The 144,179-nt window shown below is 41.8% G+C and overlaps 2 protein-coding genes and 4 pseudogenes across 4 annotated transcripts; all 6 read right to left on the reverse strand.

The window, feature by feature from the left end:
- Positions 1 to 19,571: 19,571 nt before the first annotated feature.
- LOC147420443 (metal tolerance protein 4-like) lies at positions 19,572 to 61,195 on the reverse strand. Of its 3 annotated transcripts, XM_086504307.1 has the most exons (8): positions 60,640 to 61,195; positions 48,252 to 48,418; positions 24,035 to 24,233; positions 23,481 to 23,659; positions 22,201 to 22,351; positions 21,977 to 22,110; positions 20,637 to 20,715; positions 19,572 to 20,366 (listed from the first exon to the last, which is right to left on the reverse strand). In XM_086504307.1, the coding sequence occupies exons 1-8, from the start codon at positions 60,884 to 60,886 to the stop codon at positions 20,320 to 20,322; spliced, it is 1,203 nt and encodes a 400-aa protein (XP_086360433.1). In that variant the 5' UTR covers positions 60,887 to 61,195; the 3' UTR covers positions 19,572 to 20,319. The 3 variants fall into 3 exon arrangements, with proteins under 3 accessions (XP_086360433.1, XP_086360432.1, XP_086360434.1); XM_086504306.1 differs by lacking the exon at positions 20,637 to 20,715 and having other exon boundaries at positions 60,640 to 61,188; XM_086504308.1 differs by lacking the exon at positions 19,572 to 20,366 and having other exon boundaries at positions 20,701 to 20,828.
- LOC147420444 (uncharacterized) lies at positions 26,652 to 27,640 on the reverse strand (annotated as a pseudogene).
- Positions 61,196 to 104,757: 43,562 nt separating the features above from the next.
- LOC147420445 (histone H3 pseudogene) lies at positions 104,758 to 111,645 on the reverse strand (annotated as a pseudogene).
- A 16,893-nt stretch (positions 111,646 to 128,538) lies between these two features.
- Positions 128,539 to 133,474, reverse strand: LOC147420446 (uncharacterized). The gene is made up of 5 exons (XM_086504407.1): positions 131,047 to 133,474; positions 130,477 to 130,958; positions 129,737 to 130,400; positions 129,075 to 129,566; positions 128,539 to 128,994 (listed from the first exon to the last, which is right to left on the reverse strand). Exons 1-5 carry the CDS (start codon positions 131,120 to 131,122, stop codon positions 128,690 to 128,692), a joined length of 2,019 nt encoding a protein of 672 aa, XP_086360533.1. The 5' UTR covers positions 131,123 to 133,474; the 3' UTR covers positions 128,539 to 128,689.
- A 3,689-nt stretch (positions 133,475 to 137,163) lies between these two features.
- Positions 137,164 to 137,504, reverse strand: LOC147420447 (uncharacterized; annotated as a pseudogene).
- Positions 137,505 to 137,553: 49 nt separating this feature from the next.
- LOC147420448 (uncharacterized) lies at positions 137,554 to 138,331 on the reverse strand (annotated as a pseudogene).
- Positions 138,332 to 144,179: the final 5,848 nt, after the last annotated feature.

A 144,179-nucleotide genomic window follows, 5' to 3' on the forward strand; every position in this document is an offset into this window, starting at 1 on the left:
TCTACCTTTCCTTGATTGGGTTCTTGTAGATTGCAAACAATGAGTGATACTATCAAAGCAAAAATCTAGAGGTTTTGTAGAATTTTTTTCGAATCAATAACTATATCGATAAATGTAGTTATTAATCAATTTGCTAGAGGATATATGAGTTTGTGAGAAATAGTGATGTATCAATGAATTATATGTTTGAATAATGAGGATGAACACACAATTTGGCCACTATTCATGTATAAAACCTTTTGCAAATAACATATCATACAACCTTGTTGAGAAGGGATCTCGCACGCTTAATGGAAAATTGTGCCCTTTTCCATGACCAACATAAGCCATAGTCTACACCTTGTTGTAAGACAATGTGCCACAGGTATCATACATGAAAGAAGCATCCCACTAAAACATGATGAGAAACTATAAGTGGAATAGATTCTTAGTAGATTGGACACCTTGCCCAGACTGTGACAATGTGGGTTTATAAGACAGCCATGTGGTCTACATCCATACCATATATAGCGGTAGGATCAAAATAAAGGGGCCACCTCAGCTCAAACTATGCAGGACTCTTAAAACTTTAAATGCATATATTGATGCTACTGAACTTAAATTTTCATTCCTATGATGTCAGTGTTCTCATCGTGCGACCATTGGCATTAGAGTGTCAATAACGTAGTCAATATAAGCATTGCTATTACAATCACTATCACAGATGGTATCACCAATCGTGATAGAAACACTTATATCAATGTTGCAAAAAAATTATTTATCAATGCTTATACTATTGCCTATATGTGAAAAAGTTTGGGGATGGCCACCCAATAAGCCATAGTAGAAAATGAGGCTTTCCCTCAAGAGGATGTATGAAAGAACACCGAACTTCAAAACGTTAAAACGACATGAGACTTGACCAAACTTTATATTTGATTACTTTAATGTTGTATAATACAATGAGTATGCCAATGGCAAAGTACCAAGCCATATTCATAAAGAGTTGAATGTTCAATTACAATATGGAATGTGGGTGTCATCTCACTAATAAGTACACATGTGCCTAAAGATACAAGACTATATGTAAGCACCATAATGTGCTACTCTTCGATGATAGATCTTCCCATTGTAGGTGGAGATTGAATGGGTTTTGTAAATGAATAAAGTGATAACAGAGAAAATTAAGAAAACAATAGTGAATTAAAAAACCAAAGTAACATCAATGTAAACTGTGTTCAGAGTTAAAATAGCTTATCAATCCACCTCTATGTCACAACCTCTTAATCACGAGATGGAGACCTTTCTTTGAGCCATCTACTCACTCAAGCATGAACGACTCCTTTCTAGTGATTATGACCTATTAGAAGCAATAAACACAGCAAAAAGATTAGATGCGCAATCGCAAATTTGATAAAACTTTAACAATTAGAATAATGAAATAACACTTTAAAAAATATTTCTCAAATGTTGCCCACTTTAGAAAACAATAGTGAATTAAAAAACCAAAGTAACATCAATGTAAACTGTGTTCAGAGTTAGAATAGCTCATCAATCCATCTCTACATCACAACCTCTCGAGATCAGCAGATGGATACCTTTTTTTGTGCCATATTTGCACTCAAGCATGAACTACTCCCTTCGAGTGATGATGACCTATTGGAAGCAGTAAACACAACAAATATATTAGAACGCGCAATTGATAATTTGATGAAACTATAACAATTAGAGTAATGAAATAACACTTAACAAAATCTTCCTCAAATGTTTCCCGCTTGTGGCTACCAAGATGATGCAAACTCCTTCCCCCACTCGTGCCTCACAACCTCTTTTTGTTGGCTCCACGTGTTAGGGCAGGTGTGTTGTGTATCTTTAATGTGCTTCCAATCTTCTTTGTTGCACCAAACATGCTTGCCTAATTCATTCAATCTCTTGTGTTTGTAGTAATTGTGCATCCTTGTTGTCATCCACTTATTGGAGAAGCAGTCCTCTACTCTCGACACAAGGAACCTCTCATGAAAAAGACATATGGCACAATCCTTCAACCCTGAGTCACTTTCACACCATTTCTTCATGATGTGATGGCAAAAGACCTAGGAGAAAAATTTGTGTATGCTATCAATGAGAAGTTTACCATTGATCGGTTTGCATGGTCTATACAGTAAGAACCCCCTTTTTGCTAATCACACTAAAAGCAAGAAGTAATCACACGGGTGTCAAAATGGGTATCTTGTGGTGTGAAGCCATGGGTTACCTTTTGTGTGAAGAAATGATTAAGGAGAGGCGAGCCAAGGAGTGTATGACAATTGAACAGAACATGCAGTAGATAGCAAAGTTGTGGCAAGTGTGGGAGTAGCAAGGGACAAAAGGGGTAAAAGCACTCTATGGCTACAAGGTGGAGTGGATCCATCAAGCGGCCACTTCCACAACATCTTCCTCCACCATCACTAGAGTAATGTAGCCCCCATAGATCACGTAAAATACGGTTTGACACCAATGACTTAAATCGCTTCGAGGATATGGAACACAACGGGGGTGAGTATTGAGACGGGGATGAAAATTGGGTATGCCCTTTGGCAAGCCTTTTGCCTACATCCCCAAAGATGCATACCAAGCATCTTGATCCTCCTATCTATCACTTGCCATCTGTGTGCACAAAGAAGAAAGGGCACAAAACTGAAGAAAGAAGCAAACTATATGAGATGTCTCACCTGCATGGTCAACGAGTAAACATTGTGTAAATCACTTTCCATTGCACCAAGAAACAATCATAGAAACTTTAACCTTAATACAAAAAAATAACTAGCAAAAAACAAAGAAGATATTCTTCATTACATAAAAATACATTTAGCTAGTTGTACTAGTGGCAAATGCACTGCAATACAATGAATTGGAACCTTATGTAGCCTCCCTCTCATCTTGGCACAACTTAGCATAAATACCTATATCTATGAAGAGCTCTCCCTCTAGGAATACATCCTCATGATCATCCAATGTGTCCTCCACGTTGCTCCCCTCTGTGTTTGTTTCCACAATTATATCCGCATCATTGTTCACAGATTCTGTGTTGAAAATTCACAACAATTCTATGAGCTCATTAGTAGAACCAAGCTATGGGAAAATTTAAAACCCTTGGTTGTGAGAAAACCTAAAACTTATGATTAATGAGTATACCAAAAAATATGTATGCATGATATGATAACAAGGGGAGTAAACAAGAAATCAAATTTAAGGGGAGGGAGGGTTGTCAGTGTGAGAGTCTAGATTGCTCGACCATGGATACACCCTCTGGTCTAGTCATAGACTAGGTGGGCAAGCCATGTGAAGACCATGTGATTTGTGAAGCCCCATGTGGTGGCATGTGGAAGGTCAACCCTCAAGTATACATCATTGATAGTACAAGCTTCTTTCTTATGCTTATATAAAAGGCCATTTGTACTCACAAGATCACTACAATGCAAAAATCCTCTTTCATCATGAATGCCTCATTATGTATCCACCTTAACCCTTTCATGCACATGCAAATGCCATATTTCTTGGTCTAACATGGCTATAATTTTCCTATAATACGTTTATAAATGAATTCTTAGTATTGCAAAGAATCGACTGTGTGATAATGGAAGCAATCTAGGGAAAGAAAGTATTGTGGTATGTTGGGAATTTTCACAAATTCCAGGGGTATTTTCAATATTTCTTCTACAAAATATGTTCATGAGCTATCCTTCTCACTTTGAGGCTGTTTCTAGGTGATTCTCACTTTGAAAAATTTTGTTGGAGTCCCTAGAAATCTTGTAAGCGGTTTTTCGTATTACAACTTCTCTCCATTAATTTAGAGACTAGTAGCAAGCTCTATACGAATTTTTGCCTCTCTAGTGTTAACACTAGGTTGCTAACTTTAAACACATAAAAGTAGCCTTTCAAGGTTGAAATTGATTACTCTTAATAGGCTTGATCATGCATGAGTTCTTTATTGAGCTTAAAGGTAAAGATTATCTTCAAATTGAAGGTGATGGAAAATTTGATATAATTTGTTATGGTAATATTCTTAAGTTGATGTGATGTTGTATTTAGCCAAAAATGACAAATTGTCAAGGTCAAGCATCTATTGTGGATAGTAAAGATTTTCTATTTACCAGCATCATATTCTTTCATAAACTATAATGGAATGTTTATGGAAAACCTACCTCACGTGGAACCTACAAGCCTTTTAGTTTGAATATAAAATAATGCATAAAAATGTATTCTTTTGTGATTCTACCAGCCTTTTAATGATGTTTTCATAGCCACACTTGCAGTAGGCATTCTAGATATGTTTTAAAGATAGAAGGTGTTACTTTACTTGTAACATAATTTGACTTATCGAATGCCACCATCATTTGAAAATAATCAAAATAAGAGATTCATAACATAATCACTTAACCATATGTAGAAAAAGAGAGATGACACAGTGTTGAGGGATAAAATGCCCCCCCCCCCCGCCCCCTCTTTTTGAGATTTTGTATTATGGAAGCTTATAATGAAGGTAAATACAATCATGATACATCATCTTGTCAATAAGGTAGCTTTTCCATCATGACAACATAATGGCCTTCTTTGATCGAGCCAATAATTTTGGCCTTCCATAATCATAGACTCATAGAGTCATCTGCTTGAAGAAGCATCATCTTCTTCCATCTTTGTCATCTTTTCTTCCTCCTAGAGAGAATATCACAAAAACATACAGAGTTCTTCAAAAACATGTATAAGCTTCTCTATAGAAGCTTTTTGTAGAAACTAGTTGACACTATAAAAACATGAAAGCGATACCATAGATGTGTAGAGCTCAAAGAGAGCCATAGAGGAGCATAGAAGCTATGGAGATGTGTGTGTGTGTGTGTGTGTGTGAGAGAGAGAGAGAGAGAGAGAGAGAGAGAGAGAGAGAGAGAGAGAGAGACAGAGAGAGGAGAGAAGTGAGCCTTTTGAGAGCGAGAAGTCTTGCTCTACAAGCTACAATTATGTTGGAATAAGGGTTGCACGGATGCGCACACAACTTGGAGAAGATGAAGAAGCTCAAGACACACAACAGAGAGTGTATTGCTTAGTGCAAAAAGAGAAAGATAAGTTAGCCCTAGAGTGATGGGCGCATATTCAATGCATGCGGAAAAGACCTCCTAGTGAGGGAAAAAGTGGCTCGAGAGTCCTAATTGTGTTCACACACATCACTACCATATATATGGTAGAAAATCCCCCTTGGGAGTGATGTGGTGAGCGAGATAAGGCACATAGTGTATAGGAAAGTTCCATGCCCTGCGCACATGATCAATTCACAAAGGGAAGAAAGCCCAAATCTTTTTGAATGTCTCACAAGAAATGTGTTTGTAAATAGATCTACAAGGTTGTCTTGTGTTAGCACATAAGACAAGCTGATCTTTCCTACGGAGAGTCTCTTCATAACATAGTGATAATGTACCTCAATGTGCTTTGTGTGAGCTTGAAAAGTTGGGTTCCTTGCATCTACCAATGCACTCTGACTATATCAATGTAGATGGTGTTGGTAGTGTCCTATCCAATACCCAAATCAACCATAAGAGCCATACAAACTAAACCATAGATATGAAGACTAACCTATACTCAACTTCACAACTTGAAGTGTCCATAATAGGTTGCTTCTTGCTCAACCATGATATGCATGAGCTGTCGAGCATGAAACAAAAACCACATGTGGACATGCCTGTCATAACAACTACTAAGTCCAACAACGTATGCAAATCCAACGACAATGATTCTCACTTGGGATAAAACAACCCAAGATATAAAGTGCCACTCAAGTAGAAATACATCCTTTTAACAGCCTACCAATGCTTTGATGCTGGGCTATGCATAAATTTATTGATGAGTGAGACTGCAAACTAAATATCTAACCTTGTATTGCATACATAAATAACACATCCAACAACAGATAAAGAGTGACATCAACAAGATTTTCAGCATCATGAAGAGTCAATTTCAAACGTGTTCCATTGGAGTAGCAATATGTTTACAGCCCTCAAGTCCAAACTTACATAATAATGTCTCTTTGTTCCTTGCTTGACACAAAGAAATACCTCCATCACATTGCTAAAAGTGTATGCCCAAGTAATCATGGAAAAACCTCAAGTATTTCATCTTGAAAGTAGAATTAAATTTAGCCTTGAATTGAGAAATGTGCATCTCATTTTGACCAATATCAAAAGATAATCTACATACAAAACAACAACGAGAAATACATTACCCCCACAAATGCTTGGACTATTAAGAACCAACTGAGTATCAGCTTTTTCATACCAAGCACAAGGAGACTGCTCAACCCATACAAAGCTTTCTTGCATTTGTACACTTTTTTTTCTTGTCCTTTCTAGAAAAAACCACGAGGCTACATTACATCTACTTTTGCAAATATATCACAGTGGTAACAATGTTAAATTGATGGACATTCCATCCAAAATGAGCTATCAATGCACATATTAAAAAATCAATAGTCATACAAAAAGTGGGAGAAAAAGCCTCTTCATAGTCATTATTACCTTTGTGCTGTGGATAACCTTTTGAAATAGGTCTAGCCTTGTAGTATTCAAGTTCACCATCCAACTTATATTTCAACTTGTAAACCCACTTTGTACTGATGGCCTTTCCCAGGAGGCAAATCAAATAATGTCCATGTTTCATTTTCTATAAGTGCATCACATTCTGATTGCATTGTAGCTTTCCACTTTTCTTAATTCTATGCTTCATCAAAACAAAGAGGTTCCTCTTCATCACCTACGCTAGAAATAGCCAAAGCTTAACAATATGATGCATATGATGCATGGCAAGAACCAATGAGTACAATTATGCATCCAATTTACCATCCAGCAAAGTGTACACTAGTCATTTTGGCATACCCCTAGCCTCTTCATTCTTAGCCCTTTCCACATCATGTACATATGCATCAATAATAGACTGATCCATAACACTTTTAGAAACACCCATATGATGTACATGTGACTCATTCGAACTTACATTCAAGTTTCCACCTTCAAAAAGAGGCAAAAAAGTGTCATAAATATCTTATGAGATTACATTACTATCTTTGGTACATGATGAAAAAGGTATGAACATAATTTTTCCCAAGTACATCTAGTGAAACCAAGATATATTTTTTTGCAGATGGTATAACATGTAATCTTTCGTTTCAAGGCTGTAACCAACAAAATTGCATGTGATAGCCTTATCATCCAATTTTTTGTGTTGTGTTTGTGGCACCAAAGCATATGCTAAACAACAAAAAACGTGCATGTGATCAATAGATGGCTTGTGATCATGCCATGCTTTATAAGGAGTCATAGAGTGCGACACTTTGGTAGGACACCTGTTAAGTATATAAGTAGTACACATCATAGCCTCAAGCCAAAATGAATATGATAAAGCTTGACTCTTGACCATACATCCTACCATCTCTATAAGAGACCCGTTTTTCTTTCAGGGACACGAATTTTTTAAGGTTTATATGGAATTATACATTAGTTTTATCCCATGACTAGCTAGAAATGCATTAAATTCATGAGACATATACGCCTCCCCCCCGGCCCCTCGATTTGAACGAGGGTACCCATCGTACATTTAGAGACATTTTCAGTTAACCAAATTCCTTGAAACACATAAACACTTTGGACCTAAATTTAAGCGGATACACAAATGCATACGTGGAGTAATCACCAATGAAAGTCATGAAGTACAAGTAATTGTCCAGGGATGGAATTCGCATAGGTCCACAAACATCACTATGCACAAGTTGCAACTTGCATGTAGCCCTTACTAAACCATCCTTTGGAAACTTTGAATGTTTGTTCTTACCCAGAATAAAGCCCTTACACACATGCTTAGAAGGTGCTTCAAGAGGTGGCAAAGAAGCAACCATATCATATTTTTGCAAACATAGCAAACTAGCACAATTTAGATGTCCATAGTGTGCATGCCAAAGTTTGGCATTTGAAACATCCTTTCAATCCACAATTTCATTTGCCCACACTTGTCATTGTACAATTGTTATCCACAAATGTGACAACAAGACTAAGTCTTGCAAGTGTAGATATACACAAAAGATTCTTTTTTATCCCTGGTAATAAAGTGCATCACCAAGTGTGAAAGAACCACCATTTGTAGCAATTGGAACAATCTTTCCAACTCCCTTGATCGGATAAGAGACATTGTTGGCAGAAATGAGCGTATTCCCGTGAGGGACAACCCTGAGGCAAATCACGATGCAAAGAAATGTGCTTTGTAGCACCACTATCAAAGTACCAAACATGTGACTTTGCGATAATTGACATACATGCATCATGGTCAGAAGGATCACAAATACACTCTACACTAAATGCCCATTGTGCATATACATCATCACAATCTTTATAAACAAAAGATTCTTCAATAGCTACAATAGTGGTAGATCCAGCCCCTTTCTTCTTGGCTTCTTTTCCTTCAACTTAGGCCCATTACTTTATCAAGTGATAATTGGCCTTGCAATAATGAAAATGTATCTTCTTCTTGCCTTTTTCAATAGGCACATGTGATTTGCCACTCACAAACAACCATGAGAAGTGCCTACATTGCTATTACCACCTTTTCTTTGAGTAGTAACATAAGCATGTTCAACTGCATGTTGTTTAGCCTTGTTATTTCTTGAAAGTGACTCCTATAATAGCAATGTGCATAATGCATAAAATTTAATAGCTTGAGGTTTTCCTTGGGTCATAAGGCTCCAAGTACTAACAAAAGTCTGGTAAGAGTCCACCAACACATGGAAAACAGTTTGCACAAGTGAATTGCCAGAAATAATTTCACATATAGAAATGAGTTTCTCATTGATAGCCTTGATACCATCAAGAAAAGAGTTCATTTAATCTTCCTCTTGCATAATCTTTGACTCCATCTCTTTAGGCAAAAATGCAATGTTTGCCTTGTGCAAAGTATCCCAAGCCTATTTTGTTGATTCTACTGAGTGAATGTGAGGAGTAATAGTATGCTTCACAGATAATGCAATCAATGCATGAGCATGTGCATCTCTAACATCCCAACAAGATTACTCAATTGTAGGCAAAATAACTCTAGCATCACAAACCTACTAGAAGCTTCAACATCCTCAACAAAGCTTGTATCCACAAAGGCGGACATACACCAATGCCTTGCATGACATTCAAAATGTTCTTTGACACAATAACATGCGTCATTATGTAAGACCACGTTGGGTAATCATCCCCATCCAATTTGTCCATAGCAACAAACATCTTGAAAACATCTATGTTGCTATGATCCATCGCAAATGACTGCACCTAATGTGAAAATTGCTCCAAAAGAGGAAAAACAAAGTAGGACTAGCACGTGCTATGTACAACAATCGCCTGAAGAGGATTGTAAGACATCTAATCTATAGAAAATTACATCGATAAAATTTTGCAGAAAAGGATAGAATTACTTGCAGAATATTGCTTGTAGCGGAAACAAAGGCCAAAATGAGCTCAAATCAAACTTTTGAGCACACCAAGCTCCATAAGCTTACCCAAAGTATTACTTGACCTACTGAAGCTCACCAAAGCACACCCAATTTGAAGACAGTAAGTAGGAGGTGCTGATGATGCTCGCAATTATTCCTGAGAGCATGCAACCTGCTCCAATACCAATTGTCGAAATTAGGGTTGTTGGGATGCACACACAACTTGGAGAAGATGAAGAAGCTCAAGGCACACAATAGAGAGTGTATTTCTTAGTGCACAAATAGAAATATAAGTTAGCCTCAAGTTGACGTATTCTCTATCCCTTGGCAGATTTTTCCTTAAGAGTACAGATGTGAAGAGGCCGTTCTATGACTCTCAACACATATAGAGTGAAATTGTATTAGCTGGGTCATACCCTTGAACTACAACCAATGCTAAGCAACAAATCTTCTCAAGTTGGAATCTTATTCACAACTAGACCTTGAAAAAATCATATCTCCCTATGAAAAGAAGAGAAAGATTCCCAACGCCCAAAAGAATGTAGTCATACTAGTTTTTCATTGGTATCTGAACAAGAGATTACCTGCTTGGAGGCTCTCTTAGTCTATTCATGTCATCCCATGAATTAGTTCCTTGATAACAAGGCTATGCATACTTGCTACCTATAGAAAGCATCATTTGTACTAGTCGCATCTAGTACAAAGAATGTAGTCATACTAGTTTTTCATTGGTATCTGAACAAGAGATTACCTGCTTGGAGGCTCTCTTAGTCTATTCATGTCATCCCATGAATTAGTTCCTTGATAACAAGGCCATGCATACTTGCTACCTATAGAAAGCATCATTTGTACTAGTCGCATCTTGTGCATAGAGCCAATGATGTAAAATGCCCACCGCTGTAGGCATATACAACAATCACAAGAAAATATACTAACATCAATTGGAGCTGGTGTTATAGTGGAAGTGTAAACAATGATTAGTGGAATTAATCCCATCTTATTGGATGCCATGCATGCATATAAAAAAACAGAGGTAAGCCCTTAGCTTCGATTACAGTCTCAATAGTATGAGACAATGTCATACGGGCCTTTCACAATTTGTACTAGCATAGATACATCACAATTTGACATTGCCAAGCAAAAACTATGAGCTTACATCCTGTTATTTCCAATGCCCCAAACCTATCTGTCATTGATCTTTTTTCCAAGTCAATGACCAGTACCTCGATACGAGGTTAGAAGCCTTGCTTCTCATATGGCCTGCAAAGTACTTTGCTTTTTGCAAAGCGGAAGATCTTGTCCAATGATAAAATAAAAGACACAAAAGAAACAAAAAATAACTTGAAATTTTCTAACCTTGTTGCAAAACTGTGGCAAGATAAAACTTAGAAGTAAAATCTCACTTGAGAGTGAAGTGCAATCTGATTTTGTCGTCTGGGCTTGAATCTGGCTCATAGCTGAGAGTTGTTGTATGGACCATGCATGCCCTCTTGGCTTGGTTCATACCAGCCTCTTGCGAAAAAACATTCAGACATGCTGCAAACTTTCCCTCAAGTTTGTATACTCATAAAATATTCCAAACTTTGAAAGCTTCTATGTGATATATCAAAATTGAAGCCTTGCTTCACATACATCAAAAGATAAGACAAGATGAACCCTGTGCTCATAGCTAATAGATGCTCATGTTCATAAACAATCACTGCCAAAATTGTTGCCCTCGGGCTCTCTCCCATCCTAGACAATAGTCATCACTCCCCACCAACATGGATTTATCAGGCGAAGGTATATCTATGATACATTCTGACAACAATGCTTAGCATAGAATATGCATCAAGCACTAAGCAGGAGTGTATTCTACTGCAATTGGATTTAGATAAATTTTATGATAGGATTACATGGTCATTGATTGAAGATGTGATGAAATCGCTAAGCTTTGGGCTAGGGATGTGTCATTTGATCAATACCCTTGGAGCGGGCAACCAATCTGAGCTACTTTTCAATGAAAAAATTGTGGGGGCATTCGAATTCAAAAGATCAATCAAGCAAGGATGCCCTCTTGCCCCACTAATTTTCACCATCGGATCCCATCCTTTGCTGACATTGCTCAAAGACAGTGCTACAATAGAGGAGATCCAAGGTATGTCTCTACCCAACAATGACCAACTTGTTGCAAAGCTATTTGCAGATGATTCCCTCTTATTCCTCAAAGCTTGCCCTCAAGTAATTAGGAAAGATCTTGAAATTGTGAATACATTCTCCATTGCTTCAGGGTCAAAGAATATTGAAAAATCAAGAGTAATTTCTCTATATAAAAATGACTCATTCGATCTGACAATGTGGTTCAGAGAGATTGTGACAAAAGAGAATATTTTCAAACACTTGGGGGTCCCTCTGGGGGTGGATGTTACCCACAAACAAAGACTCCTTTGGGTCTTGGATAAGGTAAGGAGCAAGATGTAGAGGTGGTAGTATGTGCTTTGCCTAAGTTCCCAAGTAGAGTGAAAGTGGTCAACTCATTTATGCTCCCTTTCATTGCCTTTATTAGGCTACTGCTTAAATTGACCAGATGCAACTAAAAAGAGTTTTTGAAATTGGTGAAAATATTCTTATGGAAAAACAACACTAAAATTTGACACCTTGGCACTGGGCAGGATGGGATTCTATTGCAAGACCTATAGAGCAAGGCGGTATCAAGATCCTCAACCCTAGTACTCATGCAAAAGCCCAGGGTGCTAAGTTTGTGGTGGAAATCTCAAAGCAAGAACAAGCTTGTGCTATTATGACGAAGGCCTTGATGGAAAATGCCAAAATGCACTTGCAAGGTGGCCAAATGGAAAGGACTGGAGATGCACAACAAGTTAATTTGCCCCGTAGTGGTCTAGACTGAAGCTTGGAGGCATAAATGGTGAGCTAGTTTGGAATGGGGAGAGTTATTGCTTCTCAATAGAGCTTTAGATAGGCTAGACAGTTGTTGGCTACCTGATTGTGAATCCAGATTTGAGTGGAAAGTGTGGCCTTGGCCCACGAGTAGACATTTCCTAAAACCAAGGACGTTTATAACACGCTAATGGTATCACATGATTGGTTTCTTCCCCTAAACAAATAGTGGGGTAATAAATGGTCGGAATCAAGATGGAGGACGATCATGAGGAACATTTGGCACCCCCAGTATTTGGGATGGAGATTTTTCTGTGGAAGGTCCTCTGGAGTGCCTTTGCTACTGGCGTGAAGATCCTAGCCAAATTTATCAGACTAGATAAGTGCTCCCAATGCAGATCATCCAGTGAGGACCTCCCTCACTTAGTCAAGAAATTTTCGACTACCTACATACTAGAAAGGAAAATTTGCAAGTGGGTTCAAAAGACCTAGAAGATAGGGTTCTTTAAGAACAATCTATTCCTATGTGGGAAGGTATTCAAGAGTCAAGCACTAATTATCGAAACACAAATTGTTAGTTATTACTACTTCAAACCAGAAACTATCATATCTTTGAGAACGCCCTAAAACACGAAGTTCTACAAGAAATCAAGGAAAGCGATGGTTTCCATTAGGAAACGGATGAAATTTGACGAATGAAACATGATGATTGGTGCTGAACAACTGGTTAGCTATTATAGTCTTGCTCAGGTCAAGGAATGGTTAGGTAGACTCTTTTTGAATCCCTTCTTAATGTCCTGGGGTGGCCCCTGCTAGCCGTTGTATCTGGGGTTTCTAGGAGACGTCATGGCTAATCATGAGCATGACTATGGTCAGGTAAGACTCTTTTTGAATCCCTTCTTAGTGTCCTGGGGTGGCCCCTACTAGCCGTTGTATATGGGGTTTCTAGAAGACGTCATGGCTAATCATGAGCATGACTAAGAATTGTAATTTATTAGATTTGCTAATATAATTCACTCACCATTGTGAGTTTGCACACAAAAAAGATATTAGGTGCCACAAAAATCAACAAAGTATCTAGCACAAGCAAATAGAATGTGTATTATATGTAAAAAATTTCACTTAGGTGTTAAAATTTTCACTGTATGAGCATTGCTAAACTTTTGTATCAAAGCTTTAGCTTGTCATGTGTTACACATGCCAATTAGGGTTTTGGTCAAGCCTAGTCAAAGTGATCAAAGCATCCAAAGCTTTAAAAACCATAATAAAAGAGGATAAGGATGACCAAAGTGGAGTGTCTTGACCAAATATACTATGTGAAGTCTAAACGCATTATTTAGTGACCCATATTTAAAACCTTGGGACAATGTTAAAGACGTAGTCAAAGTGGTGAGTTGGTGGCAATCAACTTTGAAGATGTGCATGGTGTTCCTGTAAAAGTTTAGTGGAGCAAGGAAGAGGAGTAAAGTAAGTACAAAATTTTGTCCCCTCATTGGAGCTATCAATTGTAGATATGGAGATAAAGGTGTTATAGTGCGGACATTGCACAAAATTACATTAATTTTTCTTGAGAGGTCAAAGTAAGTTGTCGAATGTAATGTTGTTATATTAGAGTAAGATCGCATAAGGTCAAATTTGTATCTTCTAAGTTCCTAATTTTATAACTTATAATTAAAATACTTATTTCAATACTTGTCTACCTGGAAAACTACTTTTCCACCTTGGGTATAGAAAGTCACTTTGTAGAATGTGAAAGGACATTAGACATAAATCTCTAAGCAAGATCTCTCCTCTCCTTGGTTACATTTTCAAGCTTCCATAGCTTGCAAGCTTGGTTTGTACTCTATATGGATGCATGAAGATCTTCTTTCCTTCTTGACTTTCTTCTATGCGCTATTAAGTGTGTGTGTGTGTGTGTGTGTGTGTGTGTGTGTGTGTGTGTGTGTGTGTGTGTGTGTGTGTGTGTTTGTTCTTTATTTCTAGCATTGCAAGTATGCCTCTGACACTTTGTGGATAATTATGTGAGTGTAGAGAGAAATGATCTTTCCATTATTTGTGTATGTGCTCTCTTGAGTGTGTGCACATGCATATCTTTGGATTACATACTTGATTGATGAATATTTGTGCTTGTTTTGTTGATATAGAGTGTAGACACTCAATTTGACCAAGTGAGTGGCTTGAGAAGATGCATCTTCACCATAGATACACTCTTCATGAATTGTGCAACTAGATAAAGTAGATCGAGCACTTGTTGCACAAATTAGAAATTTGCATAAAATTGACAACATATAAAAATAGCATGTAGCTACTAATCCAGCCTATGGCCTTGATGTGCATAATGTGAAAATTGAAACACTGATTGAGCTTCTTGCAACACCAAGATAAGAGATGAAACATGAATTTAGTGTTCTTGCATGTGACCAACCTATGGCCTTAATGTGCATACATGCACCCAATACAATGTTTCACACTACTGTACAGTAGCTATGAAAATTGAAACACTGACCAAGCTTTTGCAACACCAAGATAAGAGATGAAACATCAATTTCATGTTCTTGCATGTGAACACACTCTAACATCAAAACAATGGTTAGAATGTATTTGAAATGGAGACTTGGCTACAAAAAGATGTAGTCCAAAGGATTGAACAAAATGCCAAATCACACAATCCCTCATAGAATTGCCAAAATCAAAGATTGTTTTACAACATCTTTTAAAATTCCAGGGGTGGATGTATTGCCAACATAAAAGGGAAGAGAATAACAAAACCCTTACCCTCAATTGATTTTGTCACACGACTTCTACTTGTTGCTCACATTTCCTTATCCATAACTAGGCTTTGTTACCATGTAAAAAGATAAAGAAGGAGAGAACTTGAGCTTTTACAACCACACACACAACCAAGATCGCACAATGGAAATGGAGGGTGAAAGATGCTTCTTCTTCTTCACTACTCAAAATGATAAGAATCTCTACGAAACATAAGTAAATAAATGCAACATGCTGAGATAAACATGTACAACAGGTCAACATGAAACTGCTACCCATGCAATTGAGCCACTTTACATACATGATGAAAATTTTGATGACCAGAGGTAAATGGGGAACTCGTGCAAGACCACTATGTACTTCAAGTAAACGATGACTAGACAAACCTTGACAAAATGGAATAAGCAACAATGACAAGGAGCTAGGAACAACCTGAGGTAAACAAAGCAGACCTTTGTGTATGTAACCGCTAAAGACTTCTAGAGACGCTTGGGATACATGAGAAACCCGAAATTCTCAAAAAATGGCTAATCCAAAAATGAGCTCAAATTGTTTCTAAAATAGGCCTCCTTTTTGCAATTGGGAATGGGTCAAGGATTGCTAGAGGCCTCAGAGACATATATTTTCCCATAAGTGAAAATTGACTCTAGGTTTGGAAACTGCTTGAACCAACTTTAGGGCCAAAACCATAGAATATTGAGTCGTTTCCAACCTTGAGTCCCCTAGGGCTGCTTTGCAACCGATTTTAGGCCCGAACTCTACTTCTTTAAAAAATGACTTAAGTTTAGATTGTTTCCAAGTATCTAAGTTTTGAGCACTTCTGTAGTCTCAAGAATGACTTTGGCAACGCCTTGCACCTCAGACAAGCAAAAAGATTGTGCCAAATGCAATTGTAGACTTTGCCAAAGCATCAAGCTTTTCTCAATCTTCATCAGACATAAGAGCAAGCTTACCTTCTGAATTTGACCTAAATTTAGAAAAAATTTAAGACCGTCAATAGTAGAATTAGAAGGTGACATTTATCCCAAGGGGCATGCCAAAGTGTACATTTTTAGAAACCGACTGAGCTGTTAGAAACAATTTGAGCAGTTAGAAACGATTTAAGAGTTATATTTTACACTCTTAGCCTTGTTGGGCATCCCATGTACCATTTAGGCTGAGTGGTGGATGAAAATTTGATATATGTGTAAAAATAATTTGTGCATTTGGAGACGATTTGAGGGTCAAGCACTAAAATAGACATAACCTTCACATTTTGACTCAAAATTTCTACAATTTTAGAGGGCATTGCTCAAATTTATACCCTAGCTTATTTTACAGATTGGGTTTTTCAAAAAACAATGTTTAAGGGGTCAAATTTTTGTGTTGAAGTCAGGGGTGTCTAAAATTAGTCTTTTGGCAGTTTTGGTAATAGTAGCTGGGCATAGTTTGGATTTTTCCATACCCAACCCCCTTAGACTTAGGGAGTGACCTACAAGGCTCTTCCAACAAGCCTTAAAACTTGGTGTATTGATAAAATTTGGGTGGTGCACTCTTGTGGTTCAAGCCTAGAAATATCGAAGTAGGTGTGGTGAAGGCTTCGAAGGGCTATAAACACCAAGACTAACAACATGAACTTTGTATGGACATGGATACCTCAAGAACCATAATTTGACACCGCTCGTTTAGCAAATATAATCACCTCATTACCCTTGTCATTCACATAAGCAAATGCACTAGTGCACCATATTTGATGCTAACCAATGGAAACATGAAAACATTAATACTTTCCAAAGATTTTCAAAGAGTTTGTGAGGCTTTTAAACTGAGATATGCAAAAACCTATCAATTTCCTTCAAGGCAAGCTTGAAATCTTGCTCATTTTAAAAGGAGATTTTATAGACATTTTATGCAAATGGTAGTTTTTGGCCCCTTCTAGCAACGAGGGGGCGAGAGTGGAGGGCCCAGGCTACTGCCAAGCCTATGCAACACATGCTTATAGATAGATCACAAGAATTCCTTGCAAATATTGGAGAGAGGGACTTAAAATAAGGCAAGAAAACAGGAAAAGTAGAATGTTTTTTGACAAGTGAAATTGACTTTAAGGTTCAAGACTTGTAGGATAAATCTTTGAGGTATCTTGAAATTGTTCCTACGACATTAAAACTTCACCTCTCTCTCCCTCTCCCTCTCTCTCTCAACTTATTTATTTATAATGTATAGAGCACCTATCAACTTCTTTCTAGTACTTTTTGAATTTGACCTCTCTATTGAGGTGCTCAAAGGTTCAAAGCAACCTCATAGCTACTATGTATATCTTCACATTCTACTTTTTATAAACGCTACACCCTTTTGCTCTCTCTATAAATACATTTTTAACCATTGTGTTTTGCATTGTGTCATAGTGTTTTAGCATTGTTTGTCTCCTTGGGTTTTTGGCGACATCTTGTTCCAATTACAAAGGGGACTCTGCCAGATTTTTGTCAGGTTTTATGTGATTTGTGATAGGGACTAAAGTTATTTTAGCCAAATTTTGACTTCTGCCTGCGCGGATGGTCATTATGCTTGCACTCTCATTGCATATGGTCACAATTTATGCATGATTGGTTCTTGATTTTGACAAACGGTTATGTGCTTTATGCGATGTGTGCCATAGTTTTGGTGGAAGTAGGTGTTTGATTAGCTGGTTTTCTTTAGCATTGTGGTGAGCGGTTATATTTACACTTTGTGTGGGCAGATCAGTGTGGGCTAATCTCTAGACTCATTTTACACTCAGTTATGGCATCTTGCAATGACAGTTCGTCCTCGTAGGGAGTGATTTAACACGTTTTCTGCTATGAGACAAGATGGTGTTCATGGTGTGGGTGACATTTATTTGCGTTTTGCCAGTGGGAGTATGCTTGTACTCCATGATGTTCAGTATGTGTTTGATGCTTGTAGGAGTTTGATCTCCATTTCGCAATTTAGAGATCATGGGTGTCATGTTCAATTGATGATTCTTACTTGATGAGGAGAGGTTCGCTTGTGATAGCGCGAGGTCATCTTGGTGCTCGTTTGTTCTCTATATTCTTGGTATAAGAGATACCATAGTATGTGTGAGTCCATTGCCATGCAAACATTCGCAATCTATGCGAGTACACTTTGCTAATGAGCAACATGACACTTCGCTTGATGTGCATGCAAGGTTTGAGAGACCTCTTAGTGTTGAGACTCGACATAGCAGGTGCAGTGGGAGAGTATGCAGTTTAGGTTGTCAGTTGTGCGATGATTGATACTAGCATGATGCATCATGGAGCGGTGCAAATCATTACACGATATTGCACAATATGCATGTTGATTCTGGCATGGACATACGCTTTCGCATACCACTAGAGCCTACACGACAACATGCATTGAATTCAAGAGGGCCAATGGACATAGGTTGAGACAAGTTTCCTCCCTTACCTACTGTACATACTACTAGGTTCCATAGTAGTACCACTTATCGGTACATCCGCCTTTTAGTGGGAGATTATTGGGTTAAAAACTGTGTACCTCTTACCCTGATCACACGCGCCAGAGATATCTGACCACCCATTACTTGTTCACACCTTATTCTTTACCAATTAGAAGAATGAGAGCTCTCACACACATTGTGTTGAGCTACTCCACCCACATCCTGTGTTCTCTCTCTCTCTCTCCCCCCTTCTCACTCTCCGTACATGCACTGCATTTGCGCACTCACATGTGTCAACATACTTATTAGAACCCCCTGCTCCAACTTCAAATTACACGTCTACTTCCTTAACATAAACATGAGGTAGGAGCTTCTCATGACTACCGAATTGATGAGAACCTTACCTCATCCCAACTTCTAATTACACACGGTCTACATCTTGACATCAACTGAACCATCCACAATAGAATGCTCACACATCTCAATCCAATATATAATACTCATGTTATCTTGATGGCAACGTGGTAAAGCATGCTCTTAAAAACTCTAAGACAACTTTTGTAACACCCATATCCTCACCTTACAACAGCCACTCAAAGATGAAGTTGATGAAGGACGAGTAAAGCTGTCAATAATGTAATGCATAACGTGATTGAAGCACAGATGGTTGTATCCCTTCAATGAGTGGTGCCCTAGGGAATGCAAAGGAGGAGGTGGACTGTTGAATCAATTTTCATATACAACCCAACATTTTCGCTAGATTCAATAAGATCCATGGGACCTTTGTGTTTGATTCCCTACTACCATTTCCCTTATTTCAAGAGTATCCATAGAAATTTATAAAAGCTTGAGAAAACAAGTATTATTCCTTGAAAAAATAAGAGGAAATGGAAGTGCTTATAAACTAAAATCTCAAGATTGTAAGCAATTGTCTGTTACTGAATTACAGAGCTCATCTGCATAAAAATCTATCATGGGGAATTGGGCTCGATGTTGGGCATATCACATGACAGCCATAATACAAGAGCCACAGACAACATGTCCTTCATTGAGAACTAGTTTCGAATGTGTTGGTGGTTTGATAGTGCACACCTTGGCATGATTGTAAAGGTCTATTAATCCTTACACATAAATTTCAATGAAGAAATTGCTCTCCAAACTCTGAGACTTGTAATGAAACCAAGCATGAAGCAGAGTTGTTTGAGGGACTTGATACCCGATTCAAACTTGCATTACAAAGTGGCACTCAAAACATTATCAAAGAATTGAATGGGTTTACAGGCCCCCCCTGTTAAAAATAAGGTAAGAAGGGAATACAGCAAGGAAGGCCGAGGTAAGTTAATCAACTAGGTTATTTGGATTTCCAATAATACTCAACCACTACCATAGGCTCGCCTTGGCTGAAGCTTCAAGGCTTGAAGAGGCTTGTGTATCGATAATGTGCAATGCAACCTTTCGCATCCTGTGCCTTGATGCAGGTGCTTCATGTGGAGAGGGTTTACAAGATCCATAAAGGTTAACAAGATTTGTGGATGTCAGCTATGTACTGGTCAAAACAGGTCAGAGAGGAGGTGGATGTAGGCACAGCATGCAAGCTTGCACATTGCTGTGTTAAACACGACTCATAAAGCCCTGGAGATATGGACATTTAGAAGGCTGCATCTTCTGATACGATTAACCTGACCGATGCAGAGAGTGCTCTGGCTTGTGACTGCACTCATGGTCGAGGTGAACAAAAGCACGCTCCACCTCTGGAAGGAGCTCAAACTTATCTTGTAGACTTTGACCAATATCATGAGCCTCTTTCAAAGGCATCTCTTCCGGTAGTTGAATATCCACCTGAAATGAAATGAAATGTACTATTAACGTCTTCAAAAGGCCAAAATGACCTATGAGACCAAAAAGTTGCAACCATAATGAGGCAAATACAAGTATCTGGAACAAAAATAAAATTAAAATGTAACAAAGATGTTATATGTGCATCATCGATCACAATGCTGGTAATAGGTGAGGCACTCAAATACAATATATCAGGAGACATGGGTACAAAATACAAAAAGAGGATCATCCCATGAACTGTCTCATGGGTCTCTGGAGACAACAGCTTACCTGCCAAACCCCCATGTGATCCACCTGTTGTCAGCAAATAACAGCTAATATACCTCAAAGGATCAGATGATGTTTTGATCTGCGAATTCAGAAAAACAAGGATTTGTGTGTGTAGGAGCGCCTGCATGTGTGAGCGAGTATATGGGAATATCCAGTTGAGAGAATTGATTCTTGCAAGCTCCTTATTGCCACCTTAAGAATGTAAACCTTTCAAGGATCAGCCTTACATCCTAAAGTAATATTTTCCCGCTTGTTTTTTGCATTCAATTACTCTTTTCTCACAACATATAGCCACATCCCCCCTTCCCCCCTTCTCTTCAGTAGAAAGGCCTCACATAAGAATATACCTGGATGAATCCAGGATAAGCCCAGATTCACCCTTAAAGGAAAGTGCAAGGATAGACCCATGGTAGTCACCCACAAGACAATATAACCATCAGCTCCATCATGCATAGTATTAACTAAATACCACGACATCCCCACTAACATCGTCAGTGCCCAATAGTGGGTGTAGAACTAGGTACAAACATATGCTCCCAAACACAACACACACACACACACACACACACACACACACACACACACATGAGCATACATCAACACAAAGTTCAGCGTACTGAGTTTCTGTCATGACTCTGGAGATCAAGGGCAGACTCAGCCATAATGAAGCTTAGCACTAAAGAAGCATTAAATCGAAAAAATTAGCACAAAAATGAGGTAGTCGATAGGGCATACGCACCACAGAAGGCCTCACATAAGAACCACAGTCATTTACCCCTTTCTCCTCTTTAGCTTGCCCAGGCATGAACAAAACCAAAATTTCTACAAATAGTTTCCTCCAAATCAAACAAACAAGAGTTGAGAGCTATTAATCCCTTCACATACATTGCAGAAGAGGAAGAAGCTACGTATTTTCAGCTAAGTCAAACGATCACTAATGCATGCATAGCATCAAGAGTCAAAATTGAATCCTGAGACGCTCTCCAGCGGAATGCAACTTTTCTTTGCTTAAAGCAATCAAAGGTTGTGCGTTTATCTTCTGTTGTGATCCAGTAAAGTTATACTCAGTGGTTTGACCGTTTTACCAATTTGATTTGCATTTAACACTTGTTAAACATTGGACCTTCAGTGTTTTACTGGTCTAGTACTTGGACCTATACACTTCATGTGTTTCATGTTCTGATGGTTGTTTTGGTGATCCTATCACATCTCTAATGAAACTTAGCTACTTAATCAGAAGCTTCTTATTGAATTACTTTATTATTCCCAGGATTTCACTACATAGTTACAATGATGCTAAAAATTGAGCAGCAGCTTGTTATTAAAAGGATTGCACATACCTCAACAAAATAAGTTGATCCAAAAGTGTAAGCACGCACTGTGTCAATGCGCTGGATATCAACACTATGGCATAAAGCCATATAGGTAAGCTTCTGAATCATCTCTGGGGGTGCCCCTTTCCCAATTAGTGAAACTATGCAACATGAACAAGGGTCCAAGTTTAGAAATCACAGCTCATGCTTGACCGAAATATAGGAGCTTCAAAAACTGTAGTCATTAATACCAGCATTCTCCAGAACTGTTTTTGACCAATTAGTGATCGTGTACAAAGCAAGAACAATTGCTCCCACAGGATCTATCCACCAATAATACCAATCAGCCAAAATGGCTGCAGCTAAACCTACGACGTTTGTCAACACATCAAAGGAGTGATCCTGCCAAAACAAAAACATAAAAATATAATGATGAACAGCATAATAAACACTGAAATAGAGCTTTGTCCTAATCTTGTAATCCTAGCCGTACATATGAACTTCAAGAAGAGACCACTGGTGATTCATGCACGTTCCCCGTTCAAAAGACTAAAAAAAGAGAAAAATATTGCCTAGTTTGAGGGCTTATGCTCATGCATGGCGCCCCCCTTCCTGTGGGCCCCTTCTCCCTCCCCATCATCATCTATTTTCTCTGCTTCAAATTGTACCTGCCAAAGTTTCTTTTCTCCCCCACCTTCCATTGTTCTTCTCCAGAACTACAGCCCATTGATGTAGGAATGAAAAATCATCTTGAGTATTTGCAGTGAGTCAGTTAGAGAGAGATTAAAAGTTTCCTCTGATAAAATGATCTGCAGGCAACATTCATTGTGCTGAACTGAGGCAACCCCTGTTTAAGAGCAGTAGCATGCATAATTCTACAACCTTCATTTTGATCAAGCTATCTTGTAATCCTCCCTGGTAATCGATGATTTTCCACACATTAAAGGACCACCTGTTGAAGGAATCCCTACATAATTACATTTATACTGCTCTAACAAACACTAGCGCTCAGACAAGAAAAATACAACACTAATTTATTAACATACCTTTATAACAGGGTCTTGAGAAATGAAAATTAAGACTGGCAAACGATTGCCAGTCTGTGAAAGGTGGGAAAATTTAAGACAATGCAGGAGAACCAGTAGAGAAGGCTAACGTTCAAGGCACCCCCAAAGATGAACAGAATGATGGGCGTGTGTCTCATGTTTTTCTTGTTTTGGCCAGGGAATGCCACTGACCCATTCACTTTCTTACTGTTTGGTCGACAACCCCCAACTTGACATGCCATACATACTACATTGCCCGGCATAGCTTCATAACTGAGCATATGAGAAGTTGCTAGGCTTGGCTGTGGCATTTTAACACATAAAATGACTATCAAAGTGCTTCCTTATAACCTAAACAAAAAGAAAAAAGAATGCTTGAATATAGGGGTTTGCTAGACTACACATTAAAGGAATACCAAACCACTCCCTTGAACCATAAACAAAAACAAGAACTTGATATTTGAATGTAAAGAAAAACATAGAACCTTGCTGTAGGCTCTAATAATTTCATTTTTGAAACTTCTGCAATACAAAAAGAGGGCCAACTTCACGACAGTTGCTATGCCCATGATGCTACATAGCCATTCCAACTCTGAAGTGGTCATTTTACTTGAGGCATCGTGTTCCAAGAGCTGACGTACAGCTTCAATGAGAACCTGTACCCCTGTGATCAAGTAAACACACAAAAGTTCTTGATTTCTCTTTGCTCACAACAACAATATATTTTAACACATTCTCCAGATCAATTCTAAGCAGATAAATATTCTTGTGGATAGTTTACATACAAAAAGAGCCTCAGCACTAGTGAGCAAAGCGATAAATCATAAACAGCAACATTGAACCTTGCCACAAATTGTTTTCAGTACCATTCTCTGCAATTCACATCATAAATGATAGGAAACAACACTCATTTCAAAAAAAGAGTCTAAACATGCCAACAGCTACTCTTCAAGGTATTCCTTAGTAAATATGAGCATGGAAACATACTTTACAATTTTCAGTTCTGTCCTGCAAACACAAAGTTACATGTTCAACTCACCCAATGTCGCCATAACAGCTGCAAATATCACTATTCCAACTGGTTGAATCCTGGACTTTCCAATAGGGTAGCTGTATATATCATAAGAGTCAATCGAGTACTTTGTGAACCATAGGATTGCACCAGCCAGTAGATCCAAGAAGGAATCAAGAGTCGAGGCTATTATTGCTATTGATCCACTCTTTATGGAAGCATAAACCTGTTAATAAGCATAACGACCCAACAGATGGATTAAATTCATAAGGAGATGCCCACAAGGACAGCCAAAAGATGCTGCATACATGAATCAATGTGCATGCGAGAGAGAGAGAGAGAGAGAGAGAGAGAGAGAGAGAGAGAGAGAGAGAGAGAGAGAGAGAGAGAGAAATTTTAACGTCTATGTGAGGCCGAAGTCGGCCTATGAGACAAATCAAGTATACATGTGTGTATGTCTTCCATCTATAGGAAAAGACAACAATCGGAACTCATACAAAATAAAGAGAAAACCTTGGTGTATGATGAGATCTATGGGGGTTTTGGGGGGGGGGGGGGGGGGGGGAGGGGATGGGATGATGGAGCTCTAGTACTAGGGATGTGTGCATATCTATATGCTCAAGGTAGTACAACCATGCAGATGCGTCAAGCTGGCTAGCTCCATCCTGTGCTAATAGGGGGGTATAGAATGTGGTACAAGGGAGCAAGGGTTGCTCGGATGAACGCAGCTGAGTGAGCGGAGTGAAGGAGGTGTGGTCCTCTAGGAAAAATCTGTAAGCTGTGACTGTCTCCCCCCCCCCACCTGTGTATCGTTGTATGAACCCGTCCTCGAGTATGGTAAGGATATGATTTTTGTAGTGTGACATCTTCCCCTGAAGGGGAGATGTGATCCAAGTCTGTCTGATATATAGCTGCTAGAGATCCTGTCGGAGCACTATGTTTCTCTCACTTTATGAGAGGTGAACCTCGAGTGAGTCGAGGTCATACTGGAACGGTGGCAAGCTCTCAAGATCAAGGCCATGTGCTCCAAACATAGTTCCCCGGAACGGGAACGGAGAACGGGAACGGGAGGGTCCGGAACAGGACCGGAACGGGAACGGGGCCGGAACGGTCGACTAAAGTAAAGCTTGAATTACCACCATTCAGCTTAGTCTTAAATCAGCTCCTAAACAACGCTCCCAAACCTGCCCTCAAAATACCCCAAATAAGTCCCCCCCAAATCTACCCCCAAATGCCTACTTTTGCCCGCAATATATTATTGTTTCCACTGACTATGTGACAAAGTGGGCAGAAGCCAAGGCGACACGCAAGGCGGATGCAAAATTAACTGTTAAGTTTCTCTTTGAGAATATTATTACAAGATTTGCTTGTCCCTTTGAGATTGTGAGTGACAACAGAACTCATTTTATAAATGGAGTGATAAAGAAACTCACGACAAACTTTATGATAGCCCATAAGACTACATCTTATTACCCACAAGCAAATGTCCAAGCTAAGAGCACTTACAAGACTTTAATTTCTATCTTGACCAAAACAACGGAAGCTCATCGCACAGATTGGGATTTGAAGCTGACATCAGCTCTATGGGCTTATCGTACTGCTTACAAAGTGGCTATTAATTATACACCATTCAAAATGGTATATGGCCAAGAAGCAGTTATGCCATGGGAGTTTGTAATTCCTAGTTTGCGAGTAGCTTCACAAGAAGGTTGGGATGGTAACCCTTTAGTTGAGCATTTATATATCCTTGAGAGGTTAGATGAAGAAAGACAATTGGCTGTGTAAAATGCACTTGTGGAGAAAGATAGGAGAAAGAAATGGTTTGACCGTCATTTAAAGAACAAGGATATCAAGGTTGGGGATAACTCAAAACAATGCTTTCACAGCACTTCCCAAGCGTCCCTGGATGCAATCACATGCACAATTGCAATGCAAACATAGACTTCCTCGCGGGAAAGCATCTACTTTCCCAAAAAGCAACCTGCTTTCTCAGTAAGCAATTATTTTTCCTCAAAGTTTCCTCTGAACCCAACTTCATTCAAGTGCTTGCTCTTCCTTGTGCACAATTCTAACACAGTTCGGAATTTCCTCCTGATTATGGATATTCCCTATCCGATGCACCTAGCACCCAACTTGTGACGCATCAAGGAATACCCATCACCTAGTCCTTTCCTACCGAACTTACAATACAATCTCCTTCGTGATGCTCTGTCACCCATCCTATGACACATCAAAGATGTCCGCAGTTCCCAGATGGTCGAATACTTCTTCACAATGCTCTCTGTCACCCATTCGATGTGACGCATCAGAAGTACCCGTTCCTGGTGGCCTTACAAATATTCTCGTTCACAGAACTCCCGTCATTACTCTGAATGACGCACTAGAAATATCTGTACTCGGATGTCTCCAATGAGAAAAACCCGCTCACTTAAAATTCGAATAATTCATTTAGAATTATTTTTCTATCAGATAAAGCCAATTTCGCAACAGACATAGAGATAGATAGATAGATAGATTTCATTATCGTCCTCGGAGGTCAAATATGACCCATGGGACCAAGAAAACGTACACGGTTGTGCCTCTTTACTAGAGGAGTACATGGAGAATTATGACTAAAGTGGATACAACAAAATTGTAACACATGTCACTTAGGAGAGGGAAAAGGAAAAGGTGGCTTGGGAGTTTTTGGAGCTCGAAATTCCTCAATGATGGCCTTGCCGCCTCGGTAGACGGCCCATTTTCCGATTGCTCGTGCTTCACGAACCTTTTGGAGTTCTTGTTTCTTAACTTTGAGTTGGGCGGGTGTCAATGCCTCGCTTATCCAAATTTTTGTGCCCTTGAGAAGTCGTGCTTGTTGTAGAAGTGCTCTACGTGCCTCTTTAGCCTTGAAGACCAAGATGCCTTGGTTGGTGCGCTTGTCGTGGTGAACCTTGTCAATTGTGTTGGGGTCGAACTCCGTTGGGTGGATGGCTTGGTTAAGCTTCACTAGAGTTGATGTGTAGTCATCACTCTCCCCCACCAAGTAGATGGCAAGCCACCGATTCGAACGGATAGTGCTAGTCCTTCCCGTCGGCGACGTTCTTGCATGCACTCTTCTACTTTGGAGGAGACCGTGATGGTTGCTTCTTGAACTTGGGTGACAAGGTTGGCCATGGTTGCGGTTAGGGTGTGTTCGACCTCCTTTGCTTTGGCGAGAAGGTGCTCACTATCGTCTTGCTTTTGGGACTCCAAGGAGGAGAGACGTGTCTCAAGGGCTGCAAGACGCACCTTGAGTTCTGCATTCTCGTCCTTGAGCTCTCGAATTTGAGATTGGAGACGGTCCATTGGATCCACCCGTGGGGTGGGCACAAAAAGACGGGTCCGTTTGATTGGGGAGAGAGAACCCTCGCGTTGCATCGCAGATTTGCAGGTGGGAGAAGTTTCTTCTTACTCAAGTCTCTTCCGGTTTCCTCCCACTTGAGGCTCTGAGTTTCTCGTGGGAAGGGTCAGATTTGCTTATTTGAGTCTCTTTCGGTTTCCTCGCAGTCGAGGCTCTGCGTGGCAAGGGTCGCCTGTAGTTAGGGCTCAATATTGATTGTGTTGACAGAGTTCAGTCGGGCAGGGGCACTCATTAGTCGGGCAGGACGAACTCGGGTTGAGTCAGAGCAGGAGCCGCGGGTTGAGGCCTGTCGAGCAGGTTTTTTGTTGGACGTGGGAGGCGGGGCGGAGCTATGGCTGTGAAAGGCTCTCCCGTAGGGCTGCCCCTCGCCCTAGGGAGGCCTGCGACAGAGGGAGAAGAGAGTTGGGCTAGGGAGGCCTGCGACAGAGAGGGAGAAGAGAGTTGGGCTAGGGTTCCTGCGCGAGAGAGAGAGAGAGAGAGAGAGAGAGAGAGAGAGAGAGAGAGAGAGAGAGAAATAAAGAAAGATTTTTTAACGACTATCAAAAGGCCGAAGTCGGCCTATGAGACAAATCAAAGTACATGAGGTGGGTGTCCTCTGTGCATCCATAAAGGATAAAAGGTACAAAAGTAAAAGTAAGCTAAAAGTAAGCTATCCTGTGTAATGACTGGGGGAGGAGGTAAGTGATACAAGGATGGGTGTCACGTGACACATCCAACCCTATGTGTCCGTGGACAAGCTACACCATAACAAGGTTTCCATCAAGTCCAGTCAGTCTAGATTAGAAGTGATCTGGCACTTTTGTGAGTCTATTCGTAGACCCTGCATGCCCAGTCACTTAAGCATAGATGCATATCCTCTGGTTGCACACAGTATGATCATCAATATTCCCATCAGAATCCATTAAAATCAGTTAGGGGATTTTTTCCAGGGCATTTAGCCTATTTTTCCTATTTTTGACATTTTTCGCTTATTAATTTAAGTGACTTTCCAACAAAAGTAGGTAGGGCAATTTGGGTAAGAAAATATATAAGCAAACGAAAGCTAGCACTCTTGGGCAGATGAGCAAGGAGCACAATAGGCCTCAGGCAGCACGTACTCCCCTCTCTCAGCAGACATCTCCAAGTTCCCTTGGCGATTCCATCATCCCCTTAGCCTAGCGTTTTTTATCATCGCCAACACCCCATTCAGCCTGGCGTTTTCAGCATTGGTTGGACCGCAACATCCACTAGCACCTAGCGTTTTCAATCATCCCCAACAAAACTGTAAATAAGCAGCGTTTTCAGCCTTCAGTCGCAGCAGACAAAGCAGCGTTTTCAGCATCAAGTACAGCAGCAAATTCAGCCATAAAATCTGCAGATACACACCATTTTCAGCCTCCCAAAAACGCAGCAAACCAGCGTTTTTCAGCAGTCCGAATCAGCCCCAAAATTCAGCAGAGAGCATTTTGTGGACAGCAGTTAGAAGGTTGCAGATTTCAGCCCTTAGGTCATTGTCGCCATCCCCGTCGTCGTCACCGACATAGTCACGAGTTGCATCAGTTTTCCATGCATCCTTATTGTACCACTTTGTGCAATCGATAGTAGACCACTCTCGCCGACGAGAGTGGGGCCTTCGGAGGAGGGTTTTACGTCGTCTCTGGTGTTGTATCTCTCTTCTCTCTATCTCTCAGTCTCATACACTTACACGCACAATATCCACTCACTTTGTTCGTGATCATAGCACTCTCCATAAAGAACGGAAGGCTCTCCCTTCCATAAGAATTAAAAGGAACCTTGAGCAAATATGGATCACTCATTTTGAGAAAATACAACATTCATTCCGTTGCACCTTACAATGGGGGGGGGGGGGGGGGGGGGGGGGGGGGAGCTCCAAAACGGGGAAAGATGCAAACCTATATGTTGGGGTAAATACAAACATGAGATGCTATCCTATCTCTAGCTCTATCCAGTCCCATAGTCAGGATGTAATACATAATGCATGGGCGGATAGGGTGTGAACAATCCGCGTAAGATGGAGGCTGGATCTACAAAAGCTCGAATGCGTCGCTCCTCCAAAGATCTATAGTAGTGCTCCTCGATTTCCTAAATCTCTCTCTGGTGTAGGCGAGGTGCCCTACGTCCATGGGTACGTGGGCGCTTGCTGTAGAGTCACTCCTCTCTAGATGGTTGGAGGTGATGGTGCTGTTGTGGGCCTCTAAAAAAAGTCCGTGAGCTGTGTCTGGCGCTCATCTCTCACACCTGATGCCGCCTGGAGGAGGGAGTCCCGATGTTGCTGTGCATCTATGAGGAAGCGGCTGAACTGTCGCTGGTCTCTGGACTTAAAAATCTGATGTAGAGTGGGCTAATCTACAAACAAGGTCGGATATCTGCCTCTAATCTCCTCATATGCTCTAAATCTGCATACATAATGCTCCTTGCTCTCAACCTCTGTTGTGCAAAGTCTGCATATCCTCTCTCCTCAGGGAACATGTGTAGCTCTCCCTGCCTCAATCTCTAGCTCGTGTGATGATACTCTGAGCTGTCCAATGGCGGCCCCTGCTTTATGTGGCATGTAGACATCCATGTATCTTGGTCTCTGGATGAACCCATCTGCTAGAATGGTCAGTGTAGTATTGTCTCTTCGTGGGAAGAGACTCTCTGGGTGTGATTTATGTCTCCCTGATGTATAGCTGCCAAAGATCCTGTCTGAGAACTCAATTCCTCTCGGTGTGTGAGAGGCGTATGTGAGGGAAGTCAAGATCATACTGAAAAGGAGGCAAATCCGTGATGTCCAAGCCATGGGATGTAAACCACTCTATGACCTGTGAGTACCATGCCCTTGTGTCCCCCTCCTGATGGAGTTATATCGATGCCTCAAAAAGCTCTGCGGGTGAGTCTGTCTGGTGGGAGCTCTCGCATGCGTTGGATGAAACAAACTGTCTGAAAGAGGGCCTCTACTAGCATCGGTGGTGCAGCTAGCTCTGCTCTGATGATGTCATGTGGTACTGAGGGTTTGTCGTGGAGCAAACAAGAGATCATGATGATCTGTGGTCACTCTATCTGTGACCATAGAGATGTTGATAGCCCTGGTGCCCATACTACGCCTGCATACATCATGGCAGGTGTGACTAGAGTGTCAAAAAGCCACCCCTTGGTGCGGGGCTCTTGGAAGTGGGCCTGATGGCATCTGCGCTCCAAGGTGGCCAGCGTTGCATATCCTCGTGTAAGCCGATCTCGGGCTGCCTGGGCCATGGAATATCTGCCAGTGGTGCCAGTGAAAGTCACCCCCAGGTGTACATATGAATCAACCACATCGACTTGCCCTGCTATGAGTATTGCTCTGCTCCGAACTGTCCTGGAGGTGTGGAAGATCATGACCTTGGTCTTGCCAAGGTTCACTGTGAGCCCTCGATGTGTGCAGAAATCATCCAAGGCTCGTAGGTGGCTCTGTAGTCCCTCCTGTGTCTCAGAAACTAGAACGATGTCATCAGCATAGAGCATAATATGGACTGGTATACCTGCTAAGTCTGATCCCGCTCCGCTTGCTCGTAGAATGTAATCTGATATCTCGTCGATGTAGAGACCAAATAGAGTAGGGGAGAGGGGGCATCCTTGCTTCACCCCAATGGTGCTAGCAATGGAATCTGATAGACCACGTGGGCATCGCACTCTACCAAAGACCTGTGCATACAAAGAATGAATGGCCCATATCATCTCAAATGGTATATGTAGCTTCTCAAGGCGCTGAAAGAGTCTCTCTCTAGGGATATTGTCAAAAGCCTTGCAAAAATCCACAAAACAGCAGTAGAGTCTCCTCTTCCGTGCTTTCGCTCCATCGATCAGGCAACGAAGCACGAAGATGTGGTCGATAGTCGAGAAAGTGCGTCGAAAGCTTGCCTATCCTTGTGCGCGTATCCCTGATGCCTATGCATGTGTGCTAAGCTCTGCCTCAAGAACTGTCCCATACAATTTGGCCAATGTGTGACCAATCATAATAGTCCTGTAGTTCCCTGGGTCCAAGGTGTCCCCAGATTTGTGGATATGCATGATGGTGTGCATAGTCCACTCCTCTGGTAGTCCCTTAACCAATCACAATAGTCCTGTAGTTCCCTGGGTCCAAGGTGTCGCCAGATTTGTGGATATGCATGATGGTGTGCATAGTCCACTCCTCTGGTAGTCCCTTAACCAGAGCGCGGTTGAAGAGACGTGCTATCAAGGGGGAGAGAGTGTCTGCTGCATATATCGGGTGATCACTCTGTAGTCTAGTGTGATCTGTTGAGCGGCCATGCTGAAGGCGTCGGATGGCCCTCTCTACCATGCTAGATGTGAAAAAAGTCAAGGTGGTAGGTCGAGGATCAAATGGTGCTCGGATCAGTGGCTGTCCAGGTATCTGATATAAGCGCTTGGCATAATCATGCTGGATCTGGGGGTCCTCCAGGGGGGTGGTGGAGCTTGGCTCTCTGAGAATCCTCCATGTTGTGGCACAAACTATACTCATGAGAAGCTGCTTTAACTCAAGCTCCTGTGCCTCCTCGAAGGCCCGTTGTTTACGGCGTGTGACGGCCTTCATCTCTCTCTTGACCTCGCTCTCGGTGATCTCCTCTAGGGCTCGTTGAGCCCGTAGCTGTCTGTATAGATCTTTGCACTCCCCGTCGTACCATCGGTTCTAAGGTATTGTCCCAGAGGGTGGGGGTTGGCCACTACGGGTAGTGTGTGGAAAGCAGTTGAGGGTTGAGGTGTGTAAGATTGCGGAGAGCTGGCTAGTGAGTGTAGAGAGTGGTGTGTCTGGATCGAGGGTGTATATCCCCTCAATACATGTGATGAGGAAACTCTGGCTAGCTCATGTGTGAAGTGTATAGTGGTGTGTGGTGTGGATGTAGGTGGTGTATGTGAGATGGGTGAGCCAGTGAGAGATAGGGCGAGATATGCGTGGTCAACCCAATAGGTAGTGGTGGGATGGTGAGAGATGTGAGCAAATGGGTTGCCTCTCTAAAGCCGATGATGTAGTCAACTGTGCTACCTCCATTGGCTACTGATGGTGGTATACAAGTCAGGCCGCCGGATGATGGCCATTGCGCCATCCCGTTATAAATAACGAGACGGTGATGTGACCCCAAACGAAGTAGGTGTCTCCCATATGGTGTGGGTGTGGTGGTATCTCTAGAGATCCTCTCTGCCCTTGTGTCCTCCATGGTGGAGAGTAGCTCTGGGTCGTCGAAGTCGTAAATGTCACACTTTCTACTCTGTGTCCTGGCGTTGAAATCCTCCCTGAGGAAGACTTCACCCAGTCTAGAGTACTCCATGATCTCCTCCCTGAGACATGTATATGGTGAGTGTGAATCATCCTTCTCCTCTCCTCCGTGTGTGTGGACCTCCTCTCTGTCTCCTCCATCTGTCTGTGTGACTCTAGTACAGTGTCAAGGGAACATAAAGATAAAAAATAGATGAGGGGTACCTAGAGTGGGTAGGTATGTATGCCTAACCTACATCCTCATCGTCATCAACATCATCATCACATAATACATCGGCTCGAAACATATGGCGAGGGGTACAATCACATGAGGGCTAATGAGGTGCACAGTGGGGAAAGTAGACAATGGTGATCATCCATGAGCTCTCTCATGGGTCTTGCAGTATGACCTCAATGTCCTCCATGGACAGCGAGGGGGGGGGGGGGGGGGGGAGGGGGGGGGGGTCGATGTTGCTCAATGATGCTCCGTAGCCTCCGATGTAGACCTCGTCTACGGAGTGAAGATACTCGCATCATCAAGCGTCATGAGCAGCCAAGTTGGTTGCCTCAATGAGGGTGTGACTTGGTAACCTGTGGTGGGCCATCCCGAGTAGTCCATCTGTAAAAAGTAGTGAACTGGCTCCGTATGGATCCTCTATGTGTAGGTCCTCTACTCATAAGGGTAGTCTCTTTGAGTCTACGGAAGAAGAGACCTAGGCACCTCTAACAAACTTGGACACTCCAAGTCAAGATTCTACCACAACACAGCAGAGATTCACTTCAAAACAGTTTACAGTTCACAATTGATTTGACACGGCCTGGCGGAGTTCCGTGCCTAGAGATATTGGCCTCAGAGACTGGCGCCCCTTTCGGTATTTCTTTTTGTATTAATCTGCACTCAAAGTACATGGAGTGGGAGGGGTCTCACTCTTAGACTCTGCGTCCAGATGCTCTGCAGAGTGGAAGCCCTGCCCACACTTATAAAGGTTTACAAGGGATGCTAAAAGCAGAGCCCCAAAAGCTGAAAATCAAAAGCTACCCTATTTTTAAAAATAGGATAAAGCAACTCCAAAAGCTCTCTTTCTCTCATGCTTTGCGTAGGAGTTTTGCGTGGCTAAAAGCTGAATTTCCGTACGCTTTTGCCATGTCACAGTCCGTGTTTTCCGTTGGATCTTGCGTCGCAATTTGCGGGGGTCCGTACACTGCAGCCACATCAGCCCTACAGCGCAATTCCCGGAACTACCTGCCAGAGAAAGTGTGTGTGTGTTTGGTGTTTCCTCTGCCCAAGGCCATGCCACGTCACCTAGTTTGTGACATACCCCCGTCTTGAAAACATTGTAATCGCCCTCGATTACGCCTGGAAAACAGATAGAGGCCATGAACTGTCTCAACAGACACTGACTGTTAGTACCGACGCACTAGGAACACACATCTAGCACATGTACCAATCGACAATCACATCACTTGACATCACAGGACAAATCACATTCACAAATTCATTCGGATCTCAAACCATGATTAATTGACAACGTATTTAGCAATCGCATCTAGATCCACTCAGGACCTCATAGATGCCCAATTAACTAATCCAACGCAATCACGTCTATCGAGATCTTTCACACCGAAATGCTGCAGTCATTTTGTCTATCAGTTCCTGCACTTAGACAAGTCAAGAACAAATCAGTATCATATTATCGAGAATTCCAGTTCATAAAGTCACACAACAGAATATTGTTAGCTCACAGTATCCCTGAAACTCAAAAGAGACATCAGTGACTTTAATATCAAAATCAAGGCAATTTGTTGACAAAGGAGTGGAGCGACTCCCCTCTTGTGCATACCCACTGCACCAAATTCCGCCCAGTAGAGTTCGGGATTCAATGGAATAGACTATGCTAAACCAAATGCTTCAAGGTAAAGGTTCACAATCTGAGGAGTATCTGCCAGGTCCTCTTGCTCCATCCACTTCGCATCCAATGCGGGATAGTTCTTGAATTTAACCAAGAACCGCCTTATCATTTTACCTTTACCTTTCTATCTTTATCTGCCAAAAATTGTTATGGAACGAGTATCTTCTCGTTTTCCTCCACTTCGGGTTGCTCATCAAGCTCTCCATCATCGGGCACATTGCCTTTAGAAGGCTTCAGGAGACTCACATCAAAAGCATTGTGAATCCTCTGAGTATCGGGAAGCTTCAGTCTAAAGGAGACATCATTTATCTTTACGGAAATCTGGGAAGGTCCATAGTATCTCATGCTAAGCTTTGGAAAAAGCCGCTCCTTTCCCTTTTTCTTTCTCAGGCGTGCCTTCTCAAAACGTAAGAGCACCCAATCATTCTCCTTTAATTTCAAATCGCGACGATGTCGATTTGCTGCCTTTTTGTGTCTTTCTGGAGATTTTTGCAAAGCCTCCCGGACCTTGGCAACAGCCGTGTCCAAGTCCCGCCTGTACTCGTTGGCTTCAAAAATCTTATCTTTCGTGCTTAGGAAGGGTGGAAACCTTCGTAGCACCTTCGATAATCTCAAATGGCGCCTTCCCCGTCAAAGAATGTATCGTGTTATTGTAGGCAAATTCCACCAAAGGTAAATACTTTTCCCATTGAGTCTTCTGATCCGAGATGTAAGACTTAAATAAATATAGTACCACTGAATTAGCAATCTCTGATTGCCCGTCAGTCTGCGGGTGGAAAGATGATGAGAACTGCAACCGCGTGCCAATGTTCTCACAAATAGCCTTCCAAAACAAACTCATGAATATGGGGTCCCTGTCAGAGACAATCGTCTCAGGCATGCCATGTAATCTGAAGATCTGGGCCACAAACAGTCTTGCTAAGTGATCTGGCTTGACTGTTTTCTTCATTGGAATGAAATGAGCTTGCTAAATCTGTCAATAACATTCCAGAATCCATCGAGCCCCCTCTATGTTCTCGGGAGATCAAAAATGAAATCCATTGCAATACTTTACCAAGGTTGGGTGGGTATGGGTAAAGGCTGGGATTGTTGCTTTATGCTTGTCAAACTTGACCTTCTGGCATACCAAGCAACTGCGCACAAAATCATCCACGTCCTTCTTGAGTCCCGGCCAAAAGAAGAATCTCTCCACACCTTTCGAGGTGGTAGCTATGCCGCAGTGACTCGTAAAATGTGGACAGTGGCATTCGGTTAGAACCTTTTCCTTAACGGCTGTGTAACGCACAACATCGTTTTCTTCATCAAGTAGCCATCCCGAATGGAATATCCCGCTACTACCTCCCCATTCCGTATCCGAGTGAAAAATATCTGCAAAATCTATATATGTGGCATACTGATCAACCATATCCTCAAAGCTCCTATGATGTATTGCGAAATAGCCAGAACCAACGCCTTCTGAGACAAAGCATCTGCCACCAAATTCTTTTGTCCCTGCATGTGAAAGTGAAATTGTGACAAGATGTTCGCCCACCGCATCTGCTTTTCCGATAGCTGCTTCTGTGACAAGAAATAGCGTAAACTATGATGGTCTGTGAAGACAGTAAAATCTGCTCCGAGTAGGTAATGTTGCCATTGAGTAAGAGCATGGATAACCGCCAAAAGCTCTTTCTCATAAATCTGTGATGTCAATTCCGGCCTTGAGAACAATCGGCTCTCAGAGGCAATGACATGGCCTTCTTGCATTAAAACCGCACCCAGACTACGACCACAAGCATCACAATATACTTCGAATGACTTTTGCAAATCCGACAAAGTCAAAACTAGTCCTGTAGTCAATTTCTCTTTCAATGTCCGAAAAGCAGTCACCTCTGTGGGTCTGTGGGTCCTCACGAGAAAGGGACTCCTTTCTGTGTCAAGATATGCAAAGGGGAAGCAACCTCTGCAAACTTTCTAATGAACCGCCGGTAGTACGAACATAAGCCCAAGAAGCTTCTAACTTCATGGACATTCTTCAAATCGGGCCAATCTATCTTGGCCGGGTCCATCTGCAATCCTGCTACTGAGACAATGTGTCCCAAAAGTGTATCTTAGGCTCGGCTCACACGGTATGGTGGCCAGTTCAATGGTGTGCTTCCAGGTAACAAATCAATGGTATGATCCTCAGGACAAGCTGATGGCAACTTGCTTGGCAGGCCCTCTGAAAAGCAATCGACATAAGTGTGGAGAAAATCTTGGCATTCTTTTTCGAGGTCAAAACATATTCGACCTTCAATCATCATTCAATTCTCTCCAAAAAATGAAGTAAAGAAACTGAATTTCATCAAGTACAAAGGTTGTGCCCCTTCATTTGTCAAAGTCGCTTTCTCGGCCCAATAGTCAACCACGGTGTTGTTCTTGTGGTACCAAGGGATTTTGAAAAGGACGTCACAACCTCCCAAGGGATTTACGTAATAGTCCTCTTGCACTAAACACCCCTGACATTGGAAACGAAGTTTGCGAATGATCGGTGTAATGGCAACATACCGTCCGGGTGCCCCTAGAACTACCTCCGCCTGTGGCCTCAGCCTGTCGAAAGTAATCCCAAATCGAGCCGCCCATTCAAGTGAAAAGAAGTGGGTCTTGGCTCCTCCATCAAAGAAAAAAAATTGAGGGCTTCCTGATCTTTCACTTTGCCCTAAGTGCGGCAAAGTTTTGTACTTTCATTCATCTGATTCGGTTCGGGCCCCACACAATGTGGTACCAGTGCTGCTTTCAGCTGCCTTTTCTACCACGTTTCTCAACTGCTTTCGAACTCTCCGGCCTTTCTTCATCTTGTTCTTTTGATGCCATTTTAGGGCACTTCGTGGAGATGTCTCCTGTTTCCCCGCATCCAAAACACTTCCCCTCTTTGATAGTGGGCTCTTTCCCGAGGACTGAGCCGGGGTCGTGCATCCTTATCTTTCTGATCTTGGGGGCTCTTCTTCTTTCTACTTTCATTTTTAGAAGTTTGTTCTGTTTTCTATGTGATGATCTCATCTGTGGGGTAAGTCAAACTGCCCGAGTGTATGGCAAAGCCCCGTTTCGCATGACTCATTAGTTCTTGGATAGAATCTGACTTTTGCTCTAAACAGTGATCTCGGATCTCCGTAGGAAGTCCCAAGGTAAACCGCTCAATCTGTTCTTTAAACAAGATCTTTTTAAATGAAGAAGCGGGTAGAAAAGAGCTCCAAAATCTCTCGCAATATGCGTCCAACGTATCTTTCTTGGTCATCCGAAGATGGTTCCAAGCAATTCGTATGTCGAGTTCATACTCCCGAGTCAACCAAGAAGAAATAAAAAGCCTTTTAAATTTCAGCCATTTAATTGGCACTTTCTTGTTCAATAGAAGAGTGGACCACCATGTTTGAGCATTTCTCTTGAAGTAAGAGGTAGCCCTCCGAATCTTGGAGTGCTCTGAGTAATGCCCTCTAGAGAAAGCTATGTCAAATTGCTGTATGAAGGCCAAAGCCCTCGAAGCATCTCGGAATCCAAGCACACAGTAGCTTTGGTACCTGCAACAATCCACCATACGGCTGAAAATGCAACCCACGTTTTATTTCAACGCTTCTCTCTCTCTTTAGTTGGAAAATGCCCAAAAACGTGCCAGGTGGCACTCATGCACTAATTCCCCGCTTTGGACCTTCTGGTCTAAAAATATCTCAACCAGTTGCTCAGTTGACTTAGCGGCAGAGTAATAAAATATTCCCCTCGTCATTTTAAAGCTAATGACGCGAACAAATTTTGTGGCCCAAAATAGCAATTCCCTAAATTTTAGGAGATGCTTCCATTGGACTCTCACTTGTCATCTGACCATCTTTCACCACTGGGACCACGTCCAAAAATACAATGTAGCCAAGTTCTCGAGTGATTTTCTCTCGGTGACCCCACCTCGTCACTGTGCCTCTATGGAGTTAATTTCCTAGTATCCACCAACTTATTAAGTGCGGCGAGGAGACCTAGATGACTTTGAACTGAGCCTAGACACCCTTTTACTACTCGAATTCCAGTGCCGACCAACTTCCCGTCTGCGGGTGAAACTACCGTTTCACATTGGCTATACAATGTCCGGCCATTTGCAACTTCAAAAAGAGGGTCCCAAAAATTAAACAAAAATCATCGGAAAGAAACCAACAACTAAGGTTAGCAGTTGCCACGTCCTCGTGACATGAATCTGATACCATGTCTCAATACAAAAAGAGATACTAAAATGAATCTAGAAGTGCTACTACTTGGAAATGTAGAGAATGTGTGGCCACCGATAGAACACGTGCCCAATACAAGAGGATGACATAATGGGTGATGAATCCATCCTCATCTATACTCTGGATGTCGAGATAGTATGGCTCGAATCCTCTACTGTAGTCTCCGTCGATGCTATGAAGCTCCTCTCCTCAATCGTGGGTGACTCTATCTCCCTAGCTCCAATGCTCGGTCAATGAGAGTACCGTGGGTGTGAGTATGAGCGGAGCTTTGTAGTGGTGGCTGTTCCTCCATCTGTCCAATGTCTGGAGTGAAGAAATCAGTAATCTGTCTTTGGGATTGTCTCTCTCCAGATCTCCTCAATAAACTATCTTTGTGTCTGCGTAACTTAAGTAGATACAATCCAAGACATCTCTGGTCCTAATAGCTCATGACTCTGGAGAGGGTCGGTCCGAAGCTCTCTCTGAATAGAGAGTGGAAGCGACCCCGTATCTCATAATACACTGTACACTAACATATATAATGCATCTCCATCTCTGGCTCTCTATCACATACGCGGCATATCCTGCTAGCTGTTGGTATCCCTCTAAATCTACTAGTTTCAATCTCAAACAGTTGTGAAGATATTCGTATTTGACCAATGGCACATCAAAACCCATGACATAGATGTGTATCCATATAGCTAGTTCGAATCACAAACCCATCCCCTGTGAGCCGGAGAAGATGCTCTCGATAGAAAGCCATCTTCATGCCCAACTTCTATTTCGGATATTTCCACGTCCTCTTTGGTGCATCAAGGGAGTACTAGAAGGGAGGCAAGTTGTCCACGCTGAAGCCATGTATTTGGAACCATGATGACACCAGTACATACCGACATGATGTGTCCCCCTGTAAAGCTAATTGTCTAGAGGACTCAAGGGCCCATTTGGCATATCTGCCTCTAGTAGTATCCCATAAGCCGCCTCTAGTAGTATCCCATAAGCTATGCATAAAGGAGATTGATCCGGTAAGCGCCTCTATCTCCATAGGCGGGGCTGCTAACTCCGCTCTAATGATCTCATGTGGCACAGAGGCCTTGGCTCTAATCAACCGAGAGATCATAGATACCAAGGGCCACTCCATACCTCTCCACCCATCCTCACCCACAAAGGGTCCCCAAACCCATACTCCATAGAGCATAGCTCAAGCTACCAAGGTATCAAAGAGCCCAAAGCTTTGTTCGAGGTTCCTGGAACTGAACCTACGAACACATCCTCTTCAACCCTCCCAAGGCCGCATACGCTCTAGTCTATGCTGCTCTCTTCAAAGAAAACCTTTGCCTAGTGAAGACCGCCCCAAGATAAGTGTATGCATCTATGTACTCCACAGTCTCCTCACCATAAGTGAATGTAGGTGTTGATCTCCTGATCAACTGCGATGTGGTGTTAAACACCATAACCTTGGTTTTACCAAGGTTCTCTCTCTCTCTCTCTCTCTCTCTCTCTCTCTCTCTCTCTCTCTCTCTCTCTCTCTCTCTCTCTCTCTCTCTCTCTCTCTCTCTCTCTCTCTCTCTCTCTTTTTTTTGGAAAAATCAGGGCTGTATATTACTGAGTACAATATAATCCCCAACGGATGCCAAAATAGCCTATCAAGTGGGGTGTACAATCTGAATGTAAGGGTGAGAGCCACTATAGTGACAACTCGACTAGAACAATCTCATGGTGGTCTGTGTGATGAGTGGAGGAGAAACCACTGAGGGGGGGCATCTCTCTCTCTCTCTCTCTCTCTCTCTCTCTCTCTCTCTCTCTCTCTCTCTCTCTCTCTCTCTCTCTCTCTCACACACACACACACACTCGCTGCACAAATGCTATCACAAGATGATGACGTGGTAGCAGGCTGTACGAACAAATGATGACGAGTCAGAAACTTTACGGACAGCAGGCCCGGGATTCGCTTGACATGCCACGTGGCAGCATTACGAATTTCCGCAATATGCGTTGACATGCTGACGTGGTTGCTGTATGAAATTTCGCAAATTGCACTACTTGCTTTTTGGGACAGATTTTAGACGAGATGCTTTTGGGACTATTTGCTTTTGAGTTTATACGCTTTGAGACTCTGCTTTCGGGGCATCCCATGTAAGAATAAATAGAACGAAGGGGCCTCACTCTTCAGAGCATCTGGACGCAGAGTCTGGGAGCAGAGGTCCCCTTGGGAGTTGTACTTTGCTCAAGCATTGATATAAAAATAAATACCGAAAGGGACGCCAGATTTTGAGGCCAATACCTTTGGGCACAGAACTATGCTGGGCCTTGTCGACTAAATTGAACTGTGATTTGAAGTTGTGAGGTGTTTTGAGCGATTCTCTCGTGTGTGTCAGACTTTCGACTTGGGGTGCCCAAGTCTGTAATAGTGGTATCAGAGCTTCATGCGTGTGCTTTTCTCAAAGCATATTGGTCCTACCAAAGAGAGAGACGGCACTTGGAAATTGTTGTTGAAGAATCCTCGTGGCTCGGGCCGACCTCGGACTTATTAGCGACTCCCACCCTTACTTCATCGTGCATCGGACGAACTCCCGTCTTCATCGCTCTGTCTTAGGGCATAAGCCATAAAGAATCCCAGATTACATATGGGTTCTCGTGGAAAATCTGACAAAGATAACCTCTCTCAACAAGAAGGCAAAGAAAAGTTAAAATCCGGCGCGGGAATTGAAGAACAGGAATAGGACAAATTTTCAACAGGGAAGTTTGCCAGAAGACCTTTAAAAATCTCTTCAACGGTTGAGAATTTGGATATGCCACAGAAGGCAAAATTGATCCTCTCAGCAAGCTCTACGCACTGACAGAACAGATCTTATATTCAACAACTTTCGAAAATTAGGTTTTTTGCAAAAAAATTCAGTATGTGTGGAATTAATGTTTTTAAAAGCTCTTTTTATCTATGTGCAGATAACTTCTAGGAGCGAGGAACATGCATATGAAAGCATTTGGAAGCATGGAGCCGGACATCGACTCTTTTGCAATGAGGTGAACCATTTGCTTGAAATTTTGCCTGTTTTGCAGGTAAAATCGACGATGACATGGCAAAGAATTTGCATCTGAAAGTAATCAGGAGAAACCGCAGCTCAAGAATGAATCCGTCGATTTAACATAAAAATGATGAATTTTGTTTTGAAATTTGAATGATGATGCATGAGGAATGATGAATGATGAAATAAGATTCTAGTACATCAAGATTCCCGTATGAATGAGATGACTGAATACTGTAGTGAGCCCATCAAGAGGTTCTACGGGATGAAATGTCTACACAGGATTCTAGGTGCATCAAGACTTTTGGATGGATGAGACGACTGAACTGAATGATTGAAACACTCTGTTCAGAATGAACTAATGTGTGATTTGTGGACTGCATGTTCAATGAATGAAGAAGCTTTAGAAATAGGAATTTCCGAAGATGACTCTAATTTATGCATGAAATTAATGTTTTTTGGAAGATCCTGCTATTTGTGAACATATAACAGGTGAAATCGATGATGAAGAATTGGGAGCAATGACAACTCCAGAATAAACCCGATCACGATTCGAGAAAAGAATCATGAATTTCGAACCATGATGAATGACCGATTGAAACTGTGGTGAGCAGTGTAACAGGGAACGGGGGGAACACAGCCCAAACGTTCCGAAACGGCGTTCCGCACGAGTCTCGTTCCCGAAACGGAGATGGGAACGGAACGCCGTTCCGAAACGAAGTGTAACCGGAACGGTGTTCCGGAATGGGGGGAACGAGGCGGAATGGCGAAACGCGGGGGGGAACGGACAAAAGTAGGCATTTGCGGGTCAAAAAAGTGGGCTTTTGGGGGTAGATTTGGGGCTGTTTGGAGAACATATTTGGTGCAGTTTGAGGGCAGGTTCGGGGGCAGTTTTGGGGTTGTTTAGGAGTTTATTTGGGACTAAGCTGAATGGAGGTAATTGAAGCCTTACTTTAGTGGACCGTTCCGGCCCCGTTCCCGTTTCGACCCCCCCTCCTCCTCCTCGTTCCCGTCCCGTTCCGGACCCTCCCGTTCCCGTTCCGGGTAACTATGGTGGTGAGCCCATCAAGAGTTCCCAAGGGATGAGATGTCCACACAGCGATCAGATGACTAGAACTGGATGCTTGAAACACTCTGTTCAATATGAACTCAATGTCTAATTGATGAACTCGAATTCCCAAAAAGGATTACTCACACACGCGATTGTCTTTTGAGTGCAGATGGAATGATTGACGAAATGACTGCAGCATTTCGGTCTCGAGAAATCTATGGACATGATCGCAATATGGGATTAGTTAATCCGACATCAGTGAGGGCCGGTGCGGATCTAGATGCAATTGCTAAATACGTTGCCAGGAATCATGGTCCTAAATCTGAATGGATTCTATGTGATATGATTTGAATGTGATGTGATGTGACTGTCAGCTTTGTACAAGTGCTAGATTTGTGTCGTCTAGTGCGTCGGTACTTAGAGTCAGTGTCTACTGAACTCGTTTATGGCTTGTGTCTGCTTTTGCACGTGTAATCAAGGGTGATTACAATTCTTTCACGAGGGGGGTATGTCACAAAATGATGACGTGGCAACAAGCTGTACAGACCGATTCCCCCGCAAAAAGCGTTGACTGCTACTAACGTGGTTGCCGTACGGAGGCTCTGCAAAAGGCGCTGATTGCTGACCTGACTGCTATACGGATTTCTGCCTTTTGCGTTGGCTGCTGTCTGGCAAATTTTAGGCCATATGCTTTTGGAGTTTGATTGCTATTGAGTTTACTACTTTTGGGGCTCTGCTTTCTAGGCATCCCTTGTAAGAATAAATAGACCCATTGGAGCCTCACTCTGCAGAGCATTTGGATACAGAGTCTGAGAGCAAAGGTCCCGTCGGGAGTTGTACTTTGCTCAAGCATCAATATAAAAATAAATACCGAAAAGGACACCAGATTTTGGGGCCAATACCTCTGGGCATAGAACTACGCCAAGCCGTGTTGACTAAATTACTGTGATTTAAAGTTGTGAAGTGTTTTAAGTGATTCTCTCATGTGTCGTGTCAGACTTCCAACTTGGGGTGCCCAAGTCTGTAGCAGGTGAAAATTGAGAATGAGATGATGATGAATTTGGAGCAATGACAACTCCAGAATGAACTCAATAACGATAAGAATCATGATGAATGATTGAATGGAGCTGTCGTGAGCGCATCGAGAGTTCCCGTGGGATGAGATGCCCACATAGCTAGAACTGAATGATTGAAACACTCTGCTCAGTATGAACTTAGTGTCTGATTGATAGATTGGAATTCCCGATGATTAGTCGCACATGATTGTGCTCGAGTGAAGATGGAATGATTGATGAAACGATTGCAGCATTTCGGTCTCGAGAAATCTATGGACGCAATATGGGATTAGTTACTCCGACATCAGTGAGGTTCGATGCGGCTCTAGATGTGATTGCTAAATACGTTGCCAGGAATCATGATCCTAGGTCAAAATGGATTCTATGTGATATGATCTGAATGTTATGTGACTGTTGTCTTTGTACAAGTGCTGGATTTGTGTCGTCTAGCGCGTCGATACCTAGAGTTAGTGTCTACTGAACTAGTTTATGGCTTACGTCTGATTTTGCAAGCGTAATCGAGGGCGATTACAATTCTTTCAAGAGCCTCGTATGTCACAAAATGAAGAAGTGGCAGCAGGCTTTACGGACAAATGATGACTTGGCAGAAATTGTACAGACAGCAAGCCCGAGGTTCGCACTGACAGGCCACGTGGCAACAATACGGATTTCCGCAATATGCGTTGGCATGCTGACGTGGCTGCTGTACGGAATTCCACAAATTGCGCTGCTTGCTTTTTGGAGTAGATTTTAGACCAATGCTTTTGGGACTATTTGCTTTTGAGTTTAGACGCTTTTGGGGCTCTGCTTTTGAGGCTCTGCTTTTGAGGCATCCCTAGTAAGAATAAATAGACCCAAGGGGCCTCTCTTTAGAGCATCTCGACGTAGAGTCTGAGAGCAGAGGTCCCTCAAGAGTTGTACTTTGCTCAAGCATCAATATAAAAATAAATACGAAAGGGACACCAAATTTTGGGGCTGGACACGGAACTACGCCGGCCATGTCGACAAATTTGAACTCTGATTTAAAGTTGTGAAGTGTTTTAAGTGATTCTCTCGTGTGTCGTGTCAGACTTCCGACTTGGGGTGCCCAAGTCTGTAACAGATGTGGCCCATCGCCCGCAATGGTGCACATCCTCAAGGCCAACATGTCACATTGTCTGCGCTTCCATATCCCTCTGCCCAACCACCGCTCAGCCCTGCGCCACTGCCACTCAACTCACTCTCACGGCCTGTGGCTTCCATCCTTTGCATTTGCACATTTTCCTCAGGCAACCCTGCCCTCGCTTTCACCATCGACGTCGCCTAGCCAAACCTCAAGCGTAGCAATCGCTCATCTCTCAAGGTTATCCCAGTTTCTTCTTGCTAATTACCGACGTCAATGTTGCGGTTGGTGTCCTGTATAAGGAAGGGCGCCCTATACCGCGAATGGCTTGGCGAACTTGAGGTGTCAATGATAGCATGAAATTAGCCAATGAGGTGTCTCCCACCATATTGGGTTCTACTAGCCGTCTCTGCCTAGGTGTTGGCCCGGTCACTACCCCCGCCACATGCCTCAAACCACAGCAGCCCACGATTTCCTTGCCTTCATTAGCCCTGTATGGGACTGGGTCATTTAGCGGGACACGTTTTCCTTTGTGTGCATGAGTGCAGCTTGGTTTTGTGTGCAGTGTTTGTACTCTCAATACTTGCTTTTTTTTTTTTTTTGTGAGGGGGGGGGGCAAGCGGGGGAGAGAAGCTTGTCCCTTATCTTTTTTGGAAGAAAAGTGGTTGTATACTACGTACAAAGAGACCTCTGGGGATGCTCAAAGGCCTATCACCTAGAGGATGTATAAGACTGGGAGTACAATGTGAGTGCTATGTACACATCAAGATGGCATACATGAAGAATGCCATACAAACCACTCGGAAGGTGTGTAGTACAATGTGAGTGCTATGTACACATCAAGAGGCATACATGAAGAATGCCATACAAACCACTGGGGAGGTGTGTAGTGCCATGTGATGTGTCCATGGTCCAGACTGAACAATACTGAAGATCTCGCCTATGTCAAAAAAGTGCAACGGCGTTTGTTGCGGAAGAGATTGAGCCCAAAATGTGAGCATCTAATAAACAGTATTTGGAACCATATGAAGGGTGCCCAATCTATATCCCAATGAAAACCGGATCTATCGGAGAGCCCTAAAAAAGAGTGTGTGACCCTGGAAATCGCAAAAGCCATGCAATTGGCCCCCCCGTCACAAACCCATCATGCCACTCTTATCAGTAAACAAAAACCGCCCTTCACACTAGCTGAGCATATAGACAAACCCAAAAACAATGGCTCAAGGTTTCACACTATAAAGTACATCTCCCATGGTCTCCATCCAAGTGCCAACACGCAATCCCGCATGCCGATCATCCACATGAAATAGCATATCTGGTGGCTGATCCTGATACTCCAAATGCATGAGCAAAACTGCTCAAAGACCGAAGAGATGCGCTTATCTCTGACTAGCATGGACTGTGAGGAGGGCATCATGATCGTCCTCCCAAGGGATACAGTGTACTCAAAAAAGGAAACAGGGGCCACATCTTTACAGCCACTGCCACTCAATAGGATCACACTCCAACTCTACCAAGGGCAATCCCTGCCAGATCCACAACCTCCAAATGGTGCCTCATCTGCTATGAAAACCGGGTCTACATGAGCGCCTCCCCAAGGAGCCCACTGCACGAACACACTGCCAATGAGCATCTAGGTGCTGATCAAGAGACACTTCCTTGAAAAGTGAGTCGCACGTGATAGCCATGATGGCAAGTCTCTGCGATGTCAAACACGTGTCCATGCTGCACAACAATTGGGCATCCTGAGAATTGGTGGGTTTCAGCTCGACTTCGAATAGCTGGATTCGGGCAGCCAGTTTCCTTTATCACGCAGACTGCTGGCAGCCTTCTGTTCATCTTGAGCTTTTGGAGTACGCATGGAGAGTCTTTTGCTACGAAGTGCATAGTCACAAGGGACGCATCCCAAGGAGTGGGAACGGGGGACGGGGCTCAAATGGATTTTTAGTGTAAAAAAGAGGTCGGGACAGCAAGTGGGGACAGGAAGCCTAAAAATGGGCGTCCCCTGTGACAATGACGAAGTGCCTATCCTTTAGAGGCAAGCGTCATCTCCGCTCACACTTAGGTGGCCAGGGAAATTTTTAATCTCTTTAGGAGAGGTTTTTTTCCCTGGCCGTTTTTCAATTCATCCAATTACATGGGCAGTTTGTGCCCATGTGGCTAGTTGAATCAGTTTTTCAGATTTACCTTCAGTCCTGATTTGTAACTCAAATTTGTACTTGCCCTCGGAATCAGCATCACTTGGGCGTTTTGAGGAACTTCAAGAAATAGAAAACGGTTTCTTCTTCTTGCACGCACACGCGCGTGCGCGCGCGCACACACACAGAGAGAGAGAGAGAGAGAGAGAGAGAGAGAGAGAGAGAGAGAGAGAGAGAGAGAGAGAGAGAGAGAGAGAGAGAGAGAGTATGCAGGTGCGTATCTCGTATATGTGCCCGGGTTTGTCTTTTTGATGGTGGAAGACAAGCACCAGAGTGTGTGAAACTCAATGACTAATAAACAACAGAAAACTTGATATTACCACTGCAGCGAAACTTCAATGAATTGTATATGTAAAACAACAAATGACATACAAAGATGAATGCAACAGGAACAGTAAGTGGCCCTGAAACTCTATTGACATCCCCAGTTGTTAATCACAAGGGAATATACTACTGTTGACCAATTGCGTGAAAGGATATCCCACTCTCCTCTTACAACCTCAAAATTATGCAGAAAACCGCATGAATGATCACGAACAAGGAAAAAGTCTATACATAATGGCATCTGACGTACATATAATCTCCCTTCTCAATGGATGCGTCTAAACAAATTAAGCTGTAATATCATTTCTTCAAAGGGGAAGAATTGACTCAATATTCTAGCTAGTCAGGCTCCAACTTTGATACTCAAGATTCCATAGCACAGAAGGCTTGCCTACTCATTCAAACAGAAAACTTCCCTCTCATAATAAGTGAAACTTGCACAGAAGAATATAATATTCAGGTGAAGACCCAATGCCCACATAGTCTGAACTTGAGAAACACAAAAAAGGACGGAGAAGTAGAGCCTCATGTTAAAAGAAGTTTTGTACTGGACACAAAGTTAATTCAATACTTGAGAAGGATATAAGTGGAAAAAACTTTTGTACTCAACTCAAAGTCGACAATGATCATAGTCAATGAATTACAAAAACAAAACCAGATATATTATGTTACTGCAAGTAGACATAAAGTGCAACTAGTAACACGATTACACATAGATAAATAATTCGTGCTTTGGCATGAACACCACCAACAAAAGAAATCTAATGCGAGAATTGACAGAATAAACTGACCTTCAAAATCAAGAGGATAACATTTGCAATATTTGAAAGATTGACAGCCCAATTCTCTTTGGGGTCCTTCTCTCGTGTATCTACAACAGGAGTTGTGAAATCCAATCCATCAACCTCCTTGTAAGTCTCTATTGTTGCCTTTTGCCTCCTGTTGTATTCTTGCTTTGCTGCAGTAACATGCCAATAAGCGTTGCTTTGGGGAACCTCTCTCATAGTGCTCAAAGCAATCCCCAATGCATCATGTCAAATGAATTTTAAGATTATTAACTAATAAGTGAGATAGGCTAACATTATTAAAACCAGTGACCTGCACAAAAATCATGCTTTTCTCAAGACGGGAATAAACAGAGATAGGCTACTCCCTTCTGAAACATAAATCAACACATTTGGGAGATGACAATGATCTACAAACCCTCAACTTAAAAACAAAAAATAGCTGCACATGTCTCTAAGTGCCATGTGGACATGCTACAACCACAGAGAGCCAAGGTTTGTTGGCATGTGAACCTGTTCACAGGACCTGGATGTCCGGACAAGTCCATAATATAGTTTTTCCTAGTTTTTTCCTGTTCGCAGGACCTGCATGTCCGGACAAGTCCGTAATATATTTTTCCCTAGTTCTAAAAACCTCTTGCATAAACGATTTATATACATTCTCACGGATGTTATTACACTTCAGTGGGCATCTAGTATTACGAGCACGTAGATTTAGATTAGAGGAACCCAACATGTCAATTCCTTCAACAATCAAATTAATGAGTTGCGAGATATGTAGCAGTTTCATTTAAAACCTACTCTTCGCAATAAATTTTTTTCAGAGAATCTAGTAGTTAATGAAAACTGCCCATAGGGCTACAACCACCTCTGCAAGAGAGGGCTACAACAATCATGATGGGGAGACTCTCCCAATGAAAAAACAGCATATGTACAATGAGGCTAAATCAAGAGATGGGAGGAGGGAAGAGCCACACAGGTGGACGGTAGTGCCATCTGAGCACACCCTGGACCATGGTGAAGAAAGGCCCAGGGCGCCAGAGTCGAAGGAAAGCCTCTCGGTGCTCCCTCATGCGGTCAGAGCTGCCCTGGAGTCTCTCGAATTGTCCTCTGAGAGTATAAATCAGCTCTAACCAAAGATAACGAACAGTCTCTGCTGGTGGTACAAGGCGAGCCTCGAAGATGCAGAAGCAGCGGGCCCGCCAGATGAACCAGATGGCAGAGTGTCAGGCCACTAATGAGCTCCTAACACTCCTCTCTCTCACTGCACCACTCCTGTGGAGTAAGCTCTGTAATCGTTGGAGTGTAGGTCGACCCCCCTGCATCACTATCATCCTCCTGGTGGAGTGAATAGCTCAAACTGAAGTGCCGGGCCCGTGAGGGTAGACCAAGCAACTGCTCCCCATGTGTACTGCCGAGCTGTGGAAAGAGCTGGTATAACTGGCCTGTACAACAGAGGGCGGTACTATTTCAATTACCTGTTAACTTTACACAGAGCAATGAGAAGGGAAGAGAAGACAGTTGCGTCCAGCGACTAGAATGTCACTGCGCACACGAGACCGACACCCTGTAGGCCCCAAAGACTGGCGCCCCTTTCGGTATTTCTTTATTCAAATTAAGGTAGACGATCCGACCACTTCGCACAAGCTTTCACAAAGCTGTCCAAACCTGGCGAGGGCTGAAAACGCAGGTTTTCGACCTGATTTTGGCAACATATCGGCGCAAAAACCCCTGTTGGTCAAAAGCACCTGTCTAGGACGGATTCCCTCGCTATCTGGAAGCTTTATGGTGAGCTGTCACAGAATTTCAGCAGGCTGTAATTCCCTGTTTTTCACTGCCGGGTGCCCAAAAGCCTGTACACGCATCCCGAGGCTCTCACGAGGCTCCACCGGTGTTCCCTTGCAGTGTAGGTGCGAAACCCTAAACCTGCAGAAAAACACAGCAGGCTGTAATTCGCTGTTTCGGATCGTTTTTAGCGGAGCGAACTCGCCTACGCGTGTCCCAAGGGCTCCCGCACACAATGGGACAGTTCTCCTGTGAATCAGACGAGTTTTCACGCGAGAAAACTCTCCAAACTCGCAATCTTTCGCGATGGAACTGTGCGTACCTGTGGGGGATTAGCAATTAGCTAATCCGGTTCCTGTTCAAAAGGCTCTTGCCTTGGCAAACGCGCATAAACCCCCAGAACTGTACATGTTCATCTGAATAGCCCATCTAGTGGGGCATTACCATATGTGCCAAAGGGGGGAGAGAGATGCATGAGAGCAAAATCATCACGCTACATGAGACAGAGGAGAAGGCAAGCTTTCCATTAAAGTTGTAGACCTGCACCCACTACTCACACACACACTGTAGCTCACTTATGAGTCAAATCAGCCTACTCTCTCAAATTGGGCGCCCCCTCTTGCTGATGGAAGTGGAAAACTGCACCAAGAGCCGCCATGTGTCCAGTTTGCCCCTTTTGAGTTAATTCTCTAGTTCCCACTAACTTATAAAGTTGTAAGTGACTTTCCAAGTGGCCCAGATTTCATTTGGCGCGCACAGTTTTCCATACTCATCAGAATTCAATGCTAACTGGCCCGACCAGTCCCAGACTGACCGACCCAGACTCCCGCTGTGAGAAACCTATTCGGCCGCAGCCGTTTCACACTGACCATGCAATGTCCACTTGCACCTTTTCAAGGGTTCCGGGGAAAACAAGTAAAAATAAAAATAAATAAAAATATCTAGTACTTATTTACGGAAGGCAACAGGAAAAATACACCTCCTGGTGACAGCTGGCATCAGTCGAAGAACACGAAGCCACACCTGTTGTGCCAAAGGATAGACCCAAAGACAGTGACGTTGACTCTCCACAAGATGGTCACAAGCTGCACATGCGGCCGAGAGACCACTATGTACAAGCCAACTCCCAACTGCTGTAGCTCGGTGTGCAACCAGCCACTGGAACAAAGCGACTCGCCTCAGCTATCTGGAGTCCCACAACCTCTCCCAAAAAGCTGCCAGGAACTCAGCTGTGAAACCCTCCTCTTGCCAATGAGGTGCGCCAGCAGGACGAGCCTCTCTCTACGCTGCCAGTATGTGACGTCCCAGTCGAACAGTACTGAAAAAAAGGGACACTTGGATGGTCTGTTGAGGAGAAAGGGTCCCTCCAAAGCCACTCTCCACGATCCCACTGTACTCGTGCCAGTGGACAGCTCTCCCAAACCCACAGTCTCCAATGGCCAGTCTCAAGAGCTGCTGGGTCTGGATCTATGACACAAGTCCTCCCATAGATGCCCACCACTCGGATCCTTTGAAAACAGCACTCTGCCACTTGTGGAGCCTCTACTGCAACTCTGTGTAAACGTCCCTCACCCTGTAGCTCCAAAACCAGGAAGGGTATAGTCTCTGAGCAAGCCCGAACTGAGATGAGAACCTCCAGTCGCGTGAAGGCTCTCATCCATCTGGTCGCTGCTGACTCCAGAGGTGTGAGTCACTCAGCCGGTACTATCTCTGAGATGTCCTGACACATGCTCTGCACCCCTCTCATGCCCTGTAGTAGCTGAATGCCCTGAAGCTCCTCTGACAAGCCTGAAAATTGTAATCAGTCACCTAAAGAGCATGTTGGACCCTCTTCCATGGGACCCCAAAAAAATGAGGCCGACTACCAACCAAGTGGCCTCTCTGAGTGCTAACCATGGGGGTTTCAAACAAGGGGCTGTCTTAGGCGCTCCTCCGTGCAAGTAGTCTAACGCTACTCCAGGCCTCTCCGCAAATGCTCCCAAGATCGGAGCAGACTCACAGCGAAGCGGTCCTCTAGTCTCCTGCTCAAGCCAACTCTGCGCATCTCTGTGAAAATTCATCTAGTTGAGGGTCGCCAGGGGCCTCCAGCCTGAGGCACCCTTGCGCTAAGCCACTGAAGCAAGAACTCCTTCCAGAGCTAACATCCCAAGAAGGGATCTGCTCTGCTGTGTTGGGTCTATGATCCCCAAACCCTCCCTGCGAACAAGGAAGAGTGATGACCTACCATGCCACTTTGGCCCGGGCTATCTGAGTGTCACGCCTTGACCAAAGGACGTTCCTTATCAGCCTCTCTACTTGGCTGATACAAGAACTCGAGAAGATCCAACAAGAAGTGATGTACCAAATAGTAGCCAACAACACTTGGTTGGCCACTACAACTCTACTTGCCAGAGAAAGTCGTGCGGAGCTCCAACGTAACAACTTCCTCCTGATAAACAGGAGGAGGGGAGCAATCTGCAGCTCGGGAGACAAGTCCAAACCTACCTGACAGCCCAAGTACCGAACTACAGTCCTTGGGGGAATCCACCTTGCCTGGCATCCAATCACGCGTAGGAGCAGTACCAACAGAGAAAGCCACTGTCTTTCTCCAGTTGATCAGTGCGCCAGATGCACAACTAAAGGTCTCAAGAGCCTGCTCATGCCTATGAAGGTTGGCCTCCTGGCCATCCAAATACAAGGCTGAGTCGTCTGCAAACTCAACGTCCAGTAGCTTATCTCCCCAAATAGGGAGCGCTAAGCCACGTAACCAACCTGTTGTGAAACCAAAAACTTGCTCATCGCCTCAGCATGGAACAAAAAGAGGAAGGGGGCAAGAGGGCAGACCTGTCTAACCGAACGTGTGAGCATGAAACGATCACCTCTACCTTTTGACAAAAATACCTGACTGTGTGCCCGTCTGTACAAAGCTGACACCCCTCTGATCCAAGCATCTGAGAATACCCATCCTGCGTAGAGTGCCTTCCAAAAAGTCCCATTCAACTCTGTCGTAGGCCTTCTCAAAATCGAGAAGAAGAATCATCATATCCTCACCACAGAGCCGCACGAGGGCAGAAGCCTCCAAAAAGTAAAGATGTTATCAAGGATACTACGCTCCTTGACAAAACCTGTCTGTGTCCCATGTATAAAGCTCTCTAAAAGTGGTTGAATCCTCAAACTCAGAGCCTTGGCAAGAATTTTGTAGGCTGAGTTGAAGATGGTGATGGGGCGCCACTGTCGAATCTCATCCAAGGAGCCACCCTCCTTGGGAATGAAGTAGATCAAGCCCTCACTCATGTTGTCGGGCATCTCTCTTGTGTGCAGGATGTACTGAAAAGCACCGCAGAGATCTGAGCCAAGCAGGTCTTACTACTCCAAGAAAAAGCTGGGAGTCAAGCCATCCTCACCTGGACAGCTACCACGGGGGAGTGCTCTAAGAGCGGTGTGTAGCTCCTCAAGCTGAAGAGGCAACTCAAGCCTCTGGCGCATCTCCTCAGTCACAAGACAAGGCATCTGTGCTCACACCTGCTCTCTGCATGCATCCTAGCGCTCTGACTAAGGCTCTGCAAACAATAAATCACGGTAGAAGTCAGTAGCAACGACACGCATGTCCTCTGGCTCTGAAGCAACTCACCTGTCAGGCCTCCTCCGACTCTGTTCCCGGTGTCCTCTTCTTGCAGCATAACTCTGCTTTCTTGGACAGTCTTCCTTGTGAATCTCAACTTTCGGATCCCAACTCAAGAGTGTACCACTCTCAAATCCATGGATCTACTCCCAAACTCAGGGTACGAAACACTTGGGCTGACCTGGCTCTAGTTCCTCACAGCGCTTTCTCCTGCAAAGGCTCATGCCTTCCTCTGCTCCTACTCCCTCACGAAGAGGAAGTACATCTGCAAACAAACACTCAAAGATCATAACAAGAAAGACTCATCTCATTCTGGTCGGCAGAAAAAAAATTGGACTGGTAGTCTATTCACCTTGACAACAAGGTCTCCATCTTCATGCGTTATCCATGTAGTCAAAGGAGTACAAAATACTCATGATGTGTTATAGCTTTTGTGAACTCGGAAGATTTCCTTCCTTTCATAAGATTCTAAAAGTGAACACGCTCAACCAGACGATTTCTCGACTTGGTTTCAAAGCAAACCCGCTCATCAGATAAACTTGGATTTCAAATATGGAATTCCAAGAGCATAGGCCGTAGCCAGCTCTTTCTCCTTTCCTCATAAAGAGAGTGTTCCTTCACTTGTGCAAAAAGCACTACCAGTCTACCATATCTTCTCTTAAACGGTTAGGGAGTGTGAGCTCATAGGGTACTCAAGCTTACTGAAAGTTCTTTCTTTACTTGAAATCCTAAAATGGTTCCGTCTGTCCTTGTCACGTGCACATCTAACCCTATGTGCATGTGGACAAGATACTTCAGGTCTAGGGTTCAGTTCAGCTTAGGAAGCGTTCTGGCACCTTTGTGAGCCTGTACGCAAGCCGTGCATGTCCAAGCACTTAGAGCAGTTGCATAACCTCTGGTTGCACATAGCATGATCATCAGAATTACCATCAGTAGCCATCATGAGCATTTTACAGTGCATAGAACCCATTTTCCCATTTTAGCCATTTTTCACTTATTATTAATAAGTGACTTTGTTGGGAAACTGGGTAGGGCAATTTGGCTAAGTCAATATATAAGAAAAGCTAGCGCTAGCACTTTCTGGCAGAAGAGGCAGCAGGAGTCCACAAACTCACAGGCACCTTCTCAGCAAGACCGGCAGGAGGCCTAGTGTTTCCAGCCAACAGCAAATCAAGACCAACGTTTTGGCATCAAATTGAGCCTAGCGTTTTGCAAACAGCAGTCAGCCCTGGCGATTTTGCAAGCAACACATCTGGCCTAGCGTTTTGCAGATTCCCGACGACAGATCAACACATAGTATCAGCGTTTTCAGTTTTCAGCAGTTAGACTCCGCAGTAGAGGCCCCAAACCTCGCAGATCTCACCTTTCCATAGTGGATCCTCGCCACACGGTCAGATCAACCAGTGTTTGCAGATTCAGCCCGCTATTCGCAGATTTCAGCATCTGCGTTTTCAGCGCATCATCATCGCGTCGTCATCATCGCCGTCGTCACTGACATAGAGTCAGAATTCAGCAGATACAAGATTTGTAGAATTCAGCCCCTAGCGTTTTCAGTTTTCAGCTCATCTCATCGTCGGCAAGTCCATTGCATTTAGACCATTGTACGAGATTTGTGCAATCAATAGCATAGACCTCTCTCACCATAGAGAGTGGGGCCCTTGGAGGAGGGTTTGACAACATTCTGGTGTCGTATTCTCTTCTCTCTCCTCAGTCTCAGCACCTTCATTCACAGTGTCTTTCCACTTTGTTTATGATCATTTGCACTCTCCAACTAAGGAAACGGAAGGCTCTCCCTTCCATAAGGAAAAGGAACCCTTGAGCACAGTTCGGAGCACTCATCTTGAGCAAAGTTCAACATTCACTTCCGCTGCACCTTACAGTCCTACCTACAATAGCAAGTAATCTATTAGAAAACTACCAGATACTAGATCAATCAATGACTTTCGAGATGGTTGATCAAACCAATTCATCTCATAGAACAATGTTCCAACGTGATCCTACTCTCATAAAAACTCGAGAGTGATCGGTCTTGGTTAGACATATGCATACCTAGTGCATAAAAGCAAAATGCAGTTTATGAGAACCTCAAAGATTTAACTTTGATCAAAGACTTTTCCTCTCACTTAATGTTGAGGGTCTTCTGTTCAAAATCTCAAGAGTTAGATTGAATTACCTTATACTCTAAAACTTTCTCCGCATACAAATGTATCCTTCGATGAGAAATAACAAAAATTCATTTTTTCTGTATTCAATGGTTTCCATCCCATTGTGGGAATTAAATTCTTTGTACACTGGATTGTACACTTTCAGCTTGTATTGCCTACTCCACCATCCGCTGCAAGGTATGTTCCGGATATGCATGCTTCTACGAAGTTCGGGTAAAATTCATTCGTTAAACTTTTTCATCTGTTCTTCCTCAGAGATGGTCAAGAATGAACCAATACATGTTCACGTAATCTATGACTCATTTCTGGTCCTTTTTGGCAAACTGATCCCAATCTTCTCTGATGCATTCCTCAAAGTGTAGAGGATTAAAAAAATCTCAAAAAATTCAGCCTTGAATTGAATCCAAGTCTTGTTTTGAATTCTTTACTGAGCTTTGGTATACCACCAAGAACTTGCAATCCCCTTGTGATGCTTGGTCACATGCATCATCTTCGACACTTCTAAGAAATTGCCGTTTGCAAAGGCAACTTCAAATTGTCAAATGAGAGTAGTAGCTTTCAAGACATCTTCCCTTCCGTCAAAAGTAAACAACTTGACTGCAATGTCCTCAGGTCTAGAGACCTTCTTCATATCCTTCACGAAATGACAAGATTTCTTGGCAATGGATATGGACTGGATATTCATGGGTTTTTTCTAGTTTTTGAAGGATCTCGAGCATTCCGCTCCAAGGATTCTCAAGGTTCTTGAGCATCATGCTCTTGTCGCCTTCTCAAAGAATCCCAAGTCTCGTCAACTTCCTGCAAAGAGAAAAATTTCCCCAACTCTGGGGGCTTTAGTTCCGCCTGCTTACTTCTCTCTTCGCTTGTCATGGCTTCTCTTATCTCTCTTTCTCTCTCCCTTTACACATCTCTCACTCTCTCTTCAGGGGAAAGTAAAAGGAACCATCATTCAAGCAAAAAGGAATCATTAACGCAAGGAACGAAAGGATTTTGTGGAGGTGTAAAACTAGATCTTCACTATTCAATTCTGTTGCACCTGACAGATGGGTTCTGAGAAGCTCTTTCTAAAAAGAAGAATATTTTTAAGTGCTTTCAAGGAAAAGGAGATGCTTTTCTGGGAGGAATCTTAGTCTACATTGCATCCGACTTGCTCCCCAGGGAAGGAGCTACTATTATATTTGGCACTATCTCTGCACTATGGTGCGAACCATTGTCATTTTGATCATCAGCAACGAGTGCATCCCCCTCCGTAGCCTAAGAGACAAGAGTTGGAAAAGAGGGTTCATAAGAGGCAAATCATAATCTGAGTCTCCAAGTATCAGTAAATATGGGTTCATCGTGGAAAACTTAAGAGCGGAAGCACCCTTTGAAGAAAGAAACTTGTTGACGATGACATCACGGCTAAGTACAATATGCTTCTTGTCTGGATCATAATGTCGATATTCTTCGAAAAAAGAATTGTAGCCGACAAAAAACATTCTCCTGACTTGGGGTGTAACAGACCTGGACACCCCAAGTCGGAAATCTGACACGACACACAAGAGAATCACTTAAAATATTTCACAAACTTTTCCACACTTCAAAATTAGAGTCGAGATGGCCCGGCCATGCCCAGAGGTATTGGCCCCAAAGTCTGGTGCACCTTTCAATATGTCTTTATCATTAATCATTTCCAAGTACAACTCCCAAAGGACCTCTATTCTCAGACTCTGCGTCTAGATGCTCTCAGAGTGAAGCCCCAAGGGCTCTTATAAAGAGTACAAGAGATGCCCAAAAGCAGAGCCCCAAAAGCATTCAGTTCAAAAGCACTAAACCCAAAGGCATCTGCTCTCAAAAGATAGCGCTGGGGACTCCCAAAAGCAGTCAACGTAATTTCCAAAAATCCGTACAGCCTACCACGTCAGCACCTGTCAACGCAAAACGCGGAAATCAGTGTTGCAAGTGCTAGATTTGTGTTGTCTAGTGCGTTGGTACTTAGAGTCAGTCTCTACTGAAATCGTTTATGGCCTCTATCTATTTTTGCAGGTGTAATCAAAGGGTGATTACAATTCTTTCAAGAGGGGGGTATGTCACAAACTGACGATGTGGCATGCTAGAAAGGGACTAGACCCAAAGTAATAAATTGTTCCAACTTATTGGTCTCGTCCGATTGGGCCCTGTGGACATTAAAAATTAAAAAGGGATGACTGGTGGGTTGGCTGTACGGATCGTCGTGAATTGTGTTGACAGGTTGTATGGACGGTTGGGATTTGCGCGGGTTGTGCTGATGTGGCAACGTACAGGTTTCCGTAATTTCACTAGCTGAAAACCAGCGTCAGCTTTTTGGGGGAGACTACTTTTGAGTTGAAAGCTTTTCATGTAATCGCTTTTCCATGGCCAAGGGCCTTTAAATAAGACCTCGGGCCACTCTCTAACTCAGAAGTGATGACGAGCCTTCGAGTAGAGAGGACTCATGGGCAACTGTACTTTGCTCAAGCATTAATAGCTAGACTTTGGGCCAATACCTCTGGGCACGGAACTACACCGGGCCATGTCGACTCTAATTTTGAAGTGTGAAAAAGTTTGTGAAGGATTTTAAGTGATTCTCTCGTGTGTCCTGTCAGATTTTCCGACTTGGCGTGTCCAGGTCTGTTACAGTGGTATCAGAGCTTCAGGCGTGTGTTTTTCTCAAAGCATACCGGTCCTACTAAAGAGGAGACAAAGCACTTTGGCACTTCCAAAGTTCACTAGAAATTCTATTAAAGAATCTTCGAGCACGTGTGGAATTAATGTTTTTGGAAGATCTTGTCATTTGTGTACAAACATCAGATAAAACCGAGAATGAGATGATGACGAATTTGCATCTAAATACAATCGAGAGCAATGGCAGATCCAGGATGAGCCTGATCACAAGAAGAATCGTGAAACACTTTGAAATGGGAAGTTCCCGAAGATGACTTTAATTTATTGAAATTAATGTTTGAACTTGCTATTTGTGTGCAGATAACACGTGAAATTGATGATGATGAACGCAACTGGGAGCAATGACAGCTCCAGAATGAACCCGATCTCGATTCGAGATAAGAATCATTAATTTTGAATGGTGATGAATGATATTGTGGTGAGCGCATCAAGAGTTCCCGAGGGATGAGATGGCTACACACAGAAAAGATTACTAGACTGAATGATTAAAACACTCTGTTGAGTATGACCTAAGTGTATGATTGATGAACTGGAATTACCAGAAATGAATCTGATTTTGAGAACTCACTCACGTGATGGTGTTTAAGTGCAAGATTGAAAGATAAAATGATTGCATCATTTCGGTCTTGAGAAATCTATGGGCTTGATCGCAATAAGGATTAGTTAATCTGGCATCAGTGAGGTCCGGTGTAGATCTATTTGCAATTGCTAAATATGTTGCCAAGAATCATGGTCCTAGATCTGGATGGATTCTGTGTGATATGATTTGAATGTGATGTGAATGTGCAGTGATTGTCGTCTTTGTGCAAATGCTAGATTTGTGGCGTCTAGTGCATTCGTACTTAGAGTCAATGTTTGCTGAACTAGTTTATGGCTTATGTCTGATTTTGCAGGCGTAATCGAGGGCGAATACAATTCTTTCAAGAGGGGGTATGTCACAAACTGATGACGTGCCAGAACGGTACGGACCTAATGACGTGGATAGCCCCCACAAATTGCATTGACATGCTGATGTCTTCTTTCCCTATCCCTTTTATCTTAGATTGGTTCAATTTTTTGAACTTACTGATATTCATATGCGTTCCAGTTTGTGACAACAACCCCCCCCCCCCCCCCCCCCCCCAAAAAAAAAAATCAAAAAAAATCAAAACCAAGCCACTATACAATCAAACACATTTTCAGCCATAAGAAAAAGCTGCCTTAAGCACATAAACACTTCAGACTTTGCCTTAAACGGATACATGTCCAGTATAACCATCAATGAAGTAACTAAGTACAAAGGTTCCCAAAAGATAAAAGTATACACTGGACCACAAACATCACTATGAATAAGCCGCAATTTGTGACAAGTACCTCGCACAAAACTATCCTTCAAAAACTTAGAACACTACATTTTGCTCAAATTATAGCTTCACGTACATGTTTCAACGGTACCTCAAGAGGCAGCAATGAAGAAACCATATCAAATTTCTGGAAATTCAGTAAACTAGCAAAATTTATTTGACCAAAACGTGCATATGGAGAATTGAGACCCAACACTTTAAGAGACAAGGTTCTTTGGCTTTGAGCAATAACAACCAATGACCATTAGAAGGAGACACATTTAGAAGTACTAGGTAAAGTCCAAAAGCTATGTATACTTGAGTGACGACTAGAGGAAAGTAACCCTCAAGGCTTTGCACTTGAAGCATTTTTTCCACAAGTTTAACAAACCATATTCATAGCAATTATTGATGCTTGAAAGGTACTGCATGATTAGAGCAACATGATGAATACATACGCACACACAAAAAGAATAGAATAACAGATGGTTGCTTTGATACACACATCATGAATTAAAACTTTCAAATTTTGCATTATGTAGATAAAATCTATGCAACATATGGGAGAACGTATGAGGCCGCAATAATAATAGTAATCCCTCCTTAAGGATTGAGGAGCAGCCCATGACCAGGTGAGAATACTTGATGACAGAAAAGCAAAAAAGGTGAGCCTATCAAATATGTGCATAGATGCATTAACATGCGTGCTGAGTGATGTAGCTGGTGCATGCACATCTATGTTTTCCTGAACGATGTATGTATCATTTCTCCTTTACAATGTATAGATTAGAGCATGTGCATCCTGACATGCATGTAGACTGGAGAACCAGTAAGCCAACCTGGAGAGAGAAATTCCTGAGACTCATCAAAAATGTCGATCCACTTTCCAAAATTTCTTTGAAGCTTGAATTGCCAACGGCCAGAGAGCTTCTGGAGGTGGAGGCGGTCATCGTTTGAAAACTCGGAGCTCGTATGCCGCATGCTGGCGGGTTGCCCTAAGCCGTCCTGTGTTTCTGCTGAGTCGGGATGGTTGTTTTCGTGGTGGTCGTCTAGCAGAGGAGTTATAATGTCGACATGGTGTTCCATCTCTCTCTCTCTCTCTCTCTCTCTCTCTCTCTCTCTCTCTCTCTCTGTGTGTGTGTGTGTGTGTGTGTGTGTAGTGTGCGCGCGTTGCAATGGGTGCAATACAAAGCAAGCTCTGCCGCTTTTATCTATCAGTTGCGCTGTGGGCACATGCAATATGGCGCCCTCGACATTGCACAATCTGCTAGCTCTGCAATGTAATATGTGGCTCTCTCTCTCTCTCTCTCTCTCTCTCTCTCTCTCTGTGTGCGTGTGAGCGGAGAACTAATTGGCAAGCTCACGCGAAATGTGGGTTTACCTTGGGCCTTGGCGGCTCAATGGCATATTCCCAAAGCCTTGAAAGGTGACCTTCCGTTGCTACTAGCAAAGTACTTATTTACTTCGTTTGACCTCTTTAAGGTTCGTTTGTCTCCATCAAGGTCCGTTGTGTTCCACTCGGTATACAAATCTGGACTGCCAATTTCCAATGGTCCTAGGAAACCACATTGCCATGCATTATTCTCGCTCGATCTAGAAAAGAACAATATTTTTTTTAAAAAGATTCCTCCTTTAATCTACACCTAGTAAGGTAAGCCTATAGGGCCTATACATTGATCTATCCCACTCCTCCCTAACATGCACGCTCGGCCACCGACTAAGTTGCCTTCGCATTGACATGTGCAGAACAGGCCCATGCCCTTCCAAGAGCAAACCCCAACTCCCTGTAGTTGCCTATGCAACCTCGCATGCAAGTTGCACTCCTACACAACAACAGACTCCCAACAAGGTAGACCCTTCTATTGCAAATCGTCATAACATGCAAGAATGTGTGTGTGTGTGTGTGTGTGTGTGTGTGTGTGTGAGAGAGAGAGAGAGAGAGAGAGAGAGAGTGAGAAAGAGAGGGAGCTCTACCAATTTTGAATGTGGAGAGAGAGAGAGAGAGAGAGAGAGAGAGATCCAACACTCTTAAAAATGCCACTTTAAAGAGAATCTCTTTAGACTCTGTTGAAACTAGAAATTTTAAAATTTAGGACCAAAATTTGAACAACTCTTGATAGAATTTTCGCTATTTACCATGCTACAACGCAAAAATCATTTCTACTTTACTCTTTTCTTTTTTTAATTTTTGTTAAAAAAACTTGCTGAACACTAAGAATTTAAAATTGCTATTGGGAAGGGTAAAGTTCCAAGTGAATAATAATTTTTGAAATGGACAAGATAGTCCTATTGTTACTCCTTACCCCCTTGGACTCCCTTACCATGATTTACAAACAATACCACTAAGGGGGCTCCCCATTTACTACTCCCTTGCATTTTGTGTCTATGCAAGGTGAGGATAAGGAGCTACAAGTCTTGCGGGTTGGGAGTAGTGACCAATTTTGCAAACGTATACAAAATCCCCTTTAGGGTAGATTCAAAGAGGAAATCTTTAAAAATTATCAAAATTTATTGTAATTTAACTCTAATTTTTAAAAAAAATCAAGCAAATTTTCTCCTTCTCTCCTCTTTCCTTCAATCGATTGTTTTGATTTCTCAATCGGCTCAAGGCTAAATTGAGGCACACTTTTCCCGAACACTGCAACTTGGGAGGGAAGCGAGAGAAGGAAAAAAATCCTTGAGAGATATGCATTAGGATGTGACATTGAAGAAAGGCTATCTTTATATTTTTTATATAAAGGAAAGGTCTCAATGTTGTGAGATAGAAGAATTTAAAATGCTTTGATTCATTCTTTTTAGGGGTGAAGACATGAATTTCAACTTCAACGTGCTTATGACAAGATCTTTTCTTATTGAGGATTTCCAAACCACATCATTGCTTATTTAGGGGTTAAGGGACTCATTGAGGCTAATTGCACCTCCTTGGGGTGCATAGCTCTTTCCAAACCATCCCCCCCCCCCCCCCCAAAAAAAAAAACTAAAGGGCACGGCCAATCTAAGTAAGCTCAAGCGGTGGGCTCTACGACAGGGGAACTAGGACACGTAGATCGGGACACGTGCAACCGTAGGATGACCCATAGCAAACTAGGACATGAAAAAATAAACTTGGACAAGCAAGGAACCTCTTCGGGTTTACTTATTATGCATATGTTTGGTATCATGGTCAACATGTACGCATTGGAGTCTTGGATAGGCAACAAGCCTTATATGGCGCCCATCGTAGTTCAAATCCCGTGCGCAACACTTGACGCTCATTTTTTTGAGCCCTTAAACCTCCTTGAGATTCGTGCACACGGCCCCCCACCGTTGACCCACCGCTTGGCCTCATTAAATTTTCGTGTCCCCCCCCCCCCAAATCAAATAACAAATTATCCCTTTCCTCACATGTGAGGAAGAGGGGGTAATATCTTTCAAATAATGGATTAGCCTCTTGCGTGTGGGAAGTACTCACCCCTCTCTTCCCTCCACTATTGGAACTAGTATGGCCGACAACCTTCGGCCGCCTCTCTCTCTCTCTCTCTCTCTCTCTCTCTCTCTCTCTACCACCTTTTTCGTTTTGCACGTCATTCATTGGAGCTACAAGGAACACAAGCCGGTTGAAAGAGATTGTGCCAGGGGGGCGGAACCCTCCCCCTTTTATAATAGTATAGATTTTTCACCCTTTTAGGGTGCAGGTACATCTCCCCCATCACCCCTTCCTTGGATAAGTGTGAGAGGTATCATGTGAATTGTCAAATCCATCACTTCTTACCAATCACCCCCTCTTGTGTGGAGGGCATCTAAGTTGCCGAATGTGTTGCTTCGAGTAGCTAGCCTAGCCCACCTATCGGCCTTTACTACGAGATATCCTGGTAAAGAGTGGTTGTGAGCTTGTTAGGTTGACGATTGTAATCAAGATTCCTTATAGTATAGGGATTAAATTGTGTCACACTTAAAAGAATTCTTTTTGGCTTATTGAACACTGACAAAGAGAGCTAGGCATGCATGTGACTTGTGCATGTGAAGCATTGATTCTTTAGTCGATAAAAGGGTCATTTCATTTAAAAACCTTAACGGATGTGATCAATCTTTTTGAGGTACTTCATCAAAGGGAATCTACTCAAATGTTGAGATAGCTTTGAGAATAAAAAAGGGGAGGTGGCACGTGTAGGAAAAGGAGAGAGAGAGAGAGAGAGAGAGAAAGGGGGGGGGGGGCGTTAGGAGAAACCTGGAGAGACATAGAGATTTTTTTCCTCGCAATGGTATTACTACATAGAGATCCCAAAAGAAAGACAAAGAGAAATCCCAAGTGCAGCCAAGTGCTCCTATATCATAAGAAGCAGTGACCCTAACCCATTGTGTGTTTTTTTTTGCTTTGTTGAGTAGTGCAATGTAGGGCTGATCGCTGATCAAATGACATTTTGTGTGATAATCGTCATTGTTGACGTCCTTGCAGGAGAGACTTAGGGACAGAGGAAGGCTGATGAGAGGTGCAGGTAGGACTAGGGTGCGTAGAGAAAGAGAGGGAGGGAGATAGTAGGTACACATGAAGACAAATGGATGTTGCAGACGATGGCGTGCATCAATCTAGACACAATGGTGTGCATAGATTCTTTAACTTGGTAGTTAATATAGGGGACAGATGGAACAGTCTAGGTCAAGTCATCAATGGTTAAGAAAGAGATGATTGGGAATCATGGGTTGATTCTCTAAATTTGGTTGATATCTCAAAAAAGATAGGCAACACTATTTGCTAAATAGAACTTGACAAACCTATGAATCTTTTTTTTTTTTTTGGGTAACAGAGTGAGTATTCCCACTCAAAAAGCACGTTCATGAATGTTATCCTAGTAAGCACGACCACATTCAAATCCATGACCCAAGTCACAAAAGATGAATGCTCAATCAACCACGCTAGCTCCTTTGACAACCAACCTATGAATCTATAGAACACATAGCCAAAAATAAGCTAAACATTTTGAAATAGTTTGCCTTTCAAATTTTACATCTTACTACACCCACCCCTTAAAATGTAGTTAGTGACAAGCCTCATGAATTTTCTACTTATTTATTGGCTTGCAAGTGGCAAAGGCCTCAACGTTTGGTTGTGTTTTTTGGCCTGTCCAAAGGGCAAAGGCTATAGAGATGCCTTCTTTTTTTGCTGGCTAAAATAGAAAAAAAAAGGTTGTGTTGCATTTTCAAGCATTTTTGATAAACCAAAATGCTGATTGGTTGAAATAAGATAGTGGGCACTCATTTAAATGAACAGTGTGCAAGTTTAATGATGGAACATGTCTTGAGTTTTAAAATATGAAGTGAATGTTCATTTATTTTTAATTTTAAAAAAAGATTATTTTTTAAAAAGACAATTTTTGATTGGGTGAAAGAGACGTATCTAAGAGCTTCAAGTGCTTCAAGTGAATCCAGAGTAGCAATTTTCAAAAATATTGCTTATTAAACTTTTGAGAAAATCGATGGATACATGCTTACTTTAGTTGAAAGTGGTGGGACATTGGGAATTAGTAAGTGGAGGGTAAGTGACGGCTCTCATGACTCGTCATGAGAAACGATCTACAAAACTATTATTGCCTCTCTTTTCGCGCACGCGCGCGCTCTCTCTCTCTCGCGAGTCTCCACACAAGGACTTCGGACTTCTACTCTTTTTGTGCAGCCCAGGGCATGGTGCTCCCCCTCGCTCGAAAGCTGCTTCCAAGCCTCGACTTAAGTTTTCAGACGTCATGAATCAATTTCTAACATACAATGCACTAGAATATTATCGTCTTTCTCTTCTCTCTCTTCTCTCTCTCTCTCTCTCACACACACACACACACACACAGTCAAGAGTAAGGACTTCCGCCTTCTGCTCTTTCTCTGTGCAGCCCTAGGGCATGGTGCTCATCCCTCTCTTTCTCTCTCTCTCTCTCTCTCTCTCAAAAGCTGCTTCTGACCTACGTTTTCAGAAGGAGTGGATGAACTTTGGAGGACACACTTCTATGCTTGGACGTTTCTGCGTTTGTATGATCTTACCAATCATGAACACTAGAATGCCTTTACTCCCTCCCAGCTCTAGGCACATAGCACCCTCCTCAATGTTATTTTCGTGGGTGACTACGACTTCTTGCAACTAGCCGTCTAGCTCGGGTTGATGGAGCAGCTAAGGCTACAGGATCTTAATCAAGATGGTCTTAGGGGGCAACCCTAGACTCCATCAAAACATAGCAGAGGTCGTGCAACCGGGTTGCTCATGAGCTGCTTGGTGAAGGGTCTCCTCTTGAAATATGTGTGCAGGGATGTAGTATGTACAATTAGAATATCTAGGATGCTATGATATCAATTTAAATCATTCCATTCGTGGGATCCTTTCAACTCAATACTTTGTGGCATGAGAAGAGGAAAACCGAAATTATAGTAACATTGGGCTATTGGAGGAGAGCAATATCTCAATGAGGATTGTTGCAGCAGAAGAATGAATTGATGATCGGGGATCAAATGGTGACACGATACTTAAGGGAGGGAGGGAGGAAATTAGAGAGGCTTGCACCACTTAATCATCTCGGTGTTGATGGCACATTCTATGAAGATGACCGAGGAATCAGTGAGGATGATTGGTTAGATCCAAGGGTTGTCAATTAATAGTTACAAAACTAAAGATTGTGGTTGCCTCGAGTACGTGCCAACGAACTAGGTGATTGCACAGACCTCTTGTGAATGTTGTTGACCTGCGCAGTGGAAAACTCCAGCCCATGTCAAAGCTGCATGTGGGCATTTCTTAGGTATGAACTACAATATAGCAGGGCTGATTCTGATGTGAGCACGACCGTGGAAGCAAGCTATAATTAGTGATTGTTCAGTGTTGTTGGCGACGGTGATGGCAGGGCTATTGAAGTAGGGGGCTGTGAAACTCCTAGCCAACCATATTGCAAGCCATGATGATGTGTAGCCCAAGTGTAACTAGAACTTTGGGGTCACATACAAGCTAAGAGAAACCCTTGTAAAGTTACAATGATACCCAATATTGAGCCATGACTAAACTAGTTTTGATTATAATGATGTGGAGAATTTATAACTTCAAGTCAGGTTTTGATTGTAGTACTTGCTATGGTTATGTGTAGCCAAAGTGAAACTTGATGTTTAACTTTGTTACTGTTTGAGGTACAAGCTACCTAAAAAAAATTTAAGTCATAAACTCATAATACTAAAACATTTGTGGCTCGAGCTCAAGATTGAGCCTTGTTCATGTGCATCCCAATATAATGATTCCCATGTAGAAGAAAAATTGAAAATATTTTCTTTCTAGGGCTTGTTGAACGTCAATACACATCCAGTTTGACTTTCCTCTTCAGCCTCTCATTTTCCCCCATAGTTTAGTTTGGGTGATTGCTCAGTACATTAAGGCTACAAGTGGTTCAATAGGTGGATGGTTTGAGGTGTTGTGATAAAGGCATCAAAGGCAAACATGACAACTAAGTAGATTTCCAACCATGGTGTTAAGTTAATGGGGAGATGTCGACTATGTAGAGCTAGTGGTTTTGAATTTGATTGCCCATGGCGACAAGGACACATAACCAGTTTTTTTCACATGCAACCTACAAGTTGATAGCCTCTCCGCAAGACCATTCCGACATGCGGTTGGAATAAATCACCCTACAAGGAGAGAGTCTTGTGTCTTTAAAATTTGAACTTGGCCTTGGTTTTGGCCTTTTATTAAGCCCCCATGTCTCTAATTTGTCATCTTGTACATTTTGGCCTTCCCGCTAAATGGGTGTCCTCCAAGTGGATGCTTGGTGTTCCCCTTTGGTAATTAACCTTGGCTAGCCCTATCACACTCTCTCAATTAGTTGGTGAGTTGGCAAGAGAAGTGGAGAGGCGAGAGGCAAATGTGCATCGTCGCCATTGGCCCATCACCTTGGCATGAGTCAAACAAGATGCTCTCTCTCTCTCTCTCTCTCTCTCTCTCTCTCTCTCTCAATCTTTCCCAGAATCCTAGTTCTCTCCTGTTTCGTGGAGGCAAATACACTCAAGCTGTAGGAAATGCGTGAATGTCTAGACTCGCTCTCTCACTCTCACTCTCTCTCTCTCTCTCTCTCTCTCTCTCTCTCTCTCTCTCTCTCTCTCTCAGGTCTCTTGGGATAGTTTCCTATGACATTAAAATTATATTCTTCTTCTTCTTCTTCTTCTTCTCTCTCTCTCTCTCTCTCTCTCTCTCTCTCTCTGGTGCTTTTGTAAAGTAGAGAGAGACTCTACTTCTCTCTTGCCCATCCTTACAAGAGGGCTATAATGCAGGACATGAAACAATAACTACACACTCAACTTCAAGTCTTTTATGTAGGCAAGGTTGTGGAAATTTGAAGGATTGCTTAGTGAGTTATGGAATTGTTTGTAAAGGATAGGAAACAGTTACACACTTAGCTTCAGTCTTTTCTACACACTTAGTTTATTGGGTGTTTCAAGAAGCAAAAGTTCTATCATCGTGTCGAATTTGTTGTTTTGTTTGTGCAAGTTTTATAATTTGTAGAGTGAAAACATAGTGCTCAATATGTCTTTTTTGGTTGTTTTGGCCTTAAACACATACTTACATGTGCTTATCCATATATACTTAGTATTTATAAAGAATGTGTGTCCTACATTGTCTCTCCTAAAGTTAGGATGGAACTCCAATGTTCTTATTGTGTTGGTGGTACTATGTAGCACATAAGGTTTCAAATTTGCTAATATTTTCCTATAAGCTATGAAAACCTCAACTTCCTAACATCAATTTACATCTAAATGTTTGTTTTTTTTTGTGTCTTTTTAAACTCGTTAATGGGGATTTTGTTGCATGTTTATGTGATGGATCTTTCAGTGATGTGTTATTTACTAAGTTCAATGGTCATTGTTTAATAAAGAGATGAAGGATATAAAAAATGGCGTACAATGTACAAAGATTAGAAATCTTACATGAATTGGCTTGGAAAGGGTGGCTTCTTCCTTTGACTAGTTACGGATGCAAAATATCAATGCCGACGATCTTTCTTTGTTAAGAGTTTTTTTTTGCTTGTTATACTTACAAAGGTATACAATTTGAGCAATCAACCATTTGATGGGGTTGAAATCTTGTGCAATTTAAGAAAGTTTAGTGCATGGGGGTTAGAGTACTATACTTGCTATACTCACAAATGTATACAATTTGAGCAATCAAAACCTTTATGGGGTTAAAATCTTGTGTAGTTTAACACTAGGTTGGTAACCTAACAGGACATAAAAGTGTCCTTTCAGGGTTTTGAAAAAAACCTCCAAAACCATAGTAGATCCACTCATTTTGTAAAATCCTTTCATGAGGTTATAGTTCAAGGCCTACTAAACATGGAAAAAATAAGAAACTTGTAAAATTTCTCATCTTTTGGTCACACCAAGCCTCCAAAGTTGATGGACCAGTGAATTTTCATCAAAACAGTCATTTCTTACGTTTTGTTGCATAAAAATAAGATTAGGGATTTTTGTAGGACTTGAGATAAATTCCCTAGTTAACTTCAATGGGTTGGTGATGAGAACATATGATTGCTTCTCACTCACTATTTTTTGTCTTTCCAAAATAAATAGGTACAAAAAAGTTGAATTTTTACCATTCTGCAAACCTATCATCAAAGTTTCTATAGCCACGTTCAATACAAATAATATATGCATGTTTTCTTAGTTTCCTATTGTTCTTTATGTTCATAAGGAGCCATGGAGCATGTCAAAATAATAATACGTCTCTTACGAAGGGGAATCTTGGGGACAAAGATGAAGTGTTAAATACAACAAACATGAAAAAACTGGATTGAAAATTATGAGTTGTAGAATCCCATAGAAACTATTCAATATCTAGCCAAATTTGATCCTTATGACTAGATATGGTTACTACCTACAAAATGCATGTAGTTGTCACAAGAAACTAACAATATTGAAAAATCTCTACTTGATATACTAGAATGTTTCGTTTTCTTCCATAATTGAAAAAATCAACCATCGTTGTGTACTATGCAAAATAGGGTATTAGGTGCCCCAAAACTCAAGGAATGTTAGCTTTATGTTACAATATGCGACATAGAAAATCAAAAATGAATTTGGATATCATGAAATCCACCAAAAAAATCATAGAAGAGCTAAAATTGGCTAAAAAACAGGATTGGACAATTTTTGTAATTTGGTCATAACTTACAACTTTAATACTTATTTCTCCCTAGAAGCATCAGGACATGTTGAGGACTACTAAAGATAGTTCTCTAGCATTATAGACCTCACAAACATGAATTCTAGAGTGGGTATAGTTGCAAAAAGTTGAAAAAAGCCAAAAACAGGACCCGTTTTTTCACACAGTTTAGGTTGTGAAATGTTGTGCAAGGACAATGTTAAAGATGGAATTGATATTCCAAAAAAATGTCGAGTTTTTTTCAGCTCATGAGACAACTTTCTAGATAGATAGCACCTCAAAATCCATTTTGAAACTCTTGACATAATTCAAGGAAAATGGTCACTTCACAGGACATAAAAGTGTCCCAGGACATAAAAGTGTTCCATTACCAACCTAGTGTTAAGGAAGTTTAGTGCATGGAAGTTTACTATTGGCCACATCACAAATTGGATGGATATAGAGGTGTATTAAGACCTAAGACGATGTACCCAACATAGATAGTTTATAAATATTATTAAAAATTATGATTGTATATTGAAATATAAACATCTCAAGCTTAGAAGGTAGTAAATGGATTTACTAAGTACTTATTCAACAATCACGAAAAGAGACATGCTCTTTCATAACATGTGATATAGATATGAACATGGTGATTATCATATCTAGTTTGATAATAATGCTTCGTATTTACATAGAAGTTTAAATATAGTATTTGTATCTTAGATAGTCCCCATTCAATCGTTAGCATTGTGATAAATATTTTGAAGATATTATGACTACATTGTTTTCTTTTTTTAAGATTAAATACACTTTTTCTTTCTGCTATACCTAATTGAAGGCAGGCCTTGTGATTTTATCACTTGTTTAGCTCATAATTCATTGTTACATTTGTTTCCAAAAAGTATAATACTCTATTGTGATAGAAAAAAATTTAAATGCCAATGTCACTTTCTCGTTTTTTTTTCTCTCACAAAGGGCTCTCTTATTATTAAATTCCTCTTAATAGCATTATGTAAGCTATAGTGAACTTTCACCTTGTTTAAAGTTAGAATTCCAAACTGAATCTTCACCTTGTTCAAAGTTAGAATTCCAAAGTGAACCCACCTTGTTCATTTCAAAAGGTACATGTGAAGGCACATGTAGGAGGGTCATATATTGATGGATTCTCACTTCTTCTTTTCTAAATTCTAGCTCTATAGAAAATCTGTCAATGAAGTATTAAGGGCTTGATAAAATAAGTTGCTTAGAAATGCTTTAAGCTTTCCATATGTTGTGTAGTGATTAAGGTTCTAGTAGTGCTGAACGATGAAGACCTTTAGCGAACGATGGCTTCGATTCTAAGGTAGGGTTAAGATGGTCTGTAGATGATCTTGCGATGGTGAGGTTGAGCCGGGTCCTCCTTTGTGGCTCATTGTTGCTCTCGGCAGCATTGCATGTGCAACTTATTCCCTAGGCATGTAGTCTGTGGTGACCCAGTTCTACAGGCTAGGAGCCTCTGTGCGTCCACTCTCGCCCCCTAGCATGTGATCCTAGGTCGGCTCTGTGCTTCGTGTGAGTGCTCGCTATTGCAGGGTTAGCCCGAAATTGTGATTATTATCTCTTTAATAATCGCACTTTGAGCCTTTAGTTAATAATCGCATTTGCATATTGAGCCTGTACTTATCCCGATAGGATTTTCACCACCATCTAGTGGGAAGCGAGTATTATCGCCTTTCACCGCTCCATGGCGAGCTCCTCTAGGTCGTCCTACGCCAAAGCAATGGTGGCATGCAAACAACAGCCCGACGCTCTGAATGTTATCGATCCGACAGGCGACTTTGTGAAACCGGGCGTCGATGATAGCGTTCAAAGCTCCCTTATTAATCTGAGTAAGGAGGAACTGAAACAAAGAAAGAAGCAGGTGGAAAAAGACCTAGCGACAATCCTTTCTGCACTATCATTGAACAAAAGGTCGCACAAAGATTCGACGACGCAAGAGGATGCTGCTGAAGTGGCCAAAGGAGACAGAGCTTTCTAAGCACTCAAGAAGGCGCTCCCGCAGCGTGTCGAGGTGGAAGATGTCGTTACGGTGGTTGTTCCCCCTGCCATTGTGAAAAGACAACTTGAAGATGTTGCAAATTCCACTCTGGTCTTCGGGTTTATGAGGAGAGTTCCCAATAGAATTGAGCTCAGTAATTGGCTCTGCAGTCCACTGGTTCTGAATCAGCACGGCTTAGTAATGTTCACCTAATATATAGCAAAAGGATTTGTGTCAATTCAGTTCAACGTAAGTGTAATGGTTGAGAGGGTTTTGGCAAAAAGCCCGCTGTTCTTCAATTGTGCGCCGGTGTGCGTGCTCCCTTGGGACCCTCTGTTTGAATCTAATGAGGCATTCAAGGATCTTTGCCCACTATGGGTGGAGTTTTTCAACCTCCCCGTATGGCTTAAGAAGAACTTGAAGGACCTCCAGCTTCGCTTGGTGATCCACTTTTTGACCCATTTGCCAGAGCCTCGGGTGTAGCAAAAAACAAGGTCTGTATTTGGTGGGATATGTGGAAGCCACAGCCAAAGAACTTGGTGGTGAATGTTGGGGCAGGACTAAAGATCATTCCTCTGAACTTTAACACCTTCTTCGGGGCCTGCTTCAAATGCAACAAATTCGGGCATTATGTGAGGGCATGTCCCGCTGAGGTGCTAAAGCCTACATACCAGATGATGGAGAGAAGCGAATTACAGGCTACCCCACAGGGTGGAACGAATACAGTAGATCCAACAAAGAAGCCTACTGAAAATCTTGGCAAGGCAGAGGGTGGTCAAAATAAAATCAACTCGGTTAAAGATGTGGAGAAACAAGATCATGGCAACCGGGGTAAGGGCAAGACCACCCAAAGCTATCGCTTTTCATCCACCGCTCAGCAAAGAACGGCCACCATAGTAATGCAGAAGATCGTGATGTCTCCAACTCTTGGGTCAAAAGATGAGGCCTGGCAACAAATATCTCATATTTCATGTAAATGATTCAAACTGCAGGCTAGGGCATTGGGACAAATCAAAGGTCTCCCGCCGGATTTTCCAAAGCCTCCCTTCCTATATGACAACTTATTCAAATTTTTGGGGAAGACGAATCAAGAGGACCTTTTCACTTCCAAGTTGGATACCATGCAGGTTCCAACAGAAAAGGAGCCAATGTAAGAGGACAACCTGAATGGGAACTCTGTTGAAGAGTTCCTAGAGGCAGAAGAATTTGTCCCCCTTTCCCAATGATAGATACTCTCTCTATTCAATCTTGGAACGTGAAGGGATTAAAGGCCCGGAAGAAGGGCACTCTCTTCTGGGAAGAAGTGAAGAAAGAGAAGGCAGTCAATTGCTAGGCCATCCAAGAGCACCATTTGGATGCTCATAGTAGCAAGAGAAAACAAGCTGTAGGAAAAAAACTTATCTTTTATGGGGAAGGAAATGACGGTTTCAGTGCTGTCTTGTTCATTGCTGACAAAGATTTGGAGCCAAAGATGGTGCTAAACCACCCCTCCGGAAGAGTCCTTGGTGTTAGAATTAGATGGGACAATCAACCTATCACCATAGTAAATGTCTACGGCCCTTGCAACACAAAGGATAGAGCTAACTGTGGATGCAGCTCAGGGATACTCCGATCAAAGGGGAGTGGCTGATGGTTGGAGATTTCAATATGGTCGAGAAAAGCAAGGATAGAACAGGATCCGCTAGTATACTGGCTGGCTCAGAAAAGTCTAAATGGCTGAGCTTATGTAAGAAGTGGGCTATTATTGACTTGTGGGAAGTGGGCCCATGGAACAACATGCATGGATTCACCTACACAAGCCTTCAGTATGCCCGCACTGCTTCTCGGCTGGAGAGATGCTACTGCTCTCATCAAGCTGACTGGATCTCATCGATGTTAGAGATGAAGGTAATCTCAACAAAAAGCCTCTTCGATCACATGCCATTACACTTACAACTCAAGAAAGATAGGGGGGGGGGCAATCCTCGAGAGGGGAGAAAAAGCTTCTGGTTACAGGGACACACATGTTCAAAGACCTTCTCTTCAGAAGCATCACCAAGAAAGCGTTGGGAAAGCTCAAGAAAGATGAGGGGATGAATAAACCTAGTGCTTGGAATATATATTTTTGGAGTGTACAAAAAGCTATCAAAACTTCGGGTTAAAAAAGCCAATGAGGCACATATCAAACATCTCACAGAGGAGGTAGCATAATTAGCTCTAGGAAGGCTGCCGGACTGGCTAACAAGGATGAGCACAAGCGATGGCTTGAAGCTAAATCTCACCTGGCCAATGAACAGTTGGAGGAAATCAAGAAGGCGAGATTGCTCTCTAGGGAAAATTTCCTTCAACTAGAGCCTTCTAATCAAGCACATTTTTTTTGGGCTCTGAAAGTGAGGAAGAGTCAAGGCCGCGTGCAAGTGCTCGATGATGAGAAAGGGAATAAAATTCAAAACCAAGATGAGATGGTTGGACTGATGCTCAATTATCTCAGCCAGATTATCGGCCATCCAGAGACCCAATCTCAGGAAGTGGAAGAAGCCCGAGCATCTTTACTTGGGAGTGTGGAAAAGAAGGTTCCCTAGGAGGAAGCCAACCGCATGGAAATGGCCTTCTTTGAGGAGGAATGCTCAGCGGCACTAAAAGCTCTTGGCAATGAAAAGTCCCCTAGTTGGGATGGACTGATGGTTGGATTCTTCAGGGAATTTTGGGATGATCTCAAGGGTCCTCTCACACGGATGGCCAATCAAGCTATTTTTGAAAAGTCGTTGGATGCAAGTGTTAAGAGAGGGCTTATCAAGCCTATCCCCAAACAGATCTTCTGCTCTCAACTTAAACATTGGCGTCCCATTATAATGATGTCAGTAGCATACAAAATTATTGCCAAGGCGATAGCTCTCAGACTTGCCCCCCTCCTGAGTCAATCATCTCTCCCCATCAACACGGGTTCATTAAAGGGAGATCTATATATGACAATATCTTGGCAGCAATGGTAGTAATAGAGTATGCATCCTTCTCCAAGCAAGAGTGCATCTTGCTGCAAACTGGACCTTGATAAAGCCTATGATAGAATAGAATGGTCCTATATAGAAGAAGTCATGGGAGCTCTGGGCTTTGGGCCTCGCCTTTGTCGCCTCATACGCACACTAGGTGTTGGCAGCCATTCAGAGCTCCTGTTTAATGACACAATTGTAGGCTCTTTTGAGGTTAAAAGGTCTATTAAGCAAGGATTTCCCCTGCCCCCCTTGCTTTTCTCCATCGGCTCGCATCCTCTCATTACGATGCTTGAAGCCAATGCTGTGCGGGGATATATTCAAGATCTGGCATTACCGGGCAACGACCAGCTATGTTCGCATATGATTCGCTCCTATTCTTGAAGGCGTGCCCTCAAGTTGTCATGAGAGCTCTAGAGATTGTGCAAACATTTTTCGTGGCATCGGGATCCAAGTGTAATATAGAGAAGTCAAGACTTATCTCCCTGTCGGAGAATGACTCTTTTGACCCTGCAGTCTGGACAAAAGAGTTTATCTCAAAAGGGAGTTTATTCAGACAATTGGGAGCCCCCGTAGGGGTGGATGTAACCCACAAACAAAGATTTCAATGGGTCCTTGGAGAAATAAGCTCAAAAATGAGAAGACGGGAGTTTGTTCTCCTGCCCTTCCAAAGCCGGATTAGAGCGATTAATGCTTTTATGATCCCATATATTGCTTTCCTCACGCCCGTGCTCAAGATGGCTAAGTGTAACTGGAAAGAATTCTTAAAACCAGTGAAAAGGTTTCCTTGAAAGAACGACACGAAAACCTCCTGGCCATGGCAGTGGGCTAGATGGGAGGTAGTTGCTTGCCTGGTAGACCAAGGAGGGCTCGGCATTCTTAACCTTGTATCCCATGTTGAGGCCCTTTGAGCCAAATTTATGGTCTCATTGGCTAAACAGGACCAAGCTTGGGCTATCATGACCAAGGAAATGCTTGATGCAGTAAAATTGGGATCGAAAGGGGGAAAGTGGAAGGGGGTTGTGATGCACGACAAATTTCTCACCCCGAAGTGGTCTTCTCTTAGATATGGTGGACTCTCAGGGGAACTGGTGAGGAAGTGCAAAAGAGCAGCTGAGGTTTTGGAATGGGGGGAAGCAACCAGATACTTTAAGAACTCCATTTTGCACTTGTCCCCTTGGCTCTCTAAAATATTGGGACCGCCGCAAAGCCCCTATTGGATAGAAATGGCCAGGAATGTGAATAATAAGGGGCTCGTTCGACTAGAGCAATTCTGGGATGGCAACAGGAAGTGCTGGAAAAGTGTTGACTCTTTAGCCATCCAATTTCAATTGAATGGCTTTGAGATCTTGCTAGTCTACAGGGTGATGAAAGAGCTTGATAAGGTGGTGATGCCAATTTGTGAATCCAACTTTGAATGGGACTCTTGGAGATGGCCCGGGAGTAGCCTCTTTTGGAAACCACATTCTAAAGGCATTTACCATGCATTAATGCACGAGGCTAATTGGTGTAGCCCCCTCAACAAATTATGGAAGAGGCACTGGACGGAAAAACGGTGGGAGGGAGTCATGGAGAACATCTGGAAGCCAAGGTGGCCTCAATATATGAAGATATTTATGTGGAAAGTGATGTGGGGTACTCTGCCAAACAGGCGTAAAGATACAAGAAAGAGGAATCAGTCTGATCGTTGCTTGGGGTGCAAAATAGCTAGTGAAGACCTAGCCCACCTTTTCATGGGATGCCAGGCAATCAGTGGCATGGCTGGGAAAATATGCAAGTGGATTCAAAGGACATGGAAAATTAAGTTCTTCAAGACTGATCTGTTCTTTGGTAGTAACAGGTTGGGAAGTCCTGCTCTTCTTGTCTGCACTCAAATAATCAGGTACTACTTCTTTCACCATATTTGGCAAGCAAGGAACCGCTGCGTGTTTGAGGGGGATCTGGTTGTGGCAAGCCTTTGTGAAATCATACAAGAGAGCAAAGTGACGATCCACATGATCGGAGGCAAACAAGCCTCAGAGGACTGGTCTAGAACAATACATGTCATGATGATGTAATAAGTAAAGCCTAGGAGTAGTTGTGGTTTCTCTGTTGAGCAGAAAACTTGTAATCCTTTGACCCTCAAGGCTCAGTCTGAGCTCGAGGTTGGTGTATATTTATGGTGTTCTTAATACTATCCACTCACAATTGTGAGTTTTGCAAAAAATAAAAAGGTTCTAGTACTGCTATAATGTAAAGCTCAAAACCTAGTCAACAAGCTATAATGGTATGAAATGATTATTTCAATTTCAGTCATTTCAATGAATGCATATGTTTTAATGTGCATATCAAAATATTATGAGCTTATAGAGCTAAGATTGTCATTCATTCAAACACATTCCCTCAATTTGATATAGTTTCATGGTGAAAATCTACAATTTTTTTCTTTCTTGATAACATAGAAAGGTTTTATTATGAAATTTATCAAGTGTCATAAAAAATAAAGAAACAAAAAATTGACTTTATTTTTTGGATTTTTATAGAATCTTTAGAAGAGAGGAGAGTGATGGGGACATTTGAAATTTTATTATTTCTAGGTGTGATTGGACCTACCTTTTCATATGAACAATTGGAATCTTCTTTTATTTAAGATATTAATAGGTCTTTTCATTTTATAGTGTTAGATCATGAATAATTGTAATCTTTTTTTGTTTTTTGTTTAATATGTGAATGGATATGGATGACCAAACTTTCATTTCATTTTATTCTTTTAGAACATACCAAAGTGAACTTTCACCTTGTTTTAATATATACTAGTACATGACATGCGCGTTGTTGCACAAACAAAAAAAAGATGAAGAATCACGGTGGCCTGTTAAGGAAATGCAATGCAAAAGTAGATGAGAGTTGTGTTTGTAGAATTTATCTTTTCACAACAACAAATATTTTGAAAGGTTGCAGAGAGGATATATTATAAAGGGAATAATAGATATATGACAAAAGATAACTAATAGGTCCAAGTTATTTCAGTGGTAAACATGGAGAAGTTATTTGTTGACCAAATTTGACCAAACTTGAAAGTTTAGTTTGTTGTTTTTTTGAGATAAATTTTGTAGTGAACTACATAAAGAAACCAATGTGACTATTGTAATGTAGGTTGGGATTTTAGAGTTAATATCGGCATTTAAATGACATGGACGTATGATCAAATGACATAGATCATTGGATTATAGAAACATCTCTAAGAAATGATGGGTCTAAGTAATTTTATGTGAAAATTTAGATTATTAATAAAAATATTTCATGAAGATGGCACTAATTAATGTTATTTTTCTTCTTGCAATATTCTTTTGACCAAGTGTTACTTGTGACATGTATGTATGAATTTTTTTCCTTGAAATGTATTTTATCAACGTTAGGAATGTCTAAGCCTAATCCCTAACAATATACATATTACACTAAAGTAACAAGGTGACATTTGAATATTTAAACACACAAGTTTTTAAAAAAAGCTTTGTTATTAAGAAATTCTTTCATTTAAGGACAATTTATTTAAAAATTTATAAATTAATTGAAAGTGAAAGAAAAATTTATAACTAACAAAGCATGTTTTAAATCAAAAAGTTGAAAAGAAAGTCGTTAGATTCTTAAAAGAAGGGACCCATTTACAAACTAAACAAAGACAAAAGAAAGAAAGTCAAATGAGCATTAAATGAATTGACCAAGTTACAATGATGGAAATATCCATTTATATTATAAAATATTTATGAAAGTTTCTTCCAAGAAGAAAACAAGGAAGTCAAGTGAGCATTAAAAGAAGGGACCAAAATACAATTATGAAAAGGTTCATTTACATTATAGAAAAAAGATATAATCTTTATAAAATCTTATTTTTTAACCAAAGAGGACACATGTCCACCATCGGCAACCTCTACATCAGCGGTTGAAAAATTGCACCATTTTCCCACCACAACACTATGGCCTTATACATGCCCAAAACACGGCCTTTATTCTTATGAAACTAACTTCTGTTTCAAAGCAATGTTGGATTTATGTTCCTGCCATGCAATATCAATTATACAGTGGATGCTACATCAATGTATAAAGTTATTATTGTGTATAGTAATACAATTTTTTAATCTACTTAATGACGATAACACCAACACAATAAAGGATTTAAGGTGGACTTATGTAACATTGCATGCACTTAAGTAAGTTGTAGATTAAAATAATAGAAGACTCTCTCTCTCTCCACATGCTCTTGAATTAAAAACTTCTCACATAGGTCTTGAGGTCTCTTGGAAGTGTTCATATAAATATAGAAGTTCTCTTCTCTCTCTCTCTCTCTCTCTCTCTCTCTCTCTCTCTCACTCACACACACACACACACACACACACCATACCTTGAGTTAAAGAAGACTTGTTGGCTAGATCTTTGAGGTCACTCATAGCAGCTTTTAATTTCAACTCTCGTCAAATAATACATAAGTTCTATTAGAGATTTTTCGATGAAGCTCTCTCTCTCTCTCTCTCTCTCACACACACACACACACACACACACACAACATAACACAACACACCACACAAAAGTTGTGCTTAACTTGTGCATATTATCCCTTGTGTCAATCCCCTTACCACCTATTGATATTTTTGAAGACACCACTCCTTCCGTTTGATTCTTGTTTTTCCTTTCTTGTTTCAGTCGCTCTTTAGTTTGTTGCAGCTTGTGTTGTAAGGCGGTTTTCTTTTTGAGCCTTTTTGCTTTCATTTTGTTTTGTTTGGCTTTCCACAAATTTCTTTGAATCCTCACCAACTTTAAAGCTTCTTGATCTTGAGCTCGAGTCACCACATTCATAGAATTGTGGGTTCTATCTTAGATCCATTTGAAGAAGGTAACACTCCTACAATATTCATTATTGCTTTCCCCTTGTTGTTTGGTGTTTTGAAAAAATTAGAAATGAGATGTGTAACACCGCATTCTAAACAATACCTCCATTTCTCTATGTTCCTTGCTTGGTGAGGACAATTTCTTGCCCACTGATTACCTCCATACTCTTAGCATGTTCCTACTTTTTACATAGCTCATGGTGCAGTCAATGGTTGTTCTTTCTTGCTAAGAATGGTCTTTGATCCATACTCTTAATTGGCTATGAGCATTAAAGTGTTCTCGTCCATGGAGTAATGATTTTTTGTTGGTTGTGGCACATACGATGGATAGATATCTCTCACATCTCGGCCATACTTATCTACCATCAAAACTTGCACTCCTTGGGCATCTGTATACGTGAATACATAGAAGTTCTTATGGTCAATTTACTCTCTAACATAAGGTTCTAAACACTTGTAGAAGTTATATTGATCCCCGTTTGACAACCTATATAATCTTAGAATTCTCATGGCTTCATTGGTTTTGATGAATCTCATACTGGGTTTGTCGATTAGTGGATGCCTCTCCTCTAGTCTTGTTAAATCTTCACTCTCAAAGGTGTTGCAAAATTTCTTACGGTTTGCATGTCTCTAAGTTGAGTAGAAAACCTTGGTGTTGACAGATTTGTCATGGTTAAGAATCACTCAATTCTCTCAAGATGGTCTTTGACAAGTCCACTTTTGTTTAGTGCAACTTATCCCTTTTGTCCCAGGCTAGGTCTCTCAAAATTTAGGTGAGCCTTTGGTCTATGGAAATTGGTTTTGGGTACCTCAAAAGTTTGAAACAAGACAATCTAAGAAAATTGAAATACCCTAAAACTTGAAATTAGAATTTTCTTGCAAGGTTTCTTCCTGGCTTTACGTGACTCAATTTGGAGTTGTGTATCAAAAGTTAGAGCAATTATTGTGAACTACACTTAAAACAACAATCAAAAAAGTCTTAGGATTTGGACATAGGAACTTTTACTCGTATCTTAGCCTCCAAAGAGTATTTTTAGCTCAAAATTGAGATATGAGATGTAATTAAGTATATCTACAAGCTCATCAAGTTAGATACCCCCACTATGAAGATGTACATGGATCGTAATCCATGTTCCTCTATAAAATTTTGACAGTAGCTAGACAAGGTCATGCAAAGGCTTTGTACCAATTTCCACCAAATTCTAAGGTTGGGGTACATGGATCGTGATCCATGTTCCACCACATTTGGACTTGATCTCTAGAGGACTTATTACACTCTATATCTACAAGTTGTATCTCAAATCTTTTTGAATTCAGAACTGTTTTGATAGGCTAAATGCCCAACCCTAGGTTTGCTCTGTGGTTTTCAGTCAGTCTTTTGTTTGGTTCCTTTTTTACCCAAATTTGCTCCTTTTTTTTTCCAAAATTAGACTTTGGGGATATGTTTCCTTGTATATACACTACATTCTAGGAAGTTTTAGGTCAAGCTGTCACCATAGGTACATGGATTGCAATCCATGTTTGAAGGCCAAATTGACTTTTCTTGGTACCATTAGGATCAACATGATTATTAGATGCTATGGTAAAAAAACCCCTTAATCTGCATGATTTTAAAACATCACAAAGGAGTAAAGTATAACCACGAGCATGAATAAGGTTTAACACCATATGCCCTTGTGCAAATGGTCCAGCCAGTGTCAGGCTAGCACAAAACAATTTAGCACATTAAGTCAAGAAGAACAATCAATCAAAAGATCCCATAGTTGAACCATTCACCTTACAATAATTACAACATGATATGTTAACCCAGATTAAAAAAAACTCACATTATTGCGTAACCAAACAGTAAGTGACAGTTCGGTAGTCCAACCCTACGCCTAACTAGGTATTGAAGCAATTTTATATCATATTTACCTCATGATACCATGCGAAAAGAACCTAGAATACCATGAGATAACCACTTTCAACTATTCCAAAAAACTTAGAGTTTCGGTCAGCATGATGTAGAGAATGAAAAGAGTTAAAACATGCCAAGTTATTGTATTATTGCAAAAACATAGACATCATTCTTTTGGTAAGTGCAGAACAAGCCTACTAGAATATTGCAGAACAGTGCAAGTTCCTCAGCTTACCTCCCACCCAAGTAATCTTAGCTTCAACTTAAAAAAAATGGCAGAATGGGAAAAATTATCAGCATTTGTATGAGACTACCACTTTCACCACATATTTTTAAACTCTATGAAAAACTACCACTTTCCCCTTGAGGTTTGGGCTAGGAAAATGCATTGAAGATTCTTTATCCACTAAGGATGACACATGGTATCCGCTAAGGATGTCAATACAAGAAGAATCCTCCCCTTGAACTTTGGGCTACAACTTGATGAAGAAAGACAACACTTCAATCCAGGAGCACAGACAACATACATCCCCAATCCATGAGACAAACATCATAACACTCCAATCCAGGAGCCATACTCCAATCTAGGAGCAAAAACAACGCTCTAATACAAGAGCACAATCTTGAAAAATGTCTGCTTCGCTCTAATCCAAGAGCACCTTTGTCTTCTTTAACGCTTTGTCTTCAACTGCTTCATGGTCTTTGTCTTCGTATCCTCCCCTTGAACAAGTGCTTCTTTCCCCCTTTTGTTGTGCAATGAGGCTTTATTGAAAAAACAACTGCAAAGCAAAAATACTAATGTAAAAGAACTGCTAATGTGGGTGCTAATGATGTTGTTTCCGATTTTCCCTCCCCTCAAAGTGAATGTTGAAATTTCCCATGGTTCCTTGGAGCGGTCTTTGCACTTGGAGACTCTCCAAGGCCAGTGTATGGACTCTATACAATAGCACAATGACATTATCCTCCTTAATGATGGATGTAGTGACATATATTGCAAACATTGTTCTAGGATGCAAACAATTTAATTTTGAAATTCTTCCAAGAGACTATCCCTATGTGGAGTACCTCTTCACTCAAAGGTGAAGTCACCCTCCACTTAGGTAGAGAAGATAATAGTGTGGCCGTTGCCTTTGCTTGAATTCTTTAAGCTCGGTGGGGGTTTGACGTGCCAGATGAAAATTTTTCTAGCAATGGAGCTTGAAGCCTTTCAATGCTTAGGTTTGCTCGTGAATACCCTTTTGAAGCACTCGGAGGTTGCCTTTGGGGTTCGAGAAAAGTTTCTTCCTCGATTTCTTGGTTAAGTTCCATTTTGGAAGCTCGAAAGGAGCCTTTTGTTTGATTTTGGTGCCCCTTTGGGTACATGAAGAGTCACTCCTATGAAGGATCAGAGAGCCCCTTGGTATTCCCTGCCGGTGGGACACACCCCCTAAAAGGGAGTTGAGGTAGCAACATGGGAGTTGTTATCGTTGGGAACGTCCCTTAAATGGGCTCCTTGGAGATTTGAGGCTTCAAAACTTGGCCCTTGGAAACCTCCCCATCGGACGCAATAGGCAGACCGGTTCAAGCTGCCAACGGTTTGTAGAATCTTGGTGCAAATGCAGTAGCACGCACAGGTGATTGTATACGACAGCTCTGCAACAAGACCATTGAATGAGCCTCGATGAACCAGGCTACATATTTTTTTAGTAGAGGGCATAGAGGGTTGTTGACAAGTGCAATAGCTGAGGGCAATGATGCGGGCCAGTTGCACACTATGGCATGCTTCAAGCAAAATTGTCAAGGAGGGTGAGTGTGGGGTTGATTGGGGTGGGGTTGATCCGGGGCTGAGGCTACAGTTGTCGAAGCAAGGGATGGGCACTATTGTCAGGAGGTGGAGGTAGTTCTTGCATGCCACTTGATGGGAGATGCTGAGCTATTTGGCGATGATGAAATCAGCACTGGTAGGCAACTTCACAAGGCTTTGATGTGCATGCCTTCTTTCAATAGTTAGTCCCCTATAAATAGGTCGTTCTCACCTTTACTCTTGAGAAGAGTGCGAGCTCCAAAATAAGGAAAAAGCCGTGAAGCTTAAAAAACTTTTAGGTGAGTATTAAAAGCACAAAAGTCTCTCTCTCTCTCTCACACACTCACACTCACACACACACACACACACACACACACACACACACACACACACACACACACACACACACACACACACACACACACACACACACACACACAATCTCTCAATTTTAGCATTTGTAGATCCAGAGATTAAGCTTGATTAAGCAAAAACTCAATTGGGGAATTAATCTTAGAGTTTTTACTCAAATTTGGCATTCATAGGCTCAAATGAAAACTCTCGGGAAGGGCTTGTAGCACACACAAGTATGGAAAGGGAATGAAAGCTAGAAAAATGTAATATGCTTGGGAAAGAAATGCATTAATTGAGTGGAACGAGGTGTGAGAATTGGCCTAATTAATGATGCAAGAATCTCTAATCACATCCATTCTTTCTTATTCCATCAATGTGGGTAGTGGCACTTCAATAGTACGTATCCATCACTTATGAACTTCAAAAGAATAGAGTGAAATTAGTGTTGAGCATGATACTCAATGCAAGGGTAATGATCACGAATAGCAATTGAGGAAGTGCTAATGTGACTTATCATATTGAAATGATTAAGAGATGCTAATCACTAACACACAAATGCACAACAACAAACCTCGCTAGCACACCATAGATATGATACCACTTGATGGATGAAAGAAAAACATTGTGCACACAAGTGAGTGTGTGTTGGCTAGAGTATCACTCAAGCGAATTAAGTTCCAGAATCAATTAACTTGGACTCATAAACACGATCTAGAGTATTTACTAAGCCATCACAAACTCACTATAAACAAGAGAGATGTAATGAAAAATAGACGTGTTTATTCATTCATGAAATGAGCTTTAAGTAGCTCTACAGCCTTGCACCATTGCATGTGGGATAAATCCACCTTTCTCTCTTTGACTCATATTCTAGGACTCTAGGACAAAGCTCACACCTTACACAACCCAGAGGGGGTTTAGGAGAAATTAGTTCTAGGTTAAGGTGTACAGAGCGGTTCTGAGAGCAAGATGCACGGCTGAGGCGGTGAGGGAAAGAGAGAGGGAGACCCGTACTGAGGGTGTGACAATAACCATGGTAAATGGGGGCATTTTTACCCATCATCGTTTATCCTTGTCATCATAGGGTTATGCTTACCAAGCACTCTTATCAAGGGTGTCATTCCCACCGGGGAGATATCCCAAGAAAGCACAACAAAACCTTTCCAAAGAGGTAGGTGTCCATACTGCCCCTTTTTTTAAACCAAAGGTGCCAACTGTGGGTGAAACAAAATCCATCTCCCCCCCCCCTTTTTTTATTTAAAAAAACCTAAGTAGAAAAACTAGTGTGTGTGTGTGTGTGTGTGTGTGTGTGTGTGTGTGAGAGAGAGAGAGAGAGAGAGAGAGAGAGAGAGAGAGAGAGAGAGAGAGAGAGAGAAGGATGAGGAGAAGAAGAAAAGATATCCCAACATAGTTGCAACAATTCCAAAAGGTTCAATCCAAAACAGAACTAGTACAATCTACTCTGTATCAAACTTTTTGGGTTTGGACCTCTGGATTGGAAATAAGGTCAATATTTGCACTTTCTTAGAGTACTTGGATTATTTTGGGATTTGACTTGGGTTTTGATGTCCAAATGAGATGAAATTTTGAGATTAGGCTAGAAATAGCATGTACAACAAAGGGGCTAGGTTCTAACTCAAAAATTTGGGATAGATACATAGATTGCGATACATGTTTAAAGAGCTTTTAATCCCAAATTTGAACAACTTTTATATGAAGGTATTTCTAGGCTATTCCCAAATTTGTTTTTGGATTTGGGCAATAAAAATTCAGTCAAAAGTGAAACCCTTGGTCTGACTTTGCAGTTTTTAGCCTTGAGGTGTTTTTGGCCCTTTTGACCCACTTTTTGAACCTTTTTGGCTACCTTGCTTTGGGAAGTATTGCTCACAATGGTCTCTGTTTTTTACTTTTTTGCCAATGTGTCTTTTGGAAAAAGTGTTTGTTTAAGTCCAGCTACTTATTGCTCAAATTATAACGAGGTAAATGGATCGCGATCCATGCTTGAACTCATTTTGACATGAAACTTGATCAACTGGTTGTCTATACCTTGTAGATGCTAATTCCCAACTTTTTTTGAATTTGAATCACAAAATCTCAAGATATGCCCAATTTTGTGTCCGAAACCCTCGTTTCTACGATTTTTCCCTATTAGCCAATTTTGATATGATTTTTGAATTTTTCTTGCAAACAAAATTTATCAGAGCAATGTCTTAATGATACATTGTGCCATTGATCACTATTCTGAAAAAATAGCCTTGAGACACATGGATCACAATGTTCCTCCATAGAATCTGCCCAAACTTATCAGTTTGCTTTTGATGAGTATTCTAAAGCCCTTAATCACCAAACTTTTGGTTTTGGATCAACTTTTAGGTCTCTACCATCAAAATTTTCAAACTTTCAAAGTTATGGTCGTTTCATCCAAAATATGGTTTTCAGAGTTTTTGCCCTGATCTTTCAGCCCAAACTTGATGGTGGTAGTTGCTACTTACCCTACTCCTAGGTGCTGAAATGAATCTATGAACAGAAACAGAAAAAACAATGCAAATTGAAGTGGAACGGCAGATGGAACAATACTTCAAAGCATCAAGAAAGCTAAAAAATGACATGCCTTTTGTATCTCATTCACAACTCTCTTTGCCTCTCAAGAGTAGATGTAGAAAGTTCTCGATTTATAGCCTCTACCAAGCACCAAACCTCGTGTCTAGCACTTCACTGCTAAGGTGTAAACATGATGGGTAGACTAATTTCTAGAAAAGAACGCTCAAAATACGCACCAGGTCACTCACCATCTAAGAATCATTCCTTGGAAATGGTGCCAATGTTAGCGGGTCCCTACGACAGACGTCTGTAGCATAGCTATCTAGCATTAACATAAGATGTCAATACTCAGGGAAGTGACTCGGATGGAGCTCGATGGGGCACGGAGACTCTTTGAAGTTGTTAGTCCTCAAGAACTGAACCTAACAAGCAAACACATCAACTCAACAAGCAAATCACCTCTCAATGATCAGGAAATTTGCCTATGTCCTTTCTCATCGCTCTCGATCATCACGTCATTTCGTCGAACAAACGGACTCGCATCGTGACGAAACTTTAAGGGAAGCTTCACTAGGCCTAAGGGGACAAATCTACAAAGTCTTGTTTCATTCTAACAAGGTACATGGATCGTGTTCCATCATGACCCAAGCCACAAAAACTGCAACAAAATAGCCCAAATAGGTCACCCTAAGGTCTAGTAACACTCTCCTATGGCCTAAACGTCATAAAAAAGGTGATATAAGCACTAAAATATGAAGATTAGGCTCGTAGATGCGTAGTCATGAACCATAATTTTTTTTGCAATGCTTATACTTATTGAAAGATCAAAGAAATAGAAACACAAATCAAGTTTTAGAATTGAGATATGATTATCCAATCACAAGATATATTGACAAGTTGTAGCTGCTTGGCCGCTTGAGCGTGCGTACAACAAAGCTCTATCTTCTTCAAAAGATAAGCCTCCTTTCAGATTAATGTTATTACTTTTATACCTAGGGTTTTGTAAATGGCCAATGGCCGGCTCACATGGGCCTTTACAATTATCATAAAAGAATTACAACTCAAAGAATCGACTTCCTACTTTGATATCAGGATTTACAGACAGTGTAGATACACTAGCTCAAAAAAATAACAGACTACAAATGTGGTGTCCGTCTAGGTGGACGCCCGTATATTGAATCCACCAACATTGAGCATAATGACTCCTATAATTACTTTGTAGTAGTCTTGTCCATAATCATAAAGAAAATGAGCTCATGAAGGTGCAAGCGAATGGTCGCCATATCATGTGCATTAAGCTTCTCCCACTTATCATCAATATAAACACCCTTTTTATGCTCTTTCAATGGTGTTGGTGCAAGACTGCATGGATATGTATGTTGGCAGTTGCAAGACGTGGTGCAAAAGTAGTTCTGAAGGTCTTGGACAGGCACGTGATAGCGGAGATGTATGTTAATGTGGTTTATAGAATCTAGAAGGGGTCCAAAAGGGGCCAATTGGAATGGCAGGTTTAGGTGTTTGGAATGCTAAGTCGGTGCCTTGGAATGTGGATCTTGACGTGCTATGCGAGCTAGTCCAGACAGCTCCTCAAACGGAGCTATGGTGCAAAAGTTATGACAGTTCAAAGATAGAAAGTTTGGTGACAGAAATGGACACATGCATGGATATGTATGTTCTCAGCTACAAGCCGGGGTGCAAAAGCAATTTGGAAGGTCTTGAGCAGGCACGTGACAACAGAGATGTATGGTTGATGTGATTTATTGAGTCAACAAGGGGTCCAAAAGGGGCTAATTGGAATGGCAGGTCTAGGTGTTCGAAATGATGAGTTGGTGCCTTGGAATATGTGGAGCTTGAGGTGTTATACGAGCTGGTCCAGATGGATTCTCAAACGGAGCTATGGTGCAAAAGTTATGCCAGTTCAAAGATAGAGGTTTGGTGTGCCAAAAGTGGACATATGCATGGATATGTATGATGTCAGCTACAAGTCAGGGTGCAAAAGCAGTTTTGAAGGTCTTGGGAAGGTACGTGATAGCGAAGATGTATGGTTAGTGTGGTTTTTGGAGTCCAGAAGGGGTCCAAAAGGGGCTAATTGGAATGGCAGGTATAGGTGTTCGAAATGCTGAGTTTGTGACTTGGAATGTGGAGCTTGAGGTGTTATGCGAGCTGGTCCAGACGGCTCCTCAAATGGAGCTATGGCGCAAAAATTATGACACTTCAAAGATAGAAGGTTTGGTGATAGAAGTGGACACATGCATGGATATGTATGTTGTCAGCTACAAGCCGTGATGCAAAAGCAATTCTGAAGGTCTTGGGAAGGCACGTGATAGTGGAGATGTATGGTTAATGTGGTTTATATAGTCCATAAGGGGTCCAAAAGGGGCCAATTGGAATGGCAGGTCTAGATGTCTGGAATGTTGAGTTGTTGCCTTGGAATGTGGAGCTTGAGGTGCTATGCGAGCTGGTCCAGACGGCTCCTTAAACGGAGCTATGGTGCAAAAGTTATGACAATTCAAAGATCGAAGGTTTGCAGACCTTTGATGGACATAGCAAGTGGCGCCATGTGGCTAAAGCTGATGTGAGGGGATAGATGCAAAGTGCTCAAGTTGTGGAGCATGCTGATCTTTCCAGATCCTCAGTCGACGCTCAAACGGGAAAGATACGGCACGTCAAAGAATTTTTGTGGGCTTGTTATGGGTCAAATTGACTGCATTGGTTGGCGTGCTATTTGGAATTTTTTGGGGGCCACCTGAGATCTCAAGTGTAGTGTGCATCATGAGGAGTCAGTAGGAGTTTTGACGATGTGTCAATCGAAGTCTGGAACGACAATGACAGTTGCCAGTTGGGTGATGCCAAATGACTTTTGTCAGTTTTGGCGGCCTTGGTTTGTGGGTTTGAGAGGCTTGAAATGCAATGTAAGTTTCAGGTATCAAAGTTGAGAATCAAAGCTTTCAAGTGTATTTTACAGCTTGGTCATCCGACCCCTAGGCAATAAATTGCAAGGCACTAAAAGTTGGAAGGAAGAAGGTGCTTTTGTTAACATTTGTGGGGTGAGTTTTGAGGAGCCTTGGGAGGCAATGAACCTTGAGATTCCATATGGCGCTTCATAAACCCATACACAAAAGTTTTGGATAGAGGCAGGTGATATATATGCTAGAACGCACCACTATTGAGGTGTAACAAGTGGGAGAGAGAGCTTGTGAGCTCATAGCAATGCATTTGCGCAACGCACGAGCTCAATGATGATGGCATATTTTGGCGAAGTTGGCCTTCAAGCCGTGCGCGAGCAAGGTGATGACGTTGTGAAGGATTTGAGGGTGGCCTTTATAACAACTCCATTTTCACAAGATATATGAGAAAAAGTAAATTAGCTCTCACAAAAGGACGTGATCCAATATCCACTCACAAATTTACTCACCCTTGCACACACAAAACCCCACCTACAAATGATTAGCTTCCCTCTACACTCTATGATAGGCCCATCTATGATCAATTTCACTCAAGGAAGCAAGAAAAAAACCACTAAATTATGGGAAACAAACCAATAAAAACCAAGGAAAATCTCTACACTTTTGTTCATAAACACAACACCCTCACTCCATCTCAGCAGCCCTTACATATGCAAGATGGGGCTCCATAGTCGCTCTGAACCATGCACACAAACCCATCAAAAACCATGCCAATTATGATTTAACAAAAAATCATGATGTTCAACCAAAAAACTCAGAAAAAAACATGGAACATGGGGAAACACTGTCCCATTCACAACAATAACAAGGGGCTTTCACTGCCAAACTTGATTAGCAGGCACACACATACAAGAGAGCTCCACTTCACGTAGCTTCCATCACCAAAAAGACAGAAGAGGGGTGAAAGTACAGATGTTACCAACCATGTTCATGGCCTTCTTGATGAGAGACACACTCTCCAATCAAGGATCCAGGCCCTCGCACACACACAACACCTCCAGTACACAACCCCATGCACCATTGTAGGCTGCAGCAACAAAGGCTTTCTTCTTCCGAGCTGAAATCCCCAAGTCACCGACGACCCCAAGCTAATAAAAGTTCAGTTTTTCTTCATATTTTAAATGCACTTACTCACTCTTTGAAGTCTCGACACTTTTATGTACAAAAACAAAACAAAACAATCTATCCGACACAATTGACCCGCATGCATAGCGACGACTGGCACACACCGCCTTTGTACCCTTTGTACAAGCATGCTTTATTTACATTCAAGGGGTCCAAAAGCATCAAAAAATATTTCTCAAAGACTTTGGGGTGGCCCACACCATTCCATAAAAACACGTCACAACGTGTCCTATTCGGCAATGGGGCTAAATATTTTTTACGGCAAGTGTTCCCTCCCCTTGAGCAACGACAGTGCCATCATTGCCCCTAGGGATGTCTTGTGTGTTAGAGAGAGAGAGAGAGAGAGAGAGAGAGAGAGAGAGAGAGAGAGAGAGAGAGAGAGAGAGAGAGAGAGAGAGAAATAAAGTATAGCCATGCAAAGACTCCAAAAGGGGGGTTCCAGCTGGGTGAATATGTATAAATATCCTAAAGTGGGTAGGGCAACTAGGTAGATGAGCGAAACCTCCCAAAAATGTAAAGGCCTCTCCCAATAAAGGAGAGTTTTTATTGTAAAGAGAGATTTTTTGGCCGCCACAAAGGAGGGTGCTCGCGTGGGAGAGAAGCCACACATAGAGTCTATTGAGCATGTGTTTTTGCAAGCTGAGTGCAACTATGGCGATGTGAAGAAGCTTGTACACGGTGTCAGGAGTTTTTTGGAGCAAGGGATTCCGCATATGTACATACACATGCATGGTGCATCAAATAAAGGATTGCCCATTTTCCAGAGCCAGGTGGTTACGTGGAGCCCACATGTGTACAGGTAGGACAGGGTGTACATAGTGCATCGATTTTCACTATTACTAGTACCAGTGTGTTTTTTCTATAATAATGAGGAGTTGGTAGCGCGTAAAACTTCTTGAGGAAGCTATCCACGGGCTGAAGACATGAGGTAAGTAGGTGCGTCAGATGGCATCTAGTGGCGTCAGGAGGACGAATGGGGTCAATACTTGCACGTGGATGAGTACAGACACAACGTGGGTGTTTTCTTGTGATAATTATGCAGAAAGGTCATCATGAGGACCATCTTTTGGGGCCACTTCACGTGGTGGCGGGATGCATTAATGAAAAAAGCTGAGTGCCAGGTGTGCGGATGAGGCAAAAAGGTGACAACTATGCACTGTGAGGTCAGCTGTTCGGGGTCCGTTTGAGGTCGTCTAAAAGGCCAAGGGTGCCCAAGTAATAAAGCTAAGTGTGGGAACTAAAAAAACTGAGAGAAGACCAGAAAAAACGCGGAGAAGAGAGGAGGAACAACCGCAACTGTGTTTTTGGGGTTTTTGGAGCCTGTTTTGGCCGTAAACTGCTCATCCGAGGTCGGATTTGAGCACTTTGACATTGTAGACTGGGGTTTTGGGCCGTTCGGGACGGGATGGCGCTGTCCATTTTGCCAAATTCCTCACTCTTTTTCTGCTGTTTTGGTTGTGTAAGTTTCTCCTATGAGCGAAGCCTTTGCTCCAATTTGTGATTGTATCTGGCATATTTTACCCATATTGTGTGAGCTGTTTGACCCATTGGTGCTGGCCCAAGCTCAATTGTATCTAAATATCAGAAATTCTCCTCTTTTGAGCTGAGTTTTTTGGGTGTGTGTGTGTGTGTGTGTGTCTGTGTGGAGTGGGCAAGTGGATAGTCTCTCTCCTCTCACTCCATTGGTGTGTTCCCTGTCTCGGCCAGGTGGATTGTGTAAGCCGAGTGGTGCCCCATAGTGTGTGTGTGTGTATCATCACAAGAATGTGTGTCGGGTTCTTATAGAGGCGTTCTGTGTGTTTCCATCCCACTCACATTCTTTTGGGGCCCCCACTGAGGATCTTCTTCGAGTACCTTCTGCTTCGAGCTTCAAGCTTCAAGATTCGGTATTACAGATTACAGGTTACAGAGACAGGTACAGGTACAGGTGATTCACATAGGTACATGTAGCTAGAGTAGAGTGATACACTGGCAGTGGAAGTCACTTGCAGTTGCTGTGGGTATGCATCATTTGGTGCCTGTTTGAGTGCATTGTCTGCTGGATTGTACGTTACTTGTGGAAACTGCCATTGTACGTATTTGTGGAGCCATACTTGGTTTTATTTGGAAGTCCCAGCCATTTCTGAGACTTGGTCTGGAAGATAGTCATTTCTGAGACTATCATTAGCCTTAGCCTTCGTGAGAGGGTCGATAGCGTGAGGTTTTATTGAGCTGAGGGATTCTCAAATGTGGAGATCCTTTCGGTGATACAGGTAGCTAGAGCACCCCTTTCGTGACCTCGCCACCATAGGCTATGTATTAGTGATTCTTATTTGATGCTCGGGTTCTATTGTTGGTAGTTTATGCATACATATACCGTCTATATTTTGGGTTCTTACTGCTCTACTTCTGGGGAAACTCTGTCAAAAATTTTCCAAGTTATGATGGCTGGTCTTTTGGTCTTTTAAGCCATTTATGCTATTATGCTGCTGAAATTTTGGCAAAATCAGAGGATAAGTCAGGTGTGCCTTCTTGGGAGCTTCATGGTTGACTTTAATGGATGATCAAAATGGCCCTCAATTCACTCCTTTTCATTTAACTCAGAGAATCCAGATAAATGTTCACATGTCCAGGAAGATTTTTTTCCAACAGCGCATAGTCTTTATGTTCAGGCCAAGAAGATTACGAGAGACCCTGGAATGTCCTTTGCCTGTGGTAATTCCGATTAACTATGAAAACTCATTTGATGTGCATGTGTTTGTCCTTATCTAAAGTTGAGCTCCATTGAAGTTTCTGGGAATTGAGTCAGTCAAAAGTTTTGGGTTCTTGCACGTGTTCTCGAAGGGATTCTTAGAGCATCGTAACTTGGGTAGCCATGGCTTTCTCTTATCCAGAGTTTCATGGAAGAAGTGATGAAGATGTGGAGACTTTTTGGAAAAGATGGAGGTTGCCTGCATTAGCAACCAGATTCATGACCCAGCGCAGATGCTACGTCTTCTCCAAATTTGTTTTAAGAGTGATGCACGAGTTTGGTCCAAAGCATTTGAAGAGGATTTGCGTGGGGCTGATCCACCCGTAAGGTTGAGTTGGGACAATCTAAGGCATGGATTGGAAGTGGAGTTTGTGAAGATAGAAGATCCTGACAAAGTGTGGCAAGAAGTACAAGGTTTGGTGCAGAAGGAAGGTGAGCCCGTAGATGCGTACATACGAAAGTTTTCATTGGCATGGGAGAGGATGTGCAAGGCCTTAGCACCACAAGTACCCCCGCTTGACATGATGAAGAAGGACAGGTTCTTGGCTGGTTTTTGGGAGAATATACGTTGGAGAGTGGAGCTAAAGAAGCCTAGGACATATGAAGATGCATTGGAAGTGGAAAGGAACAAAGAGTGGAAAATGAGCCAGTTAGGGGTGGAGTCTTTGCCCATGAGGTTTGATTTTCATCCTATAGAATCTTTGCCAGGTCGCATGCCAGGGGTTCATCATGAACCAGTGGTTTCTATTACTCCTCGGGTTATGCCAGCAGTGCAAGATGATGGGCTAAGGCAAGTGGTAATTTAATGAAGAATCTTAGCCTAAACATGCTAGGTCAAGTGGGAAATAATCGAGGTCGAGGGAGGTTTGCAAATCAGCTAGGAGGTGAAGAAAGACCTAGGAATGGTGTTGGACAAAGTAATGGTAGGTTTTGGAGGCAGACGCCCACATGTTATAATTGTGGAGAGTTGGGACACATCAGCCCACAATGTGATAAGCCACCAAGGATGGGGGGAGACATGTATCCATTGCCAAGACAGGTGCTAACTAGGTCAAATGATTATGGCATCGAAATTAAGGGAGAAGAAGGAACCAGTGGATTAACCCAAGAGGAAAAGGGAAAGACAAAAGTGATGTGTAGTCACCTTGGAGAAGGCATCAAAGCTAGAGGATACATTAGTGATGCCTATTGGGAAGAGGACCACAGAGGACAAGGAAGGAAGAAGTGCCCCAAGTCCTAGTAAGAAGAAGGGAAAGAGACATGAAGGCAAGGATGTCAAGGCCAAGAGGAAAAGGAGGGCTCGTCAAAAGTTTCATGTTTCAGATTTTCCACTAGGGGATGGGCAATTAAGCTATGACTTGAACGAGAATCTGACAAGCAGGAAGGCAAATGTTACTTTTGGGCAGCTTATAGAGATGGTTCCTAAGCTAAAGCGACAGTGGAAGAGAATGGTTAACCCAATGGAGAAAGAGCCAGAGAGAGGTTCAGTGAAGGTGTTAGCGATGGATGAACTACCAGACATTTGTCCAATAGTAGATGTGTGGCACAAAAGAAAAAATCTAGGACAAGGTTATGTTGATGGTGGAGCCCAAATATGCGTCATAACACACTCATGCGTTGAGAAGATGGGTCTCACAGTGACTGGGGTGTCAGGGTTCCGGATCAGATTGGAAAACCATCAGAAAGTAAAATGTTTGGGTGTTGTAAAGAGCTTAGAAGTGGAGGCATATGATGCAAAGGCGGTGGTTGATTTTCATGTGATGCCAGCGGGGCTGGGAGCATATCCTATTATACTGGGTAGACCATGGTTACGTGCAGTGGGAGCTATTCAAGATTGGTGACGTGGTACGATTAGCCTCTATGGAAAGACAGGTGCCAAGAAGCTATATAATATGGACACAAGGAAAAGATTGGAAGAGCTTTATGAAGATGAGGATGAGTCTAGTGATGAAGACTATTCCATAGTGACTGATGAGGATAGTGATAGTACTACCAGCAGTGATGAGGATGATTATGTTGCATTTCTTTTGATGGACAAAGGGATCCAGGAGTCTGGTGTAGTCGCATTTGCAAATGATATTGAAGATGAAAGTGAAGGGCCTTATGAAGTGATTGAAGGGATAATGCAGACCAAGGTTGAATTTGTCAAAGAAGCAGGAATTGATGACACAAATGATCAGTGGAGACCTCTCAGCTATATTTGCATATACTAGCTAGTTTTCCTGATTTGTCCATTACTTCATATGAAGAGATCAGAGGGTTCAAGGGCGAAGAGATGCATATAGAGCTGAAAGAAGGTGCTAAGCCAGTGCGGCAAAAGCTAAGAAGGATGGGTCAAGAGCAAATGGAAGCCTTGCGAGAAGAGGTGGACAAGTTATTGAAGGAAGGGTTCATAGTCCCTGTGGAGACCACAGAATGGGTGAGTCAAGTAGTAGTCAGTCCAAAGAAGGATGGAAAGTGGAGGATTTGTGTAGATTTTAAATCCTTAAATGCAGCCACTAAGAAGAACCCATATCCTCTTCCATTCATTGATCAGATCTTGGATTCAGTGGCGGCAGGTTATGAGAGGTATAATGTGTGTGATGGTTTTTCAGGCTATTTTCAATTGAAGATTTCTCTTAAAGACCGCACAAAAACAACTTTCATTATGCCATGGGGCTGCTATTGCTACACGGTATTGCCATTTGGGTTGTCAAATGGACCATCTTTCTATCAAGAGAGAGCAAATTGGGTATTGGCACCATTCATTGGTGGTTGTGTTAAAGCTTTTATGGACGACTACTGTGTCTACAACAGTAGGGCTGAACATCATGAGAAGCTGTAGATGGTATTGGCTCGATATGATGAATGTGGAGGACAACTAAATCCCAAGAAATGTCATCTAGCACAGCCAAGGGTGAAGTTATTGGGCCATATGGTGTCAAAAAATGGCATTGAGGCTAATCCAGATAAGGTTAAGTCTATTATTCTTCTTCCATCACCTACGAGTACGAAGCAATTGGCAACCTTTATACACAAAGTGAAGCACATGGCACGGTTTATTCCATTGTCTTCACAGCTTCTTTATCCATTACAGCAAGTGGCAAAGCATGATCCATTGCAATGGGATGATAAGTGTGAAGAAGTGTTTCAAGAGGTGAAAGAGGTGTTAGGGGGGTTGTCAGCCATGCAGGCTCCTGATTGGGAGAAAGTGTTTTATGTGAATCCATCAGTAGGGGATGATGCCATTGGAGCCATGCTATTGCAAAATGGGAAGGGCAGCCATTATATGAGGCGAGTGTATTGTGCAAGCCGAGTGAAGTTGGTAGCGGAGAGAAAGTTCTTGGAAGTAGAGCTAGTGTAATATTTGCTTGTCGACGATTTCAGACATTTTGGAAGAGAATCATGAAGGCGCATGTGGCGGACATTTTGCTCTAAAGATCACCTTGCATAAGATCTTGCAAGAGGGGTATGTCTGGCCTAGTTTGCACAAGGATGTTCACCATTGGTGTAGGTCTTGCAATAGGTGTCAAGCATTTGGGAGAAGAGTGTTAAAGCCAGAGCTACGAAAAACCATTATGGCATTTGATGTGTTTGAAAAGTGGGGGATTGATGCAATAGGCCCGTTACCTATCACAAGCAGAGGCAAAACCTATATTTTGACTGCAGTGGACTATCTCTCTAGATGGGCAGAGGCTATAGCAGTAAAACAGATCACTGCAAAGGATGTGGCAAAATTTGTGTATGATGAAATATGTAGCAAGTTTGGGGTGCCACTGGAGCTACTTTCAGATAAGGGGCCTGGCTTTAGAGATAAACTGCTAGATTTTTTATGCGCAAAGATGAAGATTAGGCACCAGCCTACCACTCCTTATTATCCGTAGTGTAATGGATTAAATGAAAGGTTCAATGGTGAGTTGGTACAAATTCTTTCAAAAGTGATAGAGCACCAAGGAAAGAATTGGGATTTGGAATTGCCTAGCGCATTATGGGCTTACTGTACTTTGGTGAAGATAGGTACAGGGTTTACTCCATTTCATTTGTTATATGGAAAGGAAGCACTATTGCCTGTGGAAGTAGAGTTGCCTGCAGTAAAGATGCTAGAGAAGCTACTTGGGCCGTCTAGTGATGCATTCAAAGAGAGGCTCTTACAGTTGCAAGAGGTTCAGCTGGATAGGATGAGTGCATTGGAACATTATGGGCAGATGCAAGATAGGGCTTTGGCAAAGATAAATGAAAAGGTTAAAAGTAAGGGTATCAAGAAGCATGACTTGGTTTTGCGCTACAAAATTAAGCTGGACAACACCTTCCAAAAGAAGTTTCAAATTAAGTGGGAAGGCCCTTTCAAGGTAGTGGAGTGTTTCCCGAATGGTACATATCAGTTGGCTAACCTGGATGGGGTTCTACATAAGTCAAGGGTAAATGGATTGCGTCTTAAATTGTATCATGCCAGGTTAATGATGGTCGAGCAAGATGAGCTATCTGTGGATCAAGTAGTGTTTGTGAGGGATGAGGAGACCTGTGACGCGGCAAGTCTCATATCTCTCTTTGCTGCTGCTGATCATGAATGATCTAGCACGCTAGGGGATGGAAAAATTATGTTAGGAGTTTTTTGGAGCAAGGGATTCCGCATATGTACATACACATGCATGGTGCATCAAATAAAGGATTGCCCATTTTCCAGAGCCAGGTGGTTATGTGGGGCCCACATGTGGTAGGACAGGGTGTACATAGTGCATCGATTTTCACTATTACCAGTATCAGTGTGTTTTTTCTATAATAATGAGGAGTTGGTAGCGCGTAAAACTTCTCAAGGAAGCTATCCATGGGCTGAAGACATGAGGTAAGTAGGTGCGTCAGATGGCATCTAGTGGCGTCAGGAGGACGAATGGGGTCAATACTTGCACGTGGATGAGTACAGACACAACGTGGGTGTTTTCTTGTGATAATTATGCAGAAAGGTCATCATGAGGACCATCTTTTGGGGCCACTTCACGTGGTGGCGGGATGCATTAATGAAAAAAGCTGAGTGCCAGGTGTGCGGATGAGGCAAAAAGGTGACAACTATGCACTGTGAGGTCAGCTGTTCGGGGTCCGTTTGAGGTCGTCTAAAAGGCCAAGGGTGCCCAAGTAATAAAGCTAAGTGTGGGAACTGAAAAAACTGAGAGAAGACCAGAAAAAACGTGGAGAAGAGAGGAGGAACAACCGCAACTGTGTTTTTGGGGTTTTTGGAGCCTGTTTTGGCCGTAAACTGCTCATCCGAGGTCGGATTTGACATTGTAGACTGGGGTTTTGGGCCGTTCGGGACGGGATGGCGCTGTCCATTTTGCCAAATTCCTCACTCTTTTTCTGCTGTTTTGGCTGTGTAAGTTTCTCCTATGAGCGAAGCCTCTGCTCCAATTTGTGATTGTATCTGGCATATTTTACCCATATTGTGTGAGCTGTTTGCCCCATTAGTGTTGGCCCAAGATCAATTGTATCTAAATATCAGAAATTCTCCTCTTTTGAGCTGAGTTTTTTGGGTGTGTGTGTGTGTGTGTGTCTTTGTGTGGAGTGGGCAAGTGGATAGTCTCTCTCCTCTCACTCCATCGGTGTGTTCCCTGTCTCGGCCAGGTGGATTGTGTAAGCCGAGTGGTGCCCCATAGTGTGTGTGTGTATCATCCCAAGAATGTGTGTTGGGTTGTTATAGAGGCGTTCTGTGTGATTCCATCCCGCTCACAACGGTTGTTGATTGATGAATTAAGAGTTCTCCCTTGAAGTCTTCTTTTGCTGTGTCAATTGCCTTTCCTCCTTCTCGTTTTCTCTTATGCAATGTGTTTCCAAGTGAGGGTCGGTGTGTACACCCTCCGAAAGTTGTATGTGCAAAGAGAGAGAGAGAGAGAGAGAGAGAGAGAGAGAGAGAGAGAGAGAGAGAGAGAGAGAGAGAGAGAGAGAGAGAGAGAGAGAGAGAGAGAGAGAGAGAGAGCGAATGTGGTGTTTGAGTGTGTGGGAATGCAGGAAATGATGGAATTTGTAGGTGTGCGGTGAGTTATGAAGCGTGTGTGCATTGAGTTGAGCGCAAGTGCACATTTTCTATGAGACTGTGTTGTTTGAAGGTGTTTTTTGAGAGGATAGGGGTACTGCGGAAACCCTGGGCTTTATAGAGGCAATTTTTGTCCGCTGGTCTGGTGCCCCCATAGAGGAGCACATTGATTGCTCCATGGTGATGTGTTCGTTAGCAAAAATGTGACAGAGTGAAAGGCCCGATTTTCAATGGTGATGATGCGGACGAGTGGATTGCAGATTTTGAGTTGTTTATGCTCTCGTTGCAAATGTGGAGTGATGCGGATGTTGCCATTGGTGTTGCAAGGTAAAGCAAAAGCCTAGTTTGATGGTTTGGAAGTTGCAAGTAGGCAGGGTAGGGCAGGTGTTCGAGATCAATTTCTTCACAAGTTTCGAAGGGTGGTGTCGGCTGTTGAATTGGATGTGAAGATCAAAGGCCTATGTCAAGAAGTAAGTGAAGATTTTGGAATTTTTGTTGATAAGTTTGAGGCATGGTAGAGCGATTTGGTGGTTGTCACCCAAGTGGTCAATGTGGATTGTTTCAAGCTAGATAAATTCATAGCTTGCATGCACCCTTGTGTTTGAGAGAAGGTCAATTATGAAGAGAATAGAAGCTATGTCGAGCCTGTCATAGTTTCCAAGGTGAAGAGCAGGAACGTGAAGAGAAAGCTGGAGTTAGGCTTAATAAAGCATGTTAAGTATGTGCTTGTGGTGGCGGCGGCAGTGTGTTCTATGGACCAATCGAGGATGGTGCCAAATGTGCAAAGTGTGGAGTCTGTTGGGGTAAGTCCTTTGTTTGGTTATGTTCCTTTGGGGTTGCCTGTTTGTGAGATGCCTATGAAGATTGTGGATGAGCTCGTCTCAATGAAAATGAGCCTTCTGCTAAAGAGAGCTTGTATGTAGCGGAGTTAGCAAATGCCAAGTGCCTTGTGCAGTTTGAAGAGGTGAAGCCTATTCTTGTGGAGTGTTTGTATGAAAAGGTAACAGATTGTGGCCAAGTTGTAGGTGATGAAGTCTTAGAGTTGAATGAAAAAAGTGTGCAGATCCGAGGTGATGGTCAAGTTTTTGTGGAGCAGTTAGAGGATAAGGATGTAGGTATCGAGTCCACCTATGGTGATGATGATGAGAGTACAAGATTGAGCATTTGTGAAACGAGTAAAGAGGATAGCTTCAAGGATGAGTCTCATCCTAAGATGAGCAGATGGATCTCGATAAGCTCAAGTTGATAAAGGTAGAGATACCTTGTTATGTGCATAAGGATACGTTAATTGGCCATGTAATTGAAGAGTAGGTCAAGTTGTCCGAGCCCATGGTATGCAGTTGAAGGTGCTATGAGGCATTATATTGATTACTTTGCTCATGAAAGTAGTTGTGGAATGTGCTATAGTGGTGCAACAGGTACATGGCTTGGTCAAGAAGGAAAGATCTGCTAAAGCTATGGAAGAAGAATAGGTTGAAAAAGATGGCTTGCAAGAGGAGTTGGAGGATCCATATGTCTCTATTTGCTTGGAAGAGTAAGTGTTGAAACTGCTACATGTGTAGAGTGCAATGAGAAGCTAATGTAGAAAGAAGAGTTGTTCATTGAAAAGGAGCTGTTGCCAATTGTGCAAAGCAATTCTAATAAAGATCTCAAAGGGGTAGATCTTGACATCTATTAGCATATTATACTCATGCAAGATGATGCTAAGCCGAGAAAATAGAGACCCTATACTTATAATGATACTTTTACAAAAGGATCAAGAAAGAGATTAAAAAAATCAAGGAAGTAGAATTCATCTATGAAATTGAGCACATTGACTCAATGCCCGTAGTTGTGGTGGTACCAAAGAAAAATGGTAAGTTAAAAGTGTGTGTTAACCTCAAGAATGTGAATGTTGCAACTATAAGAGATAATTATTCTCTTCCTATCACTGATCATGTCTTAGAAAAAATGGTTGAAAAAGAAGCTTGGAGCTTTATGGGCAGATTCTTTGGCTATAAGCATCTAGCCATTGATCCAAAGGACCAACATAAAACAAATTTTGCCAAAAGATGGAGAATATTTGCATATAGAGTCATGCCTTTTGATCTGATAAATGCTCCAATAACATTCCAAAGGCTAATACATCGTGATTTCAAGGAATACTTGTGAAAATTCTTAGAGGTTTATATAGATGATCTATGTGTGCATTAATCCAAACAAGAAGACCACTTTGAGTATCTCAAGAGTATCTTTGGGAAATGCCATCTATATAGGATTTGTTCAAATCTTAAAAAATGTGTATTCATGGTTAGACAATGTAAAATTATTTTTAGGGGGTAAACCTTTTGGCAAATCAATGGGAAAAACATCTTTAAATTATTCTAGCAAGACTTTCAAATCACTTTCATAATCACTACAAGAAGACAAAGACGACTAGGAAACCTGATCCTTCATTTATACATCAGAGTCTTTATTTACAACAGATTGACACTAAAGCATATATACATTACAAGACCTTTTACTTACAAGATTTTGCAACTAAAGTGAACGTATCAAAGGACTGTTTTGTACATCATGCTCAACTTGTATACCAAACTTTTTACCTTCTTTTTCAAATTCTAGTGAGTTTTATTAATAACTCCTTTTTAAAGAAGGTCTGAATCCCCACAACCATTTCCTTCCCAAAACCAAGTCTATATGATCCATATTCATACTTGGAAGTCAAGCATATCTTTATACTTTTGTATCTCAACTCCAAAATTGGATACCAATGTATCTCATGTCTTCTTGTCTTCACCATGCATCATGGAGATGACATATTGGTGAGCACTTGGTTGTTGAGAAAGTTTTAATTTCTTGACAAGACCATAGTTCACAAAGTTATGTGTGGCAGAGTCATCTATCATGACCCTAACCATTTTTCCATTTACAAACCCATGCATTTTCACCAGTTCATGTGGAGCAAAGCTTGATTTTAACATGTTGGTTGACAAACAACGATGGTGATCTTTGTCCTTATGCAACACTTTTATGAATTTATACTTTTCATACCATTTATCGGAAGTATTTGGACAACATGGATTTGTCTATCTTTATGACTCTTGTAACAAAGTTTATCTTTTTCATCATCTTTCTTTCTTTTTTTATTTTGGAAAATTCCATTGAGAATGATCTGATGACGAACAAGTTTTCTTTTTTAGCCTCCTCTTGGTTCAACCTTGGTCTTGGTGCAACCCTCTTTTTTGTACAATTGTTGTTTACCCTCCTTATCAAATAAAAATCTCATTTTGTCTTTTAGAAAGTGCCATGATAGCCCCATATCTATGCACTTGGGCTCAGTCTGAGTGGGATTAGTTGTCAAGCGAGTATTATCTTCATAAAGCAGATTTAATTGCTTCCTCCAAAGTTTTAGGTGCAATTTTTCAAACCTCTCGCTTGAAGTGTCTATCTAACCCCTATAAACCCTCTTGTTTTGTGAAAGTCATCTATTTCATGAAGTTTGAGAATTATTTCTCTATGCTCTGCAATGTAAGTAAGCAAAGGCCTACCCTGTTTCATAGCTTTATCCCAATCCTCCCAATTTCTTTCTTGTTCATTTTCAAGGAAAAATTATTTCACAAAAATGCTCTCAAATGGTATTTTTTAACCTAGGAAGGTCTTGCCATTTCTATAGGAAAGTAAAGATAGCATCTTTATTTCTATCCTTTTCTCACTATTACTATTAATTGAGGAGGTTTCATGTCTTCAAGGACAGGGTCTTCTCTAGGTCTCGACGTGTTTCAAGAGAAGGAAGTGGGGACATATTTGAGTCAAATGGCACAAAAGTTTGTGTCCTCGATCGCTTTCCCTTCTGCATGTACTCAATAAATTTATTCATATGATCCTTAAGACCATCTGGGCATCAAGAAAAGTGTGCAATTATATTTCAATGTTTTCTACCCTATGTACTATTAACTCATGTTGCTAGTGAGATGGCACATCCCACTCTCCCATATCCTCAATTCTATACATATTTTGGTCTTGATTAGTGTCGAGTTTGGGTTGCTTTTGATTTTGGCTTTTCTCTATTTTTTTAAGTTTTGAAAGAAAAACTCACTTTAAAGCTTTGAAAATGATGGAAAAAAGTAAGCTAAGAAGCTATTCACAAATATATAGAACACTCGCTAAGAGGTGCCAGAAATGGCTCTAATGGGGAGTGTCGATGGCATCTCTATAACCCACGTTTGCTATTACTACGTCACCGAGTACAGAGTAAATATGGCTGCTCCACATAGTGATTTAGCCATGGCAAGTGCTACCCTATTTGTTGCTTTTATTGACCCATTAGATCCAAAAACGACTCAAAAAGGGTTGTGTAAGGAATTGGTTAACTTACTAATTAGCAGAGCCGTTGATGATCAAAACGGCTCTAACTTTGGCTGGTTTGGTTATTTAAAGTATACCTACGCAATTTAAAGCGTATCTAGATACATATCTCTAAATATTCAAAAAGATATCCTTTTCTTCACATTCCTTTATGGCACATCTCAAAATTTGTTTTCATTTACTTCACTTGGTGGCAAATAGTTGATTGCACTTTTGAATCTCTCAATCCCTCTTTTTTCTCTTTGACCTTTCACGAGCTTTCTCTCTTCTTTTTGATGCTGGCAGCTCTGCTACTACATTATCTCCATTATACTTTCTATGTGCTCCTCATTACTTAAAATGAGTAATACATCTTCCATTAGTGATAATCACAAGTTTCACTTGAACACTAGGCTAAGCCAAGAATATGCTACTACGTGGAGTGTCTATCAAAGACTAGTTACAAATGCAAATGAAGCCCAACAACTTCACAACAAGGGGAAGAAACATATTGATCTAGGACAGATGGAAGCTTGTATCCACCTGATCCGGGTGAAGTTTTCTTTTCTTTTGTAGTTGTATATGGATTAACACTTCTTTTATATGTAATAATCCTTGCTATTAATTGCTCATAGCTGGTTGTTTACGTGACGATAACTTTATCTCTCGTCCTCCCGGACGAGGCATGGAAGACCTAGGAAAGAATTCCTCCCTCGGCCAATATTTGAAGAATTTGAACCATCTAAGTTTTTTGGTCTTCCATTCATCACTATAAGAGGAGTAGTCTTTAACCGCTAGCATTGCTGCAAAAAAAAGGGAAATGGAAAGAGAAAATATTGCATTGCGGCAATAACTGCGGCTCAAATAGTGGTAGGGGTTTGAAAGCAATAATCACGGTAATATCGGCACTATATACCCGCTGCTATTACCGTGTCTATTGCCGCTTATATTACCGCGTGTATTATCGCTAAACGCCCAGTCAAAAATAAAGGTGCTCATTTGGGCCACCCAAAATTGGGTGGCCCAAAAGAGCACCTTTATTTTTGAATTGCATAAAACAATGAAACATCAATTCTGTTTTGAAAGAGTATACAAAAAAACCAAAGAATTGAAATTGAATTTACTTTACTTTGACAATTTAATGTGTAGAAGATCAATTATTTAAAAAAGTTACAAATAAAATAAAAATAGTTGTATATACATTGTGCCACATTGGGACTTTATGAAAGTTTGGACAAATATTTTTCTATCTAATCCTCCTTGTTCTGGTCGTCATCCAGAGGCACATACGTTTGATCACCTTGACTCTACATAAACCCAAACCAAATTAAATAATTATCAACATCTCAAAACAATTGATACAAAATTATTTGTTTAAACTTACCGCTTGTAGTGATCCAACCACTGCGTCGAATTGCTCGCGAGATGTGGTTGTTTTCAAACAACCATTGCCAAATATCAAATTCTATATGTCGCTCCCGATACTTGACCATCTCCTTGGCTGGTCGAGTAAGAGTGATATTTTCCTAAGTTAGCACAATAACAATAACAATAACAATAACAATAACAAATCATCATTTATAATCTTTATATCACCAATTTAGGTTATAATTTAATCAATCTTACATATTTGTCCTTCTAAGCTACCTTGCCTCTTGAGCCATAGTGTGCGGGAGTTTGTCTGGTGCGAGCTTCGTGTTCTTGTCTATAGGATGAGCCCGTCGTAGCCTCATCGCTCTTTTCTTGCATTGCCTACTCTCACTCCGCATTTGCCATGTTGTCACCGCAATAGCTCTTGTATGGATCTCTAATCTGGTTGCCTGCTGCGCACCGTACACTGGACTGCTTGTTTTTCAAACATGTTTTTATGTAGCCCTCCAACCACTGTTGTGAAAAACGTTGATCAGGGGCATTTGGAGATCTAGCATGCAGTGCGTCCTCAATGTAGTGTGCATGATCGGACAATTGGTCTCTAAAATTTACAAAACAATTCTTATACATCGAGTGTATAAGAATCTGAAGATGGCATCGAAATACCCTGCCTTGTGCTGTACCGAAGTCCACCTCCCTGCCATATTTTACCTTGTGGTAGCTCCATGCGTGTCTCCTGGCATGGGTGCATCAATATCCTCGTCCTTTGTGTCAGAGGCAGTACGCTCTGAAATAGGGGACTCCATTCCCCTGTTGCTTCGTCTCTCTCGGTGCTCGCTGCCTTGAGATGAGCATCGACGCATGTCGCTAGAGCAAGTACGTCGACGGTGTTCTGGCAAAGTAGGAGTGGAATGGAGTGCCGTACGACCCTATGATGCAATGGGGTGGGACCCTGCAATGCCATGGGAGTGGGACCTTGCGATGGAAGGGGAGTAGGACTATAAGAAGGGGCCATAGACTGATGTACCATCGGTGCGAGGATCTGGATGTAAGGAGTCCCTCACTGACTCCCCCATGGTGTGGACTGTGGAGAAAGGCCGTAGGTCGCAAGCTGCTACGGAGTGTAGCGGCCAAACAATCCCTCCGTCGAATGAAGGTACTAGTCTCGTAAAGAGAGAGCCCGTTGTAGGTCTGGATCTACGACCAGTGGAGGAACCTGAGTAGAGTAGGTGTAGGATGGCCATGCCTGCAAATCACAAAAATAAACCTATGACACTCATGGTTTAGGGTTAACTAGTCAAAAATAATCTTTATTTCTTTGCTTGTTCTCACCTCCCCAAGACTCGTGTCCACTGGAGGCGATGTCTACCCTAGGTTGGAGTCCACCTGGGATGTGAATCAACCAAAGGAAGAGCCAGATGGCTGCTCCCCACCAGGTGGTCTCTTGTCTGACATCTACATTACAAAGAGCAATATGAGATTTAGCTTTCTCCCCTACTCACTCATCTATAAATACGTACACAAGTATATTAGCACACAAGCATGTAGATACATATACATATTAGTAGACCTAAGTAGAAGCTAGTAGTGCCAAAGGTCAAGTGGCACCTGTTTAGATATCATCACAGTTTCAATCGTGGTAAAACCAAAGGTACGTTGCAATAATCCATGCATGAGTGGATCATTGACCACAACGCCACGATTAAAAAGGACTATACCCGAGAGGAAGCGTCTAACCTTCGGGTGCTATGCTCCCGTGCTTAGTGTCTACCTACATGCATAAACAAATATATATGTACACACAAATATATATACAATTATGTAAATGTAGCCATCATTTTGAGTAGAGATAAAGAGTTATGGTTGTAAATGTAGCCATCGTTTTGTGTTGTGCACAATGCGAGAGTGCTCCTGCTTGTGTAGAGTGCTATGAAGAAGAGCTTCTTTATTGTACTTCTTGCACAACATCTCTTCACAGGAGCTCCTTGTTCGAGGGATTACTTTGCACATTGCATGCATGCTTCCATTCTAAGGTACGGTACCCTTGAAAGCTGTCCAACCTAATGCCTATTCCGTGGGGAGAAAAAGATAGGAAGAGAGAGAGAAAGATAGAGAAGCTAAGGAGAAGAGAGTAGAAATTAATTTTGAATTCCATTGGCTTTACGTAAAGAAGGTCTTTTTCATAGCACTCTACATAAGCAGAAGCATACCTGCACTGCGCACATCACAGAATGGTTTCCTCACCTACAACCATTGCTCTTTATCTTCCTCTCTCTCTCTCTCTCTCTCTCTCTTTCCCTCTCTTTCTCTCTCTCTCTCTCTCTCTCACACACACACACACACACACACACACACACACACACACACACACACACACACACACACACACACACACACACACACACACACAATCCATTGCCTAATAAATCTACCACGCACATTCATTTGCAAACAAAGCTTACATATTACAACGAGTAAGAATATTACATCAACGTAACTAAGCAACCTACGGGAAATGAATGAGGTATCTCTCTCTCTCTCTCTCTCTCTCTCTCTCTCTCTCTCTCGCTTTGTTTCTTCATTTATGCATGTAGATGTGTGTGTGTGTGTGTGTGTGTGTGTGGTGTGTGTCATTAGGACCAAAAACGATTCAAAAAGGGATGTTTGTTAATCTAAGAATTAAGGAATAGTCCAAGAGTTATTTGACATGTATGGCACTCTTGTCTCCTCTATTGTGGGTTTTGGTGGTCCTATTTTGACGGAGAACCGCTGAAAGTCTTGATCATAAGGCTGAAACTACTATATTTGGGTACTTTCGGCGAGAGAGCTCATTAAATTTGCGGCCCAAAGTAATGAAGTCTCATCTTTTATTCTATTTTATATTTCACAAAAGCGTTGTCAAAAGATATGAAATCTATATCAGAAGGCTCTCAAAACAAGGGCATTAATAACAAATCACCTACCTTTTACAAACGTATTCCTTTTTCTCTCCCTCTCTCTATTTTGTGAGAGGTTTAAGTCTTTCATTCTATATTTTCTTTCTTCTTCTCTAATCTCTGAGTTTCCATGGCGTCTTTTGTACGTCGCCCTTCACATAACATAACTTCTTGTGACTTTCATAACATTAGAGAGGATAGTCTTTGGAAGCCCATATCTTTTCGTGTGAATGACTGGGTAACAATGCTTCCTTCATGCAAAGATGTACACAGAGTGAAGGGAACTAAACGTGATAAAGTAAAAAACCATTGGAAAGGTCGTGTTCTTGCTTTCAAAGTGACCGACAATGGCCGGCTAGCTAAGGTTCAACATGTGTACATGGCCAAGGATATGGTGTTAGACTGGGAAGAACATCCCACACTGCAAGGCTTACTGTAAGTACAAAAAAAACTTCTATTTGATACAATGAATTTTTCATTATCCCATTGTTTTTCTCATTTTTTGATTCCATTCCAGATATATTTCCTTCAACAGCTGTGGAATGGCAGCCTGTGGAGAGTCTAAGTGGGACGTTCAAAGCAATGCATAAAGGGATTGTAGATGCTATGTATGCTGACAAGCCACCTTCCTTTTACAAAACAATGGATTTGTTTGTCTATTTTGCAGAATACAAAGTTCCATCACGAGAAGGTGCATATGGAGAACTATATCAGTTACCCATTCCCACCATAAGTTCACTTGACTGGGAAGCTCCTGATGCATGTACTATATCAAGCTTCAAATCCAAGATCAAAGAAGACATCCTTAAAGCTATGTCTCCGGGCAGGATATCAAGAAGGATTAAAGTTCAATGGTTCTTGCCTATACATGTCTTTGTGGCATGTTTCAAAACAATGGACTCGTAGAGGACAAAGACGATGTGGCTTAATAGAAGACTTTCTATGATTGAACTGGATAATGTACTTGGAGATGGATGGAGCACCAAAGAAACTTTCCATATTGGTGATAATATTAGTTGTAGAGTAAGCCCAAATTCTATGTCTATCTCATATGAACTATGTCGTCAATCATTAGTTCTGGGCTACGACTATAGGAGATGGAGAAGCAAATTAGGTAGCTGGGTTCCTCTCGACTCTGAGGAAAATTGTCCAGAGTTTGAACTAAAGGTCACAATCCATCCACACACCGAGTATAGAAGCCTAATAGTAACAACAAATTGGAGACTAAATGATGTTAGAGAATCTCTTGAGTTTCTTGATGAAACATCTCCCGAGTATAGATTCAAAGTGAATGAAATTGTGGTGAGCACAAGGATGGAGAATTCAACCTCTTGCATCACATGCCTTCCCCCAAAAAGAGTTGTATTTGAGCCACTTGCAAGGACTTGAAAAAACAAGTTCAATATTGTAATCATTTTGCAAATATATTCTACCTTATTGTGAACATTATTTATGTTGTTTTAAACTTACATGACATCATGATCCAAATTTAACAATCGATAGTTGGTATTAAGTATTTGAAGTACAAAATTATGAATCACCAAAGGGTATATATATGTTCATATGGACAAAATGAACAAAAGTGTACATAGCTTTTGTGGAGTAATCAATCATGAAACTCCACTTTTCTTTTTGCCTGAGAGGATTCTGCATCCTCAAAGACCCTTTTTATTTTGTGTTCAGAAGGGGGTGAAAGTTCAGGAGTGGGTGGTGGTGGTGACTTGGGCTCCTCAGGGCTTGGCACGGGTGACTTGGCAGGGGTTGGTGCTTTGGGCTCCTGAGGAGTGGCTGGCTTGGGTGACTTGGCAACCTTCTTTGGCAACATGAATGGTAGCTTGAAAGGTGAGCTAGGTGCCTCCCTCTTACTGTTCTTAAGTATACGACACTTTTGAACCTTGAATTTCAATGGTGAGTGAATGGATGGCCTTTTGGATCGGCTCTTCTTCTTGGTGGGACTCTTCCCCTTGACAGGGATCTTTTTCTTGGTGGGACTCTTCCCCTTGGCAGGACTCTTCTTGGCATGGCTCTTCTTTGTAGGACTCTTCTTGTGATCCTTTTTCTTTGTATGGATCTTCTTTGCAGGACTTTTATTCTTCTGATCCATTTTCTTTGCATCCAAACCCTTGGTGGCTCTACCTTTTTTTGGTGGCAAAGGAGATTTTGGATCATTTGGATTTATTGATCTTTCCAAAACCATAGAAATAGCCTTCTCTCTCACCCACGTGACCCAAGACTCTGGATAGTCATGCAACTGAAAAACATAGAAAAAGGAATTAAAGGATAGGAGTACATACATACATAGTTAAGACATCAAAATAAATACATGAGCCACACACTTTACAGTGAGTGTAGTCATCCGGCGCCTTGACTCAAGATATCTCCATGCATTGGCAAGCACCCTGCATCCACAAGATGTTGAGTCTGTCTGTAAAGGCACTTTTTGATTGTAGTACTTGAAAGCTTCTATATTGTAATCCTTATTTGTGGTACTCAGGTGACCAACAATAAGTTTGGCAACACTGCAAGAAGACATTGAATCAAAAAGCTACTAATAGAAAACAATGGGCCATCAAGCATAGATCATACTTCATACTTACAAGTTACTTCTCCCATGGATACTTGAAAATGAATTCATAAATATAATATCTTTCTCCAAAAGATTGAAGATAATAAGACTCCAATGTCCTCTACAAAAAATAACAATTAGCTAGGAATACCACAAAATGTTAAAAATAACATGTAAGGAGTTAAGATTTACCCTTCAACAAAGGGGTATATTATGTAATTGCAGGCCAGCATGTTAAAATCTTCAAAAAAAATTGAAAGGGTTCCTTGCTTGTTAAAGAGTCACTGTGTCACTAGAGGGTCAAGTATGGAAATTTGCATAACTAGAGCATCTGAAAGATCCCTCATAAGACACCTGAAAAAGAAAACACACCCCCCAATGAGGCCCTTGTGCCTACCTTGCACATGCACTAATAATTAGCAAAGGAGCAACACATACCTGAGAGAGATAAAGAGCACAGTGTCACCAAGCTCAATGTTGGGATTTACAAGCATACTTGTGTCTTGAGGGAATATGTCCAAGTACGCCTCATTATCTACAAACAAGGAGATATCCACCACCATTTGGCCTGTAACTTTTTCATAAAGAAGAGAGTTGGATGCTCTTAAAATTTCTGCTTGCTCTTTAAGGATAGAATCCTCTGATATCATGTCTTGCTCCCTCTCAACCTCCTTTCCTGCTTTGATATCCTGGGCCTTTCTTGTCTCATACTCATGTGTAAAATCCTCAATGACAACCCCTGAATCTTTCTGCTGCCTGGAAGGAGGGATATTCAAAATTTGGAAGGCTCTAAGATCCTCACTAGGAATAAGCTCACGAGCCTTATCAAACTTGTACCTCAGCCTTGACACAAGCACAAAATCTTTGCTCATAAGTGTGACCCTGTGAGCAAATGTAGCTGCAATGTAGCTATCATTCATAAAGTCTATGAGAAAATCCTTAGCAGCTTCCTGAAGGCACATCAAAGCTTGAGATTGCCACCTTACTGAGACAAAAGTTTTGATATTCATCATGCTTACAAGTCTATCTGATATCTCTTTGACAACTCTCATGAAAGGTAGCTTTGGAATCAGTAGACAAGTAGACTTTTGTGCTTTTCTTATTTCTCTTAAAGATTTGACTTGATAATTCAACCTTTTTCTAGCAGTGGGCCTCTGACGAGGTTGTGGAGGTGGTGGTTTCTCTGGATCTTTCTCTAAATCATCTTTTTTTGGATCATTTGGGGCTTGGTAGACTTTCCTTGCAGTCTGCTTTGTCCTCGCCATTTGGGCCACAAAACACCGCACGACGTGATAGCTGGGTCACCCACAATCTACAAGCTATCCCTATCGCACCGTATGTGAAGCAAATGATTTTGTCTAGAAATCATGGAGGGACACCTACACGACGCAATAGCCGGGTCACCACGCTCTAGAACATGTCCGTATCGCGTCGTATGTCAAGCTTTTGACCTTTCCAATAAATCAAGGAAGGAGACCTGCACGACGCGATAGCCGGGTCACCCACATCCTAGAACAGGGAAGGATCACCTCGTATGTGAAGTTTTTAAGCCTCGACAATGAATCAATGGACACCTGCACAACGCGATAGCCAGGCCACCCACGGTCTAGCACTTGCTCGTATCACGTCGTACGGGATAGAAATAAGAAACTATCCGGAAGTGCAACGGATTGGGTGAGGATAGGTAGCGTGGGTCGGTAGAAGAAAGAGATAAGAAAGTGCGGATGGCGAGGATGGGTCGATGGAAGGAAGTGCGGGTCGCTTAGGAGGTACGACACGACGCGAAAGTGAGGTATGGGGGAAGGTAAAAAATGAGCACGTGAGAGAGCTTCATATAAATCCGACCGTCCGTACGACGATCGTTGGAAGCAGGCCACGTGGCACGTCTGCATGGCTGACACGTGTGCATAATGGTAATATTTTGCACCTTATATAAAGCTTGATCTTGATTTTTATTGGTGTTACACGTTTGCTTGTCCCACACAACACGAGAAATTGTGTTTATTTTACTTCCCTCCACTAGTGCTACACGTCGCTTTGGTGTCTCAAGGTCCCTTCGTCCCGCAGGACGCGATGGTACCCGTTTGCAAACCCCGGGTGGGGCCTCTATCGCGTGGTTCGGGCTTCTACTTGGTTCCACTAGGCAGCTCCGGCACGACGCGATCGGAGCAGGTTGCACATCCTGGAACCCTCCCCTATCGCTTCGTTTGGGCGTGCTAGTGAGGTTCTTAGACACCTTCACCCAGTGCTCGGAGTGCTTTGCTCATCGTGTAACCCTCCCCCCTTATCGCGCTATATATCACTTTGGCGCGTACCTATCGGCCTTCACCCTGTGTCTAGGTAGCTTCACCGGTTCAATTTTTACTCTACCATGAACGAAGGTCGGGAGGAGATTTTGGAGGAGAGTCCAAGTGAGAAGCTATTGGTTGCTGTGATGGATGGTGGTGACATGGAAGTGTACACCAAAGCATATGAAATATTCAACCCTGTGTTTGATCTTGCAGCTTTGTTAGACCATTTGAAAGACTTCTTGTCAGAAGAATTCAAAGAGTTTGAAGAGGTAGTTGATGGCAAGTTTTTGGTTTTAGATGGCAAGACTTATTGCCATCTAACCGAATTTACTACCAACTCAATTGAGAAAGGCCAGCTTTGTTAGACCATTTGAAAGACTTCTTGTCAGAAGAATTCAAAGAGTTTGAAGAGGCAGTTGAAGGCAAGTGTTTGGTTTTAGATGGCAAGACTTATTGCCATCTAACCAAATTTACTACCAACTCAATTGAGAAAGGCAAAGTAACAAGGAGGTTTGGAAGATTTTCTAAGAAGACTTCCTTTGTTTGTCCACCTACCATTTCTTGTCAATTACATTTAAAGCCTTGCAACCTTGTTCCAAAAGAAGTTGCCTTTCTTTTCTTTTTGTTCCTTAAAGTTGACATGCAAGGCAAAGCTGATGAAGTGAAAGATATAGATGAAGAGGTAACAAATAAAAATATTTCCACAGTTTTGCAGCTTGAGAAAAGTGAAATTCTAGGAGAGGAGGAAGTTGATGTTGCAACTGAGAAGCAGGAGAGTGCAAATTTTGATGTGGCTCAATTTCGAGCTAGTACTGTCATTGATGAGCCAACAGATGAGGTAGAGGTGTCTGAAGCTTCCCTTACTATTCCAAAGGCTTCCCTACTTCTATATCAATGGAAAAGAGTATATCCCTCTCCATCATATCTAGTGTCTGCTTAATATGAGGGAGGACTACTGTATTGCAACCATTTCTGAAGCTTCTTATGTGGCCAAAGATTTTATTGACACAGAAGAAGAGTCAAAAGAGGAGTTTTTGACACTTGATCTTCAGACATCCAATAAAGATTTTCTGCCTGCTCCTGATGCACTTGCTCTATGCATGAGAAGAGTGGAAGAGGAGAAACCTTCCCTCAAAGATGAGGATTTTCAAAAGAGACTTGTTGAGCTTGGCATCCAATCTTTTGGAAGAGACTTTAAGCTGAAAAAATTTGGAAAGGAAGTTGACATAAGAGAGATGACCGGATCATGCAATCTCCTTCAAGAAAAAGTCATTGCCAAAGATGAGTTGGAAAAGGTGATCTCTCTTCTGAAATATTTCTTTTTTTTCAAGTTTGTTTTAATTACTCATTCTGTCTTGTTTTGCAGATTGAACTCCTTGACAAAGACAATTTTCTTGGGAGAGCTAAAGGCTCGAGAGGGAAAGCAATAGAGGGCTCTTCAAGAAGGGATGCCTCCTCTCTCATGCACTACATGCCTACATTGGATAGTGCCACCTTTTGTGCTTTTCACATGCAGTATTTTGAAGATCCTGAGTTGCCAATGTTTGCCCTGAAGATATTGTCACGGTTTTTAGGGTACAACTCCCTTCAAATCAATGCAAACAAGATCATGCTACTTGAGAGAGCATCAGCACTTAGAATATTTGGATATGCTGTAGAATTCAATGTCTCAAGAGTAGGATACTTTCTTTGCTACTCTAGCTATGCAGCAGCTGCTGAGGAGACAAATGTCAACCTTCTTGGGGGCTATAAAAGAAGAAAGTTTTTGAGATATAGGGGTGACATGCCTAGAGATATGAAAAAAAATCAAAAACTGATGTAAATTTGATAATTTTTTGCACCAAAATATCTTTTTTGAAATTGGATCTCTTTAGAAAGATTCGGTACAAAGTTTCAAAGTGAAGCATTAATCTCCATCTGTGGTTGAGCAGCATTGTTGTTTGATCTCATCCGTTGTAATTGCCTCCTATAGATCCAATTGAATAATTCCTTTAGTGCATTGCTCCTTCTTTGTCCCCCTCCCTTTCTCGTACATTTGAAAAAAGAAGCCCTCGCTTGATAGTGATATTTTTCCATTCCTTGAGTATTCCATGTTGCAAGGGGTCCTTGTTTTGCAAAATATGGTCCATGCAGGTACAGAATATGCTAAAAATAAAAAAAAAGTTAGTTGAACTCAATAGGATGCAATGTAAAATACTATCCAGACTTAGAAAGTAATTGAATACTCACCGAGTAATATGTGATGTATTTTGCTCCCCAAGCATTTGTAATAGCAGTTATTAAAAGCTTTATTGTCTTTTTAAAGTCATCTGCATAAGTAGCAGAGCTAACTTGTTGTCTCAAAACTTTCAAAAATTATCGAGCTTCTTCCACACTTCCATGTGTTTGTTGGCTACATCTGGTCTACTTTTGACATTGGGTGTTATAACACAAAGATCCTTCCAGTAGTTCCACATATCATCAACTTGTTTGTTGTCATGGTTACTCAAAAATGTTCTGGCTTTTGCTCCACCCATTGAAACATCTTGCAAAACATCACCGGTTCCTTTTGAAAGAGTGGGATATTTTTTTAGATGCACTTGACCACCATGAAAACCCATTTCAGAGAGCAAAGCCTCGCATTTTTCTATGCACTCGTTTGCAAGTTTAGTTGGCTTAATAGAATATGCATAGTCAAGATGGAGTCAAAGCAATTTGTCCAAGATTCTAATCTCTGCATGCATTGTGCATATATGTACATTTTTTAAATCTATTGTTAGAATTGGATCCCAAATCATAGAAGACGATGGGTAGTCGATGACGTTCACACTATTTCTTGATGGTGGTTTTCCAACCTCATGTTCTACAAGCCATCCTTTTGTTCTAGTGCTTGCCATGCAATATAGACATGGATACTTGGTATTGGCACCTCCACAGACACCAAACATGCACTTTAATGCTTTTAGGTCAGCACTCAAGTGCCATTCTACAAAAAAGTCACCCATGCCTTCTACACAGAGTTTTTCACCTGCATTTTGGTCCTGTATAACAGAAGGGATATCGGTCTGCAAAAACAACCATTTCAATGTATCGTGATTTTCTACTGGTATTTGAGATGCTTCGATCCACCAAAGCTCCATTTCTGATTGAGTTTTGTGGTATGGGGAATCAAGCTTACCCTGGCTATAGTCCAATGCTTTATTCATAAGGGATATGGATACTCTTTCCATTTTTTGACATTTTTGAATTTGAGCTTCATCCAATTTCAGAACAAATATAAGTTTTCCTTCACAATCTACTTCTTGCTAGTATCTCACCATAGAAGATTGAACATTTTTTATACTCATCCAAATGTTATTAAAAACATTATACTCAAAAGAAGATTTTTTTTTTGTTTTTCATATGGCATCGTTCCTTCTATATGATAGTACTCTTCAAAATGTTCGGGTATTTCTTCGTTTAATAGAGTCCTAACTTTCCCAACATTGTGAGGCCTAGGCAACCCAAAAGCTTTAATCTTGTAATACTTTAAAACCTGAAACCAGGTTTTAGAGATGGCCCTATAACCCCTTCTACTCACCCCCACTGCACCACAAACTTCTTGCATTTGAGAAGGTTGGACCAGTAAACCCATATCTTTCAGTAAATTTTGAAATACTAATTTCTTCTGAGTTTGATTTTCAGGAAGTTTCAAAAGTTTAAGAATATCTCTTTTGTTCATTACCTCATTCAAAAATCTCACCCTTTCTTGAACATTGGACATATAAAATCCTAAAAGACTAGTCACATGTTCTCTAGTAATCTTTAATCTTTTTTTTCTTTGTCCAGAACCTTCTGTTAAGTTTACTACATCTCTCATTCGTTTTACTCGTGCTCTTATCCTATTGGAGTTTCTTTTAAAGTCCGAAGCTGGTAATTTTCTTGTTTTAGAGATGCTATTTGGTTTTCAAGTTCTAAAATTCTTGTTGCATTTGAAGACAAAATAGTTTTGAGATATTGAATGTAATGTGTATGATCAATGTGTAAATGAGATAACCTAGAACTATATCCTAGTAAGCCATCAACCCCATCACCAACAAATCTCATCAAATCATGAGGTGTGTGAAAAGATGGATACCTTCTAGTGCTAGGATCCGGTGGATACAAGCTCCCATCTGTCCATATATCAATGTGTTTATTTCCCTCGTTGCGAAGTTGTGCTTCATTTTCAGTTGTAACTGATCTTTGATAGACACTCTGCGTAGTAGCATATTCATGGCTTATCTTAATGTTCAAGTGAAACTTGCGATTATCACTAATGGAAGATGTATTAGTCATTGTAAGTAATGAAGGAGTAGAAAGTATAATGGAAATAACGTAGCAGCAGAACAAGGTGCATCAGAGAAGAAGAGATAAAGCTCGCGAAAGGTGAGAGAAAAAAGAGAGATTCAAAAGTGGAAACAACTATTTGCCGCCAAGTGAAGTAAATGAAAACAAATTTCGAGGTGAGCCACAAAGGAATGTGAAGAAAACGATATCTTTTTGAATAATTAGAGATATGTACCTAGATACGCTTTAGATTGCGTAGATATGCTTTTAAAAGACCAAAACGGACAAATTTGGAGCCGTTTTGACCATAAACGGCTCTGCTAATTAGTAATTTGACCAATTCTCTTTTTGAGTCATTTTTGGCCTAATGTGTGTGCGTGTGTGTGTGTGTAGAAGCCATTAGGGAAAGGGGGGGGAGGGTTGTTTAGTGATTACCTTAGGTTGTAGAAAGGTTGCCCACTAGGTCGGGCTTCCAAAGGCAAACACAGTAAACCCCCTTTGATGAAATTGTCTCGCTAAAAACCTGAAGCTCCTCTTTGGACCGAATGTGTGTGTGCATGTGCGTGTTGTTGTGTTTGTGGGAGAGAGAGAGAGAGGGTGTGGGAAGTGTAGGAGGGGGGAGGGAGCTTGAAGCAAGCATGATGGTGGAGAGGAAGAAGGCACGGTATGTCACAAAAAACGCGGTATACTGTGCCCTTCTTCTGTTTTAGGCGCCAGACATTATCGCAATCATTGCTGCGCAACGTCATTTCAATGGATACAAACGTGTCTGACGTTGCGGGGGGGGGGGGGGGGGGGTACAAACCACCCCCTCTACCTTAGATATAAATAATTTTCTTTTTAGCCTTTTGAGTTTTTTGATGAAGACTTTTAATTTTTTATGAGTACTTATTTTTGTAGTACTTTTAGATTTTTGCGATTAAAAAATTAACCCTTTTAATGCGCACCCCAATTGAACTTTATTTTAGAAAAATAAAGGCACTCATTGCACTTTATTCTCTTTGACTATATAGTCCTTTTTTAAATTGAAATATATCTATTATTTCATTAACTTTTTATTTTTTAGGATACATATGACTAAATAAAAAAATTGTTGCATGTGCAGGACGTCGATTGGGATGATGCCCCCCTAGAGGGCTTGAACGCGATCGGTGGCTCAAGGAAAAACTTTCTTGTCCTTGCGCCAAGTGCAAAAGGGCAATCCCTCGCTTGAGGCGCATTGCATTTAAGCACGTGGTGAACGAAGTGCTTTGGCATCCTCAAAAAAGCACTTGGAGAGTTGAGAGCACCACTCACCCCTTGCTTGAGGAGGTGCCCCATTGGTCTGTGTTCGGTGGTGGTGTGTCGGCGCGCAAAACTGAACGGCAGAGGCAAGAACTATTGGACAAATTGGGTGCAGCGCATGGTGATCCTCCCATTAGCTCTACTTTGACAGGTCCTTTCTCCTCTCAGTTGCACTTTGAGGAAAAGGATGAGCACATATTCGACATGTGTGATGAGTTACTGGCTCATGAACGCGACGTGTGTGAGGAGGATTTCCAGCCATGCACTCAACGGGCAACGACAATGGAGGACAGATTGATGGCCGCACCACCTCCGTGGTGGGTGTGGCTGAAATAACCAGTACGAGCTTTATAGTGATTTTTCTCCATGCCTTGTGTAGACTAGATAGCCAAGCTGCCATATTGCCTAGCGAACTAGGGCATGTGGTTTCATATAATGTGCTACATAGAAGACCAACACAAACTTCATATGAAGACAAGTTTCCATAATATCAATAAATTAATAACTATACCATGTAATGAGTGATGTGCTGATTTGTTCACGCAGATATGAAAGACGCGTGGAAGGTCTCTCAAGCCTCTTCAAAATGTGTATAGTCGGCATCACTCCATGTATTGAGCTCACACAACTTGAATATTGCATCCTAGCTTTTCCACACATTTGCCTTGTGAGTCCTTGCTGCACCATTGTCTGCATGGTCAACCATTGCATTGTGGAGATTTTTCCACCTATTATATCTCAATGCTTGCCTTTCTTGTGCATCTTGGTTTTTACGTTGTCTACCACTTGTCGGCATTGATAGGAAGAGCCAAGCTTTCACACCACCAATAGAGAGCTTCTTTGGAACGTCCCGACCATTGTTAGACCTCTTCTCATCCTGTTCTATCTTTACATGCCCTCCATGCAGTCCCATATTTGAGAAAACTATTTCTAAAGACAAGATAGCCCTCTGCTTTGTAGGTGCATGCTGAGTGGTCCAAGTCAAAACAAATGTAGAGGAACATGAGTTTCTCAATGATCCTACAAAGTGCATGCATCGTGCATATGTGAACCCTAGCTAGTGGGATGTGGCAATGATGACCAAAATTTAGGGTCTCATAAGTGCCTGCCTGGTGCTCTCCTCCATACCATTTGTCAAGGCTATGGAATCCTCCCATGCATTATAGGCAAGGGCTTTTACTTGTTGCTCCTTTGAGGATGTTGTACATACACTTCAAGATCTCCAGCCATATGCCACTCCACTATGTAGGATCCCATGCCAAAAACATCAAGTGTCTTTCCATTTCTCCACTCACTTATTACTTCAGGGATGCTTGTCTGATGAAAAATCCAATTCAGTATATCGAAGTTCTACCTAGGCACCTGCAATAGAGATGTTTAGTGAGTTCAACTGCACATGAAAAAATTGAAGTCGCAGAGCGGAGCGTGGGTTGACTCTCTCTCTCACACACACAGTGAGCTTACACAGTACAGTAGTACGCAGAGAACTGTTAGAGGGGTTATCTCCCAATTCCTTAGTATTCACAAAGTATATGTTAGTATATACAAAGAGTTAGAGGTAAGTGAGTTAGGCGGGCGGCCGGCCATATCCGCATAAGAGGCCACTTGGGCTTTAATCCCAACAACCTCCCACTTAAAGTCCAATGTGGCACTTTAAGTAACTGTAAATCTATGAACATAAATGTACAAAGATTTACATGGCTGCCATCTATCCAATGCCCAATAACTCACGACAATGCACAAAGCCCTCTCCTGGAAGTCCCTTTGTGAGTAGATCAGCAGGATTGTCCTTGGTGTGGATCTTCAGCAGTTGTATCTGCTTGTCTTCAAGTACTTCCCTAATGAAGTGATACTTCACATCAATATGCTTAGTCTTCGAATGGAACACTGGATTCTTTGCCAATTGTATAGCACTTTGACTATCACAATATAACTCTGGCATATCTGCATTGATTCCCAAGTCTGCAACCAATCTACCAAGCCAAATAGCTTCTTTGCATGCCTCATTTGCTGCAACATACTCAGCTTCTGTAGTAGACTGCGTAACACAATCTTGTAATCGAGATCGCCATGATATGGCACCTCCAGCCAATGTAAAGACATAGCCTAATGTAGATCTCCTCTTATCCAAGTCTCCTGCATAATCTGAGTCAGTGTATCCTCTGACACTCAAATCCTGACTACCATAGCATATGCGCATACTCTTTGTATGTTTTAAGTATCTCATGATACCTTTCACTGCCTCCCAATGTTTCTTGCCGGGATTTGACATATATCTGCTAACCACTCCCACTGCAAATGCAATATCCGGACGTGTAGCAATCATTGCATACATCAAACTACCCACTGCAGACGCATATGGAATCTTATCCATTTCAGCCTTTTCTTCTTCAGACACAGGACAATCTTGTTTGCTAAGTTTCACATATGGTGGCAATGGAACACTCAATGCCTTTCCCTTCTCCATATTGAAACGTTGCAAAACCTTGTCAATATACTTTGTTTGAGATAACCAAATCAACTTCTTTGATCTGTCTCTCTCAATGCGCATACCAAGTATATGACTTGCCTCACCCATGTCTTTCATGTCAAACGATTTTGCCATCTTTGACTTCAAAGCTGAAATTTCTTCCAAGTGTTTGCCAGCAATCAACATGTCATCCACATACAAAATAAGGATCAGCCAACTGCCATCCTTAGCCTTCTTTGTATATAGACAGTGATCGAACTCACTACGTTTGTAGCCTTGAGAAAGCATAAACTGGTGGAACTTATGGTACCATGCCCTCGGTGATTGTTTTAAGCCATAAAGACTCTTTAACAACTGGCATACCAAATGTTCCATGCCTTTCTCAACAAACCCTTCTGGCTGCTGCATGTAAATTTCCACATCTAAATCACCATGCAAGAACGCTGTCTTGACATCCATTTGGTGCAACACCAAATCCAATATAGCAACCAATGCAAGAAAGCATCTCAATGTAGTCATCTTGACCACTGGAGAGAAGACTTCGTCAAAGTCAATGCCTTGTTCTTGCTTAAAGCCCTTGGCAACAAGCCTTGCTTTGTACTTTGGCTGACTATCATGAGCGGTGATCTTATACCTGTAAACCCATTTACAAGGTAGAGCCTTTTTGCCCTGTGGTAATTTAACCAACTTCCATGTCTGGTTTTTATGTAGAGCTGTCATCTCTGACTGCATGGCCAACTGCCATTTTTTCGAGTCAACCACTTGTAATGCTTCCTTGTAACAAGATGGTTCTCCGCAATCTGTGAGCATGACATAATTTAGAGATGGCACATAACGATCAGGTGGTTTGGAGACACGCTCAGAACGTCTCACCACAACTGATTCTGCCTCTCTAGCCACTATAGGCTGTTCCTGAGCCTGACCATGCTGTCTTGATGTGCTAGCACTAGGTCCATCTTCCCTGAAGACAACTCTTCTGATCTCCTCTGTCTTTTCTGGCTTAGCGTGAAACTTGGCTTCATTGAAATGCACATCATTGCTACGAATAAGCTTTCTGGACTCAGGATCCCAAAGCCGGTAACCCATCTCGCCCGATTCTCCGTAGCCAAGAAATATACACTTCTTGCTCTTTGGTTCTAACTTATTTCTGAACTCCTTAGGAATATGGCTATAAGCTTCACAACCAAAGACTCTGAGATGCTTATACGAAGGTGCCTTTCCTGTCCATAGCATCTCGGCCACTGCACTCTTATCCAGAACCCTACTAGGAGACCTGTTGATCAAATGGACTGCTGTAGCTACTGCTTCCGCCCAAAATCCATCAGGCAACTCAGCATTTGACAACATGCTTCTGACCTTCTCTTGTATGGTCCTATTCATACGTTCTGCAACCCCATTTTGTGAAGGATTATATGGTGCAGTAAGTTCCCGCTTAATCCCTTTTGTTTCACAAAAGTCTTGAAAAGCTTTGGAAACGTACTCTCCACCATTGTCAGTTCTCAAGCACTTCAGCTTCTGACCACTCTGATTCTCCACCAGCTGCAAGAATGTCTTAAAGACCTTGAGCACCTCATCCTTGTGCTTCAAGAAGTAAACCCATACTTTGCGAGAATAGTCATCTATGAATGTACAAAAGTACGCTGCTCCCCCTAGTGACAAACTAGGCATTGGTCCGCATAGATCACTGTGTACAAGAGCTAACCGTTCGTCCCTACGATTCCTCTTTGATCTGTGTGGTTCCTGTGTTTGCTTACCATAAACACAATGCTCACAAAACTCGAAATCTTGAAATGAAAATCCAAGCAAATAACCATAATGAGAAAGTATTTCCATTCCTCTTTTTGACATATGTCCCAACCTACGATGCCACAGTGACACACTTGGCTGCTCAATCACATTAATTACATGGTTTTTAACCTCTGAAACATGTAAAGTGTACAGAGTTCCTGACTTGCTGCCATGTGCTACAGTCATCGAACCTTTGGAGATCTTCCAAGCGCTGTTCCCAAAAACTGTCACATAACCCGCATCATCCAACTTCCCTGTACTAATCAAGCTCTTTCGGATTGCTGGAACATGTCTAACATTCTTGAGCCATAAAGAAGATCCATTCTGAAACTTCAACTGCACATCTCCCACTCCAAGTATGTCACAAACCTGCTCATTGCCAAGTCTGACATAATCTTTAGTAGCCACATATGATGTAAACCACTCTTTGTGCGGAGAAACATGTAAAGATGCCCCTGAGTCGATAATCCAATCACTCATAGCATGTCCATCCTCTGCAGTCAAGAAAACAGAATCAAGATTGCTTGTAAGGAAGATGTCACCAGCTGCTATACCAGAATCACTGTCTGAACCAGATCCTGTGACATTCACCTCTTCAATCTTCACTGAACTCTTCTTTTCATCTTGCTCAGAACTCTTTGTTTTGCCTTTTTCTTGTTTCCACTTCGTACAGTCTCGCTTCATGTGACCCTTCTTGCCACAATGGTAGCATTCTATGTCATCCTTTGACTTCGAATCACGAGACTTACTTCGGTTTTGTGCCTTCTTACCCTTCTTCTCTTTAAACTGTTGTCTCCCTCGAACGACCAAAGCACTATTGCCTTTGCCTTTGTCAATGTTCTTCCTGTTCACTTCCTCTGTGAGCAAGCTGCCTTCTACATTGGCACTTGTAAGACCTTCTGGCGCGACAGAATTACTTAACGCTGTACGAAAAGTATCCCAACTGTCTGGCAAAGTGATTAAGAGAAACATAGCCTTCACTGAATCTGGAAAGACTATCTCTTGTGCTGTTAACTGGCTGAAAATTGTGTGAAATTCATTCAGATGATTTGACATGGCTGTCCCTTCCTTCATCTTCAAATCCACCAATTTCTTGAGCCAGTAAATCTGAGAAGCAGCACTTTGTTTCTCGTACATACCACATAGCTTTTGCCATACGCCATACGCTGTAGTCTCTTCTGCTACGTTGAAGTAAACATTTTCTGCCAGTGTCAGCATGATTGTGGAACAAGCTAACTCGTCAAGCTCTTCCCACTCATCTTCAGCCATACCTTCTGGTCTCTCCCCTTTGAGCTTCAGTGGCTTCACTTGTTTTTTCTGCACCAAAACCTGCCAAATCTGCTTCTTCCAGAATGGAAAGTTTGTGCCATCCAGCTTCTTTATGTTGTAAAGAGTCTCACTTTGAGAAGATGCCATATCTGCCAAACTGCTTACTCCTGAGAAAAATCCGGCAGAGTTTCCCCTGTAAACTGGCCTCTGTACATAGTAAACAAGCTGTAATCAACAAGCTGAACACCTCTCCTCAGGAACTGTCAGTATTTTGAAAATTTTTGACAGAGTCTCCCCTGTAAACTGAGCTCTAGGAACCAAAAGATAGCTCAAGAAACAATCATAAATAGCTGACCAATGACAAATCTAAAAAATCCCTGTAATATGCTGTCCTGTAAGCATACACTGTCTCCTCTCTGGGCGATGACAGAACCTGTATCTGTCTCAAGACTGAACCCTGAACAATGCCTCAACGGCCTGACGCATAAGATGCAATCCAGTGTCTACACAAAGTCATACATCCTAAGGGATAAAAGTCGCCGAAGAGGATGCGTGTAGAGGGGAACTCCAGCAACCTAATCCACCTCACACTGGGTAACCCAGCCCCCAGTGCTTGGCTTCAAAAAACCTCACACACGACCCTCTCAGATGGCTCAACAAACTGCCCAGAACTAGCATACATCCTATATCAGACCAATCACTGTCCTATGACCGCTGCGGCGGTCTGTCTGCTAGCGTGACTCACAACTAGCAGACCCACAATCACAGTACATCAATCTGCAATACATGCCAGTGGTGTCAAGCCGTCGTATGGCCACACCTCCCCTGGAACCTGGCAAGCACAAGAAGTAGCAATGCAGACTGCAATATATATATCTGATGATATATATGTGTACCTGGTCTATAGATGATGCTCTGAAGACGAATAAGTGATGTATGTCGATGTAGATATTGATGTCGACCACCTCCTGCTTGCCAATCTACACAAGACGGATTTCTTTGCGGCTGAAATCTATCTTCTGCTGTAGTGCTCAGAACGAAATTCTGAGGGCATAAACGGCTTCGAAAGGGGGGTAAAACCCCAGGTCGCCTGATGAAAACGCTCCCGGAACGCCGAGTGTGAATTTTCGAACTCCGGATCCAGAATCTGCCGGAAAAGTGCGCGCGCGCGCGATTGCACAAATCCGCACTGAACCAAGGCTCTGATACCAATTGAAGTCGCAGAGCGGAGCGTGGGTTGACTCTCTCACACACACACACAGTGAGCTTACACAGTACAGTAGTACGCAGAGAACTGTTAGAAGGGTTATCTCCCAATTCCTTAGTATTCACAAAGTATATGTTAGTATATACAAAGAGTTAGAGGTAAGTGAGTTAGGCGGGCGGGCGGCCATATCCGCATAAGAGGCCACTTGGGCTTTAATCCCAACAAAAATGAGCTATCCAAGCTAATGATTCTGTCAGAACACCTTGAATGTGACGAGAAGGAATATATTATATTTAGATTACACGCTAAAATTTTTAGAATCGTCAACTGTAATTAATGCTACCATCCAGTGCTTTGTTTATCAATGTTATTGTGACTTGTTCAACCTTAAACACCACGTTAGATATTTTGAGACTTTTGAGCCAATTTGGGAGTCACCAATGTCTTAAAGGTTTGGCCATATGGACAAATCTCAAACTATTTTTTAAGGGCAACTCCTTCTACAAGGCAGTACTTGAAAATCTCTTTTGAGCTGTGCTAAGCTCATTGGAAAGTGGGAATTAAAAAATTCCCAAGTTCACTAATATGGTGTTCTTAGTCTCTTTCACAAGCTCACACTTATCTAGTTTGATCAAAAACTTAAGAACACCATTGCATTCTTGGGGAGTAACTTCAAACAATTGTACAATGTATGTCTACAAAGCGATCAAATCATAAAAAATATTGTTGTACTTGTCATAAACCACTTCCTCCCCTGATGCAAATATCTATATTGTTGATTGAATGTGTGGAAAGGGCTCTCCAACGTTTGTAGCACCTCCTTGTTGGCCTGCTATCTTGTCCTCTGAATGGAGAAAGGGTTTGACAACAGTGTGTGATTCAAGTAAAACTTCTTACCTTGTTTTTGCATGGATGTGAAAAGAATAGAGTTCAGTGAGTTGAGTCCCCTTATAGTGTGAGAGAGATGCACATAACATTACATACCTAAAAATTGCAAAATATTCTTTATTTGAAATACCAACTTCATCCAAAACAGACTGAACATCCTGTGCAGGAAGCTGATTCTCTTTCAGAATATTGTCAAGTTGTTTGGCGACAATCTTGCCATAGTGCTTGTCATCCAGCAACCCAACAACATTTTTTTGATTCAATATGAGTCTGTATGGAGCAGATGAAGTGGGTGTGTTGCGCTCGACATTGTGCTTGGGGTGAAGCAATGATCTAAGCAAGAAAGTCAAGAGTAAGATACAAGATAAAGAGAATATGGAATTAGATGAACGTACTTGATGGCCCGGACTCTTCTCTTAATTCCCCCAGAGACAACCTTTAGGTGCTCGATGTCCCGTAGTATTCTTTCTCTTTGTCGTGGATCCAACATAGTTTTTTCTCTAAGCTTTTACGTAAGCTTCGTGATGATGTCGTTGTGGCCTTGAGTTGTTGAGCACAATGCTCTATAGTTTTGATGTCATTGTGGCCTTTGAGTTTGAGCACAGTGCTCTATAGTTTTGTTCAAGCACATATTTCCTTTGTATGCAATGTCTCTCTCAAGCTACAAAATATCATTCCATGCAACCAAGTGACTGGTATAACCGTATAGACCATTATGGCCATCTCCCACATAGTTCACCAATGAAGTTATGTCCTTGAAAGGTGGAGTTGAGTTTGTGATGGGATGCTTATGATACATTCTACCATCGACCCAAAGGTCCACACTTTTCTTGCCCCGTGTCCTCAAATTCTCCTTTGAAACTTAAAAAATGGTGTGTTGTTTGTTTTTCTTGATGAAGGTCTCATATTCTCATGGAAGCTCTATATGCAAATGATACACGTCTATCCGATTCTTGGCAAAACTTTTATGAGGAGAAGATGGCAGCATCAAAATGACTAGTAGAACGAGGAGAGGCCAAAGCAGGCAAGAGCACGAACGAAGGAAACATGAAAGGGGTGGAGAAAAGACATTCGATGCAGGACAAGAGTGGCAGGTTTTAGTTTTGAAAAATGTAGAAGATTAAGATATTCGGCATTCAGTTTCAAGTGTTGTAGGTTATCATTGCCTAAACACCTTTTGAGTTTTTTATTAAACGTACCCTGCAATATGAATGATTTTAGGATATTTGCAAAACAAATATGAAAAATGAAAATAGGGACTTTCTATTATCTCTCTCTATGCTGGCATGGCATTTCTTACAAGGCCCAAAATTGAGTGTAAACTTTTCCTAATGTATATCAGTTTTGGTTGTCTTGTTGTTCAACATCTAATTCTATTCTTTCAGTTCAGTCCAATTGTCTATCTGGTTTCCAATTTTTTATTTGAAATCTAATTTTGTTTATCCTGTCTCGTTTGATCTAATCTAACACCTAACTCTGAAGTTCTAACCTGTCAAGCTAGTGGCTAGCTCATTCCATATTTGCTTGGTGTTATTATATATCACTAACACTACATTATGTATAAATGATTGGTGATGTTCATATACACATTTCTTTACCAAAAATTGAATTCAAGATGTAGAAGGGTATTCGTATACCTTAATGTATTTCAGCCATACAAGGCCAAGTAGGAATCAAAATTACGATTTTAAGTATTTAAAATAATTAAGGAACTCCTAGTTTTCTTTTTGCTTGTATGAGTATACTTAAAGCAATGCTATCCAAAGTTTTTTTGGGTCATCAAATTCCAAGACATCAAACTACTTATAATTACCAGCAAGAGTATACCACATTAACATGCTGACACTCTTTTTCATCACTTATGAGTTATTTTCTTGATTTTATTTTAGCCATATTAAAGATTGTGCTTGCTTGACTAATTCTAAATTTAATTCCACGTAGCAAGAAACTATATCTGAAATATGGCCACATTATGTTGCAAAGAAGGTGGAAAATTTATGATTACATTTTTGTTTCAATATTTCACAAGATTTGACCAATTCATCTCCCAAAGCGTAAACATTGTTTTTATTCTTTTGGAAAGTGTCAAATATGGTTCTTATGTAGCAACCTACCACCGAGACAGTGTTCAAAATAGACTTTTGTCAAAAAACATAGAAAGTCCTACACATGGAAAAATTTTAGACTTAAATGGGCTATATTCAAAGGTTTTTTCAAATTTATAAAAATTTTATAGGTTTTCTCCACTTCAAATCAAAAAATTAGAGGTAAATTTCAAAATTTGTAGGTGGGATTATACTAAACTTCGGGTTTCAAGCACTAATGACCAAGGGACAATAGTACCCTTGGCAAAAGAATGGCATTTGTCGTAAATTAAAGGAGAAGGGCATGCATAGATCAGGCAAGCATATGCATGGTACTGAGCTTCTACTATTGATTGTTGATGCACATAATTAGCGCACAGAGTGTTCACTACATATAAAACTACCATATCCTGTGCGTTCAAAGGTTATTATGAAAATCCCTTCTCTCAATTTTGCAAGTTTAGAACACATCCTTTTTCTATTCTATCTGTAAACTTTTTTTGGAAATCATTTTTTTATATAATGCAATCTGTAAATTATAGCACATCCCTTTGTAAATAACAATGTAACAAATTTTGGAATTAAAAATATCATTATGTTGAACCCACATGATAGGTATATATGTTTTAGGTGACCTCCAAGAGAATTAGTCCAAGATCTTGTAAAAAGTTGAAACTACTCATTGAGAGCTATTCCTTTTGTAATATGTACACTCAATCGCTCCTTGTTGGATGAGCTACTTCAAAAAATCATGTTACTAGGAGTTGGTAAGCTAGAAGGATCAACTTTTAGATCATTACCGGCATCCGTAGGCTGGATGTTTGACAATTGTGGCTCTGAGATCCGGTTGCATCCTAAAGCTTTGGTGAAGCAACCTTCCATATCCTCACAATTTTCTCTACCACAGTAGCAATCTAGCAAAGCAAACATTCCATCGACTGGATCATCCAGCAAAGCATATATGTTATTGTTGGGGTCATCAATATTGCGGTCCGGAAAATCAACCACCGATGGCGGCTCACAATTCCCCATAACCAAATTGTTCTCTGCAGTTTATCAAGCAGACATATCTAATTAGTAGTACACAAAAAATTAGACGTATGTGTGTAAAACCAAGAAGCGGTACCTTGGGATGTTAATGCTGTCGTTGTAAATTGATCAGATGCTTGGTATGGCAATGCTGGTAATGTAAGAGCTCCATATTGTCCTACTTGTTGAGCTGAGGTCTCATGTATGAATACTGGATGCATGCCATTTTGACTGATATCTTTAACATCATGATTTTCATATGTTAATGACATTGCTGCATTATGACCGTGCAATTGGTGTGTTGACAGTACTGCATTATGGTTGTCGTCCATGTTCTTAAAATCATGGCCTTGATATGTCGACGACATGGCATTTTGATCTTGATAGTCATGAAAGTGGTACGTCGATGGCATGGCATTATGGCTTTGAATGTTGTTAAAATCTGTCTCTTGATATGTTGGCAGAATGGCGCTATTTGATCGGTGAATGTTTGTACAATCAGCAGGATCTTGATAGGTTGGCGGAATGTCGTTATATCTGTCAATGCCTTTGAAATCATGATCCTCAGATATGCCAGTTGGCCCAGTGCCTGCAATTTATGGTATCTCCGTTGTAAGTGGTGACCATGCATGCAAGGTACATGTGCGTGCGTGCGTGCGTGGGCACACGCACACACACCCTTTTGCTTCACAAACACCAGTCTAATGATGATAATCAATCATCGGACAGTACAAAACAAAGGGTGAGAAAATGTCTAACCTTCTGTTTCAGATGTAATTGCGACGTTGTCATGTTGAATGTCAGGATTCATGTACATGTCAGATAGAGCATTGCCCATGAATGGAGCTTTCTGGAAAAAGGGGCGGTCGTCTCCGTAAAGGGGCGGCAACGCATGGTCTACTGAGATGGTCTCAAAGAGCCCATTGCTGTAGCCGTTATTGCAATCAAAGCAATTGCAGTTGTCAGGGTCAAGGAGGCGTTGTCGTAAATCACGGGTCACAGGCATGCCGCTGTCAAGCATGGTGCGACCGCCGTTGTAGAACATGTAGCGGTTAGTTGACTGCTTGGACGAGAAGGAGCGAGTGGAAGGCGGGGGAAGGGTGCGGGGACGGGCCATGTCTGGATCAATGTTATGCGATGGGGTGTCGATCATCGCCAGTGCACCAGACGTGGCCAAGGCGGTGTCGTCAAGGTCATTCTCAACAGCTTTGGGATGAAGGGCAGGGTTCAATCGGCGATGGAACTGATAGATGTTTCCATCCTCGCCCTCGATGATCATGCGCACGCCGGCGCCGCAGATGCGGGCAAGCTCATAGATCTTCTTGAAGGCTCCTCTGCAGCGCTTGTTGAAGCATTCTTTGCGGCTGCTCTTGGAGCTCAGCATCACATTCTCCAGCTTCGCTCGCCCCATATTGGCTTGGCGCTGTTGACGATGATGGCGCATCAACAAGCAGAGAAATCGCTTTCTGTGAAGTCGCTTTTTACTTGGTTAGCCTTACATGGTTTCGCCGATTCTTGAGCCCAGAAGAGGCCGCTTGGCATGATCTAAGCCATTGGCTCTGACCCGAATCGCACGGCATGGCCTTGCTTTTTTTGATCGCGCTGCGGCCTGCCTTGTTTTTGTGGCTTTTCTTGATGCAACGTTGCTTTTTTTTTCCGCGACTCGTTGCACGGACAACAGCTCCGAAATAAACTCGTGAACTCTCCAAGACTACGTACCCCCTGCACCATGCCTTGATCAACATTCGTCCATCGTGCAGGTCCCATGCTCCATAGCACCCAACGGGTCTGCAGCCCATTGATGGCAGGTCGGGGCTCAGTGAAGGCACGCCTGTACAACAGAGGTTAGAAGGCAAACCTGTGTAGACTGCAGGGAAGATGAAGGTTTCTTGCTCAGGAACATGAGTCAAGAAAGGTTGAACCAGCGGCAGTAGGTGGTTCTGAAGCACGACAATCTCTTCCTCCTGGTCTAAGCGTCGCTCTGTCGGATCGGATCCTAATTAGCTGCAAGTGGATTCGTCCCCCCACTCTCCTGCAATATGGCCCTCAAGCCTCTCGAACCTGCTCACCTCGGCTCCCTGTAGCAGCTCCATCTGGCATGTTCTGTGCTTGTGCATGTTTTGCTTGTTCACTTCGACGTCGCATCCGGTCTTAAGATTAGAAGCGTGTTCAGATTGAGGTTGCGGGCCCAAGCACTCTTTGCCAGACGGCTGCCGCAGATCCAAGGACAGTTCAGTTAAACAAACCTGCATAACAATATTAATAAGCACATGCTTCTTTTTCGATCATTGGCACATATGCAATGTGGATGTAATAATTGGGCTTGCTTGTTGTGCTGCTTATGCAATTGAAAGTCAACCTAGCAGACCAAAAAATCCAACGGCCTAGAGAGGAATCACCACCTGTGTGGAGTAGTCAATAGCGTCCTAGATGGCGATGTGAGGGCTCGTGTGGAGTGATGAGCCAAGAGCAAATGCGAACAATGCAGATGGAGGTAGGTGGCGATGAGGGAATAGTAATTAATGGCATTCATGGGCTGAAAGAGCAGAGGCATCCAACAGCAGTGTTCGGGAAAAAATCATTTTTCCAAACATACAAATTTCCTTTCCCTGAGTTTGCCAAGAGGAAATTTTAGAAAACCAGGGGTATTTTTTGCGTTTTTACACTATTTTTCTCTATTTTGAGGCAGAATTTCTTCTTTTTCCCTTGCCCTCAACCGGCATTATTGAAAGTGGAAACGGCACGATATTAAGCTGAGACATATTTTTCCTGAACACTGTCCAGCAACAAAGCAACAAAGCGACCGACAGAGCCGATGCCGACTTCATTGCGGGTGACGAGATCAAGTTTCTTTGCTTTTTTAACCTTGCTGTGAATTATTGCTTGACAATTGAAAGTATGCCAAGCCTTGGGTCTCGAACTAGCTCTTTAAAGGACACACTCAACATGGCTTTGGCAATAGCTGTTATTAATGAGTGGCCTAGATGACCATGAAGTGGACAACAACGTGGTAAGTACACTTGGATCCCAATATACCTAACAATCTTCTACAGTAGGGAAAAGCATTGCACCTCTGTCGACTACACCTAAGCAAAACAAACATAAATGACAGTGTTCAACCGTGAATGAATTCATGGAACTGAAGTTTCCATTTGGTGGTCAAAGCATTTAACAGTCTTGAGCATGGCGGGAGTTCAAACTCTATAACAACATGGAAAGTTTCCAAGAGGAGGAGGACAACTCCTCCTCTTCTAAAATCGGTCGCCTTTCACACCACGAGCAAAGAAAAAAAACACCAAGCAATGATGTTCTTGACATGGAGCTCCCTTGCACTTCTTATCCAAGCACATACTAGTTACATATTATGCATACCTTGAAAATCAAACCAAATCAAGACATAAGAATGTACCAAAAATGGTATTGATGGGATTCATGGCGACGTGGTTCTTGGCCGTGTCACTAAGAGGCGCTCAGTTTCAGTGAAGGCCACATAGATATGTGCTTTTGGACCTATCTCAACACGGGACTAAAGGGAGGGAAGGCTACATCTCATGAAGGGTCCAAAAGGGAGATGGTCTACCAAAGAGCAATGAGCACGTAATGGATCTTAAAAGACCTTAGGGTTAGCTTCATTAAAGACCTCCAAAGGTTAGTGTTAAAATTTCTTAGACCTAAGACCTTTTGACACTTTCGACCTTGGGTAAGCTAGGCCTGTGCTTGAGGTGCTTGCCATGCTTGAGCTGACTAAGGTGCTTGTCGTGTTTGATGACTAAGGTGTTTGAGGTGCTTGTCATGCTTGATGACCAAGGTGCTTGTAAGTTGTCATGCTTGATGACCAAGGTGCTTGTGATGTGCAAGTAAAAAAGGATGCCTACAAAGGAGGGGGCGAGCCCTAAAGATAGGGGCATGAGAGAGAACTCTCTCTCTCTCTCTCTCTCTCTCTCTCACACACACACACACACACACACACACACACACACACACACACACACTCAAGACCCAAGAGGCAATAAGGACACATGTCAAGACTCTACCCATGCTGCCCTCATGGTGTGCATGAATCCTATTAGATGGCTTTTAGGGAGGTCCGGTGAGAATTTAGATGCATGTAATTAATTAGTTAAGGTCTCTCTCTCCAAGGGGAAGAGAAGGACACTTGTCCAAATGCTATCCCTATTGCTTGAAATGACCAGGGCCAGTAGGGATCAAGCTAGAGTAAAGAGAGACGGGTCGACCTAGGCAAGGAAGGGACATCATTATTGCTCATTCTTGCACGCACACTGACACATTCTCTCATTGTGTTGAGCAAGAACTCCATCTCCTTCTCCAAGCTTGAGAAGTAGAGAGCATACACCAAGACCTCTTGGCTATAGAATGAAAATCCAACCAGGAGTCAAGCTTCAATTGCATGCTCATATTCTCTACCATCTATATTACTATGCTAAGCTAAGCTCCAAGAGTAATCTCCCGGGGAGTCCACTTAAAAGAAATGCAGTATAGCACATGTGAACATGAGGTCATTTAAAAAAAAAAATGTATGTTTTTTTCATTATATTAATTCAGCCCTTCTCTAAAATTTTAACATAATTAAAAAACCCCTTCTGATCAATAAACTTTTTTATTGCATATCATTAAAAATATCTTAATATAAAGAGTATAGGTTTTAACTACAAGCAAATAACAATAGAGTAATTGTTTATACATTTTCACAAACTTTGAACGCCGAGGCAGTAAGATAGATGCCGATATTCCCTGTAGTGAGTTACTTGAGAAGAACACATACTTAGGAAACAGTTAGTCAGTATGTATGTCAACTGTGATGCACTTGCCAAAGCGCAAAAATTCTTGAACGAGCTTCCTTGCCGGGATATTATCCCTTGGAACACACACATTGAAGGTATACGCAATAGGACAAGGCAAACAAGCTCTCCGCTGTTTTTAGTAGATATAAGGGGAGGGCATCTCTCCATATGCAATCACCTTATACGGTTGCATCTTGAAGGCATGTGGAACTAGTCAAGACGCTGATGGGTGTATGCATGATAAGGCATACCCACTTTTTGTAGTTCCCTCGCAAGCGTGACATCCGCGATGTGATAACTCGACGAGATACTCTTGCTCCTGAAGCACCACTACCCACCACGTGGCCTTGTTCCAAACTCGTCGAGTGACTTGTTGAAGCCACCACGTCACTCGGTGAGTTACGTGGCGACTCCATGTGGCACATGTCGTCTGCTACCTCAACTACACACACCGCCATGGAGGATAGTGCCAGGTAAGTCGACGAGTTACGTGGTGGTCCAACTCAACGGATTAGGTTTGTCATATCGATCTCGATTCAAGCGCCACATCAGGCGGCCACGTAACTCCACAAGTTACATGGTGGTCCAACGTGGTGCTCAAAGCCGAATTGATGTGGCAAACTCAACTCACCGAGTCGAACCACCATGTAAGTTGCCGAGTTACGTGGCACTATCTTCCATGACAGTCATGTTTTCATTGTGTAACTAGACGAGTTTCTTTATTTATTTTTTAATTTTAAAAATTTTAAGTAACTCATCAAGTTACTTTTAAAAAATATTTTTTAAAAGAAGTATTATTTTATTTTTCTAATATAAAAGTAACTCGTCCAGTTACTTAAAGTTTTTGTCCCCCTAAACTAACTCAAAGTTTAGGTTTTTTCGAAAGTAACTTAAATGTTTTTTTTTTAATCCTTCCCAAAGTAACTGGTAGAGTTAGTTACTTGCAAAACTTTTTTTTTTTCCTTAACGTGTTTGCTCTCTTTTCGAGAAACCTATTGAAAAGTTTTGAAAAGCTATTGTCCAACAAGCACTTAAGGTGGAGGGGTTCCCACGTCTTCCTTTGTGGTCCATAGCAAGAAATGTCGAGAGAGCTTGACGACTTGGAGAGGGAGCCATCGGATCTTGATAGATGGGGAGTGGACTTAGAAGGGAGGAAAAGGACATTGGACTCTTATGCAAATTGTAACATTTAATGGCCTAGTAACTTGTATGTAGCGAAGAATAACATGAACATAGTGAGCATTTCATTAGAATAGATTCCTAATGAGCATAATTAACAAGAGTGCTTGGGTGGAGAGAGCAACAAAAAGCATAACACCTAGTGAGATAGGCATGAAAAATACTTCAAAAGAGAGAGAAATTAAGTTATTGACAACTGTTGAGGACCAGATTTACATGGAGCCCACGGTCCCCCCTCCAAAAGGCTTTGTATTTTAGGTTTCTCCCATCAAGAGAGACATTTTACAATACAATTCTTTGTGTTCCTTCAATACTAGCTAGTGCAATGAAGATGGAAGCTTCAAGCACTAAGCAAAATACTTATAAAACACAACATCAATTCTCTCATGGTCTCAGACCCAAGACCTCACACCTTTGAAGATGGTGAGAGCTAGCGGGGTATGAGAGTAGATTGAAAGGAAGAAGGAGTAGTCTTACGAGAAAGATATACATCTCCTCACAGAATCACTCATATTAGCATAGCATAGTTTAGTAATTAGCATGGTAGAAGAGATGAGCATGCATTGAAGCTTGTCTCTTGGTTGGATTTGCATCACAAAGCCAAGAGTTGTTGGTGTAGGCCTCCCTTCTCACAAGCTTGGAGTAGGTGATAAGCTTTCCTTTAAAGCTTGAGAAGGAGAGAGAGAGTCTTCTTGCTTTATACATGAGCTTGTGTGAGTGTGTTTCTCTCTCATCCCCTACTAAAAGGGCTCGCCCCCATCAATCTAGGACCACTTGAAGACTTTTTGTACACTCACAAAGCGTCCAATTCCACTAAGCTTGACCATTTGGACTTACCTTTGAATTTTGGAACCTTAGAATTTTGGAAATCTTAATGGGTTGAATCCTAAGGTCTTTGGAGCCCATTGTTGCACATTGCTCTTTTGCAAATGCCCCCCCTCCTTTGGATCCCTATTTTCCCTCCTTTGGATCCCTACTGTGGCCGGTCTGCCAGCTTAATCAATATTCTAACTTTTTCTCCCCTGGCACTTGCCCATATTAAATGATCAGTTTATCTAGAGAAAATCATTTAGGAGAATTAGATATTAGTTATTATGACATTACCTCTCTCTTGAAATCATAGTCGTCCTCGGCTATGGGGTAGAGAAGATAAAGGCCATTCATTAGTCCTTTTTCTAGCGGGTAGAGGATCCCTATCTTACCCTACGACATCGTTCCAGAATGGATGACTAACCCATTTGGCGCTTGAGAACCTTAGGCTGTCGCAAGCATGTCTATACATTAGTCCTATCAATCTTCCATAGTAGAGTGACAAGCTCTACTTGGTGTTTGGGAGATGTCGTCTCCGCAAACTTGATTCTAAGCATGCATACTACTTAACATTTGTGCACAATAAAGAAAAAGAGAGCCTTATAAGACAAAACTTTGTTCATTTTAAACATTTGCACATTTGCTTACTCTAGGGAAGCGTTGTAAGCATTGACAAGGTTTAGATTATCCTTTAATTGTATGCCTTGCATCCATCTAGCATCTTCAAAAGGATAATTATTAAACTTAATAAGATATCATCGGATAGTCTTACCGCCTCTTAATACCTTGTCTTCATGTCGGAGAATGGATCTCGGGCTGCAGCACCTCTTCTTGGTCCTAAATCTCCGATGGGTCTTCAATAGTTGGTTCTTGCGGTGGCTCTCCTTTGTAAGGCTTTAGTAGGCTCACATGTATTATTGCCCTTAACTCTCCCATTTAAACATCATTCAATTCTGACAAACAGTCTGACAAACACTTTGAACATTCACAGAATTCTGCCATTGCTACAAACTTCAGTATAGACTCGTAGACATACTCTAAAAAGACTTGCTACTTCCATTACGCATTCGGAATACTACATTGATGAGAATACAGAAAGAGAGAAAAGACAACAGTGTTGACCAAACATTTGACACTTCCTTAATACTGTAGGAATCCACCATTACATCTTCTTCATCATCGTAATGGAAAAACTGCCTATTGCCGAACACACCTTAACATAAATAAACATCCCTACACTTAAGATCCCAAAAGACACACCCCATATTAAGGTTCATTACATAGTCACTTTTAAAGTCAAAATCCTACTCCATCGAGGTGTAGCCTTAACACTTGGCACAACCCGGTGGCTTGAGCCATAGGCTGACCTCGGACCCATGATCCCTTGATCCATGTTCAGCCACTTTGATTTTTTGCATTCAGTCCCTGCTTCTGCTCCACTTCAACAATTGCATCCTCTACCACAGGTAATTGTACTGCCAGTAGTTTTGCATCCACCTCAACCACAAGAAGTGAACCTTCTGCAAAACTGTCTCCATGCTACTCTCATGTAGTTCCTGCACATTTGTAGCTTGTGGTCCCATTTGAATAGTAGTATGCATCAGCTGCTTGTCGATTGATTCTAATTGCATTTCCAATTCAACATTCCACTCACGCAGCGCGACATTCTCCTCGCGGACCTTATGCTCTCCAGTAGCTTCAAACCACGACTTGTACCTATCAATCGACTTCGCCATGTGTTCTTGAAAAAGCCCTGCTGCTTGGTGCCACAATTCCTTGGTGTAATCAAACACCTCTTTCTTCAAAAAATCCACATCTGCATCAGAGATCAACACACCTATGACACCCTGGCCATCCAAAGTGGCCCTCTCCAGATCCACCAATGGAGTTAACCTATTCATCAAGAAATTGTTATCTGCAATAAGATGTGCAATCTTATCCTCCACTTCATGAAACTGCTTCTCTGTGGCCTCCTTAAGCCCATCTGCCCATATCTGAAACTCTTGTGCAGTTCCTGCCATCTCAAAAATCCGATTAAGCATATCCACACTGACGCGAGCTAACTCCTCCTGTAATAATGTCTTCTCCTTCAATACTTCATCCACCCGGATTTGCAGCTGACCGACTTCACACTCCAAGCTATCAATGCGTTCTCCCTCAACCTTTTGCATCTCAGAGGTGAGGATCATAGCCTCCTGATTGCAGATAAACCGATTCAAGTCCGACAAACTCTAAACAGCATCTTGAACTGAGAACACCCCATCCAACTTAACACTTGCAGGTTTAGCAAAAGGGGTTGTTTTAATGGCCTGTGTCACCGGGGTCTGTTCCCCTGAACCCTCGCGAACCTTCCGCCGAAACAGAGTTATGATATGGCTCTTGGTGTCAATTTTTTGCAATCTTGTCTTAGAAGGGAAAAGAGTGACCTTCCCTGATGACTGCACCTTTTCATATGTGCCAGCTGCTAACTTACTTCCTTGGCCCAATGCAAATTTAAGCCTGTCCCCACTAGGCATATCCCAATCCAACTTCTGACGCTTTGCATCACCCAAGCTCTGCACATCTAGACTCTTACCAAAGCTCGGTGGTGTGGGTGTGAGAGGTACCTACAACACATAGGAGAAAATTGCCTGCAAGTAAGGAGCTACCTTGGAAACAGACGGTGACCTCCTTTTATCCCTTGGATTTGAAAGCTGCAACCTGTCAAAAATGAAGGATGCCCGATCCACCTTTTTCCCTCTTTCTGCATGATAAATTGGAGCAAACGCTTCTTTGGACATATAGGCGGTTTTTGCCAACAAACAAACCCTATCCAAATACCAAAATAAGTGAGTACTGCGGAGTTTGCCACAATTCCGCACCATATAATAAGCCCTACTGCCTTCTGGCTGCCCAAATTTGGACCTCATCACCGCATCTATCACTTTAATTGCCTTATGCAAAGGATTGTGAGCAACCTTGAAAAGTTTTGTCACCAACTTTGGGGAAACGTCCTTTCCCTCCATGATATAGCCAGCATTTTCCCTAAGGTGGCAAAGCTGCGACTCTGCAAACTCATTCTTCTCCCAAAGATCCCATGGTAAACATGCATACTCATAAAGGCCAACCCGGCGCAACCATACCTCTGTATCACGATAATGAACGTCGAATATCTCATCGACCTCCATCTCCTCCAGAGCATCGTCTCCACCGGATTCTGCCCCCTCAATTTCCTCCACGCTCTGAATACTTTCTCTGCGGGGGCGTAACAGCTCCTCCATGGCCATCTTCATTGATCGGGTTTGCGTCATCTCCTCCTCACCTAGCTCCTACTGTTTAGGCAATGCAGATTTTCTGAATCTTTCAAAAGACATGGCGTCAAAGGTGATAGGAAACACACACACAATGGGAAAGCTTCTTTTGATGACGAACGTGGGATACTTGCATGTAAAATGAGTGTGGCCTTTCACCTCAAATCGGGCGCTGACCACCCCATGATGGTCCTTATTCTGAAAGTGCGTGTTAATACCCCCACACATGTGTTGATTGGACCACTCACTTCAAGGGAATCTCTCTTAAAAACATTCCACGCCATAAACTGGTGACTTCCTTGATGACATAACCCCCTGGACAATGCCACCCAATGCAATTCCGCTGCGGATTTTCTCCAATACCACACTTTTGTCAAAACCAAATCCGACCACATTTTGCAACATGAACCCACTACTGGACACTATATGGCGGTCAATGCTCCCCAAAGAGTCCGCCTTGAACTCCAACACTGGTTGTACCCATTTCACTCCAATTTCCTCAGCCTTGTTTACCATCCATCTTGGAATCTCGAGAACCTTGCCATAAAATTTCTTCATCCTAAAGCGATTGGCCGGTTTCACAACAAGTGTACCAAAAACATCCCTCAATCTGAATGTTCCTTGGCCTAATTCTTCTACAATTTGATAAGTCCCAAAGTACCTTAACTTCATTTTTCTTGGGTGTGGTCCCAACTTGGAATTGTACAACATCACCCAATCACCCTTCTAAATTTTTGTGAACTTAACTTGCCTTATCATCCAAGCTTGTCGTCTCTTTTGTCCAATATCTGCTGCATATGTACTATGAATCCGATCCTCTTCCAAATTCAACAACTCCCTCTGTCTATACAACACAAAATCCTCAGGACTCAGCCTATGTTGAACTGCCAATCTCAGACTTGGAATCACATACTCCATGGGAACAAAAACCTCAATCCCATAAACCAATTTGAAAGGTGTCATCCCTGTGGCAACCTTATATGCTGTACAAAACGACCATAAAGCTAAATCCAATTTGTCATCCCAATCCTTTCTATTTTCTGAGACAATCTTTTTTTAGAATTCTCACGAGCACCTTGTTTGTACTCTCAGCTTGACCATTTGCCTGCGGATGATATGGAGTTGACTTCTTGTGCAAAATCATATGTGTAGTTGTCAACTCGGCAATTAGTGAATTCAGAAAATGCACACCCTGATCTGACACTAACTCAATGGGACATCCAAATCTCGTCATAATGTTTGTATACAAAAATCTAGCAATACTTGCTGCTTTAATATCCCTCAAAGATACTGCTTCCACCCATTTGGTAGCATAGTCTGTTGCAACCAAAATGTATCTTGCTCTTGTTCTGCTAGCTTTCGGTGATATTGGCCCAACAACATCTAATCCCCACTTTTGAAATGGTTCAAGTGGTAAAATTGGGTGATCCTGCATCCTATCCATTGAAGTAGGTTGTCCAATCTTTTGACATTGAAAACATTCCCTTGCAAACTGATGTGCATCCTTGAGCAACAATGGCCACCACAAGCCAGCTTGCATGATCTTTCTCCCTGTTATTTCTCCAGAAAAATGTCCTCCTACTGTTCCATAATGGGCTTCCTGTAAAACCGCTTTCTGCTCCTCATCAGGCACACATCTCCTGATGATCTGATCTGTTCCTTTTCTATACAATGCTCCAACAATAATTAGAAATGGCCTACTCCTCAAAGAAAACTTCTTCCTTTGATCTGATGACAGAAGGCAACACTCCATCTGTCAAAAACTGCAACATTTGGTCATGCCAAATGTCAAAATTCTGCCCTTGTTCAGAAAACAAATCCGCATCTGGCAATTGATCTGACACTCCTGGTGTCTCCTCAAAATGCTCCAATCTGCTAAGATAATCCGCCACTGCATGCTCATTCCCTAGTGTATGCAACACTGTATAATCAAACTCCTGCAACAAAAGCATCCATTTGGCAAGTCTACCCTCTAGCTTTGGCTTCTTAACTAAGAAGATAAGTGCTTGATGGTCCACATGGAAAAACACTTTATTCCCCAACAAGTAATGTCAAAATTTCTCCAAGGCAAACTGCATCCCTAAAGCCTCACGCTCCGTAATAGTATAGTTCTTCTCAGCCGGTTTCAACATCCGACTTGCATAATATACTGGTGTGAGCCATCTGCGGATCTTCTCCTGCATCAGCACCACTCCGACTGCAATATCCGATGCATCCACAAACACATGGAAACGCAACTGCCAATCTGGAGGTTGAATAATAGGTGATACCACTAACATCTTTTTCAAACACTGAAAAGCCTTTTCCTGAGCATCTCCCCATATAAAATCAACATCCTTCTTTGTCAAATGAGTCAAAGGTGCACTGACATCTGCCAAATACCTCAAATTCTGATTATGCCACTTAATCTGTCCCATGAACCTGAAAATCTCCTTCACATTAACAGGTGCTACTACCTTCTGAATTGCAATGATCTTGTCTGAATCTATGGAAATCCCTTCTTTAGAAATGATATTCCCTAACAATTTCCCTCTTTGGACTGCAATTTCACACTTATATGGATTCAAAGACATCCAAAACAATCGGCATCTTTCCAAACATTTCCTCAAATATTCCAAATGGTTAATCTTCTCACCAAATACCAAAAAATCATCCATAAAAATCCTCATGAACTTTGTCAAATAAGGTTCAAATGTTTTAAATGCTGCTTTGGAGTAAGAAGAGGGTCCATTCTTCAATCCAAAACTCATCACTATGTATGCAAAAGCTCCCCACTCAGTAATAAATGCTGTCTTAGCTACATCCTCATCTCCCATCCGAGTCTGATTATACCCTAAAAATCCATCAAGAAAATTGTACATCTCATGTCCTGCTACATCATCCAAGATTGAATCCAAAAATGGCAATGGGAATGGATCTGCAATGGTTGCTGCATTCAACTTCCTGTAATCCACACAAACACGGATCTTCCTTGGCTTCTTGGGAACCACCACTATAGGTGACAACCATTCTGCTTGATCAATTGGAACTATAAATCCCACTTGGAGAAGCTTGTCTGACTCCTCTTTAACTTGCTTAGCATAATTGGGGTTCATTCTATAACTCTGCTGAATCACTTGAACTGCATCCTCCCTCAAATTGATTTTGTGCTTATACACAGCCGGATCCATGCCCTTCAAATCAGAATAATCCCAAGCACAAACATCAATGAACTCTGTCAACAACTGCTTCAATTCCTCCTTAAATGCATCATCCAAATGAACACTTATTTTGACAACTTTAGGACTCCCTTGAGATCCCAAATCAAGATCCTGCAATTCATCCTCTTTGACTCTAGAAACCTTCTCCATCAATTTATCATAAAGAAACTGTGCTCTGAGGATTGCCTCCTTTTGTGCAATATCCCCTTCTGAATTATCCTGATCCTTTTCTGCACTACTGTGACCAATTTGTGACTTCTGCTCTGACTTCAGATCTGCATCTACTGCTTCTAACTTATTAGTTGACTTCTTCAACTCTCCCTGATTCACGTACTTCTCAACAATCTTCACAACATCCACTTCAAACACTGGAACCACTGTAGGATTAGCCTCTATAAAACATGCTTCCTCATCATCTTCAACTTCCTCAGCTAATTTATAGTCTGAGCCAACATTGGTTTCATTGATGTCAACAACTGCTTCTTGGAACTCATCAGAATCCTCATTGACTTTTTACCCTTCTTCAAAATGACCTCATTCTTTTCCCAATCTTGTTTAAGCTTTGCTGACTTAAACCATGGTCTACCCAACAACATAGAATAAGCATTACCAGCATCTTGCATCTTCAGCACCACAAAATTTGCAGTAAAAGACAATCCATGCACTTTAAGAGTTTGACATCTCAACATTCCAATAGGCTGCACTCTCCATTGGTCCACCATCCGCACTTGAAATGGTGTGCAGGCTCCAACTTCACATTTGTCATCTTGTGAAATTCAATTTCCGATAGAATATTCACCCCAGATCCACCATCCAACATAACTTCTGGAAACACACGGCCATCAAACTCGAGCTGCACAGTTGGTATAGTGAAATCCACATCATCTGGATTAATTTGATAACTCCCAATTGATTTCTCCAATGCATTTGAAGTCATGGAGACTTTTGTCATCCTGGTTGTAGAATAAAACCTATCTCGGAAAATTGGTACCAACGAAAGTAACTGATCCAATGTAAAGTGCATAGGAGTATTTAGCAGTTCTTCAAACAATGCCGCTGACGGTAACTCAGAATTGACCAGTTTCTGCATCTGCTTTTGCTTCTTTTTAGAAATTGTCTCATTAGGACCCAACTTTTGAACTTCCTCAACTGCTTCATCTCTTTGCTCTTCCCAATCCAGAGGTGGTTTAAGATGTGCTTTTGAACGTGTTACTGCCAAACTATCCAAATCTTCCCACATATCCTTTGAAGGACTACATTCGAAAGGACAATCTACCGAAATCGTATTCGCTTTGTGATCCTGAAAAACCTCAACACCAACTAAATTGCTATGAGTCGCTTCCTTTGTTGCTACCTGTTGTGTTGGTGGTGCGGGCAACTGTGGTACCTGCGCATTCCCTATTTGCGGATTCCACCCTTGTGGATTCCAATTTTGTGGTTGTTGCCACCCCTGTGGGCTGCTCCCAGTTTTGCTGTGCTGATTTCAATTTCCTCCCCATGGCGTAAAATTCTGATATCCTCCAAACCCTTGGTCAAAATCCTTGATTGAAATTTCCCCGAAATGGTCGATTCTGATTAAAAGGTGGTCTCCACCCCAAGAATGGCTGCTGATTTCTCTGCCATCCTAGATTATTAAATACCTTCTGTTGTCCACCTGTATCCGAAAAGACTCCACTTGCTTGTGCCAAATTTTGCTGAATCCTCTCTGGGATTGGTCCTCAAAAATTTGGATTATACCAACAATTAGGTGTAACATGACCATCTTTTCCACAAATGTCACAATGGAGCTTCCTGGTAGATGACTTCGGCTTGACAACCAACTCTTTCAATTTCTTCTCTACCATCATTTCCACTGTACTACTCTTAGAATTCCCTTTGGCCTTCTTCTTACCCTTCTTCTTATGCTTCCTCTTCTTGTCCT

This window comes from Adiantum capillus-veneris, chromosome 28 (genome assembly GCF_014529385.1).
Source record: "Adiantum capillus-veneris isolate H3 chromosome 28, ASM1452938v2, whole genome shotgun sequence".
NCBI lineage: Eukaryota > Viridiplantae > Streptophyta > Polypodiopsida > Polypodiales > Pteridaceae > Adiantum > Adiantum capillus-veneris.

Bases quoted from the DNA above. Each gene is read 5' to 3' on its own strand.
- LOC147420443 (XM_086504306.1), bottom strand. From the start codon at position 60,886: ATGGAACACCATGTCGACATTATAACTCCTCTGCTAGACGACCACCAC. The intron at 48,419-60,639 runs GTTGGCTTACTG...ATGTTACTGCAG, and splicing joins TCAGGAATTTCTCTCTCCAG to CAAAGCAAGAATACAACAGG. The intron at 22,111-22,200 runs GTATTAATGACT...CATGTTGCATAG, and splicing joins AACAGTTCTGGAGAATGCTG to TTTCACTAATTGGGAAAGGG.
- LOC147420446 (XM_086504407.1), bottom strand. From the start codon at position 131,122: ATGCGACGTCGAAGTGAACAAGCAAAACATGCACAAGCACAGAACATG. The intron at 130,959-131,046 runs GTGAGCAGGTTC...CCGATCCGACAG, and splicing joins AGCTGCTACAGGGAGCCGAG to AGCGACGCTTAGACCAGGAG. The intron at 129,567-129,736 runs GTTAGACATTTT...CATAAATTGCAG, and splicing joins AATTACATCTGAAACAGAAG to GCACTGGGCCAACTGGCATA.